At 46.3% G+C, this 121,896-nt stretch overlaps 1 protein-coding gene across 2 annotated transcripts; it reads left to right on the forward strand.

Annotated features, from left to right (window-relative positions):
* The first annotated feature begins 11,646 nt into the window (after positions 1-11,646).
* USP13 (ubiquitin specific peptidase 13) lies at positions 11,647-121,373 on the forward strand. Of its 2 annotated transcripts, none has more exons than XM_084769110.1 (21): positions 11,647-12,159; positions 32,617-32,742; positions 42,568-42,625; positions 49,353-49,474; positions 54,296-54,438; positions 59,677-59,861; positions 68,737-68,831; positions 70,080-70,267; positions 74,122-74,193; positions 74,511-74,604; positions 83,774-83,899; positions 84,852-85,005; positions 87,863-88,037; positions 94,399-94,487; positions 96,728-96,850; positions 97,652-97,678; positions 98,433-98,576; positions 100,215-100,372; positions 101,718-101,871; positions 113,978-114,062; positions 116,430-121,373. In XM_084769110.1, the coding sequence occupies exons 1-21, from the start codon at positions 11,998-12,000 to the stop codon at positions 116,521-116,523; spliced, it is 2,574 nt and encodes an 857-aa protein (XP_084625236.1). In that variant the 5' UTR covers positions 11,647-11,997; the 3' UTR covers positions 116,524-121,373. The 2 variants fall into 2 exon arrangements, with proteins under 2 accessions (XP_084625236.1, XP_084625235.1); XM_084769109.1 differs by having other exon boundaries at positions 11,649-12,159; positions 42,565-42,625.
* The last annotated feature ends 523 nt before the right edge of the window (positions 121,374-121,896 follow it).

Here is a 121,896-nt window from a genome sequence, read left to right on the forward strand (position 1 = left end):
GGGGGCCTCTGAGAAGGCATTTTCCCCTCCCCGGGGGCTGAGCTGCAGAAATGTGAGGGAACTGCTTTTTTTTTTCTGCGTGGACCTCAAACTCAATCTACTCGGTGCTCATCGGTCTCCTCATGAGCAATCTGGCTTTCACACTGTTATTCATAATAAACTTGGTTGGAAGACTCCCCCTCAGTCAGTCTGCTTTTCTAAATTCTGCTTTCCCCACATTTTCAGAAACTCTAGTAGACACACTATCCATTATTCACCACATAATAAAACAGGTTTTAGGGGATATTTTATTTGTATACTTTGCCCTCCTAGATAGATCTCAAGTCACCTGAGAGCAGAGAATATCTTAATATATCTTGTATCACAGGGACTAACCTACAATTCTACAGTTTCTCAGAAAAAACACAGAAAAATTTAATTTTAGTGGTGCTACTAGAGTAAGAAAGATTTGTAAAGCAGTAGCAGCTGGCCTTATGCTGGAAGAGTAGCAGGCCAGCTGTTAGGTGCTTTACAGACTCCTCCTATCCTGAGCAGGTTTTCAATGCATCATTATTTATTGTCTTGTTTATTTATAACGGCTCCATTTCTTCTTTGATGAATGACTCCCTCCCCATCATAGGCCTAGTGGAGTACATTCTGAGATTCAGCTAAGTAGATTGTTCCTAGAAACCTGAACCTTGGGTTGGCTGTCTGAAGAGGGAAGGCGGTGCATCAGCTGGTGGGCGTGTCCAAGACAGTGCATCAACTGGTGGGCGTGTCCAGGAGGAAAGAGGTTTAGCCTTCAGTGCTGGAGCCACCCTTAACTCTTCAGGTTCTAGGATTTACCATGATAGGACCTTGCTTGGTTTCAGAGAATGTGCTGCAAGCCGCAGATCCTTGGGAACAGGAAGGCTCTTTGCAGTAATTTTCAGTTCTGAGTTTATGGAAGGCAGGGGTTTCCACTTGATTTCTAAACAGGAAGCTGCAGACCACAGTGTTCAGACATGAAGTCAGTCAGTCAAGTCAGCATCTGTGTTGTCTGAGATGGTGTGACAGAGCCACGGACACGCATCCAGTATCCTAGACACAGAGTGGAGAGGAGGGGACACTGTGCTCTTTTAAAAGACACTAGGTAATTTGATGCAAGGGTCAGATGTGCTCAAATATTTGAAAAATTCAAAGAATAAGATGAACCTATTGTCTATGTAAGCATGAAAAAAGAATTCATTTCCAGCCAGATGTTCTGATATACACCTGTAAGTAATCCCAGTATTCAGGCGGATGAGGTAGGAGGCCCCGTGAAGAAGAAAGAAAGTGTATGTGTGTGTGTGTGTGTGAGAGAGAGGGGGGGGGGAGGGAGGGAGAGAGAGAGAGAGAGAGAGAGAGAGAGAGAGAGAGAGAGAGAGAGAGAGAGAGAGAGAGAGAGAGAGAGAGAGTGTGACCTCTGTGTCTATAGGTGTAGGTAAGAAAAGCGCAATTTATAATTGAAATAGAGACATCCAGGACTATGCAGAGATGGTACGTGTCTGACTCTTCTGAACAAGGTGGCGTTTTCCTTCTGTAATGAATCCAAAATTTCCCTCCTGGAACCAGCTGGCATTTTGCCCATTGTCCGACACTTCTGTGTTCTCTACTGATAACTACTTTATGTGACAATTCAGTGTGTGTGTGTGGGGGGGGGGAATTCCAGCAGTCATTCAGCCATTCTGGAAAACTGTAGGAATGAGCACGTTCTACAGAATGGGCTATGTTAGCAGGGCTGGGTTTGGAAAATGATTGACACAGGAGCATAAACTATGAGTTTAGGCCCATCAAATCTGGTGGACCATGATGTACTTACAGATGGCCTCACACAGGCTAGGATCCTGGTGCAGGCCTCGGATGGCCAGTGCAAAGCCTGGACCAAGTGCTGCCTCAGGCTACATGGCAACAAGAGCTAGAGGTCTCTTGGCATAGCAGAGGAGCGAGGAGACTCAAGAGACAGAATTGCTGAGTTCAGTCCATCAGGCATGTTTCCAGCAGGGCCTGGAATCTTTTCAAAGCAATTCACTAATTGCCCCTCCTGGCTCAGAATGCTAATGACAGGAATTAATGGCAGACTTTCTTATGCCCGTGCTGATGACAAGGCCTGGGTGGACATCCTGGGTGGCAGGGATTCACTGCCAGAAGCAAACCCAGTAGCTTATCACATCAGGCCAAGGTCCAAATGGAAGTAATGGATCTCAGAGGCGACTAATGCACACCGCTCTGACAGTGGTTCACCACGGGGTGCTCAAGAGTGGAGGCGGTGGGCAGTCCACGAAACTGTCAAATTCCACTCTCACCAAGGCAAGCTGCCACACTCAGTAGTTGGTGGCCATGTCCACAAGGAACTTGAAGGCCCCAGAGCTCCTTGGTGGGAGACGAGGCCAGGTTCCTAGAAGAAGAAGGGAGGTTCAGTATCATTGTGTGAGGATGCTGTGCACATCTCCCCACTCTCCTCTGCAGCCACTCCCTGAGGAGTTATGTGTTTAAGGTCTTGCAGAGACCACTAGAAATTGGTTTTGAGCAAAACTGGAGCATATTCGGGTACCTGTTCTCTCTGCCAGGAGCAGCTTATTGGGGGGTGGCTAACACAGCTCTTGCTGGGCCCAGTAGGACCCTCAGCTCGTCTTTCAGGTAGTACCTAAGTTTCTGAAGGCATTGTTGGAATCCATTGTCCAGCGTCTCCACACTGGATCACTAATCCATGGGGACATGATGACTAGAGCAGAGAGGACCAGAAAGATGAGCTGGTCCTCCCTTCCCCAACACACTACAGCTATGATGGAAACTTCAGTCTTGGAATTGGCACCATTGCCAAAGACCAAGACATGGACATAGTTGGTCTCACCGTGCTGTCTGTCCTTGGCTTTGGACCGGAAAACCATGACAATGACCTGCCAACAGTGAACATTGTGGCAACTTCAGTCTGTTTGGTATTTCAGAGACAACCTCCTGGAAAACAAGTTAACATAGCTCTTGCAGCTGGCTTGCAGCTAGTGGTTTCTCACTGAGTTATCCCTGAGAATAAAGTCACATGACCTACTCACTTACTGTGGGTAATTTCAAATACCTGATTCCAAGTCTTCTTTGACCAGGGTGGAGAGGAATGTTAATTCAGAACATGAGTGTTCTGGCAAGAGATCACATCCAAATACCTTCTAGGTCTGTGTGATTTGTTAGCAAGAGATCACACCCAAAGATCTTCTAGGTCTGTGTGATCCAATTGGAATACAAACACGCCTTTAGTCCAGGAAACAGAGGCAAGCAGATCTGAGTTCAAGGTCAGCCTGGTATAGAGCAAGTATCAGGTAAAGAAAAGCTTAGGTCCAGGTGTGGTGGTGTATGTCTTTAATCCAAAACAATGAAGGTAAAGTTAGTTTGCAGAAGGAAGCACCCATGTTTGAAAGAAATGTCTAATTGAGTAGCAGAAAAGGTGACGAATCAGAGAAGATTTGACAAAATAGGATCTGCCCAATGCTCACGAGAAGAGAGAGGAGAGGGAAGCTTCTTAAAAGGTAGTTTTACAGAGAGGAGACAGTTTTTTACCAGGACAGCAGAAGAGAGATGGGTTACACAGAAATTCTACTGTAGATGGAATGAGAAGATTCCAGAACAGAAGAGCAGATTGCTGACTTAGTTTGAGGCCAAGCAGAGCAATTCTGGGCCAAGAGAGAGAAGCCAGATTAAATAAATCAGCTGGGAGAAGAGTTTGAGCCAGAACAGCTGAGTTGAACAGCTAGGTTAGATTGTAAGGAGGCTAGAAGCTTCCAGGACAAGGCCTAGGTTAGCAGACAGAGGCAGTAGTAAACCTCCCAGACAACAAAAGCAAGGAGAATAAAAGCTACTTTTACACTGGGGTTTGGCAAACCTTCTGTGTAACGGTTGTACAGTAAATATACTTGCTGTTTAGGCCATCAGATATCTGACGCATCTCTTCAACTTCACCATTGCAGCAGGAACGCAGCCTCGGCTCTGACAGAGATAGGCTGCCACCTACCTAGGCCTGGTCTTTGCTATCAACCTGCACAGGGCGTAGTGCTAGTCCCCACAGAGATGATACTGTGCAGATGGGACTCAGGACAGGATGGTAGGTGCCCTTTGGCAGAAAGTAAGAGACATATTCTGAAGAAATACAGGGCATAGCATGGGACAAAATTTCTGGGGAGGGCCTACTAATTATTGGCTATCTTTGTGTCTTTGTGACCGTAATATTTGATTCAAACAGCTTAAGCTGTTAAGGGGGTGGGGGGAGGAATTTTTTTTTTTAACCTCACGGTTTCCAAGAGTTCAGTTTATCACGGTGAAGCTTCAGTGAGCTTCCTGGGATTCTTTGGAGTCAGTAGTTGTCATACGTAGAGACCTTTGACCAACTTGCTGGGCTCTGACGATTCCCATAGCAGTTTCTCCACCACCCAGGAGGATGCTCTCCCTGTCTGGTGGTCAGCACTAGAAGGATGGTGTCAGATTGCCTTGAAAGATGTCCTTCCTGCCCATCAATGTAAGTATCCTGTGAGACAGACTCCTGGAGGACCATGGAAGACATTACACACAATGAGCAGGCAGCGGGTCTCCTGGAAAGCTGAATAGTGGCTTACCTCATTCTGACGTTGAGAGCTAACCCCCAGAGTTAGCTCATTCTGACACAAGCCTACCATCTAGTTAGACGATTGTCTGTGAACTTAACGGCAGAAACCGGCTTACTTTATATGTGTGGTGAAAGGGGCAAGTAAGAGCCAGCAGAGGAAAATTTGACATGATCAAAAACACTGTTAAAAACAAAAAAGAACAGTTCCCTGGGATTCACGAAAAAGAAATGCTATGCTGGTTAGTGTTTGTCAACATGACACAAGCTAGAGTCACCTGGGACGAGAAAGCATCAATCGAGGACTTGGCTCTGTCAGATTGGCCTTAGGCAACTCTGTGGAACATTTTCTTTATTAGTAATTAACATGGGAGGGCCTATCCCAATGTAGGCAGTGCCACCCAAGGCAGATGCACCTGGGTTTTATAAGAAAGTAGACTGAGTAAGCAATGACATTGTGTGACAAGACTTTTTATGCTACATGCACATCTACTTCATATATATATGTGACTATGCATATATATACACACACACACACATGCATGTGTGCAGAGGACTGGTACAGGCCCGTGAGCTTGCTGCATCAATCTCTGTGAGCTAACATGAGCCTGGCTTAGGGGACTCAGAGCACCTTCTTCTCCAGGTGTCCTCCATCTTCTCTGGCTCTTCCACTCTTTCTGCCTTCTCTTCTTCTGGACAACCTGTGCTCTGAGAGGAGGGATTTGATGGAGACATCCCATTTGGACTCTTTCTCTGGCTGTGGGTCTCTGCGTGTGTTCCCGTTTGCTGTGGGAGGAAGCCTCCCTGATGGGGACAGGACACGGCACTGATCTATGAGGATAGCAGAATATCAGGTGACTCGGCTGTTCTAAACCTCTTCCAGGCAGCTTGGCTGGTCTCTGCTTCTTCCCAGCAGCTGGTCTGGTCTCAAAGTCATCTCTGTGGCTTGTCTTGTCTGGAAGTGACTTTCGGCAGCATTTGCTGTTTTACTCTGGGAAAAGAGTGAATCTGATCAGTTTTAGGGACTTCCTGAAGCTAATTTGAGTTGTTTACCTTCTGGCTTAAGAAACTTTTCCTAGCACGCCTTTAATCCCAGCAGAGGCAGGCAGATCGCTGTGAGTTCAAGGCCAGCCTGGTCTACAAGGTGAGCCCAGGACAGCCAAGGCCACACAGAGAAACACTGTCTCAAGGAAAAGAAACTTTTCTTAAGGATTAAATGTTACCATCTCAGAGGGAACAGCTACAGAACACACGGGGAACAGCCAGTAAGCCCCACTCTTCTATGGCCTCTGCTTTGGTTTCTGCCTTTGATCCACTGATGATGGACTGTCACTCTTTTTGTTTTCTAAGCCACTGGGTCCATTTAGTGCTGCCTGCTGGAATGTTGACTGATCTTGCCAGCTTGTTCTCCTATGTCTTGTGCAGGCAACTACATGGTGTGTTGCAGTGTGTTCGTGAATGCAATGGCTGTGGCAGTCCCACAAGGCAGCCTTCCACAGCACCCCTCTCTACCTTCTGGCTCTTCTTTTCCCATCCTCTTCCTTGCTGTCATTGATGGTGCTAAGCATGTGCTAAGCACAAGCACTTATTCTGGGCAAGCTGACCAGTAGTAGTAAGTCTGTATTGACTGCTGCTTATTGCAGAAAGAAGCTTCTTTGGCTAAGGTTGAGAGCTGCACTACTGATAGAACTATTTAGAAGGCAGTTTGACAACATGTCCATTTAGCAAAGCAACATTAATAGTTTCCCTGTTGGGGGCGGGGCTTATGGCTTCCTGAGTACATTTAAGCGTATCAGGTATGAATTCTCTCCCATGGAGCCGGCATCAAATTTGATTGGTTAGCCCATAGTATTCATGCCAGCTCTTAATATTTGCATAGCAAATGCTTTTATCCACCAAATCATCTCCCAAGCCCCAAGATAATCTATGTAAGTTTCATGGCTTTGCAGAACAGCCTCAAGGAGAAAACACCATCATTTTCTTTTATCCGAGCCTATTGTTTCTCAGTTAACTAACAGTACTTCTCACAAGGTTTCCCACAGGACTTTACCCTCCCCAGGTCTCACCGTAAGTGGCTCTTTGGGATCACTCACATTACTGGCAAGTCTTTGAGGTCAAGAGCTATTCCGTTAATTGAAATAATGATGATATCTTTTTACTCTGTATACTCCCTTGCTTTTCCCTCTTGGCATCAGTCATTATAACTAACATTCACATCACAAGTGATGTGACCTCTGTCAGTTCTTGGAATAACATTTGTGCTGTGAATGTAACAAAAAAAAAAAAAAAAAAAAAAAAAAAAAAAAGAACAAAGCTGACTGCAGAGAGCATTTATTACAGTGTCGCTAAGGTGAGTCAGTCACTTGTCAGGTACTTACCGCAGGCCACAAATAAAATGATTCTGGGCAGTCAACATGGTACAAATGCAGAACTCACAGATTTAGATGTGAAACTAGGCTGAGCGAGCAACAGGACAAGATGTCATCATGGAGTTTCTGATGACAGGCAACAGGGGTTGTCATTTTTGTTGGCATTTATTTTTGTGTGCTCAAGATCAAATGCAGGGGTCTGCAAATACTAAGCAAGCGTTTCCACCACTGAGGTGCTGTGATTTTATTATTTTAGCTACATGCACGTTCATGTGTGCTCTCTCACTCATGTGTAGGCAAGATGCCTGTGGAGGTAAGATGTGTTGGACTCCTCTGCAGCTGAAGTTACAGGTGTTTGTGAACCTGGTGTGGGTGCTGGGAAATGAACTCGGGTCCCCTACAAGAGCAGTATACTTTCTTTCTTTTTTAAATTAATTTATTCATATTGCATCTAAATTTTATCCCATCCCTTGTATCCTCCCATTCCTCCCTCCCTCCTGCTTCCCCCTACTCCCCTCCCCTATTTCTGTGACTGAGGGGAATCTCCTCCCCCTGTATATGCTCATAGGGTATCGAGTCTCTTCTTGGTGACCTGTTTTCCTTCCTCTGAGTGCCACCAGGCCTTCCCATCAAGGGGATGTGGTCAGAAATTGGGCACCAGAGTTTGTATGAAAGTCAGACCTCACTCTTCATTCAACGGTGGAGAATATCCTGTCCATCGGCTAGGTCTGGGTAAGGGTTCGAAGTTTACTGCCTATATTTTCCTTGGCTGGTGCTATAGTTTGAGCAGGACCCCAGGACCCAGATCCATCCATCATAATGTTCTTCTTGTAGGTTTCCAGGACCCTCTGGATCCTTCTATTTCCCCATTCTCCCATGCTTCTCTCACCTAAAGTCTCAATAGGATGTCCTCTCCTCTGACCCACTTTCCTGGTAAGTAAAGTTTTTCATGGGACATACCCCTTGGACTAGTGTCTCGATATAAGTGAGTATATACCATTTGTCTCTTTTTGCTTCTGGGTGAACTCACTTATTATGAGCAGTATACTTTTTTAACTGCTGAGCCCACTGCTATAATTTGTAAAGATGGATCTCTGAGAGCTGTTGGAGTTGTCAGAAAGGATGTCATGTAAAAACAAGAAAATTTTGAAAGAACTCAGATGATTGATAGACGCAGGAGGAGAGAGTTTTCAATTAAAGCTGGGACCCATACATCTCTCCATTAGGGAACAGTCACTTGATATCTTCAAAAGTACTGTAGCAAGATGGAGTCTGCAGGGCAGAGAAGGGCCCTGGAGTGCTGTCTGTTTAGCTGGGCTCTGCCAGGACATTGTGAGAGAAGCTTGGCAGAAGCAGAATGGCCCGATGTGGCAAGAGTCTGTTTGAAATGTTGAGACGTTGCATTTGTTAGAAGTGAAGTGTTTATTCCTTAGTCCACCTTCAATCTGCATGCTGACTGAGGTCTATGAGCATAAGCCAGCCTAGAATAAAAATAAGCCCAGTTATGAGGTCATCTCTAGAATTTGAAAAACTAACTTTAAAGTTTGCAGTAATTGGGCCAGATTTTCCTCCAATGTCTGTTTGTCCCCTTCCTTCCTTCCTTCCTTCCTTCCTTCCTTCCTTCCTTCCTTCCCTTCACAGGAGCTCAGTGTGTTGCAGAGGCTGGTCTTGAACTCTAGACCCAGACACCTTCCTCTCTCAGCCTCTGAAGTAGATGAGACTATATGCATGCCGAGTCTTAAAATGTCCCAATAAAGACATTTTCTTAATTCAGTGAAGTTTTTTTTAAACTCAGATTTTTGTCTTCATAATATTTTATTTTATACAATACATGTAACCCTGTTGGAGACACATTGAGAAGAAATCTAACGTCCAACTCCCAAACAGAAGTATTTAAATTCTATGACTTTCTAGTCATGTCACAAATGTATGTTTATTTAACTGACTTTCAATGGCATTTCATAAGCATTGTATGTTAACCAAGATACTGTAAAAACAAAGTTCGTAGCCGGGCGTGGTGGCGCACACCTTTAATCCCAGCACCCGGGAGGCAGAGGCAGGTGGATCGCTGTGAGTTTGAGGCCAGCCTGGTCTACAAAGTGAGTCCAGGACAGCCAAGGCTACACAGAGAGACCCTATCTTGAAAAAACCAACCAACCAACCAAACAAACAAAAAACAAAGTTCCTAATGATCATTTTACGATTTGCATCTTCATGTAGATGTACATAGTTTAATTATCCCTCTAATTATTTAGTTGATGTCCAAATTTACCTGTCTTGATTAGAGATGTCATTTGGGATGCCACTGGCATTCTGATATGCAGATAGCCTTTACACATACCTGTATATGATATCTATATATATGTAAACATATGTGCGTTTGTACGCTTGCATTCTTGGTGCAAACCCATTAGCTCTCTGAAAGGCCAGAGGTGGGGCCCGAAGTCATTGCAGCACGCCAGACTAATCACTTTTGCTGCAAGAAGCCTCTTTGACTTTGGTGTGTTCTACAAATATCACTTCCTGTAATTTGTTTTGTTTTGAGATGGATTCTCCTTGTAGTGCTGGCTGGCTTAGACTATATAGTGATGTGTATAGTCAATGCTACCCTTGAATTTACGGTGTCTTCTGTCTGCCAACTGCTGGGATTACAGAGGTGCAACACCGCTGACTTACCGTCCATCAAGGTTGCTATGCACTGCGTCGATGCGGTAGTAGCCTTTAGCCATTAGGCTTAAGCCACATGTATCTTTATCTGCTGAGCCACCGCACTGGGCCTGATTTTAGTTAGTCACAAATGTCCCTAATAAGACACTGAAACTGGGTATGGGGCTCACAGCCTGCAATCTCAGCTACTGGGAACACTGAGGCAGGGGGATAGTTTTATAGTTTTAAAAATAGCTGAGGACATGGCTCGGTGGCAGAATACACGAATTGTAGCAGCAGGCTCTGAGGCTCAGTCCCAGTGCCGCAGACAAGCAAAGGGAAGGAAGCTATCAGAACCACACAGAAAAGTGCTGGGTGGTAAGGAGTCCCCACTGACTGCAGGCTCCCTTTCTCTCCACAGTCTTGACAATTATATAGATCGCACATTTTCTAAGAGCTATATGGGGTCAAAAGGCATGCACACAAGTGTGCATGTACACACAAGTGTGTACAAGGACACTGTAGGTGGCCAGCCCACACACATTCCTGGCCTGCACACACTAAACCGAGTTTTGTGACTGATGTGACTGATGACAGTCACATCACTGTTTTCAGTAGTGCTCTACAGTAACTACTTCCTATCAATGGATTTCCCCCTTTGTTCCCAGTCTCTGGTTATAAACTGTGCTCCAACAAGCAGCCTACCCAGACTGAATTTAAATGTGGCATAAATATCACATGGGATACGGCTTGGAAAATGGTATATGCACAATACAATTAAATTGCCTTCCAGAGTGCCAGGTGTGATGGCGCAGGCCTGAAATTCCAGCATAGGGGGACCAAGTGGGGACAACGGGTTGGATTGAAGCAGGGGGATCACCAGGAGTCAACATTGGCACAGGATACAAAGTGAGACTGTTTTAAACAACCAAGCCCCCCCCCCCAAAAAAAAGTGAATGTCCTTTTCAGGGCTTTGTAATTTTTGTTTCCACCAACTCCCAGTGTATGAGGGTGTTTCTCAAATCCGGACTAATTTGATAAGTCTTTTGTCAACTGCAAGACAAGATGAGAAGAAAAAAAAAAGTCTCACCAATTTGATTTACATTTAATCCGAGGTTGGATTTTAAGCTTTGACCGCTTTAAAATCAAGTCTTGATGTCATCAGTTTGTGACCAGGCAGAGATCCTACTAGACAGCAAGGCAGTCAAGTGATGTGTCTAATTCTTTGCTCTGAAGCAATACGAGGAAGAGAACATTTAGTAACTGCGACTTTAAGGACGATCCTATCGGAAGAGTCATATAAAATGCTTTGGGCTTGTTGCTTCTGGGTATCAGGAGGAGGCATGCTCTGGTGGTAAGCTGCACGTAGTTAGGTAGCCTCAGTAGAATCGGACCTGTGCTCTCAGTATGGAATTAAACCTCGTTGGAGGAGGGGTGGCTATCTGTTTTGTTTTTTGTAAGACAGCGTCTCACACAGCTAAGCCCAGGCTAATCTTGAGCTCCCAATCCTCTTTTCTCTATCTCCCAATTGCCTGGGTCTTTTACTTATTTATTCTTCTTCTTCTTCTTTTTTTTTTTTTTAAAGAAAATGTTAGAAATGGGAATGTATGCCACGGGGCTTGCTCCATGCTCTATGCGCACATTTTTAAGCGCTCCCCCCTCGGTTATTTTATTTTGAAGAACCCACAAGCCAGGACAGGACTACACGCATGGATCCTCAAATCAGGCCACTGGATGTTCGCCAAGGGACCTTGAGCCATCCAGGAGATATTGTAAAACCAGAGAAAGATAGACTACCTTATCTTAAGCGGCGACGGCGCAGGGCTGGGGGGTGGTGTTGCGTCAGGCCCCTACTTTTGTAATATTTAAGAAAATATGCCTCTCCCCTCTCCAGGTCCTGTTGTTTCCTAATGTCTTTTAAAGAGCTTTGCACGTTAAAAAAAAAAAGTGAGGAGCTAGGAAGAACCTGGGAGCAAGGCGACACCCAAGTCCCACCCACCCCCTTCCCGATCTATGGGGAGGTCACGCAGCGCACCGCTTTTTGTGCGGGCTTCCCCGGACCTGCTCCTGGGCAGCTGGGGATTACATCTCCGAAGTGCGGCCCAGGGCAGGTCGGGAGGCGTACTAGGGGAGCCCCCGGACCTCCCGGGCTCCGATTTCTGCGTCCCTGCCCGCGCGGCATCCCCCTCCCCGCCGCTGCGGCTGGCGCGCGCCCCGCCTGACGCTGCAGCTGGGCCGGCGACTCGCCATTGGATTAAAAATAGCAGCTCCCGCCCGCCGGGGCAAGGGCCGAGCCTCCCAATCCTGAGCCGATCCCTAGCCGGCGCGGCCGCTGAGCCTAGGTCCGGTTCTCCCGCCGCGTCGCGCTCTTCCCCAGGCCGGCTGCGCGCGGTGGCCATGCAGCGACGGGGCGCCCTGTTCAGCGTGCCGGGCGGCGGCAGGAAAATGGCTGCAGGGGACTTGGGCGAGCTGCTGGTGCCGCACATGCCCACGATCCGCGTGCCCAGGTCGGGGGACCGCGTCTACAAGAACGAGTGCGCCTTTTCCTACGACTCCCCGGTAAGGAAGATCCTAGGCGTAGTCGCTCAGCTGGCGGCCTGGGAAACAGGGTAGCGCGCAGGGCAGGGGACCCGATGAGTTGCGGGCCCGGGACCTCGTTCCCTTTCTGTTTCTCCTCCCCCTGGCGCAGGGTTTGGCGCGCCTTCCTCCCACCCCCTCCCCCGGGCACCAAGTGAGCACGCCCCGGGCTGCGGCGGCCGAAGACTGGGTCCTCTGGGGCCTTTACTCCGTTAGCCTACGGCTGGGCTGCCGGGCCCCAGATCCTCAGCGTTCCGCCTAAAGCCCCAGCACCTAGAAAGGCAAAGAAGAGTTAGTCCAGGGTTCCGAGCAGCTCTCTCGGGTGACAGAGGGCGGGAATGTGGTGGGTGAAGAGTCGGTCCCCTTAGCCTGCGGCGCGCAGAGTCAGTCTCTCTCTCTCTCTCTCTCTCTCTCTCTCTCTCTCTCTCTCTCTCTCTCTCTCTCTCTCTCTCTCCCTCCCTCCCTCCCTCCCTCCCTTTCTCTCTCTCTCTCTCTCTCTCTCTCTCTCTCTCTTTCTCTCTCTCTCTCTCTCTCTCCCTCTCTCTCTCTCTTTCTCTCTCCCTCCCCGGGAGGGGTTCCACTGCGGGACAATGCTGATGGCCTCTGAGCTCGCCTCCCCCTCCATTCCCCACCCTCGTCCTTTCTGGCCATGGCCACGTCCGGTGGTCCCACCAAAGCAGCAGAAATAAGAGGTCTGTCTCTGACTTATGATGGCTCCCTAAAGCCTTACTCAAATCTTTCCCTTCTAAGTGAGTCACTGGGCTGACTGTGTGCTATGTGAATTATTAAAAGTTCGCTCCCGAATCGTGACCCCGCAGGAGGGAGGGGAAGTTAAGCGGCATCCTAAGCCCTCCACCTGGGAGGTTTTCATCCTGGTGGAGGTTGTGAGATTGTGAAAGCCTGTAAGGCAGAAGCAGCATGAAATGCCCCCTTCAGTAGTCAAAATGGGCTTCAAAGTGACTCAGCTGTCTGGCGGCTATCTGCCTTTTTGAGGACCGGGCTATTTTTATCCTTGCACTTTGCATCTCATATGTCACCCAGCAGATCTTGGGGCATCGCGAGGTGCATGGGCTGGACGCAGAGACAGGTTAAGAGATGTTCCCCAACATATTTTATTCTTAGAATATAGGGAGTTATTAGGGGGGGAGGACCCCAAATGAAATGCAAAATCTCAGAAGTTTCCTTTGGTTTGGGGTGGTTGTGAGCACTGCTTTGTTTGGTATATTTTAGAGTAATGGCATTGTTGTCTTCGGGGACCAAACCTAACTGATTTGTTAACTATTTATTTTCGTATCATTAAAAGAGACCCAGGTAGAGTGGAGCGAAAGATTACATTCAGTAGTTAGTGTATTTTGACGACATTAGTCACAGTGACCGTTCACACAAGCCATTGGAACCTGTTACCTACAACGTTCTTGGAAAGGCCGCTTTTTAGGTTGTGTGGACCCTCTAGGGTAGGTTACAGGAAAAACTCCAGAGAGTGGAGCATGGCTAGCTTAAGCCAGGGACAGACCGCAGACGCTGGAAGGTGGCCTGACTCCTCAGGAGGAATAAAATGGCTCTCTCAACGGTGGACTGGTTGCTTTTCAAGCTCTGCTCATAGACTTATACTTCAGGCAGGTGTGAGAAAAAGCCAGTTGTAACTGGTTTCCACAGATAGGAGCTGGCTCTCTGTGTCACTCTAGAAGCTTCTTGTCCATGTAAGCGATGATTTCATGTGTGTTGCCGTGTTCCTTGGGGGAGACTGTTTACAGGCTATGAATCATCCTGTTTCGTTATCTGTATTTCAGGGAAGATGACGTGGGCTTGTCACTGATAATTTAAAGCACGGTGCCTGATAGTGAGAAGTCGTTTCCTGAGGGACTTTATCGGTTTATTGAGGATCCAGTGTTTTCTGTGAACTTAACTTAGTGCCAGCTCACACATGTGAGAAACCCAGCTGGATGGTGCCAAACACAGCAAAAACTTTCATTCCTAAGTGCCAAGGGACTTTGAGAGAAAGGTCAAAAGCAGTTACATTGAGGTGGGAGGGAGGTGAGGGAAGACATCTTCCTTTCAGACAGTTTAGAAAAGGCTCCTAGCTAGAGATGATGAAAGACAAAGTAGGTGGTCATTCCAAGCAAGTGGAATTATATGGGCAAATACACAAAGCACAGATATTTCCTTCTTGTTTGCTTATAATGTGTTAGGAAACAATAAGACTGATCTGGCCAAGTGTGGTAGCTTTCTGGCTGCTAGGACAAAACCCCTGACAGCAGCTGCTGAGAGGTGAGATTTACGTTGCCTCCCTGTGTAGTCTATGTTGCGGGGGGGGGGGGGGGGGCGGGCATGGTGAGACAGCTAGGAGTGTGTGGCCGCTCAGGGAAGCGGAAGGCTCAGGCCACCGTCAGAAGCAGATATGACCCCCAGTGACCCGTTTCTACTAGGCAGACTACGACAAAGGTTCTGCCACCCCCACCCTTAACAGAACCAGCATCTGGGGCACGGGACGGGCGTGGGGTGTGATGATGGGGATGGCCTCAAAACACGGCACCAAATAAGAAAGAAGTAGAAAGAAGGCCTTGAATCCCGAAAAAGGACTTGATTTTCATTAATGTATTTGTTTGTTTTTGGTGCTGGGATTTAACTCCGGACTTTATACACACTAACCTCATACTCAGTCATTGAACTGTATCTTGGTTGTAGGTCCTTACACATGCTAAACAAGCACTCTGCCAGTGAGCTTTATCCCCATATGTCTTTTTATATCACCTGTATCTTTTTATAATTTGAAATAGGGTCTCAATGGATTGCTGAGGCAACTTAAACTTATTCTGAAGCCCAGGCTGACCTTGAACTTGAGATTTTTCTACTTCAGCTTCCTAAATAGCTGAGATCTGTGCCTGGGCTTAGAAAACTATTTTATTTTAGTTTTTAAAGAAATGATTTCATTGATTAATGTGTGTGTGTGTGTGTGTGTGTGTGTGTGTGTGTGTGCATGTGTGTGTGCACGTGCTTGTGTGTGTGTGTCTTGCTTGTTGAGGTTGGAGCACTACCTGCTGCCTGAACAGAAAAGGGTGTGCTTCTGCTGCCATCACTTGATTTTGGCTCTAAAAAAGCTACTTTTAGGTAACATGGCTTCATGCATGTTATGGTTTGAATATGAAACATCCTTTGGGGTTCATCTGTTAGGGGATTATTCCCCAGCTTATGGCATGGCCGTTTTGGGAGAGTCTGGAAACTTCAGGACATTAGATGTAGCAAAGAAAGTGAGTTGCTGGGGGTGGGTCTTCGTCGGGAGTCTTGCTCTTGGCTTGTTCCTAGTTCTCTCTGCTCCTATCTGCCATGAGGTATAAAGCACCTCTACCACACTGCCACCACTGTGGGGGTCTCTGCTCTTATCTGCCATGAGGTATAAAGCACCTCTACCACACTGCCACCACTGTGGGGGTCTCTACTCCTATCTGCCATGAGGTATAAAGCACCTCTACCACACTGCCACCACTGTGGGGTCTCTGCTCAAGTGCATGGGGCCACACGACCACAAGCAAGATAGATTATAACCCCTCCGCTCCAGTTGTCCCCTCAGCGTTTTAGATACAGTGATGGAAAGTAGCTACTGCCAAGTAAGGCTGGAGGAAGACAGTGAGTCCAAGCGTTTGTATCGTGGACGATGGACCAGGCCGTAGGCACAGTCATAAGAGCTTTGAAGGCTGAGGTGTGAAGGGTGGTGTGACACTCAGCTGATCTCAGCACTCCCCACTTCCCTCCCACAGAGCTTAGTACAGAGCAGATGCTGAAGCTAAGTTTGATCTCCGACCTCTTTGGTTTTGCCCGGGTCTAACCTCCGGCCTCAGCCTCATTCAGTTCAACTCCGCTTGACGTGGTTCATCTCACAGGTTTGTAATGTCCTTCCTAGTGGAACTGGATGTCAGATACTGTGTTGAAAGTTTTGTGAGGCCAAGAGAGGGCATTGTGTTGGGTCCCTCATCTGCTCACTGCCTTCACGCTCTCTAGTGCTGTGTTGTTCCTTCATGCTGTGTCCCTCCTTCTCAGCTCTAGTCAGGCCAGCGTATGGTTTTTCACTGTGCAACACTCATTCCCTTGTCTGATGCTGCCTTCCCCTTGTGATCACTTACCAAGGCTCTTTCTCATCTGTTTCTAACACCATCGTGTCCTGCAGTGCCTACGCTGCACAGTCTGTGTGGTACACAGGACCTTGCACTTTAGGTCTCGCCTCTTCCATACTGATTTTCTTTCTATTTATTTTTATCCCTTTAATTCTTATTTTTGAAACATTTACTAGGTGTGAGGTCTTGGACAAAGCAGGAGGTTCTGTTCAGGATATACCACTCTCCGCTGATTGCAGAGCGAGCTCCTTGTCTGTTCCTTGTTGTCTTCACCATCGTTTGTGTTGTTATAACAAAATCCCTCACAAAAATCCAGTTTTGGCTTTTGCTGTCGAGGGCGCAGTCCTTTTGAGGTGGCAGGGAAGTCATGGTGGCAGGGGTTCGAAGAAGCTTGCGTCCACAGGCAGGAAACAAGGCAGTGGACGCTGGTGTTTAGTTGCTTTTCTCATTTTCATTCAGTCTAGAACCCCAGCGCATGGGATAGCCACCCATGTCTCCCCACCACAGTGAACCCAAATGAGAAAGTCCCCTCCCAGCCATGGTGAGCTTTGTCTCCTAGGTGATGCTGGGTCCTGTCAAGTTGGCAGTGAATGTTAATGGTCATGCTGGCCTTATCTTGGATCACTGAAAAGAGCAGGCTTCGGAGCAGGCAGCCTGTGTTGGCAAGCTGTCTCAGGGAAAGGAAAAGGGTAGTGACACGGAGCCCTGGCTTACCAGCCTGCAGCTGGCAACAGGCCCCGGGAGGGGAAGCTGTGTGGGATGCACCTCCAGCCTTCCACTTGAGGTGCAGAAGAGGGGGAGGATATTTGTCTTCTGCCCCCCCCCCCCATCCCCGTCCCTGCTAGGCCAAGTGTTGATCCAGGACACACCCCTCACTTTCCAGCTCAGCATTTGTTCTGGAAGTCTCCTTCAGCACCCCTGGCTTTCAGGAGCAGCAGCAGCAGCAGCAGCAGCAGCAGCAGCAGCAGCAGCAGCTGAGAGGAGCCATTCGGCAGCTCATGGTGCTGCCCAGGGCGTGAGGGAAGGAAGAACTGTCCCGGAACCTCTTTACCTCTTTCTAGTAGCAGGGCTGTTGTGGAGGAGACCCGAGGGTCTCTGATGGCTGGGTCTGTCTTCTCAGGAGTCGGGTGGAGAAGGGCCTGGTAGTCATGACCGACTTAGCCAACCAGGGAAGGTTTGCAAGCACACCTGCTTGTGGGAAAACTTCAAGGTAGGGGCCAAGTGTCACTCCTATAGTGTCAGTCAGGTGTTGCCTAGAACTGTTAGAAAATGGGAGTTTGGGGGAGTTTTTGCTCCCAGCCCAAATCTTTTGAAACAGGAATAGCATGGGAGACCAGTTTTTTGTGTTTTTGAAACAATTTCCTAGGGGCTGGGGAGATGGCTCGGTCAGTGCAGTACTTGCCACGCGAGCGTGAAGCCCTGAGTTTGGATCTTCAGACCTCATGTAAGAAGCTGGGCACCGTGGCATGTGTCTGCAGTTCCAGTGCTGGGGAGGCGGGAGGATTCCTGGGCTGGCTGGCCGGCCAGTCTAGCTGGACTGTCCAGCTCCAGGTTCAGTGAGAAGCCTTGTCTCAAAGGATAAGGCGAGGAATGATGGAGAAAGACATATAACGTTGCCCTTTGGTCTCCCTCATGCCCCCCCAGGTGAACACCCACACATATACACATGGATGCATACTCACACATGAGCACAGGTGAACATACATACATGCATACATACTGGCACATACAAACACAAGCTCACACACAGACACATACATTTTAACAAATGCCTTTTATTAGCCTATATTAATTCTACATAACAATGGGTTTCGTTATGACATTTTCATGCATATATATGTATATATAATGATTTTCGATCACATCAATTCATTGCTTTCTTGTCCCCCTTCAGCTCTGATGACCTCCTCTTTCTCCCCAATTAGTCCCCTTCTGCTTTCACATTTGACCATGCTGCTTCTTCCACTACAATTTTGAGTGTTCTAGTTACCTCATATAACTCTCGGAATAGCAGTGTGCACGCATGCGCACGTGCATGTGGTTTATTTTGCATAGATGTCTCTATCCATGGCACAGGGTATATCAGGACTTTTTTCCTCTTAAAAGCTGCATAGTATTTCATTATGTAGACAGGCGTTCGCTTCTTCTGGGTATTGGATCACCTCTCCTTTTGCCTTCTGTGAATTATGCTGCGAGAAATAGCATCTGCCTCTTTTGACACCTCTCCTGTCAGTCACCATATCTGGAGGAGCCTCCTCTCTCACTTATATGCCAAGGCTCAAGCCCTCATCAATTCTTGCTGGGCCTTTCCAGAAGCTTCTTGACTCAGAACCTTGCTCTTCTACCAGTCTCACATACTGTTCTCTGAAAACTTTCTAGATACCTGTTTGATGTCATTTCCTGCCCAGTTGACTCTATCTCAGCTTTTACATTGCTCACCCACCTGTCTGGTGCTTAGCTCAGCTCCCAGATGCCTTTCTTGTCTTAGGAGTTCCTTACATTGTTTTTTTCTCTCTTGCTTTTATTTTGTTTTTCAGCACCTTTTTTTAAAGAGTTTTTTGTTTGTTTGTTTGTTTATTTTGTTTTTCTGTTTCTGTTTTCGTTTTTTGGTTGCTGTCCATGAAGGGCACAGATTGTTCAAACCATGGAATAAGCAAGGCCAGGCCAGAATAGAGAATTAAAGGGAAAAGAACAGAAAGCCGAAAAACACACCATTTCTAAGTCTGTGTTACTGAACCTGGATCTTTTCTGTTTGCTTATTTTTAAGGCCCTGGACATATATTTTGGAATGAAAAACCCTTACTAAGAATTACCAGTGTCATACTTTTATTGTTGAAGTCTTAAGTTTGACCCCTGAGATATCAGGAAATGGTGTCTTGTGTGCTTTGAGTAATGTGATTCTAGATGCCCCAGGAGCTTTGTAGACTTGACCCCCATAACATTCCCTGGGGAGAAGCCTAGAGGCCCAGTCTCTGTGCATGCCACCAGGACTGTGCTGTCATTCATATTCAGTGCTGTGTGATTGGTCCCAGACTGCCTTGTCTGTGTGCACAGAGGCTCTCTGAAGAAGAGCTAGAACGTCAGGGCAGTTCAGTAGTGACGTGAATATGATGGATCTGTGCATGCGCAGTACTGGCCTGAGATGATGCCCAGGATGCAGGCTAATGCATGCTTCCAGCGATAAGAAACAAAATCTTTTTGTTCAGTGAGTAGAGTACTTGCCCAGCATGTACACAGCCCTGGTTTAGTTCGAGAAAGTGCACAAAACCGGGGCAATAGTGCAAGCTTGCCAGCCCAGCACTAGAGAAATGGAGGCGAGAGGTTCAGGAGGTCAAGGTCATCGTAGTGAGTTCAAGGCCAGTCTGGACTACTTGAAACCCTTATTCTTCCATCCGCATTTTGTTTAGTGTCACTGAGTCAGTCAATCTTCTTATTTAGATCCCTCCATTCAGCCTGCATTGGGGTTGGTGACAGAGTGGCAGAGGTGTGGGTAAATGGAGGACACAGAGGCCCATGGGCAGCAGGAAGTGATGGACCTCTGTACATCCCACTTTAATGTGTCCATTATGGGCCCACCAAGCAGTGGGGACTTTGCTGCACAACTTCTGTGTACATGGGTATATAACTGGCAGAAGGGACATAGGTCCTGTGGCTGTGCCCTGTGTCACAGGTGACAAAACACAGTCAGAGAGATTAGGTGACTGCTTCTAGGGCTCATTCAGAGTCTGGTGTATAACACATGTGACGTAAGCTCGGATGTGTTATGCGGTTGGACCCCATCCCCTGCAAAGCACTTACAGGACATTTAAATGCAGCACTTAAACGTGTGTCTTAGGCAGGGTTTCATTGCCGTGAAGAGACAGCATGACCAGGGCTACTCTTAGTGGGACAACATCTCGTTGGGGCCGGCTTACGGTTCATAGGTTTCGTCCATTATCATCATGGCGGTGAGCATGGCCGAGTGCAGGCACACATAGTGCTGGAGGGACCCAGAGTGCTACATCTTGATCTACAGGCAGCAAGGAGGAGGCTGGATTCTACACTGGGCGGAGCTTGAGCATAGGAGACCTCAAAGCTGGTCCCCACAATGACACACTTCCTCCAACGAGGCCACGCCTACTCCAACAAGGCCACGCCTCCTAAAAGTGCTATTTCCTATGGGCTATGAGTTCAGACGCATGAATCAATGGGGGCCAGACTTATTCACACCACCACAGTGCACGTGCAGGTTTCAAGTCTGAGAACAAGCAGTGCATCTGGTTTGGGCTCTTAGAAGGATCCACCCTGGGTAGCTTGTTGGAGGAGGGTGTGAGGGTGGAGAGGTCTTTCATGTGTTTGAGACAGTAAATTGTCTTCTGGAGGAGCCAGCCATTGAGGAGACTGGGCAGCAGTCTGCTCATTACTCCGTGTGCTGTAAAGGATGATGGTTTGGATAAGGTTTGACCTGGTGGAGAGCTGGCAGTAGTGACAAGTTTCTGTAATCATAGCACGTAGGATGTGGAGGCAGGAGGACCGAAAGTTTGAGACCAGCCTTGGCTCTGTAGGCAAGTTCAAGGATAGCCTGGGCTACTACGTAAGACCCTGTGTGGGATAGATTAAGCTTTGTCGCAGGTGGAAGCAGTCTTGGCGGGCTTTACCCTTGGGGCACACCATGAATACCTTGTGAGAGACTGTTTGGAGCCTTCCTGGGCTTGGAATTCAGGAAGCCTACCTAGGAACCCCACCGTGGCTATTGTTTTCCTAATTGACCCTCGAAGGGAGAAGGGACCGCCCTTTGCATATGACTGGGAAGGTGGGGGAGAGAGAAAAACAAGAGGTAGAAGGGGAGAAGGAGAAGGCGCAGAGGGAGAGGAGAGGACCGGACCAGCTCGTGGGACTGAGACACCTAAGGACCCGTCCTGCCGAACGGATTTCAGGAGGTTTTAATCTTCTGTCCCTTTAACCTTTTTTTCCTTCTTGTATATGCTAGTTGGGTTGTATAATAAAGTTTAATTGTTAATAAACTGAGACAACAACCCTGTCTCAAAACAAGATTAGGTCATACAGGCTGGCCACTTAGGACAGAGGGAACAGACATGCTGGAGGACAAGTGGGCGCTCTTCTTGAAGTGGAACGCAGATGAGGTGCGGATTGCAGGGGGTTGGGACCCTGGAGCTAAAGGGTCCAAATAGAAGGTTGTGTTCGTGCTGGAAGATAGCCCTCCCTCAGGACAACAGCCATGGGGACGCTGCTTGAGGAAGCAGTAATAACCCTGCCGAGTCCACAGAGGACTCCTCCTCCCGGGGATGGAGGGTACCAAGGGCAGCCGTGAGGGATGTGAGACAGGAAATACAAGTGCTGCTCTGGCTGTGACTCTGTGCAGCCCTGGAGGTTAGGAACCAGCAGGGATCTCAGAGGCCAGGGGTCTGGGAATGTGGTAGCACCTGTTTGAGTGCTCTGGATTTGTGCTCCTGGAATGTTGTCACCCACTTTTGGAGGAAGCAGTGCCTGCTGTGTCCTTGTCACCTTTCTGCTGACTGGCTCGAGCTCAGAGACCCTAGGAGCCTTAGGTAGTATTTTCTCCAAGAGTTACACACGTGAACGTGCTGTGCTGTTCTGGGTAGAATGCGCGTGCCTTAAACACACCCTGGCGTAGATTTGCAGTGGGTCACTGCATGCGATTAGCTAGGGAGCAGAAATTCCCTTGTAAGTGGCTGCAGTTATGCAAACTCTCTCCTCGTGAAGTCAAATGCTGTCATCCCTGCACTGGCCAATTCTTTGGGCGTGGCTATGGAGGAGGGGCGTGACCTGGACATAGCTTGGTCTGCTAGGGGCAATAGATTGGCCAGGAGGAAAGAGAGCCGAAGATGGAGAATGTGGGGCTGGGAGTATAAGAAACAGGCTGAAATACTGTTGAATGGGCCCTGTGCACGGCCACTTAGGGTTCACTGTATTGGATAGCAGGTCTCCAGCCTGAGGCTCAGTGAGTGTGGATTCCGAGGATACTCTCTCCACAGCCCCCTTGGATTTCTGGGCATAGCTGATGATGGCAGAAAGACCCGAGGGGATCGCCAGCCAACCCCTCGGTAATTCAGCATTGAATTCCAGTTCAGTCCTCGGGGTCTTGGAAACTGCCTGGATAGGGCGAGTTCAGCCAGGAGTGGCCACTTTGCAGGAGGGCACACCTCTCTGTACAGAAAAGTGTGGCAGAGTGCCTGGCACGGGCCCCTCACTCCAGTCGCGCGGCTGTCCCTGCCCTGCCCCTTCTGCCTCGAATATAACAGCTGAGAAGGAAAAGCTGCTCTTTTTTTTTTTTTTTTTTTTTGGCAAGCCCTGGCAGCGACCGCTGTGCTTGCCGACAGCCGCCCACCCGGCTCCTGCCGGCAAAATGACATCTGCTTCTTAGATAAACTAGGCAGCCTTGGGGGGCAGGCTAGCCTCGGTTCAGTCTAGCCCCTACTCTTAGTAGCCACGTGACCTCAGCCGGGGCTTCATTCCTGCACACTTATGGGCGGTTGGGGTCCCCAGCCTAGGACCTGTGTTATCTGCTGCCTGTCAAACACGGGTTCTGCATAAACCTGTCTCAGTCAGTGTTCTGCTGCTGTGAAGAGGCACCATGGCCAAGGCAGCTCTTACAAAGGAAAGTCTTTAACTGGGGCTGACTCACAGTGTCAGAGGTTAATGCATTATCATCATGGCGGAAGCATGGCAGCATGTAAGACAGACATGGTGCTGGAGAGGTTGGGTCCACAGGCATCAGGGAGACAGGGACACTGGGCCTGGCATGAGCTTTTGAAATGGCAAAGCCCACCCCCACTGACACACCTACCCCAAACAAGGCCACGCCTCTCTTACACATTTATTTTTAATTTGTATGTTCACTTTACATCCCACTCGTAGCCCCTCCCTCCTCTCCATCCTGTCCCTGTCTCCCAGTCTTCCTCCCCTTGTCCTCAGAAAAGGGGAGTCCCTCCCCACTAACCCACCTCAGCACATCAAGTCGAAACAGGCCTGAGCTCCTCCTCATCCGCTGAAAAGCCACGCTTCTTAATCTTTTCAAATCATGGTGCTTCCTAAGCATTCGGATATATGAGCCTTTGGGGCCACGATCTTTGGTCTGTGTCTCTCTGTCTCACTCTCTGTTTCTGTCTGTCTGTCTGTCTGTCTGTCTGTCTGTCTGTCTGTCTCTTTCTCGTGTGTGTGTGTGTGTGTGTGTGTGTGTGTGTGTGTGTGTGTGTGTGTGTGTGTTTTAATGGAGTTACCCTATAATGGGGGTCGGGGGAGACTATACCTCAAGTAGATACCACAAGCTAACAAATAAAAGCCTCAGTACCAGGAGTGCTTTATCTCTTTTTGAACTTTGGGACCCTATTGCTTAAAAAAGTGCATACTTGAGAGTGCATACTTGAGTAACAGAAAATGGGAAAGTCAAGTTGGTACTCACCTAGAAGCTTCCCTCCTGGCCAACGCTCATAGTGCTAAAACTAGGTGCTATGTATACAACCGGAAGAGAAAAGTGATCATCGATTTTTATCCAGTTTTGAGCCCCCCAAGTTACAGTAATGATTGGCTTGACAAGATATGCCCACTGATGCGATGGTGGGACAGATGTTATGGGAGGAGCCAGCTACTTCCTGATTGGTTCTTAGGCCTGCATCACGAGACGAAATCTATGCCTGACAGTGTAAACACAACCAAGAATTTGTGGCTAGATAGGTCATAGGCCCTTTGGGTGAGGCCCTAATACTATTATTATGCTAAGTGCACCCAGTATTAACTACAAATGAGTTCTAAGGATTTACTACTATAAAAACTGCGTTTCTCAGCCCTCATTGGAGGAACTGCTTGCAGTAGATGCCAGTGAACACAGAGACCCTCAACTGGTCAACATGCAGAGAAGAAAAGACTGTAGAGCGCTGAGCTCGACAGGAGGCATACGTCTCCCAGCCCTTCATCAGCACTCAGGGACTATGTGGCTATGGAAACAGAGGTGGCGGATAACTTCAATGAAAATGGTGTTTTCTGGACACAGCAGGGCAGCTGCACATATGATCTCACCGCAGTTGTGACACAGTGCCTGAAACCTGTGAGAACTGAAGCTACACACAGTGCAGTGTGCAGAGGAGGAGGTGGGCGGAATCCCATCGCTGCCATCGAGCTCTTGGCATTTTGTAGCTGCCAGGACAGGAAGGGGCATCTCTCTTTAATCACATGATCCCTGGTAGGGTGATGACACTGTAGGGCAGGCACCTCCCAAGGCTAGTCGGGCAAAATTAACTGGGTGGGGTGGCGAACGGAGAAGAAAATCCTAAATGTGGTGGGTAGAGAGGTGAGGGCCGAGGTGAACATGATCAAAATACATTGTATGAAAGTCTCAAAGAACTAATAAAATACTATTAAAATGTAAACAAATAAAGTTAAGCTAAGAGATGACTAGGAAAGGTTTTATTATTAATGACGTGGCTTCCTGGTTCCCTTTTTTAAAACCTGTGAGTTACACATTTGGGTTTTAGGTTTACTTTAGCATTGGTGACAGTGCTGAGCTCCATGTCTTCACCCAGCCATGGCTGTCATCAGCCGTTGTCCTGTGACCATCCTAGGAACTCCCCTTTGTGCCCTGTGCCATCACCTGCTCCCCAGCTGCTGGTGGTGACAGTGTCCTTATTGTTCAGAACACCCAGAGTGGAGACACAGTTTTATATGTGAGAAAAAAGTATCTGACTCCCCAGTGGCTTTTATTTCTAACGAAGGGGAAAGACAGCATTTCTCTTGTTAGTGGGGCCTCCAGGGCTGGCGAATGAAGGCCCCTCCTCCTCTTCTACTGTCCCCTCCGGTCTCATATTCCTTTAGCACTCTGGCTTTCTTCAGCTCTGTTTTCTTTTATTCCTTTGTTTTTGAGACAGGATCCTTAAGTAGCTGGGGATGATCTTGAACTGTTGATCTTGCCTCTGCCTGGGATTACGCGAGGTGCTGTGCCAACACTGAGTTACATTCTGTTGTCTCTTTTGTACTTTAAAGGGCTTTGCAGATTAGAGTTTGGCTTGCCGCACCTCTAGTTGGGCTGTTTATCCATCTGTGCTCGCTTGGTCTCGCATCATTATGTGTGCGTGTATGTGGATGCAGGTGCCCATAGACGCCAGAAGAGGGCGTTTGGCGCCCCCCCCCCCCCCAAATTGGAGTTTTAGGAGGCTGTGAACCATCCTGTGTGCGTTCTGGGAACCACATCCAGGTCCTCTGAAAGAACAGCAAATGGTCTCAACTGTTGAGCCATTTGCCCAATCACAACTTCTATTCATTTTAAATTAAGGAACAAATCTATGTTCCTGAGTAACAGGTAAAGAATTCCAAGAGGGCTGAAGAGATAGACCAATCAAAGACCTGAGTTTGGACCTCAGAACTCATATTAGCAAAATCCAAAAGTGGTGGCATGCGCTTGTAACCCAGCCCTGGTGAGCAAAGGCAGGTGGATTCCTGGGCTTGATAGGCACAGCCTTTGAGGCCTACTTGCTGAGTTCAGGCTCACAAGAGGCCCTTTCCCAACAAAACAAGGAAGGCAGTGCCTAAAGAGCTACATCCAAGGTTGATCTCTGGCCTTAACATGCACATGTACAAACATGCACAGGCACCCCCCCCCCCCACCCATGCACCTGCACATGTGTACTCATGTGGGTCCAAGTCCTTTCACAGGCAAAAGGATGTGAAGAAAATAATCCCACACTGTCCTTCTCTCACATGAAGACAGTGTCACACACCAGAGGATGTATGTTGGGTATGTTATAATATATATACGTGCAGTTTGGTTATCTACTTTTTTATGGAGGTAAGATCTTCCTATGTATTCCAGGCCACCCTTGAACTGTCAATCATTGTGTCTTAGCCTCCTGAGGGCTGGAATTACAGGCGTGTGCCTGTGTATGTGTATTCCCTCAGTTTTTGTTCTTAAGTTTGTTTGTTTGTTTGTTTGTTTTTGAGACAGGTTCTCTGTCGTCCTGGCTGCCCTGGACTCCCTTTGTAGACCAGGCTGGCCTCAAGCACACAGAGATCCGCCTGCCTCTGCCTCCCCAGTGCTGGGATTTAAGGCCTGCGCCACCACGCCCCGCATTCTCAAATCTGCTTTGATGGCTGACATTTCAAGGATGGGTCATGAGTGAGTGTTACTTCATCTCATGATTCCAAGAAGCTGATTTAGTTAATCTTTTCCCTTTACTTTTATTTTGAAGCCATTGTTAGAAGATGCTGTACCCCTGTCCTTTGTCTTCCTAGTGTAATGGGGTATGGGCCAGCCGCCATCTTGGCTGTGGCCCTAGGCTGACTCTGGCTCCCTGTGTCATGTTTATTATGGTGGTGACTACTTGTTTGCTATGGGAGATGCTGGAGGTGTCCCCAGCTTCCTGAGTTGTCACTCACACAGACAGGCGCATTCTACTTTTCTGCCTGCCAGAGAGGCTGGTCTCCAAGAAAACGCCCTCGTGGACAGAGTTCTCCCAATTCCTGTTGATTGACAGTATGGAGTATTTTTATTTGAAATGTCTGTTGACTCGTTCACACGTGTCTTTGAGACATGTAACCTTGACCTTTGTGTGGGAATCTTTGTCATTGTGTTAAATGGCAGACAATGGAAAAGAGGTCACGTTGCCCTTGTTGGTACTTTTGAATAACTTGTAGGCTAATACAAAGTGAGGGTGATGGCTGTGTACACCATACACATACTGAAAGGCATTACAAGGGCGTTTGATACTGCTTCTGCTGTGTTTGGCTCAGTGTGGGAGATGACGTCAGGTAAATTCATTATAGAGCGCTGAGCGTTCTGTCGTGTGTGACTGTATGTGTGTGAGGACAGCTGGAAGGACCACAGTTACTGCTGTTTGTCCCATAATATGCAAATGCCAACCTTGGAAAGGGAAGGAGGGTGCTTGTCCATGCAGCGTGCAGCGGACAGAGAGGACCTTTAATTGCTGAGCCCTCTCATGGGCCTTGGATCATTTTAGTACCCTTTATTTTAGGAGGTTGTGAGAAGTTTTTTTATTTTTTATTTTTTATACATTTACTACCAAGATGCTTAGTGTGGTGATGCACACGTGTAATCCCAGAGGCTGGGGGAGGAATGTGTAGCTCAAAGCCAGCCAGTGACATGATTAGTGTAGAGACAAGTTGGGCTACATAGTGAGACCCTGTCTCTAAAAACAACAAACTCCCATTTCCCTGCAAAGCCCAAATTATCTTTTTTTTTTAAAGCTACATTTCTTTCTTTCTTTCTTTTTTTAAAGACTTATTTTCTTATTCTGTTTTGACTGAATGTGCACCTGCACACCAGAAGAGGGCACCAGATCTCACTATAGATGGTTATGAGCCACCATGTGGTTACTAGAAAATTGAATTCAGGACCTTTGGAAGAGCAGTCAGTGTGCTTAAACTCTGAGTCATCTCACCAGTCCAAAGGAGATTTGAAAGATAGATTTTTTTTTTGAGACAGTTTCTCTGTGTAGCCCTTGCTGTCCTGGACTCACTTTGTAGATCAGGCTGGTCTTGAACTCACAGAGATCTGCCTGTATCTGCCTCCCCAAGTGCTGGGATTACAGGGATGAGCCACCACACCTGGCTTTCCAGATCATCTTTGAAAAACTCTTACTGAGTTGCATTTCAGTGTGTTGTGATATGTCAGCTTTGCTCTTGTGTAGATGTGAACTTTATTAATAATTTGTTACATCTTCCTGCTGAGCCATCTCTCCGTTCCTGCAGTGTGTTTTAACAGCACACCTTTATCCCCCTCCCTGTGTGTGTGTGTGTGTGTGTGTGTGTGTGTGTGTGTGTAGGATGACCTTTGGTGTCTGTTTTCACTTTCCACCTTGACTGAGGTAGGGTCTCCCTTTTGATGTTCACTGCTGCTTGCCAGGCTATCTGGCCTGAGAGCATCTTTGGCCCCTCCTGCCTCTGTCTCTCATCTTTGTTGCAGGATATTTGATCCCATTGTGAACCCCAAGATTGTGAACTACAAAAACCTATTTCTAATTGTGATATGTCTTAGTCTTTGATCCTAGAGCTTTCTGTTTATTGTGAACAAGTAGTTGTGGTGTGGCTCAGCCTTAGCACATTCGTTTTATGCAAGAACTTTGTTTATTGTAAACAGGTGGTTATGGTGTGGCTCAGCCCTAGCACACACCTTTTATCCAAAAGCTTTCTCTATACAGGATTTAATATAGGTAATCCTAGGTCAGGAGTCGGGGCAAGAAACCAGCTGACAGGGAGTAAATAGAAAGCAAGTACATTGAGCTGAGGGTATTTACGACAGTGTGGAGAAGGAGAAAGAGCTTTTTCCTTCAGGGATGTGAGCTGAGCAGGAAGATCAGCTGGGGGCTTTCTCTGCCTCTCTGAGCTAGCAGGTTTTTACCTCAGTATCTGGCTCCTGGGTCTTTATTAGTGAAAGTGAACGACTGGGATTTTCTTTCTTTATAGCAACACATCTCCCTGAGGTAGCACTGGGATGACAGATGAAGGCATTGCACCAGTTCGTATGTGGCTCCTGGGGATTTTCCAGCATAAAACGCCAAAGTTCTTCCATAATCCTTCCCACAGTGGTCTTTTACAGTCACACCCCATGCCTCGGAACTAATACCTGTCTCGTGACCAAAAGCAACTTGGGGAGGAAAGGGTTTATGTCATCTTACACTCCCATCATAGTCCGTCATTGAGGGAAGTCATGGAAGAAACTCAACACAGGAACCAGGAGGCAGGAACTGAGGCAGAGGCCACGGAGGAACGCTGGTCACTAGTGTGCCCCTCATGACCTGCTCAGCCTGCGTTCTTATTTATACAAGTCAGGACCACCTGCCCAGGAACGGCACTACTCAGAACATGCTGGGCCCTCCCACATCAATCATTAATCAAAAAATGAAGAGGAAGAAGAAGAACAACCAATACTCCACAGATTTGCCCTCAGGAAATCTGGACAAAGACTTTTCCTCAATGGAGGCTCCTCTTCCCAGATAACTCTAGATAATGTCGAGTTGATTAAAAAAAACCAAAAAACAAAAAACAAAAACAAAAACCCAGCCAGGACAGATGGAGTATGACTTTGTATCTCAGACTTCCCTGAAGCTGACTGTAGCTTAAGTGTTAAACTGAGGCAGGCTATTTCTGTTCCTTAGCTTCCCGAGTGCTGGGATTAGAGACATGAGACACTGTCTAGCTAGGACTAGTATTTAGTCATTAATGAGGCAAGAGGGAAGGGAAGGCGTAGATCATTAGACTGCGCTGCTTGTTGACTCTTTGGTCCGGAGCTTTGGGAGAGCTTTCTGTTCCTATGTGCCCTGAACTTTAGCACTATTGACAAGTCCCTATGAGGTACCTTCCCAGGGGCATAGTGACCACTCCCTATTTCAGTGGCCAGTCTGTCTGACAGATGACAGACGTCTGTGGTGTTTATACAGTGTCTCTCGCTGGCTCTTTGTCTCTGAGTCCAGAGTTGCTCTGTTTGATTATGGACTTTGAGACAAATTTCTGTCAAATGCCCTAGAAAGCAAAGCAAACAAAGAACAACAAAACAAACAAAAACTATTAGATATTGTTGATAGATTATCAAAGGATTAGCCTGGCTCGCTCTTTTGGATTTGCACTGTAGAGCAGTTGTATATTTTTCTTTAGGAAACCGATATTTGTATAGCATTTTCCTTCTTTCATTTGCTAAGTTCTCTATTTTCTCATCGTTTGCCCACACTTTCCTTAATGACTGATGGCTGTTTCTGGGTGCTAGCCTGCATGGCTGTCAGCATTGCTTGACCTCCCTTCTGCTGATCTTCCCCAATTATAAAATGACTACACCAGTAGGACCATTACCCCATAACAGCAGAGAACTAACTTTTGTGGCACAGGGAGCTCTTTGGTGTGTTTCTTTTTTCTGCATAGGCAGCCTAATGAGGTGGGAGTTACCCAAGCCTTGTGTATTAGTTAAGAGTTCTCTAGAGTCATAGAACTTTCTGTGTCTGTCTCTCTGTCTCTTTCCCTCTCTCCCTTCCTCCTCGCCTCTATATATGTGCCTACACACACACACACACACACACACACACACACACACACACACACACACACACAGTTTACTGGTATGACTTACGGGCTGCAGTCCAGCTAATCTAACAATGGCCGGCTGTGAATAGAAAAATCCAAGAACCTAACAGTTGCTCAGTTCTACAAGGCTGGATGTCTCAGCTGGTTTTCTGTTTATGCTGGAATCCCAAAGAAGTAGACTCCAACGCCAGTGAAGGAATGGGCGTGGTGGCAGGTTGAGCGAAGACTTCCTTCTTCTATGTCCTTATGTGGACTCCCAGGCCCATATTAAAGGTGTGTCTTCCCCCCTCCAGGTCTGCATCAAAGGTGTGTGTCTTCCTATTTCAAAGGTCCAGACGAGAAGTGGATTCATCCATTTCCAACCAAGCAGGAAATTGCTCAGAGGTGTGCCCCTCCATGTCTGGATTGTAGTTCATTTCAGATACTGGTTGTCAAACAGCCATCACACCTTGTTTTCAGAGAACATGGAACCCAAGACCTCTTGGGCACCCCATCAAGCACGGAGCTGCCTAGTTCATGACCTCTATTACAAATTCCACGTACCCCTTAGCTCCACTGCACGGCTTAAGGTTCAAATTCTGTAATTGAATTTACATTTTATTGAGAGAAAATGGAAATGTTCCCCCCATCACAATATATGGTGCTTCATTTAATAAATAATGGCTCTTATAGATATTATATATATGTATATATGTATATTTATTTATGTTCTATGTATCTTTATGTATCTCCTGTGACTACAACCATGCTAGAGAACCTGCTTACTTAAAAACATTTGCAGCACCTCTAATGTACTGATCAAGAGAATGTTATCTTTAGGTAAAGGCTTTCCCTCTTCTTCCCTCTCTCTTTCCCTCCCTCCCTTCTTCCCTCCCTCCCTCCCTCCCTCCCTTTGAGCTCACTCTGTAGCCCAGGCTGGCTCAAGCTTGCGGTCCTCCTGCCTCACTGTCTTTCCTGCTGGCCTCACAGTTTACTCACTGCACCTGAATATAGTCTAAGGCATCTTGATAGGTGTTGGGTCAGGCTTGGTTTCCTTTCCTTTCCTTACATGTCTGGGTGTTCTTACTGCATGCATGTCGGGGTGCCTGTTGCACCCCTTATATGTTTTTCTGGAGGAGTGAGATTAGTAGGGCTCTGATAGGCTCCACTTCCTTTGAAGGGAGGCTGGGTAATTTTCTAGATTAAGTATCCAGAGTCATGTTAGAGAAAGAGATGAACCTGACACAGAATCAAGCGCCTGGAGTGTGAGTATAAACCTTGGCTTTGTCCTAATGAAACAACCTCATGTGCTTTGAAATGTGGCGGGAGAGAGAAAAGGAGAAACAGACTGGACTCTAACCCTGCAACTTCCAGGCTGTATATACTTGAGAAAGTGACTTGTGATTAGTTCCCCCCCCCCCCTTTGTTTGTTTTCTGTCTTTTGACACACGGTTTCTCTGTGTAGCCTTGCCTGCCCTAGACTCTCTTTGTAGACCAGCCTGGCCTCGAACTCACAGCGATCCACCTACCTCTGCCGCCCAAGTGCTGGTATTAAAGGTGTGCGCCACCACGCCCAGCTGTGATCAGTTTTTTAAACTATGAAACAGAGTTGGTAACTCGAAAGTGGTTGGTAAAAGCAGTTGTTACCTATGCCCTCAGCCTGCACACCAGGCACGCCTGTTAGTCTTTCTGTCTCTGGGACAAACACCTGAGGGAAAGTTTAATGGGGGAGGAAGGCTTTATTCTGGTTCATGAATTCAGTGCTCTTAGTTCATGGTTGGTCAGCTCCACTGCTGTGGTCTCTGGTGGGGCTGTGTCTGGCAGAGCAATGTTGCTCACCTCACTGCATGCGGAAGCAGAGAGAGAATGCCTGGGTTACAGGCCTCCTCCTTCTCCTCCTATTTCAGCCTATTGGCTGCTGGAGCCCATGGTCAGGGTGGGTCTCTTCCCTTAGTGATTTCTCCTGGAAACTCTGACGAACCCAGAAGGTCCACTCAAACTACAAGCTGAGATGCACTTCATGACGCATAGCAGTGCACAGCTCCTCTGTGTCCCTTCCCTTGCTCGACGTGAACTATCAGACACTGTTTCTAGGGCCTGGAGTATCTCGCCTGGGGGTGAGAGTAGCCTGCACTCAGTAAGCATGGAGCTCTGCCGGGTGGGTGTGTGAACCCATTCGAGGTCAAGCAGGAGTCGCTGTAGCCCTTGGAGGAGGTTGACCCTTACCTTTTACTTCCTCTTCCGGCTGTCTGTATCTTGATGACTTGGCCAGGCATCCTTGGTAACTTTGTACCCTGTCTCTTTCTTCTAGAACTCTGAAGGTGGACTCTATGTGTGCATGAATACATTTTTGGCCTTTGGAAGGGAACACGTTGAGAGACATTTTCGAAAAACTGGACAGAGCGTGTACATGCACCTGAAAAGGCACGTGCGAGAGGTGAGACGGGTGTTTGGAGAGAGTTCCTACGTGCTCACCACAGGGGATGGATGGTACCACACTCTCAGAACTCGCCTAATGACAGGAAACCACAGCAGTCTGTAGACACTCAGAGGTTCCCGCCCACCCCAGTCCTTACCTTAACCAGTTTTATTTTCCTTCTAGGCCACTGGTTGGAATTAAGAAGCGATGTGGTTGATTGATTGGAAAAAGTAACTTTAAGTTTAAAAATATAAGAACTACAAAACTAACGTATCCCAGTGTTTTCCTTAAGTAAGAGAAAGAACAGACTTGAAATTTCATATCCTTTTGTTTCTTTAAAACATTATAATTTTTCTTTATTCTTGAGAATTGTATACATTTATATATTAAAAAGTACATGATCACAGCCACCCCCTTTCTTCCTCCAACTTACATTCTTAAGGTGCCCCCAACATGTCTCTTCCTATAACTCATGTTTCATCTCTTGATAACCCCAAGTCCAATTAATGCGACCCACATGTGCATGGGTGGGCAACCATCCTCTGGAGCATGGGACTCCAGCAGGGGCCACACAGTCAAAGAAGAACAGCTCTCCCCCTCTAGGTGCTGTCAATTGCTGGTAGCTCCTCAGGAAGTGATGGGGCCAGAGGAGAGCACACGCTTCTCCTATGCTGGGACTTGGCTGGCTTGATCTTGTGGGGGTCTAGTGCAGGCACTCACTGCTGCTATGAGCAGTGCAAGAGCCATGTCGAGTCATGGCGCCCCTTCCCACTCTCCGTTCTTTCTCTTCTTCCACAGTGTTCCCTCAGCCTTGGTGGTGATGGGTTGGGAAAGATGCCCCACTTAGGACTGAACGAGTCTTAGCACTTGGACTGGTCCAGGATCCCGGCACTGAATAGCTGCCCACTGCAGAAAGATGTTTCTTTGACCAAGGTTGAGAACAGTCTAGGGCTTCGTATCAACACAAATGTTTAGAAAGCAATGACAACATGACCCCTTAGTGGAGTAATAACAGCAGGCTCTACCTTAGGGCTTATGGCCTACCTAGCCATGGGCTTCCAGCTAGGGTTATAGTGTCAGGCATGGATTTCTCCCCTGCGGAGCAGGCCTCAAATCCAACCAGCACCAGTTAGCCACCCTGTACAGTCATGCCAGTGTTGCACCAATAGGTATATCTTGCCTGGGAGGCCGATGTTCCTTCACACAGGATCTAGCACTCAACAAGACCAATAACTTCTTTTCTCTCTCAGAAGCTTGTCTAGGAGCTGTGAAGTCTAGCCAGTGGAGAGGATAGCTCTTCATCTGTTTGAGATAGCCTCCTCTGTGTCCTGTAGCCAGATGTGCAGCAGGCTCTTACCACGCAGTTATGGTGCGTGCCTAAGGGCAGTGACAGTAGTCTGTGCTGTTTTGAAGACCTCTGGGGGCCCTCAACCTTGCATGTAATAATCCATGTCTTTTAGGAGCAGCACTCTCCTCCCGTGCATAGTTATTCTCTTTGAACTCTTTTTGAAGTTATATTTTGAGGTTGGATTACTAACTAGTGGGTTTCTATATACCCTTCGTTTTGGTTGACCCGCCCTAAATTCTGGGATTATAGGTGTATGCTACCAGGCCAGTTTCTGTAGTGCTGGGGATTGACCTCAGGGCTTTGTGCATTCCAGGCAAGCACTGTCAGTGAAGCCGCATCCTCAGGTCCCCTTGGAGCCCTTCATGCCCCGGAAGTGACCATCACTCATTCTTGTTATTGTCATGCACATCATTATTATCTGCATGTCTGTATGGATGATGTGTAGTGCGACCTTGCATTGTAAAGATGTATGGATGCTTGCTGTCACACTCTCTCATGGCTCCCAAAAGCACCTCACCAGCCGTCCCGGAATCCCGCTGTGCTGACGAGCATGTGGACTTAGTTAGTTCACATTTATTGAGAGATGTTTCGTGCTCTGTCCTGGGACTATTCCTTCCTTCCTTCTCCCATGGCTGAACATTTCGATGGCGTCTGTTCTTTGCCGTGACAAACAATCCGACTGTGGACATTTTAGTGCATTTTCTACAGAAACCTTTGTAGAAAGATTTCTGCAAGAAGCTTACCTAGTGATCCCACTGGCTTGTGGGTGCCAACCTTCAGTTTTGTCAGGAGAAGGCTAATTCTCCTCAGTGTGTGAGTGTCAGTGTGTCTTCCAGTCTTCATGGTGAGGAGTGTCTTGTTTGCTCACACTCTCACCCTTCCTTGGCCAGACTTTCAATCTTTGCCAGTATAATGGTTGTAAAGCAACATAAAAAATATTTGGCATTTTGTTCTGTGATGATTAAATATTTTCTTATGTATTTATCAGTCATTTGGAAAATAATGATTATCATTGAGTATTATCTTAGCTTCTGTTCTATTGCTGTGATGAGAGCTTACATCTGATCCATAAGGCAGAGAGAGAAAGAGGGAGGGGAAGGGAGGGGAGGGAGGGGGCCACAGAGAGGGAAAGGGGGAGGGAGATGGGGGAGGGGCACAGAGAGAGAAAGGGGGAGGGAGATGGGGGAGGATGACAGGAAGAGAGAGACACACACACAGATAGATAGAGAGAGAGAGAGAGAGAGAGAGAGAGAGAGAGAGAGAGAGGAGAGGAGGAGAGAAGAGAGACTTGGCAGCCCGTTCCTGGTGACCCACCTCCTCCAACAAGGTCACATTTCCCATCCCTTCCCCAAACAGCTCCACAGGGCCAAATATTCCAATGTAGGAGCCTACGGTGGCCATGTTCATTCAAACCACCCAGGTGTGTGCATGCAGTGTAGGCCAGAGGACAACTTTTCAAAGTCAGTTTTTTCCTACTGTGTGTTTCTGGAAGTAAACTCAGGTCATTAGGCTCGTATGGCAAATGTTTTTACCCACTGAGCCATCTCTGGCCCCTTACTTTTGTTACTGCTTTTATTTTATTTTATTGAAATTTATTTGATTCATGGTATTGTTAGTTTTTCAAATATCCATCTTATGTAGTTCTAACGATTTATAAACTGTCTTGGATTTTCTAAATAGTCAATTCTGACTTGAGTTATACTTAACTTTCCATGGTACCCTACCTAAGAAGTCACAGTTTCAAAGGTGGGCTTTGAAATCACTCGCTTTTGTCCTGATAGCGTGTGCCTTACATGTTTCTTCTGTTGGGATCTGGGATATTTCTTATAAAATTCAGATAGTTTCATGTCTTAGTGTAAAGTGAAATTAAGACGGGGGCCCAGTGGTTTTACTTGCTCAGGGTTACAAAGTGTTGCTGGCATTGAGGACTACTGGTGACCTCGTTCGTGTGACCCTGCACCTAAGCTTTTAAGTTAGACATTCCACACTTTGGTGACAACATCTGCTCATTTTTTGCCCTTTCACTCATGTGTTCCTATTTTGATCTGCTGTTCTCTGGGCTCCAGGCCTCTAGGCCCGTCACTTGCTCAGCTCGCCTCTTATGACTCATGGCTTACAACACTGTATCAGCAGCAGTCTCCTTGACTGACCCTTGCCTTTAACGATGCTCCAGATGTTATCCAGTAGCTGCTGCACTGATGCTTCCGTGTCCACGTGCTCGAACTCTCCCACCACAGTGTGGTTTGAGGTGGTACTAGTCCATTCTGCACTACTTGAGGCAAACTTGCTTTCTAAAGTAAAGAGATTTATTTACCTTAATAGGTTGGGGCCTGGAAATCCTAAAAGCACTGTACCGGTTCTGGTAGGACCCCGTGGAAGGCTGGTAGATGGTACAGTATGTGCGTGCGGAAGCCGTGTGATGAAATAGGAAGCCAGAGAGACTAGGGCTCCACACTTCCTTCTGATAGTCCAGTTTTTAAAGTTCTCACCATTTTGCCCGATATCATCCAAAGGACCAAACTTAGAACGCAAGAGCCTTTGAGGGGAGGGGAGGTAGGAGACACAGTGTCTAAAACTCTGCAGCACAGTTCCAGAGTCCCAGCCCTGCCCTTCTGTCAGGTCCTGTGTCCTCTCCTGCTCCCCTGAGTGGCCACTGGGGAGGGGGGCACCGGCTTCCTTCAGGGCTTCATGCCGGTACTGCCCATGTGTTTAGACCTGAACTCTACAGAGTCTGGAGACCTGTGACTGCAGTGCACGGGGCGTATTTCTCACTTTTGGGAAGCTGTCTGCCTGTGGGTTTCATCCCTCCTGCCCTGCACCCCCCTGCCCCTCCTTCCCCCCCCACCCCCCCCCCCCCCGCCAGCATCCTGACAGAAAGCTACATACTCCCATCTTTGTGGTCCCAATTCCCCGTGCTCTAGGGAACTTTCTCTGTTTAGTTTGACTTCCCTTTGGAACACTCAGCAGAATGCCCCCCGCCCCCAGACTCCCTACCCCATTGTAGTTAGTGATCTTCAGCTGATGCCTCCTTTTTTTTTTTTTTTATGTTTTTTTAATTGAAAAAGAAAATCATTCATATTACATCTTAATTGCTATCCCATCCCGTGCATCCTCCTATTCCTCCCTCCCTCCTGCTTTCACCCCATTCCCCTTCCCTATGACTGTGACTGAGGGGGACCTCCTCCCCTTGAATGTGATGCTAGGGTATCAAGTTTTTTCTTGGTAGTCTGCTATCCTTCCTCCGAGTGCCATCGGGCCTCCCCATCAAGGGGCCATGGCCAAATAAGGGGCACCAGAGTTTGTGTGAAAGTCAGTCCCCCGTCTCCACTTAACTGTGGAGAATATTCTGTCCCTTGGCTAGGTCTGACAACTGCACATATTGTCCTTGGTTGGTGCCATAGATTGAGCAGAACCCCTGGGCCCATATCTGCCCATGATAGTGTTCTTCTTGTAGGTTTCTAGGACCCTCTGGATCCATCTATTTCCCTATCTCCTATATTTCTCCCACCTTAGGATGTCCTCACCACTATCCCATCTTCCTGGTAAGTGAAGACTTTCATGAGACATACCCCTTGGGCTAGTGTCCAGATAGAAGTGAGTATATACTATTTGAGTCTCTCTGTTTCTGGGTTAGCTTACTCATTATGATCATCTCTAGTTCAATCCATTTGTCCACAAATTTTGGAAATTCCTTGTTTTTAATAGCTGAGTAGTATTCCATAGTGTAGATGTACCACAGTTTCTTTATCCATTCTTCTACTGAGGAACACTTAGGATGTTTCCAGGTTCTGGCTATTTGAATAAGGCTGATATGAACATGGTTGAGCATATGTCCCTGTTGTGTGCTGGAGCATTTTCTGGGTATATTCCAAGGAGTGGAATAGCTGGGTCTTGAGGAAGCCCTATTGCCAGTTTTCTGAGATAATGCCAGATAGCTTTCCAAAGTGGCTGCACTAGACTGCATTCCCACCAGCAATGAAGGAGTGTTCCTCTTTCTCCACATCCTCACCAGCATGTGGTGTCGCCTGAATTTTTGATCTTGGCCATTCTGATGTGTGTAAGATGGAATCTCAGAGTTGTTTTGATTTGCATTTCCCTGATGACTAAGGAGGTTGAACATTTCTTTAAGTGTTTCTCAGCCATTCGATATTCCTCTGTTGAGAATTCTCTGTTTAATTCTGAGCCCCGTTTCTCAATTGGATTATTTGGTGGTGTTTAATTTCTTGAGTTCTTTATATATTTTGGATATTAGACCTTTGTCAGATGTAGGGTTGGTGAAGATCTTTTCCCAGTCTGTGGGCTGTCGCTTTGTTCTCTTGACAGTGTCTCCTGCCTTACAGAAGCTTCTCAGTCTCATGAGGTCCCAATATTGATTGTTGACCTTAAGGCCTGGGCTGTTGGTGTTCTGCTCAGGAAGTTGTCTCCTGTGCCAATGTGTTCCAGGCTCTTCCCCACTTTTTCTTCTAACTGATTTTGTGTCTCTGGTTTTATGTTGAGGTCTTTAATCCACTTGGACTTGAGTTTTGTACATTGTGACAAATATGGGTCCAATTGCATTGCTGACGTTCTCTCCCCAGGCTCAGCACTCAGGACCTAAGCCTGCGTCTGACGAGTACTGCTGCTGCTGACGAGAAGCACCCAGCTCGTCGGTGGGCTCAGGATGTGTGTTAGGTCTGGGTCACTGTACATTCTAGGCGTTTGAAGATTTGAGACTGTATCTCCCTCTCCTTTCTTTGGCATCATTCTTCCTTGTCCTCTCTCTTTTCTGGCTGCCTTTTAAGCTCATGCCCTTCCTTCACTCTGTCACGACTTACCTCCTTTCCCAGGATGCTTCGTGGCCAGCCTGCCTTCTTTGTCGGACGATGCTCATCTTCATGTGTTCTCCATGTCCTTTGGGTGGCTGCTCTGAGTGAAGGCTTCCGAATAAATTGTTTCCCAGAACTGGACTGGACCATCCAAATCTGACCTCTGTTTTCCTTCTCAGCATCTCATAAGGTCCTCAGGTCCAGCGTGCTGGACTACACACCGTATCCTCTCTGCCAGCACTGCCCTTCCTTGTGAGTTCCAGAGAGCCAGACATTTGGGTGGGGAAGGGGCTCTTTTCCTTGTGGCTCTTCCTGGTAACCAGGTCTTGTCACATGGGCTTCCCACATAGCTTTCAAGTCCCACCTGACCCCACAAACCCTGCTGCCAGTGCTTAGTGCTCCGTGTCTGTCCTGTACCATGCTGATTACTCTCCCTTTCTTTCTTTCTTTCTTTCTTTCTTTCTTTCTTTCTTTCTTTCATTTTATTTATTTATTATTTAAACAGTACTCTGCCCCCATGTGTGCCTGCAGGCCAGAAGAGGGCACCAGATCTCATTATAGATGGTTGTGAGCCACCATGTGATTGCTGGGAATTGAATTCAGGACCTTTGGAAGAACAGCCAGTGCTCTTAACCTCTGAGCCATCTCTCCAGCCCCCTTTCCTTTAAAAAAATTTTTTTATTTATTTAGTTAGTTACTTATTATGTATACAGTGCTCTTCCTGCATGTACACCTGCAGGCCAGAAGAGGGCATAAGATCACATCATAGATGGTTGTGAGCCACTATGTGGTAGCTGGGAATTGAACTCAGGACCTAAGGAAGAGCAATCAGTGCTCTTAACTTCTTGAGCCATCTCTCCAGCCCCCAAGAATTATCTTTTTATTTCACTGAGCATCTTTAGACATTTTACTGGCTAATAATTTCTTTTTCCCCTGTGAAAAACATTCTCTTCTATAAAATATTTTTCATGCTTTCCTATCGTATTTATATAAGTCATATGAATAGGAAGACCAAATGTTTATATACATTATATACGTTGACTATGATGACTGTTCTAGGAACAAGCATTTAAAATAATTCATCTCATTATACTTTTTTTTTTTTTGCCATAATAAGATTTTTTTCTAATACTTTTTGATTCAAAGCTGTGAGAGCGAATTTGCTTTGCTCAGGATGGAAACCTGAGCTCAGAAATTTCAAATTCTCCTAATTCACTTCTAGGAAAAGACACCCTAAAATAAAAAAGACAAGAAAAATCTTTGTTCAGATAAGTGGATTTTAGGAGTTACAAAAACATATCCGATAGAGACAGCATGGCAGTTATAGTTTCATTGTGCCTCATTAGATTTTCTTTTAAAAATATTTTATTAATTTATTCATATTACATCTCAATTGTTATCCCATCATGTCCCATGAAAGTCTGCACTTCCCAGGAAAGTGGGTCAGAGAGGAGGACATCCTATTGAGACTTTAGGTGAGAGAAGCATGGGAGAATGGGGAAATAGAAGGATCCAGAGGGCCCTAGAAACCTACAAGAAGAACATTATGACGGGTGGATCTGGGCCCAGGGGTCCTGCTCAAACTATGGCACCAGCCAAGGACAATACATGCAGTAAACTTCGAACCCCTACCCAGATCTAGCCAATGGACAGGACATTCTCCACAATTGAGTGGAGAGTGGGGTCTGACTTTCACATGAACTCTGGTGCCCTATATTTGACCATGTCCCCTGGATGGGGAGGCCTGGTGGCACTCAGAGGAAGGATAGCAGGTTACCAAGAAGAGACTTGATACCCTATGAGCATATAGAGGAGGAAGAGGTCCCCCTCAGTCACAGTCATAAGGGAGGGGAGTAAGGGGAAAATGGGAGGGAGGAAGGGAGGAATGGGAGGACACTCTCCCTTTCTTTAAACATCATTTTCCCTCCTACACTACTGCTCTGTGAGCTTTCTAAACACATACCACTGTCACCTTTGGCATCTGACCTGTCACCTTTGGCATCTGACCTGTCACCTTTGGCATCTGACCTGTCACCTTTGGCATCTAACCTGTCACCTTTGGCATCTGACCTGTCTTCAGCACAAAGTCCAAACTCTTCAGTGTACTTACAGGGCACTCAGGATTGGGCCCCATAGCTTTTTCCAACCTTTTCTAACTACACCAAGTTATTACTCTTCACCTGGCTGTGTCTCCTTTCTGGAATGTACTGATTTAATGCCTATGTGTGTGTTCTCTGCACAGATGTGTTTTTTCTCTGCTTCTGTCCCCACTTCTCTTACACTTGTATATTCTCCGCAGTTAAAAATATCCATTCATCTGCCTATGCATCCATCCATCCATCCACCCACCCACTCATCCACTGATCCACCACATTACTCAGTATCTTCTGTATTTGAGGTCCAATGTTGTTCTTATAGTCTTGATGGTACCTCCACCTCCAGATAAACCAACCATTTCCTCCTAACCCTAACCGTAACCCTCACCCTCACCCTCAGTGTACGTCTCATAGCCTGTTGTGCTTTCTGTCAGCACTCAGTTACCCTGTGTGCTGATGAGTTCTTTGGGAGAAGGCAACACTGCTATTTGCTAGGGGAGGAGTTTCGGTGCTTGAGCCCTGCCACAGGAGCAGGGGCAGTGGTCTTTAGTTGGAAGTCATGTTGTTCTCCCCGCCCCCGCACAGGGTGTATTCTAATCCAAATCTAAGGCTTGAAACTACCATTAGGAGAGACACGTATTCCAGCTAGCCTCCATGCAGACCTTCTTTCTCATTTTCCCCTTCCATCATGAATTAGAGCTGGAAGAACGTGGGCATCCGTAATGAAAAGAATCTACAGTGTTTGTAGATATAAGTGACCCATGCATCAAATAATAAAATGTGGGAAAATAGACCTAGGACTCCTAAGACAAGTATGTGTGCAAACAAAGAAACACTGTGTGCGTAGCATGGCCTTGACTCATGTGGCTGTGTGGAAAGGCGCTGGGGTGGACCCTGCTTATGGGGGAATCTGTGTTTTCTAACAGCCAAGAGGATATGAGGTATGAAAACAGACCAAGGGAAAGAACATGGTCACACTCATACTCAACTGCTGCTGTCCAGCCATTTGATGGGCCCTCACTCACTGCTGCTGAGGACTCCCACCATTGGAGGGACACATATAGAGCATGTCATGGCAGCTAGCCCTCTGGTGGCCCTCCAGAAACCGTTTAGATGGATAGATTTGCGTTGTCAGATGATCAGAACGTCAGTGAGTGCATATAGTTACTACATCTTGGAACAGTTACTGTTGCGCATACCCAGGGTCAAGGGCTGAGCATCCCTGTGTGTGTAGGCAAGGGAACAGGTGGCTCAACTCCCTTTTCTTTCCTAAGTCTGTCCCTCGGCATGGACTCTAGCTCTCCCAGGAGGGAGCACTGGCCACTGAGGTTCAAGAATCATCTTCATCTCCATCTCTGGTTTGTCCTTCCTTTATAACTCAATGAAAACAACCCCCCAGGGCGAAGAGAACAATCCTCCACCTGTCTGCAGGGATCAAGGTCCAGCAGAAAGCTAATCCGGGTGGCATCTCTAGCCAGGGAGAGTTTTCCTCTTGGCTGTTTATTCTGGGGGAACCTCTGGGCCACACCCTTTGCTACTGAACTGTTTATTTTATGTCTTGTGTTTTAACAACCTGCTGTTTTCTTTTCAGAAGGTAAGAGGAGCATCTGGTGGCGCTTTACCCAAAAGGAGGAATTCCAAGATATTTTTAGGTAATCTGGCTATCAGTAGTGTGCACGCTGTCGTCTGTCTTCCTATGTCTTGCCTCTAACGATAGGATGAGGTACCGTGGTTTATACACTGCCTCCACTTTTCATTTCCCGGGCACTGAAGGGTGTTTTGAGCCCAGGCCTTTGAAGTGATTATGGCAGATGGAGAGGAATCAAGGTCCTGTTTGTGGGCTCTTTCAATGCGCCTCCTGCCTTTCTCTCTCTTCCGTGTCTTTCTATGTCTCTTACTGTTTCTGTGTTGTTTCTCCCTGCCCCACCCTGTGGTCCAGTAGCTGATGTCAGGTGTCTTTCCCAACCCATCCCCATCCTTATTTTGTAAACAGGGTCTCTCACTGGACCTGAGCTTAGCAATTTAGTTAGACTGGCTGGCTAGCAAGCCAAGGGGTCCTCCTGCCTCTGTCCCCCTCACACAGGGGTTACAGTCCCATGCCTGCTTTTGGCTTTTTTAAAAAAATTGGTTTAGAGAGCAAATGCAAGCCTTCATGCTTGAGTGGCCAGCATTGTCCTGACCAGGCCCCCTGAGCCCCTTTGCTGTCTTTCTTTATTGACTTAAAGGGAGAGCCAGTCATTCCTTAAAACCTAGACAATAATGGTTTTATTAGGATCCCATCAATGTTTTCCATGATTCCTCCTTTTTGGCTTCAAGAGACAACCAAGGACACCACGTCATACTTGCCTATCACATTTATTTCATCCCTTCCCGTCTCTGATAGTTAATTTTTTTAAGGTTTAATTTTTTTTAAGACTTATTTTATATGTATGAGTTTTTGGTTGCATGTAGGTCTGTGCACCAAGTGTATCCCTGGTGCAGTAGAGGTCACAGAGGGTGTCAGATCTCCTGTAAATGGAGTTATGGGTGATTGTGAGCCACCATGTGGGTGCTGGGAATTGAACCCAGGTGCTCTGCAAGAATGAGCTGTGTTCACCCTAAGACATTCTCCAGCCCTTACCAATAGTCCTCAATCTTCCTTATGCTGTGGGACCCGTTAGTACAGTTTCTCATGTTGTGGTGGCCCCCAGCCACAACATTATTTTCATTGCTACTTCATACCTGTAATTTTGCAGCTGTTATGCATTGTACTGTAAATATCTGATATGCAGATTATCTGATGGGCAGCCCCCCCAAAGGAGGTCACGACCCACAGGTTGAGAACTGCTGCCTTAGATTGTTTTTAATAACTGATATTTTGAAGAATATTCCTCATTTATTTTGTAGAGTGTGCTTTATTTGGTGCTTTCTCACGAAAATCCGAAGTCATGTGTTTTAGCAAGACTAGTACAGAGGCAGGGAGTCCTGGTTGGTGGGGCCCCTCAGATGGTAGTGTCCGGATGTATGTGATACTGTGGCTGTGGCCTCATGCTGGTGATGTTGAATTTGATCACTTGCTAAGTTAGTTTCAAGCAAGGAGATGGCTCAGTTGGCAAAGTGCTTGATCCACAAACAGGATCTGAATTCAGATGCTGACACCCATGCTAAAAGCTGGGCATGATAGTGCATGTTTGTAATCCCACGTCAACGCAGAGATAGGGTGATTCCAGGGGCTTACTGGCAGCCAGCTGAGACCAATTTGGTAAGTTCCAGACCAATTCTCAAAACAAGGTGGAGAGTGGTTGAAGACTACTTGACACTGATGCGCCCCCCACCCCCGTATATGTATGTGTGTGTGTGTGTGTGTGTGTGTGTGTGTGTGTGTGTCTGTCTGTCTGTCTGTCTGTCTGTCTCTCTCTCTGTCTCTCTCTGTCTCTCTCTGTCTCTGTCTCCCTCTCCCCCCTCTTTCTCTTTCACACACACACACACACACACACACACACACACACACACACACACACGTCTTTCACCCCCACACATGTATACACAACTACACACACTAAGATGTACACTCACAAACCTCCCAAAGGTATTACCTATTGGGCTAGCCTGCTAATCTTAGCAACCATCAGTAGATCTTCCTGCAACAATAATTGCTAGTGTTGTTTGATTTCTCTTCATTAAGAAGAGCTGGTCTTGCTTATGCAAATGCTACTGGTTTCTAAATCAGATTTTGTGTTAAGCCTCTGCTATGGTTTTCTTAGCAATAAAAAATATTGATATTATCTGACCCTGTGTGTGTGTGTGTGTGTGTGTGTATGTGTATCTGAATGCCTACAATTATAATTTGAAAGAAATTTCAAAACTGTTTGCATAGTGTGATTTCATTTTTGTAAAAACAACGCACATTGTTGTACACATGTGTATAAGTATATACACACATGCATATCTGTTTGTATATATACCTGCATGTCTGTGTACATATGTGGATGTGCCATGCACACACATGTACATATCTGTCTGAAAACATGGCAGTGTCTAGGAGAACGTACTGCAGATTGCTAACAGAGCTCTTTTTTTAGGCTGAGATGTTCCTGATTCTGATTTTCTTTTTGCTTTTTGCTTATTGTTGTGAAAATCTTTTGTTTGTTTAAGATGCTGTCTTGCTATGTTGCCCAGGCTGGCTTGGAATTTCTCTGGCTCAAGCGATCTTCCCACCTCAGTCTCTTAAGCAGCTGGGACTATTGCGTGCATCACCATGCCCAGCTATCTTTTCTTTGCCAGATGTGTTATTGTAACAAAAAGAGATGGAGGGCTGAGGAGGTTGGCACAGTTGGTATTGCGGCCTGCCATGAACACCTGAAAGCCTGCGTGTGGATCCTCAGCAATTACAGACACACATGCACCAGGCTTGGCGGCACATCTGCAACTTCAGCACTGGGGGTAGGGAGCACTCTCAGAGGGGGGTTGATCTCTGGAGCACAATGTCCAGCCAGTATAGTTGAACAAATGGGATCAAGGTTTAGTGAGAGAACCTGTCTCAAAAAAAAAAAAAGGTTGAAAATGACCAAGAAAGACATTTGGTGTCAACCTCTGGCTTTCAGCTTGCATGTGCAAACATGTGTATGTGCATACGCATGCATATGCATGCACACAGACACACACAGACACATACAGAGAGAGAGGTGGGGGGGCTGTCTTCTCTTGAGCTCCCCAGCTTGTAGTTTTCCTGATGAGCAAGCCTTACCTGGAGTAGCTTTTCTTCCCTGTCAACCTTTCCCATTGCACCGCTCACCCTGTACCTCAACCCTCACCTACCAACCAGACAACCAACCAAGCTAGAGTGAGCTCCATGGCTGAATGGGTCAGGGGCATTGCCACACTCGAATGATTGGACTCCGAGCATCTACCACTGCCACCTCTAGATTGTGACTTTTTGCCAGTCAGATGGCATCACTGATGCCTTTGTGGAGGTAGAAATTATGAAATAAGTTGACTTGGTTGTTGCTGTAGGTCTCATGTAGCCCAGGCTGCCCTCACGTTCACTGTAGTAGAGGTTGACCATGAACCTCTTGTTGTTCTACCCCCATCACCCAATGTTAGGATTCCTGGTATATGCCACTATGTTGTGCTTTCTAAATTAAAAAACAACAAAACAACAAAACAAAACAAAACAAAAAACCCCAAAACATTTTCTTTGGTCACATGAAGGAGTTAGCTGACCTGTTTGCTTTCAACCTTGGGGTTGAAAGATTTTGAGCTTTCATATTCTTTCTTTCTTTCTTTCTTTCTTTCTTTCTTTCTTTCTTTCTTTCTTTCTTTCTTTCAGCTTTCATTTTTCCAGCAGTTATTTTGATTGCAAAGGTTGCCAAGTAACGGCTTGGAAAATGAATGGGAAGACAGCCTCTGAAGCCTTGCTGCTGCCCTATCTGTGCTTCCTCACAGCTTAGAAAACAAAGGCTTTCCTGAAACTCACAGGACCATGATGGTCCCATTTTTGGGCGGACATGGTTGCTCTGAGTGTGAATGTGATGGCTGTGCCATGCCCTGTAGATGGCATGCCATCATAGCTCTTTCCTCTGTTTTCTTGCTTCTGAGGTGTTCCTCAAGGCTTGTGGATGTGGTGTAAGTGGGTTGTCTAGGGATGAGCAGGCCTCTCTCACTTATTTTCTGTGCCCTGCATAGCCACAGGTCTCCGCATCACCACCACTCACTGGAAAGTGGAGCTTCTCTGACTAAAGCTGAGAGTAGCATTTGTCTATGGGCACAAACATAAGTGTTGTGTCAGGCTAGCTAAATAATATTCAGATCTCCCCAACCACACACACACACACACACACATATATGTAATGGTTTAATATGAATAGCCAATATGTATATTGTATTTATATATGTGTATATACATGTCCCCAACCACATGTATATTTTAATATATATATATTTATACAATAATTTCTATAATGTAATATGTTATATATTTAATATACTACACACACACACACACACACACACATCCAAGTTTATAGGGCCCGGTCATGGATTCCCCACTGTGAAATCGTGGAACCCACCTCTAATCCAGTGAGGTAGTGGTTGGTTACTGATATAACACTAATGCCCCTGCATGGTTTTGATGTCATGGAGCTCTTTGACAGAAATGTTCTGTGTGGCATATGCTGTCACAGAGGCCTCAGGACACTAGCACGTGGGGCCAGGGATGTGAGAGGCGGTTAGGACCTGTTCCCGTTCTCTGAGCTTCACGGAAGCATGCAAAAGCCCATCTTCCCCACACTCAGGTGACTCATAGGCGAGGCTGTGCTTCAGAGCTGGACCAGCCCTGGGGCGTGTGTGGAGCCTCCTCACATTGTCTGTTGGGATGTTAGCGAAGCCAAGGGGGATGGTGGTGGAGGCAGTCACCTGCGGTGGCTCCAGGCTCTGGAGTAGTTCCCGGATCCGATCCCTGGTTCCTGATGGCCTCGTTCTGTCCAATCTCCTTAACTGTCCACTGGGTGCCTCACCCAGAGTTACACACTTAGCAAATGTCAGAGCAGGCTTCTGGCTTCACTTTATTTAATAAGGTGAGGTAACATTTGACGTAGCATTAAGTGCGTATGTTTCCTATAGAAAAGAGGTAGGCAGTATCTTGTGTGTATGGAGTCTGTTCACAGAAGCAAGCTCTGTTCCTTTAAACTGCTGTGTGCATAATCTGTTAATAGTAAAGGAGCACAGAGTGGAGCAACTCATCCCACACTCCTGTGTCCTGCATAGGATTAGTATAAAGCTGCCTGTGCCTCGAGGGTCCCTTGGTGTTTATTTTCATTGCTACGCAGAGTAAAAAAAATTTAAACCTCTGCTCTAGGAGTGAACTGACCATCTTTTCTCAGTGAACATTGGTTCCAATGTTGTTATAGATGTTGGTACCTCAATCTTTTTGTGACACAGCTAATGTCTTTTTTGTTTAAAGCATTCTGTTTACGTAAGTATCTTGAGTTGTCTCTAACTAGTAGACTCTCCTTTGAAGCTTCCTTTAGCTGAGTTAGTCATTTGCAACGTTGGGGACTTTATTTTGGTGTTTCTGATTCTTAGGATTAGAGTATTTTCATTATATTTGGTTTATATTTTTGCTGTATCTTTTTTTTTTTGTTGCTTAAATAGGTCCAGCTTTTGAGAGTGAAAAGCCCAGCGAAAGGCTGCACATGGAAGTAGGCCAGTGTTTCGTTATAGGTGGTGACAGAGTTTAGACACTTGGGTCTCAAGTGCCTGCTGAAGTGTAGCCGGGGACCTTCCTTCTGTCTGCACAGTCCATTTGTCTGGGTGCCTTTGCTTGTGAATGCAGCGTCACATGACTTCACATGACTGTTTTCATCACCATAGTCCCAAACACGTAAATACACAAACATGTCCTGGGACACTGGCACCCTGAGTCAGGGCAAGGCCGCGCTGCCCATGGAAATATTGTGACTACACATTTCCTTGAGCTATCAGCTAACATTTCCCTGAGATGAGCCAAGGACAGAGGGCGCCTGACAGAGGGTGGGCTGGAGAGACCTGTTTCACTCCAGGCCCTGGATTGCTCAAATGATGGATTCCCCCGGGCTTACCTGGGGCTGACAGAGAGAAGATAGAGGCGGAAAGGGAGAGGGAGGGGGTGTTCTAAGTAACAGCTGCTGTGTGTTGGAGACCTTGTAGCGGGTCTACTCTACCATGTCTCATTTCTCTCTTATGTAAGAGGAGTGCTGTCTTCTCTGTGCTGGACATAAGGGAAGTACATGGGTTAGAGTTTGAGATTTGCTTAAAGTTGTATTAAACATGTGGACCAGCGTTAAAGGCAGCTTTACCCACTCTCAGACTCATGTGCTCGGTAAGCTTGCCCAGCAAGCACGGGGACCTGAATTGATCCCTAGATCCCTCCATAATGAGTGTAGTAGTGCATGCTTGCAATAGGCAGATTTCTAGGCCTAGGGCTGGATCAATGAGCTCCATGCCAGTGAGGGACCTCTCTCAAAATACAGGATGATGATTCCTGAGGAATGAGACCTGAATTTGACCTTTGACCTTCACACACACACACACACACACACACACACACACACACACACACATACTTGTTTCTTTTGTTCTGGTAAAATTGTGGCCCTAAACTCACAGTGGAAGCATCTTTTTTAAAGCTCATGAGTTCAGTTTGTAGCATGTATGTCCACTCTGTGAGGCTTTATGATGTGACCCAGTCATAAACAAATATGTATCAGTCAGGAAAGGAGGCAAGGCCTATTTCTCCTAGTGTGGGGTAGGAGCATGGCCGATCCTGCCAGGGCTGGGGCAGGTGTGGATTCCCTGTGAGGGCTGCCTTAGCCTGGGCTACCCTTTCCTCACTTCTTTTCTTTGTTCTTATTTTCTTCTCAGATCTAGATACGGATGACGATTTAAATGGTGACGATTATGAATATGAAGACGAAGCCAAACTTGTTATATTCCCAGACCACTATGAAATAGCCCTTCCCAACATTGAGGAGTTACCAGCCCTGGTCAGTGAGTGTGCGTGTGGCTGCATGTCAAGTGTGTGTGTGTGTGGGGGGGGGGGCAGGAAGGGCAGTCCAGAAGAAGAAGGGGATAAAATGGAGTAAAAGCTGCGTGGGTGTGGTGGCACAAGCTTATAATCCCAACACTAAAGATACTGAGGCAGGAAGATCGTGAGATTGAGGCTAGCCTGGGCTAAATAGTGAGTTCAAGGCCACCCAGGGCCACATAGTGAGACCTGTTTCAAAAAAAACCAAAGCAAACCAAAGCAACAAAATAAATAAATAAATAAAGACAAAGTGTGAGCAGGAGTGTCTGTCTCCCGTGAGCTCGCTCAGAGTGGCCTTTCCTTGTTGCTGCCGCCTCCTCCTGCCACCTCTATTTGGCCTTTGTTGCCCGTGATTCTGGGCTCCTCTGGCTGGGCCAGTCTGGGATTGTCAAAGCTGGCGCCTCACAGGTGCTGGGGCAGCCGGAGAGGTATGCGGTTTCGTTGGAGGATGACAGTGTGTTTGTGAGGTTTTTACTCTGACCTCCCATGTATGACTTGTGTTTGAGAAACTGGGAGAGTTTGCCTGCTGAACAGCAGCAGTGCCGTTATAAAAAGAACCAGCTGCTCTCATCTTGGCCTGGGGAGCAGCGGGGAGACGGATGTCACCTCAGCCTCGCTCCACTGGGAACCAAGATGGCTTTCTCATATTGGTGGCAGTGAGCTCCCCCTGCCCCTTCCTTTTTCTTGTGTTCTTCTCAGAGTCAGGTCCCTGGGGGAAGTGGTGCTGGTGTTTGTGGTGGGTATGGAAGTTGCCTGTTGCGTTTGATTCGGGGTCCTCTGAGGGGTCACAGGGCTTCTGTGACCCAACATGTTTTTCCTGCTTCTCCTCGCTTCCTGCGTGACCTCCAACACTCTGACCCCGCTCTTCTTTCCATCCTGTGCATGGATACCCCTGTTTCCTATAGCCTGGTCCCAGATGGCAGTGGGGGCAAGGTGGGTTGAGCTTAGACATGCTAGCCTCCCACTCCCCCCCTTTAAACTTCACCAGAACCAGGGCCAGGCTTGTGGGTCCCAGAACCTTCTGACAGCTCCTGACCACTGAGAACCATCTGCTTAGTCACTTCTGTTTGTGTTCAGAGGCTCCATGTTCCGGAGGGACTAGGTTTATAAAATACCTTCCTTTCTTCTGATTTAGCATATTGCTGAACTTAAGAGCACGGAAGTGAGCGCGCTGTGCGTGTGTGCGCTGCAGCCCCCCCCCCCCCGCCCCCTTCCCCCCCACTGACTAAGGCTTTCTTCCCCATTTGAGCTGTTCACTGAGGCAGGTGAGAGTGAATCGCTCTCGCTTTCTCAGATTTCCCATGTTGACTCATATGGCTGTTACCAGGAAAAAGATACATCAGTGTATAAAATGGTCTTCTTCCAGCCAGTCCTCCACCTGAAGCGTACCAGTGCTTGTGTCTCAGGTGCCCAGAGCTCCTGTATTTTATGTGCGTTGGTGGTTTGCCTACACGTATGTGTGAGGGTGTCGGACCCCCTAGAAGTGGAGTTACGGACGCTTGTGAGCTGCCCTGTGAGTGCTGGGAATTGAACCAGGGTCCTTTGGAAGAGCAGCCAGTGCTCTTCACTGATGAGTCATCTCTCCAGCCCCAAAGGCTGAGAATTCTTAACACTCCAGTTCAGGATAATTTTGGTTTTGCTGTGGGAAAGAAAGTAAAGAAGCATATGGCGAATAAATGTCACAAGCATTTTTTTTAATTCATTTACCTTTTTATGTGAAGGTTTTTATGTGAGAAAAGTAAATAGTAAGGAAAAGCCTCAAAGCAGGCGTATTTTGAGTCATGCTTTTAATCCAAGACAAGGAGGCCGAAGGAGGAGGATTGCTAGGAATTCACTGCTACATAAGATCCTGTCTCTAAATGGGACGTGGTGGTGGCGGTGGCAGCATAGAACACGTGCATTTGAGCTACTCTGTGAGTACTCTGAGAGAGGCAGACCACTTGTGAGTGGAGGTGCTCCCCGTGGGGCTCCCAGAGCCTGGCATCGGGGTCTTCACCAGAGGTGATCCAGCAGCAGTGTGCTCGCACCTGCTCAACATCCCCGAGTAGAGCAGGCTGCCTGTGCCTGCGGATTGCCACGGCAGAGACGCTCGGCAGACGCTCAGCGTGGCTGATTCCGGGCCAGCGGCGAGGCATTTCGGGATGTGTTGGGAAGAAACACTGCTGTTTGGAATTTGTAACATTTAGCTCACACAGGTGTGAAAATATCAGGAGCACAGAAGTGACTGTAAGGTGCAGTGAAGCTGTGAGGGAGGAACGGAGTTTGGTTATGTGGCTTTTTCAAGGGAAGTTAGGTTAAGTCAGGTAATATTAATAGGGACTGTTTAGCAGGTATCTATCAAAACGTCTTAATATGTCCTTTTTAAGTTTACTTGATATGTATGTATACATACACACACACACACACACACACACACATAAGCGTAGGGCTGGGTTGTGGTTCAGTGGCCCAGTGCTGATTATATTGTGAAATAGCCTTTTGTTTTGTTCTGCTGTGAGACAGGGACTTGTTATGTAGCCTAGGCTCCCCTCCACCTCACCGGCCTCATGACTCCTGAGCTGCGTGCTGGAATTCCTATCTGTCTTTTCAACCACTTAACATCTCTCTGGTGAAAACGTTCCGAATCCTTTGCTGTGTGTGAAAACTGCACTGTGCATAAGTACCCAGAACTCCCTTACATAACCAACACCTTGTCCTCACTAACCAGTCTTCGTGTCTCCGGCTTGTGCCTCCTCCCAGCTCGTGGTCACCACTTCCAGCCCATGCTAAACTTACTGGGATTAACTTTGTGACGTTCCACGTGTGAGAGCGTGTGGTGCTCCTTATTTTTTTCTGTGCCTGGCTGGTTTCACCGACACCCCAAGCGTCAGATTGATCCGTGCTGTTGCAAATGACTGGGTTTCATTAACTTTCATGCATATCCAGCGTCCCACTGTTGATAAGCATCACGCTTTCTTTCTGCAGTCGCCAGTTGATAGGCACTTAGCTCTTTCTCATTTCTTGGCTGTCATGAATAGTGCTGTGACAGATATAGGGGTGCTGAGTCTCTTATAATTTAACTCTCAGGGCCCAGTTTGAAACCGGTTCCAGGGCAGCACTGGATTTGAGGCCTGTGGGATTGAGGGTGAAGTCTAGGACTCCTCACCTCAGTCTACGCTCTGGAGGACATTGCCAGTGTTTTGTGGTGGCCCAGGGGCCTGAGGAAAATTTTGTTGGATGTCTCCAGAAAATGTGCTCAAAGAAAGAAGATTTTTATCTGCCTCTTGTTAAGTCAGAGCCCCTGACAATGCGAGGTATGAGGTGTGACGAAAGCTCGGAGGAGGACGGGGGCATGATGCGGGCAGCTGGGAAGACATGAGGTAGCAGGTAGTGGAAGGCTGCGCTGAGGACATTGGTTGCTGGGATGAAGTGCTGAGGCTGCGGGGTCCAGGCACGGCACCTGCCAGGTGGTGGGAGATGCATTGTGATGGATGACAGGACGGCTCACTGCAGGTTATATACACGACAGGGTAAGGGCATCCATTTTGAAAGGTGTATTATCCACACGTCACTGTCCTGATAGGACTAAGCTTTCTGAGGCCCCCAAAGAAACGCGATTGCCTTTTCTCACTCAGCATACGATTTCCAGAGTTAGTCACATTGCATCATATATTGGAGTCCCATTTCTCTTTATTGCCAAATAAAATTTCATTGTATGAACTTATTATATTTGGGTTTTCATTCTATTTATCATTGATTGGCATTTGGTCTGCTTTTGTTCCGTAGCTAAAATGCTATTACAAATACCTCTTAGCCCAGCCACTTGTAACAGAATGTTTTCATGTCTGTTGGATGTCTCCGTAGCTGTAGATCTGCTGTGCCCTGCAGCAATGGTTAAGTACTTTGAAGAACAACTAGACTGTCTTCAAAGTTGACTGCACTGTTACTTTCCAGCCGACCTCAAATTTATTAAATTTTATTTTATTAATCTATTCAGATTACATCTCAATTGTCATCCCATCACTTGTATCCTCCCATTCCTCCCTCCCTCCCGCTTTCACCCTATTCCCTTCCCCTAGGTCTGTGGCCAAGGGGGACCTCTTCCCCCTCCATATGGTCATAGGCTATCAAGTCTCATTTTGGTAGCCTGTTTATTCTTTCTCTGCGTGCCACCAGGCCTCCCCAGCCTAAATGTCCCTCAGACTTTAAGTTTTACAGGCGGCTGGAGAGCAGCTCACGGCATCCGGCGTGGGAGTTGAGACAAAGCAGAGCACCTGTCTTCCTGTTCTGCTAAGCAGAGGGCACCAAGCAGGACATTGCACATCTGCTTGCGGGGGGGGGGGGGGGGGGGGAGAGGGACCTATCTAGCACAGAGACACCCTGGCATGTCCTCTGCCAGCGTCGTATCTGCATTAGACCAAGGAGTGAGAGCTGTGCTGTGTGCCCTTGACCCTGTGCCGCCTGAGTTGAGGATGTTGAGGTTATCTTAGTACATGAGGAGGAAACACGACCCTCAGGCAGAGCCTGTTCCTAACTTGCTCCCTCGCCTTCTCACTTGCTGAGTGGTACGGATTATTCCCTGTGAACTCTAAGCTTGTGCTGGTGAACGGAATGTGCTTCCCTGTTCTCTCGTGTCACCCTCAGGACCCCACACCCTGGGTCAAATCTAGCCAGATTTGAGGGGAACAGACCTCTCCGTGCTGTAACTGGGTCTCCTCTGTGAGCCTGCATTCATTAATAAGCTTCTACATTCACGTCTAGAAGCTGAGGTTTCTGTCTTCCACCCGGCTTTGTCTCACAGGTGACAATTGCTTGTGATGCAGTGCTCAGCTCAAAGTCCCCGTACAGGAAGCAGGATCCCGACACATGGGAAAATGAGCTGCCAGTGTCGAAGTATGCCAACAACCTCGTCCAGCTGGACAACGGTGTCAGGATCCCTCCCAGGTGAGAGTCTGCTGGCAGAATAGAAGTTTAGCCACCTCCACACCAGTCAAAGCGACATCTGATTTTCTACCTTTTCTCTGAATTAGCAGTTTCATATTTTCTTAACCAATCCCTTTTATTACAAATCCAGTAAAAGCTGCAAATTGTTTATGGAAATAAGCCTGATTCTGAAAGACAAAAATCCCTCATGTTTTCTCTCATATGTGGACTTAGATTTACGTTTACGTAAGTGTGTGCACACATATACGCATGCACATGTATATATGTGTGTATGTACAGATCAGGAAACTTGAAAGGCCATCGTGACTGCAGGAAGAGATCTTTAGTGATGGAGTGAGACAGAGGGTAATGGGACCCACATGATATGAAAGCAGAGGGAGAGAGCAAGGGGGCATGAGGGAGGCCGTGGAGGAAGATTGATTAGAACAAACTCTAATGAGCCACATGCGTGGAGTGTCACAACGGGACCCACCATTTTGTATGCTAACTTTAACAATTAGTTTACAAAGGAAAGAAAACAAACCAACAAATCAGAGAGATTAAAAACTTCTCTTTGAACATTTTTGGACCTTTGCAGCAGGTGCTGCTGCACCTAAGCCCAGGGCCCTTGGCCTGCAGCGAAATTGGTGTTTGCATATGTGTGCAACTCTGCTCAAGGACTTTCTACATGGCAACATGTGCTAAGGCTAAGCGGTGCATGGGATGGTTAGCCATGACATCTGAATAATAATAATAGTAATAATAATAATAATTTATATATAAATAATATAATATATTTATGATTATGATTATTAGCTATGCCATTATTTTGGAACCATTAATTGCCTCTATGCTCTCAGGGAGGGGCAGGCCTCATGAGCGCCTCCCTACTCTATGATGGAATGGGTCCCATCTTGTAGTCACAGCTACTAGGAGTTTAAGAGTGCAGTGAGATCAGCAGGCAGCCTCCTGCCCCCTTGGGGAACTCTTCTCCCATTTCTCCCATGCAGTTCCTCATCAGGCCTGGCCTCCGGGTGTGCATGGTGGTCACTTCCTGACATATCTCGTGCTGGCTCTGCCCTTTTGTCTTTGTTTTCCCCATTCTGTTGGGGGTCGTCTCCCACACAGCCAGATCTATGTGTCTGTGTTCAGTCTAGTAGGAGGCCAGGCTTGAAACAGTGTTGGGCTGTCTCCAGTAGGCCAGAGGGCACTTTGGCTCACTTATTTTTTTTTTTAATTTAGAATTGTAGTATAGTATGTCAGTTATCTTTTATAACAAACACCTGAGATAGATCAGCTTACTAAGGAGTACCTGTGCTGGTGAGGCTGGTCATGGTGGGTTGGAAGGAGAGACAGGAGGGAGGTGGCTCAGTGGTTAAGAGCACTTGCTGCTCTTGCAGAAGACCTGGGTTTGGTTCATAGCAGCTACATGGCAGCTTAAAACTGCCTGTAACTCCAGATTCTGGGACCCCCCAGTGATACCAGGCCCACACAGTGCACTTTCATACATGTAGGCAAAACACTTGTACAGCTGAAAGCAGATAAATCTTTAAAACGTACACAGAACTCTCTTCAGCCATACCTCGTTTCAAATTTTTCTAACAAAATATTGTTTATCTTACATCATAATGGGCTTCGTGTTTGATTGTTGTTTTAGTTCGTTTCTATATCTGTGATAAAACACCACGACCAAACACAGCTTGTGGAGGAAAGGGTTTATTTCATCTTATGCTTTGAGGTAATGCTCCATCCCTGAGGGAAGTCAGGGCAGGACGCCAAGGACAGAAGCCTGGAGGCAGGAACTGAAGCGGAGGCCATGGAGAGATACTGTGGACTGGCTTGCTCCTCACGTCTTCCCAGCCTGTTTTCTTATACACCCCATGGCCACCTGCCCAAGGGTGGCACTACCCACAGAGAGTGAGGCCCTTCCACATCAGCCACCAGTCAAGAAAACGAACTACATGTTTGCCCACAGGCCAGCGTTATGGAGGCATTTTCTCAATTGAAGTTCCCTCTTCTGAAATAATGCTAACTTGTATCAGTTGACACAGAAACTAGCCGCCACTGCTATGATGTTTTCATACACACATGCAATTGTTTTGTTCACAGTCATTCTCATTAGTTACCCCTCCCCCACTCCCCCGTCACGCCTGCGGATCCCTTCTACTTTCATGCCTTTCTCTTTTGGGGCTCCATGAGTTTAATTAGGGCTGTTTAGAGGAGCACAGGAGAGGGGTTATTCAAAGGAGCATTGACACCTTACCAACAAGCGTGCTATTCCAGAAACTGTTTTTCTCCCCAAGCAACCTAATTGCCTCTACGTTCTCATGAGTGCCTCCCTACTCTATGATGGAATGGGCCCCATCACATCTACTAGGAATTCAAGAGGGCAGTGACTGTGCCAGACCCAGAAGACAGCGTTCCACAACACTCCACCTCTTGTGTTCTTTCTGCAGTATTCTGTCTAGCCGGGCACTCTACAGTCTCTTGGTCTCAGCATGCTGACCAGTTAGTTATTAGTCTCCATAGTCCCAGCTGCCCATTGCCAAGAGAAACATCATTGACCAAAGCTGACTGTACTAATAATCTACAACCCCAGACGTAAATATGTAGACAGCTGTTTTACAGGGACACTGTGCCCATGTGATAGCTTCCAGAGTATGTTGGCTCCCTAATGACGGTCTGAAGACCAGGCCTTTGATGGTCAGGCCTTCCTGGCATTTGGCCAAGTTGGACTATAACATAGTTTTGTCCACATCAGTTCTACCACATGTGAGTGGTACTCTGCGAATGCCTAGGACCCTCCAGGCTGTACCCTGCCCAGGAGCCAGGGTCGTGCAAGTGGGAGTGTGGAGGACATGGCCTCTTTCTTGCCATCATGTACCATGTTATTTAAAATAACGTTTTAGTTTTTTATTAAATTATTCAGATTATATCTAAATTGTTATTCCTTCACTTGTATCCTCCCGTTCCTCCTTCCCTCCCTCTTTCACCCTGTTCCCCTCCTCTAGGTCTGTGACAGAAGGGGACCTCCTCCCCCACCATATAGTTATGGCCTATCAGGTCTCATCTTGGTAGCCTGCTTATCCTTTCTCTGAGTGCTACCAGGCCTCCCCACCAAGGGGAAGTGGTCAAATATGGGGCACCAGAGTTCATGTCAGAGTCAGTCCCTGCTCTCCACACAGCTGTGGAGAATGTCCTGTCCATTGGCTAGATCTGAGTAGGGGTTCAATGCTTACTGCATGTATTGCCCTTGGTTGGTGCAGTAGTTGCCCCTGGGTCCAGATCCACTCGTCATGTTCTTCTTGTAGGTTTCTAGGACTCTCTGGGTCCTTTTATTTCCCCATTCTCCCATACTTCTCTCACCTAAAGTCCCAATAGGAGGTCCTCGCATCTATCCCAATCTCCTGGTAAGTGAAGACTTTCATGGGACATCCCTTTTGGGCTACTGTCCAATTGTCCCCATTCGCAGCTGATATGATAGTGTACATAAGTGACCCCCAAAACTCCACCAGAGAACTCCTACAGCTGATAAACACCTTCAGCAAAGTGGCTGGGTACAAAAGTAACGCAAAAAAAAAAAAAAAAAACAAACCAGTAGCCTTCCTGTATACAAATGACAAATGTGCTGAGAAAGAAATTAGTGTAACCACACCCTTCACGATAGTCACAAACAATATAAGGTATCTAGGAATAGCGCCTACCAAGCAAGTGAAAGACTTGTTTGAAAAAAACTTCAAATCTCTGAAGAAGGAGATTGAAGAAGACATCAGAAGATGGAAAGATCTTCCCTGTTCATGGATTGGGAGAATTAACAGTAAAAATGGCCATCTTACCAAGGGCAATGTACAGATTTAATGCAATTCCTATCAAAATACCTACACAATATTTTAAAGACATTGAAAAAACAATTCTCAGTTTCACATGGAAAAACAAAAGACCCAGAATAGCTAAAGCAATCCTATACAATAAAAGATTCTCCATTCCAGATCTCAAGCTGTACTATAGAGCAACAGTAATTAAAATAGCATGATACTGGTATGGCAACAGGCTGGTTGACCAATGGAATCGAATTGAGACCCAGAAATAAACCCACACACATTTGGACTCTTGATTTTTGACAAAGAAGCCAAATCTATTCAGTGGAAAAAGGATAGCATCTTCAACAAATGGTGCTGATCTAACTGGATGTCTGCATGTAGAAAAAATGCAATTAGACCCACATTTGTCACCATGTATAAAACTCAAGTCCAAGTGGATTAAAGACCTCAACATAAAACCAGACACACTAAATCTTTTAGAAGAAAAAGTGGGGAAGAGCCTGGAATTCATTGGCACAGAAGACAACTTCCTGAACAGAACTCCAAAAGCCCAGACTCTAAGGTCAACAATTAATAAATGGGACCTCATGAAGCTGAGAAGCTTCTGTAAGACAGAAGACATTATCAATAGAATAAAGCGACAGTCTACAGACTGGGAAAAGATCTTCACCAACCCTACATCTGACAAAGGTCTAATATCCAAAAATATATAAAGAACTCAAGAAATTAAACTCCACCAAACCAAATAACCCAATTAAGAAATAGGGCTCAGAACTAAACAAAGAATGCTCAACAGAGGAATATCAAATGGCTGAGAAACACTTAAAGAAATGCTCAACGTCTTTAGTCATCAGAGAAATGCAAATCAAAACAACTCTGAGATTCCATCTTACACCCACCAGAATGGCTAAGATCAAAAATTCAAGTGACATCACATGCTGGCGAGGATGTGGAGAAAGGGGAACACTCCTTCATTGCTGGTGGGAATGCAGTCTAGTGCAGCCACTTTGGAAAGCTATCTGGCGTTATCTCAGAAAACTGGGAATAGGGCTTCCTCAAGACCCAGCTATTCCACTCCTTGGAACATACTCAGAAGATGCTCCAGCACACAAGACGGATATATGCTCAACCATGTTTACAGTATCCTTATAATAGCCAGAACCTGGAAACAGCCTAAGTGTCCTTCAGTCGAAGAATGGATTTTTTTTAAAGAGCCACACTGGAGGTGCTGGTGGTCTCTGGCCCAGTCTAGGAGGCAAGCAGGCACTGGATGTCCTGTCTGGATGGGGGAAGGTTGCAGGCTCAGTAATATCCCAGGCAGGAACACAGGGGAAGTACTGCCAGTAGGAGGCACTGTTCATCTTTTGCTTGTCAATAACCCTCACCTTTCCTGTGCTGGCTCACTGGCTGTTCTGACTGCTCTCTTGTGACTTTCTAGTGGCTGGAAGTGTGCCCGGTGTGACCTGCGGGAGAACCTCTGGCTGAATCTGACTGACGGCTCTGTTCTGTGCGGGAAGTGGTTTTTTGACAGCTCAGCGGGCAATGGCCACGCACTGGAGCATCACAGAGACACAGGCTATCCCCTGGCTGTGAAGCTGGGCACCATCACACCTGATGGGGCAGGTGAGTGTGGCTTTGCACCACTGGCATTGCACACCTGTCTCAGCGTGTTAACGGTAGTGTGAGTACTTAAGGAGTCCTCATCTTGGGGGCATCCATGGTGTTTTTCTCATGGTTATTCATGAGCATAAAGCATTTAGCCCAGTGGCTTTTAGTAAGGTGTGAGTAAAAGTTAGCTGTTGTTTATCTCATGGCCAAGGGGTCCCAAGCAGGAAGTAGGATTTGGGAAGTGATATGCGTATTGAATGCTCTATTAAGATGGCAGAAGACAACCTTAGAGTTGACATTATTCATACCACTTAGGGGTGAATGATACTACAGGAATTTAGTGGGACTGGAGATCTGGCTCAGCGGGAAGGATGCCTGCGGCCAAGCCTGACAACTTGATTCCCAGGACCCACATGGTGGAAAGAGAGAGGCAACTCCCACAAGGTGTTCTCTGGTCTCCATACATGTGCTGTGGCATGCAAGTGTGTTCTGCAAGTGTGTGTGTGTGTGTGTGTGTGTGTGTGTGTGTGTGTGTATGTGCGTGCATTTGTGCACACAAGTAAGTAAATAAATAGGTAGATAGACAAAAATGTGAAAAGAAAAAAAAAAGGGGAAAAAAAACCTGCTTGTGCTACAAGCCCCAAGGACAACGGTTCTCATATCTTCAGAAGGGTCACATTCCCCCCTGGCCAGCCAGCTGTTTGTCTTTCTCTGCTCCCAGGCCATTTTCTCTACACATCATTCATTCCTCCTACCATTGTATGATGGAAAAGAGAAATCATTCCAAGTCAAGATACAACATTTAAACACTGGGCAGAGGCCAGAGGACCCATCATCTGGGTACCGTGGCAACAGTTTTTAAACTCATATCGGGAGCAGCAACCAGCCCTGGCATCTCCACCTTTTCAATTTTCTTCTGTGTTTGTCTCTTCTCTGCTCTCAGCTGTGGTGATGTTTGTAGAGTAAAGGCATCTGTCTCCTCTCTTTCCTCCTGGTGATCATTTGTGGTGGAGTTAGCCTGCCTCAGGTCCACGGACCGACGCCTCCCTATTCAAGCATAGGGTCTTCCCGTCTGACCGTTGCTTTCCCATGAGCCGGGTTGAGTTTCCCATTCATCTTGTGGTTGAGGGCTAGTTGTTAGGGCATTTTAGAATTCTTTTGTTTCACGTTTGGAGAATTTTCCTGCTTCTGAATTTCATGGCGTTAGTATTGTTGTTGTTGGTTTCTTTGAGACAGTCTCACTGTGTATCTGGATGGCCTCAAACTTGCTGTTCTCCCTCCCTAACTTCTCCTCAGAGACTTATTTGAACTCATTAAAGAAAAGTGGTTGCGAAGGTGTGAGGTGCAGGTATGAAACATTTTCCATCCAAGTGAACGACTGTACATAAGCCAGGTCTCATTCGGAGTGTTCTGGCATTTAAAGAGAAATTCAGGCTATGCTTCGAAGTCAACACTGCCACTTACTTACAGGCGATGCTAACATTGTCTGACAGGCAGTGAATAATGGGGGGGGGGCAGGGAAGACACAGGAAGCATTTACTGTGTCCATTAGTGGGTTACATTAGTGGGTCCATTAGTGCAGTACAGGATGTCAGGGGTTTCTGGCTTGGGTTCACTGAATCAGGAAGGCTGACCCTGAATGGGACCACCGCCTACCCTGATGGGTCCCAAACCACATAAAAAGTGAGTGGCACACCAGCATCCCTCTATCTGCTTTCTCACTGGCTGCCATGTGACCAGCTGCCTCACACCCCTGCCGCCGTGACTCCCTTACCCTAATGGAACCATACCCTAGAATTGTGAGTTAAAATAAACCCTTTCTTCCTTAAGTCACCTTTGCTGGGCATTTTGTCACAGTATTGACAAAAGGGACCAATACAGCACCAACACTTTACCTATCTGCAAATGTGGATTATTTGCAATTCTAACAGTGCGGTCAGAGTGGTGCCTCACTCATCTTTGGATTCCATATTAGGCATATTAGGCACAAATATTTTCAGTCACCAATTGGCAAATGAGTACTTAAATAATTTAGCTTCTATGAAGTGGATCTGTCATGATAACACAGGTTAATTCTCTTTTCTGTGTATCAAATGTATTTAGTGTGCAGTTCATGTGTGTGTGTGTGTGTGTGTGTGTGTGTGTGTGTGTGCGCACGCTGCATGCTGAGAACAGAGCTCACCCTTGGGTATGGTTCTTTAGGAGCCATTTCTGTTTTTTGGGACTTGGTCTCTTCCTCTCAGAGCTTACTGACTGTGCCAGTCCTATAGTGAATCCGAGCAATCTATTTCTGCCTCCATGCTTGGCTTTTTTTTTTTAACATGCATTTGAGGCTCAAACTCAGCTGCTGTGTGGAAAGCACTCTCCTGACTAGGCCATGTTCCTGTCCTGAGTTTCTCTTTTAAAGTTGTCACCATTTCAGTTACACCAGACTTGTCACTAGAGTCCCATCATTTGTCATACGCCAGAGGTGTGTGAGAGCACTCCTTCCAACAAATCCTGGATGACTGAGCATTATTAAAAACCTTTGCTGATCCACCATCTTACTTGAACTTGCTTTTCTATTAAGTCAGTTTTCATCATAGTATTATAGTCCTTATTTTGTTTTTTGCCTTTTTTTTTTTTGAGATAAGGTCTCATGTAACTCTGGCTAACCTTGAAGCCCTGACCATCCTGCCTCTCTAGATCTGAGTGCTGGGGTTACAGACGTGTACTACACACCCAGCTTTTCATTTTATTCTTGGCTATTTGTAGTTTTTTTTTTCTTGAAAAATTTAGACTTTTTTCCCCCTCCTTTCTGATGCAAGGTCTTGGTAGATATATAGCCCAGGCTGGCCATGAACTCAGTGTGTAGTCCAGGAAGTCCTCACACTTGTAGCCCTCCTGCTTTTGTAATTATAGATATAGACCGCCACTGTAGCATCTTAGGCTCTTTCTGTGTGTGCAGGTATTTTTATTAGGCTTATGAACTCTTTCTGTGATCAACTCTCATAGCTGCTGTCAAGGTGGAGAATTATTATCTTTCCCTTTTGGGGGTAATTTGAAGACTGGTCATAGAGTATGGCCAAGATCATTTGAATCCATGCCCTTCATTCTTTTATATAAAGCCCAAAAGACTGGGTGGTACAGCGAGCTGCTTGTGCGCCCCGTGGTGAGGCTTTCTGAACTCATACTTTGGGAAAAGGGTCAGCCTTTGAGTTCTTGTGTTTGTGGTATGGTGCTGGCTTCCTCGGAGTCTTATCCAGTCTCCTCACTTCCTGTTAGCTCATGGATGGCAGCGATTGTTCCATCGTTTTAGTAGATGGTTTCCCCTATATCTTTTTAAATACATGTTTAGCTGCAACTTTTGACTTCTTTGTGAGCCAAACAGATTCCTAACAGTCCAGTATCCTTAAGGAGTCATTGAGGAGCCTTGAGGATGTTGAAGCTGGTAGGGCGCCCGCTGTGTGGGGCTGTGGGATGCACTCTGGAGCAGGCAGGTCTGAGGAGGGGGCATGTGACTGAGGAATGGCTTTCTCCACTCAATAGGTCCCTCAGGCTAATTTGTGGAAAAGAGGAAGTCTCAAAGTCAGGACATTTGGTTTTAGCTCATGAGAGCCGCAACTGCCAGTCCGGGGCCTGTTTATGTCAACTCAACCAGGACATTCTTTCCCCGTGGGAGCTGAATTATATTTAGAAGATTGCTTGGTGGCCATGAAATCTAAGGTTGTGTATTCAAATGTCCAGTGCTATCTGGATCTGCCCACCGCCCTGCTTCCTTTCCCAGTGAAGTTGTACCCGCCCAGTGTGACCCTCTTCATCTTTAAAGCTTACGGTTTTGGTTTCCCAAGAAGCCTGACCCACCAAGCGAGGCATGTGTTATAGAAATGGACCCTGTATTCAGTTCCACACTGGGTCCCCATGGGTACCGACAGCACAAACAAAACAAGAGCCAGATTACCACACAAACAAGCCAAGCTCTCCTGTGTGGGAGGAGACACTCTTCTGGCTAAGCTGGGAGGATGTTCTTGTCAGGAAGGTAGTAAGATGAGCTGGGCATAGGAGAAGTTTGTGTTAGCTCCATCATGGAAACTGGTTGTTTATGTGGGAAGGTTCTCTTGTGGCTGTACACAGATGGTCCAGATGCCCGGGGCAGCTGGGAACTGTCCATCTCACTGGGCGTGCCAGCTTCATGCCTCCTCACCTTGTCTTTCCACCTTGGACTGTTTTCACCCCTGACCTGGCCACTTCGAGTTCTCATAGCTTGCCGTGTTAGCATCAGGGCATTGGCTACTTCCTCTTGGCTTTAACCTGCCTTGTCCCCTTCTGGTGTGCTGCTGCCCAGTAGATCTTTTACAGGACCCTGTGTCAGTGAGCTTAGTGAGGATAGCCGGGGAACAATGGGGCCTGGGCGCCATCTTTATTGTCTTCTAGCTCTATGGTTTTATAAAGCTCCCTGGGTATAGTAGTCGCTCAGTTAGGATTTGTGCAGTGAACAAATAGAGGAAAGGCACTCCATATTTATCTTGATGCCTTCTTCTCAGCAGGCATCCTCTCCTGACTTCTTTCCCCTTGGCCTTGGCAATGGCCATACACTGTGAGCACATTCGTTTTTGTCTTTATTTTTTCTAGTGCTCTTGCTCGCTAGTATTTCTCATCTCTTTTCTGTGGGACACAGGTAGCTCTTGGTGAGAGGTGTGGCTCTGGGGACCCAGCTTGCACTTTCTCAGCCTTTCGCTGCTTTCCTTTGTGTCTGACAGGGTCTCTGGTTTTCTCAGTCTTTGGCTGGGGCCCACCGGTGGGACTACCTGGCTATTTCTTTCTGAACACAAGACCTTCCTTGAGGCGAAGAGCTTGGTTATACACCGGAACCTCAGCTAAGACGGTGTCTGTTGAGGTCCTCTGTCTCAGTCTAGCATAACTTCCAAGACTGCGATATTAAAGTCACAAGAGTGGTGACCCCAAGAACATACTGTTTAAGATAATATTTTAAGTTGTGGGAACTATAAGCATAAAAACAATATAAAACAAAACACATCTCATATAACCCAAGCGGGCCTCAAACTCCCTTGTGTGGCTAAGGATGCCCTTAAACTCCTGATGTCTCTACCTCTACCTCCCAAATGCTGTGACTACAGGTATGTTGCCACTATGTCTGGCTTTTGCAGGGTGGGGAATCAAACCTAAGGCTTTGTGCATGCTAGGCAAGTATACTACCAGCTGAGGGACACGAACTGTACCCGTGTGTGTTTTTTAAATTAAAATATCAATATGGGAAAATAGAAAGAAAAGGTAAAATAAATCTGCCTATTCAGGTGACGCGCAGTCTTCTTCTTTTTTTTTTTTTTGCGATTACTCCTTAGAGATCCCTTTCTTGCCTTACTCCTCAGTCCCTGTGCCCATTTCTGCTTCTAACCTGCTTCTCTATCTTTTGTGGGTCACAGCCTCTAGCTCTTTGGCTTAGCTGTCATTGACCTGGGACCCAGAGAGTCACCACCGGTCATGTACTATGCACTGAACAGCATTGGGGCTGGCCCAGGAGCTTCTCCCTGGGCTTCGCCACTGTGGCGTCTGGCTCTATACCACAGCAGGGAGTGTGGAAGCGCCCTGGTCAGCAATACTTATACTGTGATAGTTCTGACAGTTTTGCTAAGCTGAGTTTGGAGATAAGGTGAATATCTCAATGAGAGCTCAGAAGGCAGCATCCAGTCACATCGGAATGTGTTGTGTGTCATGTGCACAGTTTTTCATGATTGCCACAGGAGGACCAAGTTCATTTTCAGTTTCTTGTATGGCATTCCCTAAGTTGGTTTTGTTATTGAATTAAGAAATGACTATTGTATTTGGCCAAATCATGTGGTGTCTTTGGACATTTAACCACCTGAGGTAGGAAATGGTATCTTCTTAATGTGAGAAAACCTAGTAAGGTTAAGAACCATTGGAGACAGTGTGATTTCCACTTATTATAGGATCCTAGGGCATTGTCATTGGGGGTAATTATAGTAGTTTTATGATTTTCCCATAGAAGCTGTGACTTAAATTTTCATAGTTGTCTCACTAGTTGGAAGGAGTAGAATAAATGTACCTTAAGACAGTCATTTTCACATTCTGACAAGTATTTGATATTTTTTCAATTCTCATTTATTGATTTAAAATGTTAGTGTATTTGTTTCAAATTGTTAGTTCAGAAAATATTATTTTCTTTTATTTAAACCTTTTGGAAATGTATTATTTCTATTCTTTTTCAGACTCTTTTCACTTCCTTTGTGGGCTTATGTAACTCTTCCTTGGCTCCTGTCTTTGGCGTGAAGTCTGTTTTTTCCTATTGTGAATCTTTTATCTTTTACTCAGAGGCCATCTCTATTGCGGCACCTTACTGGGACCTCTGGAAACTGTCTGAATCGAGTTGGGGATTTCATCTTTTGCTTTTGAGAAAACTTGAATTATAGTAAAGCAGGCCTCAGCGAAGGCCTCTCCTCACAGATGTGTAGGAGAGAAATCTCTATATCACCACTCTATTTGTAACAGGAAGGCCACCTGCCTTTGGGAGCAGTGAGTCTCTGCCTACTATGTATAGGCCAGGGGATCACCCTAGCATCATGGCATCTGCATATTACCTCTCCCTCAATCCTTTCCAGTGTTCCCAGGAGCAGACAGCTCCTTAGACAGCCCTGAAGAGACCGTGATAAAGAATAATGTCTTTGTATCTATTTTCCTTTTTTAAAAAAGATTTACGTATTTATTTATTATGTATACAGTATTCTGCCTGTATATATGCCTGCAGTCCAGAAGAGGGCACCAGATCTCATTGAATTTGGTTGTGAGCCACCATGTGGTTGCTGGGAATTGAACTCAGGACCTCTGGAAGAACAGCTAGCGCTCTTAACCTCTGTGCCATCTCTCCAGCCCAAGTTTTGTTTTTTCATTTTTTGCTTTTGTTTTTGTTTTTTTTTTTTTTCTGAGACAGAGTTTTTCTGTGTAACAGCTCTTGGCTGCCCTGGGCTCACTTTGTAGACCAGGCTGGCCTCGAACTCACAGAGATCTGCCTACCTCTGCCTCCCGAGTGCTGGGATTAAATGCGTGTGCCACCATGCTTATAGTATTTTATTTCCCAAATTCAAGAGGAAAGAGATGTGGTTTGGGGTCTCTATTCCTAGGATGTGCCTGGATGGCACGTCACCATCCATATCCTGAGATACCGTGAGTATACTGAGATAGAAGAAGGAAGATGAGGCTGGAGTAAGACACTGGGGGGTCTGGACCACAGCTGGGATGTGAGGAAAAGCCATTTAGCCTTTATGAGGCTCTCCATGGGACACAGGGAATGCAGACTTTCTCCCTCCTTGCATTGCTATCTCAGGACACATAGGGCTCTACAGCGGGTCGGAAACTGTGTTTCTGCGCTCTTGTTGGCAACACAGTGTGATTGGGTAAGGCTAGCGTGGGGCCCAGAGTCTGCATTTCCAAGGGGTCTCAGACTCCTGGTCCAGGATCTGTACATCTGATGGAGTTCCACGCAAGCATTATGTTATCCTGTGGGATAACACCCTGAGGGTAGATGTGGCCCTTTAGCACCAGGGTGCCACAGGAGAATGCCTTTGAGGCTCTTCAGTTACTTGCCTCAAGCCGGATGTGGTGGCGCACGCCTATTATCCCAGTAGTCAGGAGGCAGGGGCAGGTGGATCTCTGAGTTTGAGGCCAACCTGGTCTACAAAGCTCTTCTAGCATAGCCAAGGCTGCACAGAGAAACCATGTCTCGAAAAACCAAAACAAAAACTCCAAAAAGCCCAGTTACTTGCCTCCTCAGTACACGCGTCAGCTCTTGGGGGAGTGTGCCCACTTCCCCAGGGCCAGTGTGAGCCTCAGAGCGAGCATGTATGTTTTCAGGCCTGGAGCACAGGCCATGAGTGTCATCAGCAAGCAGATAGCTCAGGTTTCCCCCCTCTCTGCTCTGCTGTGAGTCCTGGGGTGAGCGTGTCTGCCTCTTCAGGTCTGCTGTGGGCTGTTGGGTGAGTTGCATCTTGGGAAGCTGCATGGGCTTGCATTCTCACTTCCGTCTCTCCCTAGTTCTGTAAAGTCATAGAGACACTAAAGCCAGAAAGAAGGGAGAAAGAAAAGGAGTGTGGCACGGGACCTGAAAGCTTCTCACATTCAGCTGCTCCTTGGGCCCTCCTGCCCTGGCCGATGGCGGCTACCCTCTCTCCCCCACCCTTTCCTCTCTGCTTCCCAGCCTTAGAATTGTGCCCTCATGGGTTGTAGTTAGAAAGCCGAAAGCGTAGATATCATAGTCATTGCATTTTAAGTTACAATTCAACTATTCTCCTCCCCACACTTTAGAAAACTCATCATTTTCTTAAGTCTTTTAGCTGCCTAAAGAATTGATGTGTGTCTTGAGGGGCCTCCTGGACCAGAAGTAGCACTGTTTTTTTTTATTGTTGTTAAGAAGAGAAATGCTGGTTAGCAGCCAAATGCTGGTTGGCGCTGCTTTCGCGGTTTAGCTAGGCAGGCCTGGGTGTTAGAAGCCTTGATTGAGTCCTTTAGCTGTGAGAGTATAGGCATCTCTAGCCGCCTGCTCCTTCCTGCTCCTGCACCGCACATCACTCTGTGCACATCTGTGCCCTTTCTAGTCTTCCACATAGTGTCTTGCATGACCTGCCATAGGCCAGTCTCTGGAAATGGTGAAGGACTACATCTGAAATGCAATAACATTGTCATGAAGTGTAAAAATAAAATTGATGTGTGTTTACAGACTATGTGTATTTCTTGTCCGTTGTTGTGGTCCTCTGCTTGGGCGTTGTGAGCATCTGTTTGTTGGTACACCGCAGCCCCACTGTCAGCTAAGTCGGCGTATGCCTAGTGTCGCGCGGAAACCATGTACGGACCTCAGTGCTCTTTTTTCTTCGCCCTCCAGATGTGTATTCTTTTCAAGAAGAGGGACCTGTTTCGGATCCTCATTTGGCCAAACACTTAGCACATTTTGGGATCGACATGCTTCACACGCAAGGGGTGAGAAAAATCTTTTGTCTCTTAATTCTACACAGTGTTAGTGATGGGTATGGGGCCTTTAATGTATTTACTGTAGAATTATTCTAATGCGCACCTTTACTTTACTTCGTAGAGTTTGTTTTAATTGTTGCATTAGTTTGTTGGATTTAGTTGATTAGCATTTGGTCTGGGTTACCAGCTTAGAATTTTGTTGTTTATCAAGTTCTGGCTTATTTGGGGTTCACTTACAAATATTTTGTCTCCTTTGGTGGGTAGTTTCATAAATCTCTCTTTTATTTTTTTTCCACTGAAAGGAGAAACTATAAGATGATGACCTTTAAGATTATATGTGACCTATGTCACTTTAATTAATTGCCCACAGGGAATGAGGTGAAGGATGCTGGGTAGTGGGTGGAGTAAACTGTTGAGGCTTCGCTTCACTGCTTGTTTGATGATGGAGTACTTTTGCCTGTGAGGCCTGCTTCAGCGCCAGGTGGTCGTCCCTTCCTCCCAGGCCAGCACTCTGTCTTTATGCTCTCATGCCGTTGGCTCTCTCTCATTGGTACCCGTCCTTTCCGTTGCCCAGCCTTTCAGTTCCTCCCTCTCCTAGGTGCTCCACGTGGCAGTGGTTCCGTCTCACCTTCCTCTCTCCCTTACTTGCCTTTTTGTTTACTGCAGGGCTGTGTTGTTCCCTTGTCTTGCTATGTGGAGTTTTGTTTGTTTGCTTTTGGTTTTTGCGAGGGTCTCACGTAGCCAGGGCTGGCCTCGCAACCGTGTAGCTGGGAATGACCTTGAACTTCTGCTCTTCCTGCCTCACCATGCCCAGGGTGTGTGGTGCTGGGCATGGAAGGAGCCCAGGACTTCATTCACGCTCTGCAAACACTTGAGCCACGCCCTTCACTAGTTGACATCTCTCTCTCTCTCCTTCTTGTTCTTTCTCTTTCCCAAAACAAAACAAAACAAAACAAAGCCAGAACAAACAAAACCCAAACCCTTTTCATGTTTTAAAAATTTGTAGTAAAATTTTTATAAAATTGCCCTTTTAGCTAATTTCAAGTATAGTTTTGTGGCATTAAGTACATTAACACTCTTACGTAATCGTTGTCTCTTTATGTCTTTGAATAGACTGTTCATTTTTTTTCCCCCTTGTAATCCAAGGAAAATGGCAGAAATAGCCGTTGTATCAGAAATGATTCCTGGACTTGAGTTCTGAGTGTGAATCCTGTATAAAGCTCCCTTCTGTCCTCTCTTTCTTTAATGATGCCTCAGACAGAGAACGGGCTCCAGGACAATGACATCAAACCCAGAGTCAGCGAGTGGGAAGTGATCCAGGAGTCGGGGACTAAGCTGAAGCCAATGTACGGCCCAGGGTACACGGGCCTGAAGAATGTGGGCAACAGTTGCTACCTCAGTTCCGTTATGCAGGCCATCTTCAGCATCCCAGAGTTCCAGAGAGCGTAAGTGTGCCCCGCTGCTGATGGGCCACTGTGTTGCCAATCTCCCTGGGCTAGTCCACTCTGGGTTACAGGGAAACCCATTGCTATTGCTTGGGGAGTCTGCTGCATCATGGTGGAAGTGTGGCTCCCCACTCCGAGGCCCCGTGAGAGTAAACACTCATGCAGTGACCTGTGCGGGCAGCATCTATTCACCAGTAGAGGGTCATTTTGTAGAGGATTTTAGGTTATCATTTTTTTGTTAACAGTGTGGTTCTCAGGTGGCCTGGGCTGCTTGGTGTGAGTGTGCAGTGAGCAGATGGTGGACACTGGTCAAACTCCTAGAGACTGGTGTAGTACTTGGTGTCACCTCACCTTGAATGTGGAATTTCAGATGTCCAATTAAGTATTCCTATGGTCGCTTTGAAATCATTTATCTAATCTGAGTTGGAGAATTTGACACCCTGGGCGCACTGATTTAGAGTGCTTCCTCGTTCTGCAGGTACGAGGTGCCCTCTTTCCCCTGTGCCTTCCCTCATAAGTTGTCACGTCTGTGGGCATTTCCTGCCTTGGGTTGTGCTTAGGGCAGGAAGCCTCACAGCCCCGGAGCTTAGAGTGGGTAGGTTTCTACACTGGGTTAGATGTGGGAGAAGACGTGAGTCCTAAGAAAGACTGACTAACAGACAGCATGCTGGGAGCAGCAGCACAGGGTGCCGCATGGAGATGAACCCTACAAGTCCCATGGTGCTTCCTTAACTGTATGGCAGCTCAGATGACCTCCTAGTACTGTGTTCCGGCTTTGAAAACATACTGTCAGCTTTCCACATACGCTTTTCAAGTTTCATATAAAGAATGAGCTATTATGTTACATTTAAGTGTGTGTGTGTGTGTGTGTGTGTGTGTGTGTGTGTGTGTGTGTGTGTTTCAAGAGTAAACTCAAGGGTGTGATATCTGGCCTGAGGGAACATCCAAAGACAGACAGACAGACACTCAGTAGATAAGTTTAAGAACACAGTTATAAATGTGGTGTATCCCGTGAAGGGGGAGGGAGGGAGGGAGGGGAAGGGACACACGCCACTGGCAGGTGAGTTCGAGGGATGGGAAGGAGGGGCAGGCAATTTGAAGCTCTAGCCTGGGAAGCTTTTTCAGAGGCATGTGTCATGTGTGGTAAATTATTAACCATGTTTCTGTCTGTTTTCATCTCTTGAGTATGGCAGTCTTGTCTTAATGTGATGCACACCCTAAGGTTTCTTTTTGTAGTGCTTGTGAATGCCCCCCTGAAAGGTTGTGTATAAATTATTTACTTTAAGTTATAATGGGAGAGTCTTGCACTCATTCAAATGTCAACATTTTTACTGTTTTGTTATTTAGGAAACTTTTTCCCTACATTGTCAAGTTTGACAGATAATTAACTTTGTACATTTTTTCTTTAATCAACATGTAACTCATGCCTGTGTTTTGATTATAAGATTTAAACCTTTCTCTATTCTTGACTAATTGGCCCCATTGCTTTGAGCCTTTGGCATAGTGTCTTTAGTTATGGTTTCTATTGCTGTGATGAAACACCATGACCAAAAAAACAAGCTGGGGAGGAAGGGGTTTATTCAGCTTACGCTTCCAGATCATAGTCCATCACTGGAGGAAGTCAGGGCAGGAACTCAAGCAGGGCAGGAACCTGGAGGCAGGAGCTAATGCAGAGGCAATGGAGGGGTGCTGCTTACTGGCTTGCTCTTCATGGCTTGCTCAGCCTGCTTTCTTATCGAGCCCAGGACCACCAGCCCAAGGATGGCACCACCCACCAGGGGCTGGGCCCTCTCCCATTCATCATTAATTGAGAAAATGTTTCACAATTGGATCTCATGGAGGTATTTCCTCAACTGAGGCTCCTTCCTCTCTGATGACTTTTGCTTGTGTCAAGTTGACACAGAAAACCAGCTAGTACACATAGCGCATGGTGGCAGTAATGCGTGGTGCAGTAGAGGCATTCATTTCAGGGGCGTTTTGTGTAGTATGGAGAAGCCCCACTGTCTCGTCTGAAGGCACCCTCCAACCCCAGTGACTTTACCTCTTCCCACTAGTCCTACTTCTCAGTAATGCCACAGGCTGGAGACCCAACCTTTAACAAGATGCGGCCTTTGGGGACAGGCATCCAGGTGTGGCAATGCATTTCCCATTTGGTTACTGGTAACCATTTGTTGAACTTGGTGATGTGACGTTATAGTGTGTTAACATAGTTAGTTCTCATCTCAAAAGGAATACAGATTGTTTATCCTTGAGTAAAATGTGAGTGACCCTGCCCAAAGAATATGTATGCAGGTTGCCCCAAAAGACATGCTCACTTCGGATTGGTCACATGAGATTTTATTAGTTACAAAATAAAGAAAATCATAAGTCAAAGTCTTACCAAAGGCACTGTTGAGGACCACAGAGAGACAGACCCCAGAAAGTGGGGCCATCTCTGCTGTAGGGATCAGATACTGTCTGATGACTTTTGACTCGTGGAAGCTAGTGGTCTGCTGAGAACACACATTTTAGGCCTTAATAGTTATAGGATGTTAGGTTAGATGCATTCCATGAGTGGGCAGTGAATAATTTTCAAAGGAATGAAAAATAGCCCAAGACAATTTAGTGCTGGTCTGCTATGTTTTAACTCTCTATAACCTTTAAGTCCAGCCATTTGCTTGTAGCATCTGTAACTCAAGTATGGCTTTTCTTTTTTCTTGGGACCTTAAGTTTATAGATGATATAAGTCTGTTTATTTAGTAGACGTGTACCAAATATTTTCCATGCTAGACACTCTTCTGTTACTGTTGATACTGTCTACACAGAGTCTCTGTCATCACATCGGTTGCATTTTAGTATAGTATAGTCAGAGATATAAATCAATCAACCCATGAATCAATCAATCACAACCAAAAGTAGAGAGGGTGAATAGGAAATGAACTGTGCGAGTGGAGGGAGTGACCACGTGTCAATATCAGGTGTCAGGGCTAAGGCTAGTACTGTTTTGTCAAGAGTGTGGCCTGCTGGGAGAAAGAGTAGCCAAGCAGTGACAGCCTGCAGAGTTTCAGCTTTGGAGCCAGGCTTAGGAGTGGGTGACTTGCATGGTACCTAGTGAAGTTGCACCCCATGCTGTTGCTTCTCTCACGGGATAATGGCAGGGTCAACTCCCTTGTCCTAGGGCTGTAATGAAGAATTCCCCGGCCACACAGGAAGCCTTTTTCTTAAGAAAGCCTTACTTCAAGAAAGGTCGTTAGGGTAGGTGCCATTGCTGCTGCCTACATTTTGAAATCATTGGCCCAGTTCCTAACAGTAGAGGGAAATGTTACATAAATACTTGCTAAGATAGTAGAGCAGACCTCTCTTCAAGATGGGCCATGGTGAAGGACGTGGCCGTGACTCTAGCAAGGCCAAGTAAGATTCCTAACAGATGAGCATGGGCAGGCTTGGGGAAGGGGCTTTGTACATAAGGATACAGGCAGGGTTCAGGGTCTGATTGTCACCTTGGCTGAAGAAGAGCTTGAAGAAGCACCTTACCTATTTTGCACGGGACAGGGTGGGTCTTACCATGTAGCACAAGCAGGCTGGCTTTGAACTTGCAACCCTCTTGCCTTAGCCTCCCCATTTGCTGGATGCTGCTTGTTTTTGCAGCAGTGATTGTGATGACATGGTTTCTGATAAGTCCGAGTGATGTGGGGGACAGAGCCTCTAGGGTGGGTGAAACTCATCTATGGACACTTTGGATGCGGGGGTGATAGCTCATGAGTCTGCTGAGAGGGAGGAACTCAGGAAAGCCTTACCTCAGCGGGGTGGCTGTAGAGCGACAGCTTGGGTCTGTTGTCCCATTTCTGTGTGGTGACCGTCCTGTTGTCTCCTAGGTATGTAGGAAACCTCCCAAGGATATTTGACTACTCACCCTTAGATCCAACGCAGGACTTCAACACACAGATGTGAGTACCCAGCGCTGGGTTTTGAGTTTCCGGTGGGGTGTTCACGTTGGTTATTGCTGAGTTGAAGGCAATTCCATTTTCTTCTTTATTTTCTGTATTTTTTTAAAGTGTTCTAGAATGGGTGTGTGTTACCTTTATAAGAAGATATTATTAATAAAGTTGTAAAGTACTGAGGACACTTTGAAAGTGGAGTCAGAATCAAGCAGAGGCAATGCCAAGCTGTTTGTGAGGAATCCGGATAGCTAGCGAGCAGCCTGGCTACAAGATCCCGTGGGTCCTCTGCACATCTCTTTATTGTTTGTCTCTCTCCTGGCTAGGACTAAGTTGGGGCATGGCCTCCTCTCTGGCCAGTACTCGAAGCCTCCGGTGAAATCCGAACTCATCGAGCAGGTGATGAAGGAGGAACAAAAGGTATGTGTCCCCACGTGCCAGGCTGTGTCCCCACGTGCCAGGCTGTGTCCCCGCGTGCCAGGCTGAGGTGTGGGTGGGCGGGACTCTGGCCAGTGATGTGCGATTCCGCTGTGTTGGCTAAGGGGCTGTTGTGAACTCACTGAGCTGCCCCTGTGTTCTTAAAAACAATGGTAAGGAGAAGGCAGCATCAGTGTTCCCACTGACTTGGGTCACACTTGGGCCATACGTGCGCCCTCCATCATGATTTTCTTAAGGCAGAGCTGGGATTGGAGGCACGAAGCCTAAACCCTGCAACCTCCCTCCCCCTACATGAGTCTGGTCCTCTCTGTGTTTCTTATCTTAAGCTCCAGATAGCTATGTCTATATCTGTATCTATCTATCTATCTATCTATCTATCTATCTATCTATCTATCTATGAGTGTGGGTGCCTCAAAGCACATTGCACATGGACAGTGACTCAGGAAAGCGGAACTCCTATAACTCTCTGTCCACTCTGCAGACAGATCTGCCGAAGAGTTTCCTCTTGCTCAGAGTTGCTCATTGCTTATAGAGCCTTAGGGAGGGTCTTGTAAGTCTTGAGCCTTCCTGAGCCTTGTAAGTTTCCTGAGCTTCCTGCATGTTTGATTCTCATGAGAGAGTTTTTTTTTTAGAGATTTAGAGATTTTAGAGATTTATTTATTTATTTATTATATTTACAGTGTTCTGCCTGCATGACTGCCTGCAGGCCAGAAGAGGACCCTAGATCTCATTATAGATGGTTGTGAGCCACCATGTGGTTGCTGGGAATTGAACTCAGGACCTTTGGAAGAGCAGGCAGTGCTCTTAACCTCTGAGCCATCTCTCCAGCGCCTGGGAGAAAATGTTAATAGTTCTATGACGGATTTCCAGGCTGGCCTTAAACTGTTGATCCCCCTGCGTCAGCTTCCAGAATGCTTACCGCAGGTTCTCTTTTGCTAAAGCAGAGCACATGGGCTTCTAAGGCTCTCCCCAGAGCTGAGGATTAAGAGCTGTTTGAAGGTTACTGAGTGGCTCCCAGCATGCTCAACTAGGCAAAGCCCGTTGGTTACCTATAGTTGATAGACTAGCTGAAAGATGGGCTCCGTGGATCTCCATGTGCACACTGGCTGCTTCACTGTTACACAGCTCCAGAGGGCACTGCTCACAACCTGCTCCCTTTGCTTGGTGCCCTTGGCAATATGCAGTGCGTAGTCTATGTGGCTGTGTTCAACATGCTTTACACTTATGGCCACAAACCCCGTGAGTGCAATCCAGATCCAATTCCCTAACCCCTGCTGTCTCTTCAGAGTATCCTGGGTTCACATGTTCACTCAGGGCTTAGGCCTGTGCCATGCTGGGTCTTAAGTTTTTGACCTCTGTGCTCCCGGGTTTGGTCAGCAGGGGGTGAAAAGCGAGCTCATTCATGGTCATGTAGGGGCTGCTGCTGGTGGAAGCAGGCAAAAGGGGGAAGTAGGCTGTGAAGGGGAAAGGTCCACGTTGGGATCTGGATGGGGAGGGAAGTATGCTGGAGGTGGCGGGGGGGGGGGGGTGGAGGAGGGGAAAGAGGGAGGGAAACAGATGCTTTGCTTAGAGAGTCCAGGAGAGTCAAGGGGTGGGGGTAGGGAGAACACACCTTCTCAGGTTGCCTTGTCACCCAGGTGTGCAAGATAATGGCTACAAATCCACCTGAAAGGGGTGGGGGTGGGATGTGGGTGGGTCTTCACTGGAAGATGTGTTCGGCTTAGGGGGCTGGTCAGCCAGGCTTCTTTTTCTAGTTTCCATGAGACTTTGAAGGAGTGGTGGTTGATTAAAAGGCATTATGTTTCATCTCATTATTCTGTGACATTGTTTGCACTGTGCTGGGCCTTGGGCAGCTTTTCTTTGGGGGAGCAGCTTCTGTCTTGTCTGGTGGAGACCAGGAATCTGGTCCTGTAGGGCTGCGTGACTGGATGCAGATCATGGAACCACAGCCTTCAGATGGCAGGATGGGAAAACCTTTGTGCATTTTATGACCATTTTGGTGCTTTATTCGAAGAAGTGTAAACTCTTCAGGTTAGAAGTGTCCGGAAATAAAACTGAATTTGGTTCCTGCCATGATGCCCTTGGCCACTGATGAAAAGGTAGCTCCTGATGGTCAGGGCACGATACTTACTCATTGCCGGGGTCCAGCCCTGTGAGAGATCAGGGCCTGGAAAAGGGTGGGTGCAAGAGTGTTGAGGAGGAATGAGTCCGGCATGGGCATCGAGAGGGATTTACATCCTCACTGATGGGTAATCAGAGTGTTTTGTTGTTGTTGTTTTATTTTTTGTTTTTGTTTTATACAGATTTCAATTGACAGGGATATATGCATGTTGTTCCGAAACATAGATCAGTTCATGTTTGTCCCTGGACACGTGTTTTAACCTTTCCTTGGTCATAAGTTTAGTCATCATTGATAAACCATAACAGAACAGAGTTTTCTTTTACTAACTTTTTTTTTAAAATCAAGCCCATAACCCAATTTTTAAGTCATGTAGTTTTTTTTCCATATACATTTACTTTATTACACACATGCATAAAACAAACTATACACTCAGGGAGAACCATGTGACAATCATGAGTTCTATAAATGTTACGTTCATAGTGATTTGCCTATTTGTATTTGTCAAACTTGAAGTAAACATCTTTCCTGTCTTGTTGGGTCTAAATTTCTGAATGAAATTCAATATCTATCATATCTCATCTCTATTAACTTAGCTCCTTTATCTTGATCTAAAAGATTTTATCCCTTAACCAACTAAACTTGATTGTAAAACTAAACTATCTGGCCTTCAACACCCCTCAGAGACTTGAGAAGGAATAAGACTCAAATTCCTGAGGGAACCAGCAGTGCAGGTTAGCGGCTTCCAAAAGGAACAAAATGACTGAGACAGCTTACTGCCTGAACAGTCACAAACAGAATTCTGCCTAAAAATGGGCAGCTTAGATGCAGACAGAGTCGACGGCTTATCTTTGCCAATACAGAGTAAGCAAGTCCTCAATAGTTCCTGCCTTGTGAGTAAATCTGGCAGAGACATTGGGCCAGAAGGCTGAAGATGAGGCTCCAATGTTATAGTTTTAAGGGCATATTTTGCCAAAGCATGACAGCCTGTTCTCAGCCTGGTAGCTCTTGTGGTTCGCAAGACAGAAAGAAAACCTCCAAGCCAGCCTGGGCAGATTGTCATCTCCCAGGAAGTGTATTGCCAACTTTTAATAATCAGAGGGCCAATTGTCACTAGGCCCAAGAAAAGTCTTCTTCAGAACAAAGTTGCTGCAGTTATTATTTAATTTCTGCCATAATATAATGCTTCTATTTTATATATTTGTAGAATTTATTTATATATCTAATGTTGGTATTTTTTTCTCCTTGCTCGTATGACATCATAGTGGCCTTAACTGAGCTAATTTTTCTAAGAAAGGGAGTCTTAATTCTTTTACATTTACCCACACCATTCTTTGCCCGCCGGTAGATGGAAGAGGCTTTTACTTTGATCTGCTGCCAACTTCTCTAGCCGAATATTGTTTACCTTTTTAAGTTTACTTTGTTCTAATTATCTTGTAAGTGCACAGGCAGATGTGCTGAGAGTATCCTTGAGTCAGAGCCTCATAAGGAGGTCTTTGCCATATTTACTTCAGTCACAACCTCTAGGGCATAAGGAAGGCCTTCAGGTAAGGCCAGATAAGGATATCTCTCCTAAAAGTGGGAGGGCCAGTATGCTTAGGACTTTCCTGGGGAAGCTTAGAAGCAGTACTCCTGGTAGAGGGCATAAATGATTCATAAGGAAATGTCCATCAATCCAATATCTCCAAGTTGTACAAATAATAAAAGTCCTCCAAGCATGGGGCACGTAGAGGTCAAAGCCAAAAAGTGGGGGGACCATACCACAGCGATTGCATCACTCTGCTCACCTTTGCTGGAGCTTTGTCAAACAGCTTTGCTGGCTCTATGACTTTCACTGTTCCCATTAGATAGGGCTATGCCAATGCATCCTACAAACACCTGCCTGCCTGCTGTCCTCAGCATCAGAACCAGTTGCTGTGTTCAGACAGAAAGGCAGGTGGGAATGACTGGCCTCCCTTGGGCCATATGTGGCTACTTAGTGTGTTTTCTTGGTTCCTGCCTAATATCCACACCCTAGCCCCTCAGTGGCAGTCCTGTACATGCAAGGGTGTGATTCCCAGCTGACTCCAATCCCTGTGACTTGTGACCTGTTTAATGCTCCTGGCATTTGGGTTTGTGACCTTTGTTCTAGCTGACTTAGAAAACCCATCCCTGGCACACAGAACTAGGAAGGACCTAACCGTCTTGAAGAAAGAATACCAAGGGACTTGGCATATTTAATTGGTAGAGTGCTGGCCTCACATGCTTGAAGGCCTGGGTTCCATTCCCAGCCGTGGGTAGACTGAGTGTGGCATGGTGCAGGATTGTGATCCCATTGCAAAGTGTCCTAGCTCCAGAGGTTATGGGACCTGGGGAAATGGATCCGCTAAATAAGGCAAACTAAAGTCTCATGCGATGGCCAAGTCTATTCATAGCATCAGACAATTTATATTCTGAGCATTAAGAAAAATCACGAGTAAAGTTCTCATGAGTTTAATCTATATATAATTACAAGGATAAGACACATGTAGCAAAACACGCTTTTTCCACAGAGGCATATTAAGTATAGTTTACACATTTAATTGAATAGCAACAGCAAGCAATAATGAGTAATCTGAGGGAAACTCTATCCACTACACTGGGAGGAGCAGGAAGCCACATTCAAAGAACAATTCTGTGTTTTGAGGCATTCACAAGACTTCTGTGTTTTTTGTTTTTGTTTTTGTTTTTTGGTTGTTGTTTTTTTTCTTGGAGTTTTTGCACAAGCACTCAGAATTCTCCTCACATGACTCCATTACTGGACTGTGTTCTGACAACAAAGGAGGTGGAGGCAGGAGGATTAGAAATTTAAATTGGGCACAGTGGCACACACCTGTATTTCCAGCTCTTGGGGAGGCAGAGGCAGACAGATCTCTGTGAGTTTGAGGCCAGCCTGGTCTACAAAGCGAGTCCAGGACAGCCAGGACTATAATAGAAACCCTGTCTTGAAAAAAAAAACAAGGAAAAAAAGAAAGAAGAAAGAAATTCAAGGTACATAGTGAGCTGAAGGCCAACTTGGGCAAAATGAATCTCTACCTTAAAAAAAAAAAGTTAAAAACAAACAAACGAACAAAAAAAACCCTCACGGAGTAGCTACAGTGTGCTTTGTGTCAGTGGAAAAAAGGTCTTGTCTGCAGGGTAGGGGTGGGTGTAGGATTTTGGTCCAACCTTGGCTCCTGTGACATTCAGGATAGAGGTTGAATTAAAGCACTTTTTATTTTATTTTATTTTTTAAGATTTTCAAATAGACTAATATTCCACAGTGGAATCTTCTACTTCTGTTGACAGGGGAGGGAACTTCTTTCTGCTAATAGTTCATATCACATCATGCTTGTTGAAGGCCAGGCTCTTCCTGTGTGGAAGCAGAAATCCTGCAGCAAGCTCCTGCAAAGGTAGCTGACGTGAACTTCGGCGTACCCCAGGCCATCTGGGGCCAGTGCAGCTGCTGTGGACAGTTTCCGGATCTTGCTCCAACATCTGCTTGGATGGAGCTGTTCAAGTTTGCAAATTACCAGCTAGCTCAATAGTGTGGGCTTTTCACTTCTTACCTCTGCCCTTTGCCCTATGTCTTGGCTCATTTCTGAAAGATATGCATCCTGATATTAAATCATCCGCTAGAGACCAAGGGAAATCCTAGATCTTTAGTAACATCTTAGATAACAAACCATTTCATCTATTAAAAAATAATTCTCAGCAGCTTTCTAGTGATGTGATAAATTAAACTCCATGACCAAAGAAACTTGGGGAGGAAAGGGTTTATTCTATTCTTACACTTCCTGGTAGCCGTCCATCACCAAGGGAAGTCAGGACAGGAACTTAGGCAGGGAGGGAACCTGGAGTCCGGAACTGAACCAGAGACCATGGAGGCACACTGTTTACTGGCTTGCTGGTCATGACATGCTCAGCCTACTTTCTTCTACACACTGGAACCACCTGCCCAGGGGTTGCACCATCCAAAATGGGCTGGGTCCACCCTTAGGTGCTTTGCCTGCAGGCTTGCCTGTAGGCCATTTTTATAGAGGTGTTTTCTTAATTGTGGTGTACGCTTCTCAGATACGTCTAAGTTTCTGTCACATTGACAAGACCAACCAGCACATTCAGGATTTGAATTTCTTTATGAGAAGATTTTGTGTGTGTGTGTGTGTGTGTGCGTGCGCGCGCGTGCGCATGCATACATGTGATATGTGTGCAAGTGCCAGTGGAGGCCAGAAAAGTACATGAAGTTGCCTGGAGCTGGAATTAGGTGGTTGTGACTGGCCAGTATGTGGGTGCTGGGGACTGAACCTGGGCAGAGTAAGCACTCTTAACTGCTGAGTCACCTCTCCTGCCTAAAATTAAATTGGGGTCTACCATGTCCTTAAAAAGTTGTCCTTGATATCTATCTATCTGTCTGTCTGTCTGTCTGTCTATCTAATTTATGCTGAGGATCAAACCCAGATTCTCCTGCATGATAAATTTCAAAGAATTTAAAGGTGGAAAACTCTTCAAGCTTTTTCTCTGGCAGAGAGCATGTTTGAAGTAGTTGTGTATTCTGAGAAGCTGTCTCCTGGATAGTTTATCTAATTCCCAAATTAAATAATTTTGACACCATCCATTGCGGGTTTTAGCATCATCTGAGGTAACCAGCGTCCTGCTACAAAGAAGTGGTAGGATTTTGACTTTAAGCATGGAGCTTTGCTTTTTTTAGTTTGTATTTACCCCTGTTGGGCATGTGTAACATTCTTTTTAATCCCCAGGAAAAGCACTTTTCTTTCTTTCATTCTTTCATCCTTCCTTCCTTCCTTCTTTCTTTCCTTTCTTCCTTTTTTGAAACAGGGTTTCTTTGTGTGTCCTGCACTCACTTTGTAAACCAGGTTGGCCTCAAACTCAGAGAGATCCACTTGCCTCTGCTCCCAGAGTGCTGGGGTTACAGGCCTGCACCACCACACCCGGCTGAAAAAGCACATTTCATTGCACACAAAATGAATCAAACGATCAACATAGTCTCTTTCAAGGTTGTTTTTCTCCACCACGTTCTGTTGATGCATAATTTCACTCTGGTTGTTTTAAATCAGATGATAGTAAACAGCAGGAGGAAAGACTGTCTAGCATTTTCACGGTCACAGTTAGGCTTGAAGTGTGGCCGCTGGGGGACGAGGCTGCTGGGAGAACTGGCCATGTGTGACACTGATCTGTGCTGCCTTCACTCCGAACACTGAATTGTTCCTATTGTGTCAGTTACTCAGAGCAATGCTAACAGTTCTTTCTCCAAATACTGTACTATGCTAAAACTGAGCTGCAACTTTCTTGTAATCTTGTGTGTTGGGAACAGGTTGAGATGTGTGTGTGTGTGTGTGTGTGTGTGTGTGTGTGTGTGTGTGTGTGTGTGTATGTGGTCGGAAATATCTTCAATAGTTGCTCTGACGTGCTGGGAGCCTCCAGATAGTGCACTTCCTGCTCACTAATTAAGCCATCAGGCTCTCGGGAGCCAGTGGACACTGCTTGGCTGTGCACCTGTATGCTGTTTTGGAGTCCTGCACACGCTCCTGGGAGTCTTCTCTCTGAGTTTAGTTACTATGAATTTCACTTGCTCATGGCAGAAGTAAGTACAGTACCCTCGTCATACCACAGGCCCCCTGGGTGGTTGTGCTATTTTGGAGACTTCTGGACCACCATTTTACAAAGTGAGTGGTCAAGAGGCAGCTTATAACCAAGACAGTGGGCCTCATACCTGTTTGCAAAGTGGCACCTTGGCCACCCACTGTCCTTAGCTCCAAGTTCATATGAAGAGTCCTATCAACTCTGTATAAGGTTTTGATATCTATGTGTCCCTCTCTGTATACATCCATACACATACATATATGCATGCATACGTGTGTGTGTGTGTGTGTGTGTGTGTGTATTGTTAGACAGCCTCCCTGTATACATCCATACACATATATGTATGTGTATGTGTGTGTGTATATTTAGACAGTCTCCTGGATGCCAGGGTAACCTTGAACTTGCTGTGCAGCTAAGGGTGACATTGGGCTTCTGAGCTTGCCGCTACCTCCTGAGTGCTGGGCTTACAGATGTGTAATCTGTACAGATGTGCACAACTGCTTTCTGCTCCATCCTGGCTCCTGTCAGGGTTCTCCTTCTCCTTATTTAGCGTTGGCATTCACAGTAAGACCTGACCAACTTGTAATTCAGGCTTTGAATGTATATGGGGGAGGCTATCTACTGATTTTTTAAAAAAAATTTAGTGTTTTTATTAATTTACTTATCCCTGCAATGTATTTTGATCATGTTCCTTGCCCTCCTTTAACTCTCTCAGATCTTCCCTACTTACCCAACTTCAGGTTCTTTCTTATTTTTTTTCTAAAAACAAACCAAAACCAAAACCAAAAGCCAAGCAAACAAAAAAAAATCCAGTAAGGCAAAATTCCGAAACAAAACAAGACATGGCCTTTGTCATGTGTTGCTGACTACTCGTGGCCGTAGGGCCTGCCCTGGAGTGTTGCTGGACAACTGATTTTCCACTTATCAGCAAGTATCATGGCAGACAGCTTCTGTGTTAGAGGTTGGGTCATGTGTCCACCCCTCCTTCTCAGTGCTGGGATCTGCGCATGCCCTGTGCGGTCTGTCACGTCTCTGTGAGTTCATATATACTTCAGTCCTGTTGTGTCTGGAAGATGCTGCTTCCCTGGAGTAGTTCAGAATTCTGACTGGCTCTTACAATCCTCCAGCCTCCTCTTATGCATAGATCCCGGCGGCACGAAGGGAAGAGTTTGATTAAGACTTACCATTTAGGGCTGGATGCCCTGTAAAGTCTCTCTCTCTCTCTCTCTCTCTCTCTGCCACTGTCCAGTTGTGTGTCCCCATGGTAATTACCATGTACTGCAAGAAGAAGCTTCTTTGATGTGCTCAGAGGGATGCTCTGATCTATGAGGATAGCATTATGTCACCAGGAGTCGTTTTATTGCTATGTCCCTTTAGCAGAATGATAGTAGCAGGTTTTCATGGATGTTGGATGATTTTGTCTTTATACTGTAGCCCCAGCAGAATGGGATCTCTCCACGAATGTTCAAGGCCTTCGTCAGCAAGAGCCACCCAGAATTCTCCTCCAACAGACAGCAAGATGCCCAGGAGTTTTTCTTGCACTTGGTCAATCTTGTAGAGGTGAGTCTTGAGAGCATCCTGCAGGGTGGTCCGAACGCACCCTGCTGCTCTGGTGAGGGCTTGAGCAAATGCCCCCTTCTCTTCACCCCAGTCACTTGCTGGCCTCCTGGTGGCTGTCTCTGCTATGCACACTTGGTATGGCTGCCTCTCACACTCGGGTTCCAGATGCTGCTGGCTTTGTATGTCTTTCATGCTGTGCGTGTTATGGATGTGTTTGGTCTCTGGATACGGACCCCAGAGAACGCCTCCAGGTACTTGATATTCAAGCACTGCTTCCAATGCAGCAACGCTGAAACATATGGAAGCCGTGGAGAATTCCTGAGTGAAATCTTTCACTCACTTTAAAACAAACAAACAACAAAACAAAACAGCACCTCTCCTCCCCGCCATTATGAAAGTGTTCTGTGTGGGAGAAAACCCAGGGGACAAAATCAGAATGGCCATATAAGCAACTGCTGCAGTTCTGGCAGCTGACCCTTCAGTCGTTTCCCAGTTGCATGTAAATTCTCTGTGAGTTGTGTTTTCCCTTAGCCTGTTGGAAAGGTGTGACCATATACTTGCACATCCTAATAGAGCATGCTTTTTTTATTTACATATATTTTATGTTGCATTTGAAATTGCATCACACATGTCTCGATTTTCCCAGGACAGTATTTTTAAATCTTTTTATTTTGTTAACTTCATTTCCTTCCTTCTAATTACACCCATGTCAATCTTCTATGATTTTAATGCTTTGTAATATTACTTTACAAGGGGACTGACATTTATTTACCCAACCCCTCATTTTGGGACAGTATATAAATCTCAGTGTCTTGGTTTGGTTGACTCTGATGTCTAGAAAAAAATAAGCTCACTAAAACTAGATCTCAATGCCAGAATCAGAGTTGTGCTGTTTTTTCTTTCATGGCTTCACTTCTCTGCATCCTCTAATCTGCTATTATCTGACTTTCAGAGGAATCACATTGGCTCAGAAAACCCAAGTGATGTTTTCCGTTTTTTGGTGGAGGAGCGAATTCAGTGCTGCCAGACCAGAAAGGTCCGCTACACAGAGAGAGTGGACTACCTGATGCAGTTACCAGTGGCCATGGAGGCAGCAACCAACAAAGGTAACCGTACCCAAAGGGAAGAGAGTCATTGAGGGAGACCCCAGTCACTGAGATGGGCTGCACTTGGGTTGCACAGCCCTTCCCATCTTGTCCTGCTCCTCGTGTGGCTTTCTGTGGAGGAGGCTAAATATATCATGTCAGGCCTTGTGGAGGTGCCATAGACAGGAGCTGCTTTGGGGCCCAGAAAATGTGGCTTATGGTTAGGCTGGAGTCAGCACAGTTATAGGAGGCTGTTTGTGGTGACGTGGACCGGAGATTCTTGCATGCCGTTGGTAATATGCTGTGGTATAAAGCTTGACGGTTGGTAGATGTGCAATCAGAGATCTTAGGAAGCAGCCAAGCTTTGCGTCTGGGTCTTTAAGGCAGGCCTCCTACGAGGTCACTTGTCTGGAGGAGAAGAATGTCTGGACGTTGAAATGGAGGAGAGGAGCTGCCATGTAGCCTTTTCAGGGCATGGCTTCTCCCTGTAGCCTGTTCAGGGCGTGGCTCCTCCATGTAGCCCTTTCAGGCCATGGCTCTTCCATGTAGCTTGTCCAGGGCGTGGCTCCTCCATGTAGCTTGTTCAGGGCGTGGCTCCTGGTGCCCTCATTCTGCTCTGATGGAATGGATGAGTGATTTTCCTTAGAGTTAGTGTCTTAGAAAGGAAAAGGCAAAATGGCTGTTGGATTGCTCATTTTTGGGTACTTGCCATCTTTGTAAAGGTCAACGCTCTCAGAGTGCCTATTGCTCTTTTGGGGGAGCTTAATTTGTTATGGTACTGGAAAGTGATGATTCTGTTGATTTTTAGATGAAATTATTCTCGTTTTTCTATAAGTGCATACAGCTTTCGGCTACATTTAGATTTGCTCATTATACAAGTCACGTAAGGCTGTGAAGTGTGTGCTTTGTTGCTTTCTGAGAATGAGGGCTGTCTTAGTTTTTCTCTTGTTGCCATAAAATGCTTGGCAAAAGAAGCTGAAAGAAGGAAAGGAAGGAAAGAAGGAAGGAAGGAAGTGCGGGCTTATTTTGGGTCAAAGTTTCAGCATATTGTCCATTATGAAACGAAAGTCCCATTGACAGAGGCCGGTTGCATTGCCTCTTCCAGGAGGATGCAGAGGGAGATGGATGCTTTCTTTTCCAATGTGCTCTTGGCCACCAATGGTGCTGCTAATTTTTAGGGTGGCTTTTCCCACTTCAACTAACCTAAGTGAGCTAATCCCTCACAGGTGTTGTCAGGGCTAAGCTAATCTAGATAATTGGGGCAGCTGTGCCTGTTGGCTTACATCCTAGCTGACAGGAGAGCCTGTCAAGCTGACAATCAATAGGAGCCATCAGCAGTCCCTGTCACGTTTCCTTGCCCATGTCAGCCTTCCATGTTCTGAGTGGTCTGTAAACAATGTTGGCTTAAGTGTCTCATTGCAAATGGAACACCCATGCTATAGGAAATCATGGATGTATGTCATGGATGGGGAGGCAGTAAGACCTTTTCAAACGCAAAATGAGGAGAGTGGCATGAGTTGGTGACACTGTTGTCCTGGGTTACAGGCTGAGCAGCTGTCACTACAGAAGCATCTTCCACACAAGGCTGTGGTTTGGATCTTCTTGTGCTAGGTCTTATCATCCATTATAAGCATAAGACCCATCCATTAACACTTGTTTTTTTTTTTTAATCTAGTTGTTAGGGCTTGACAGAATGAAGCCATTTGGGTTGTAATAACTTCAACAGTTCTGTGGTCTCTAATTCACTGTACTATATGGGTGGTTCTCTTTTTAAGAAAAGAGATTCCTAATTTAGTTTCTGGATTTCCAGTAATGCTTATCCTTTGTATGCTAAATAGAGGTAGTACACTGTAAACCATGGACAGAGAGGGCGTTTAAAACTCTATGTAGTTAGTGTCAAAATGGGAGCAGCTCTCTGGCTCCTAAGAGGTTCTCAGCACACATACTTCCTTTCCCTTGGTATTTCTTTGCTCACTTTATAATTAGACTTGCCTCGAGACACCTCCAAGGCAGTGGATTAGAGGCTGAGGTAAATCCTCAAGGACGTACTGTTTCCTCGGTGCTGGTTGTATTTCTAGGACAGCGATGGTAGACAAGGGCAGGCCTAGACACGCTCCCCTTGACCTCACACCATTGTGGTGCTCACAACCTCCATCTCGGGTGCTTGAAGGACCCACATGACACCGTATCTGGTCATTGTCTGGGGGCTCAGTGACAGTCCTTCTCGTTTGTACCTCCTTCCCTTTGTCATGTCATTTTGGGGACAGTTTGAAGTTGGCAGCAGGGGCTTTCTCCCTCTCCCTCCAACTCCCACCCTTCCCTCTGCCTGATCATTCCCCAAATCTGACCTCTTGAATCAAGTTTACAGCCCCTTTGGGCCTCATCTGTGTTTGTTAACCAGGGCTTTAGGTCTAGGCCTGTCAGTGATTGGTTAGTTTTGACCTTTAGCCTTACATTCTTCAGCCTGGAGTGAAGGGCCTTAGGAGAGGAGAGCCTTTGGCTCCCTGGCAGCTGCAGAACTCTCTAGTGTGACATCTATAGAAGATCAGGGACTTGGCTCACTGCAGGGTGGAGCAGCAGCTTCTCTTGCCTCTCGTGTCCTGGTCACGATCTGCTCTGAACTCAGTACCCTCACGTTGGTCTCAAAGCGAAATAGCAAAAATAAACAAGAATTAAAAAAAAAAAAAGGAAGTAAAAAGTGTTTCTGGCTCCACAAAGCCTGTCAGTCTTGGGAAGGGTCTTTGGGCAGGCTTCTCTGGAACGGACAGACAAGGCAGTGACCCTGACCTACAGGGAAGCATACTGCCCCAGAGGGTGCGACTCATTTGCAGAGGAAAAGAGTGACCAGAAGGTTCCTTTCTTCCTCGCTCTTCCTCAGATGAGCTGATCGCCTATGAGTTAATGAGAAGGGAGGCGGAAGCTAACAGAAGACCTCTTCCGGAGTTGGTTCGAGCCAGGATCCCATTCAGTGCCTGCCTTCAGGCCTTTGCAGAACCAGACAACGTGGATGATTTCTGGAGCAGTGCCTTGCAGGCAAAGTCTGCAGGGGTCAAGTGAGTAAGGCAGGCTGCGAGAGGCCTGGGGAGGTGGGGCTGAGGCAGGGGAGGGGACGGGTGTTCTGAGAGTCTGTGAGTGCTTGTTCGTGAGGGTGGGCTGGGCTGTGATGCAGCCCTGTGGCTGTCATTCACTTTACTTGATGAGCTGACCAATGAGTCCCATGACTTGTGACTTGGGTATGTTCTAGGATTTAAAAAAATTTTTTTTTAATTAAAAAAATTTTTTTGAAAGCAAAATTGTAGCTTATTTTGTAGTTGAAATTTGATTTCCTTTTTTTTTTTTCTTGCTAAGAGAGTAAGTTTGGGAAACACCTTTACTCCCAAGGGCAAGAATGACAACCGATAAGGAAACCATGAACCTCCTTTTGGCAACCTTCACTATGTAAACACCACTGCAGTATCTTGTAATCTTATAGTTAGGTTTCAGCTTAGGCCTTGGTTGCTTGTGTGCCTTCCCGGGGAAGTCTTGGGCATGCCAGGTAGGCAGGAGGAGCATTTGCTTGGTGAGCTGCTTACAACCATGTCAGGAGTTCCTATTGTGAGCCTGGCTGTCAGGTACATGCATATTTTTTTTTTCTCCACTTGATACCTTAATTGATATAACACAGCCAGTCCTTGCTGCACACCTCTTTTGCCACTTGAGTCTGGGAAAGAGCGTATACAGAGACACAGAAGAAAGGGCTCCTGAAAGCTGTGTCCGTTCAGTTTTCCCTCTGTTTACCTCTGCACTGGGATGTCTACTTTCTCTTCTGGTGCACGCCCGACCCAGGATTCTATAGATGCTCAGTGAATGCTGTATCAGGAAGCTAATTCCTAGTTTTGGGGTGCTTGTTTCTGGAAATGCACCACTTTGAAATGTTCTTTGGCCTTTTTCTTCAAGGGTGAGACCAAGCTCTCAATTGACAGAGTGAAGGGTGGAGGGCTATGGCTGCTGGGTTTTCTGGGTACCCCCCACCCCCAAGCCTGTTGTCAGTTGCTGTCTGCAGGACCCTCAGGGTCCTGCTTTGCTTCAGACTAGATGACACATGTCAGAAATGGGAAAACAAAACGGCTATTTCAAAAACCACAGGTTGGGGCTGGAAAGACGGCTCAGCAGTTCAGAGCACTGGGTGCTCTTCCAGAGATCCTGAGTTCACATCCTAGCAACCACATGATGGCTCACAACCATTTATAATGTGATCTGATGTACTCTTCTGACCTGCAGATGTATACCAGGCAGAGCACTGTATACATAATAATAAATAAATACATCTTAAAAAAAAACCCTACAGGTTAGAAATGCATCTCGGTGGAAGAGCTCCTGCTTAATGTGTATGAAGCCCTAGGTTTGATTCCCAGCACTACAAAAATCAAAACAACAATTCCAAAACCTGACACCCACACCTCAAAGCAAAACCAAAGTAACCAAAATAACAATTGAGAGCAAAATTAAAGGGACCATTTTTATTAAAATAAGTTTGAGAAGATGCACACACAGAGGATGATTCATCCAGCTGTCAGCTGTCTGTCCTTAGGTAAGTGTTGTTGCAGGGGCTGCTGAGGTATGTATGTGAAGTATGTGCATGTGTGTGTGTGTGTGTGTGTGTGTGTGTGTGTGTGTGTGTGGTGTGTATGTGTGTGTGCATGTGTGTGTGCGTGTGTGTGTGCACGCAGGCAGTGTATGTGTGTATGGGTGCAGTGCACACAGGCACACACTTACCTCAGTGTGCATGTGGAAGCCAGAGGATAACCCTCCCCCACTTCTACTTTGTTCAGCACCTGGCCTCTCTTTTTATTGTCACTGCATACACCAGCCATATGGCGGCCAGGCCTCTAAGCTGCGGCGGTTCCTCTGCCCGCTCCTTTCACTTCACCGTAGAAGCACTGGGATGGGTGAGGTACACCACTGCTTGGCTTTACGTGGTTTTTGTGTATCTGAACTCGGGTCCCTAACTCCATCTTCTCAGCCAGCTTATGCTTTTTTTTTTCTGTGCCTGAAAAGAATTATTGTTGTACCACAATCATTATTATTTGAAGAAACAGACCTTGTGGGAAAGAAGAGACAGGCTAGAACTGCTAAAACACCTCTAGGAGCTTGTGATGAACTTGCCACCAGCTGTTTTGTTTCATTATTATTTTTGTTGTGTTTTGAGACAGGGTCTTGCCGCAGCCCAACCTCCCACCCACCAGTGATCACACTTAGTAAGCTCTTAGTAGTGCAGGGTAGGTTCCGTTGGTCTCCCACTTTACAGATGGGGAAGCACTTGTCCAGTACGTGGCTTGCTTGGGAGATAAAGCTGGTCTGAGCACGCTCAGGGATGGCACATGTAAACCCAGGCTTACCCGTGCTCCTCATCATGTCCATATGTAGTCATAGTTAGTGGTCCTTATTATAATTTATAGTGTTTCAGATGCTAGCTGGGGCATGTGGCAAAACCAGCTAGGGAACTTCTGAAAATTCTTTATTTTTAATTTATTTTTTTTTAGCAATGTAGGCTGTGTGTCTACCGACATTTTACTATGTCTTGAACTTTCCTTTAGTCAGACCCACAACTCCCCAAATCCAGAAAAAGGCAAGAGGTGTGTATCCTTGCTTGTCAGGCGGGGTAGTACATACCTGCCATCCCAGAACTTGGAAAGCTGAGGCAGGAGGACGGTGAGCTCATGGCCAGCCTAGACAACAGAGGGAGTTCAGGAGCAGCATGGACCACGTAGCGTATCTCTATTAAAAACAAAGAGTGGGTTGATCTCGGTGGGCCTATAGCTCGGGATAAACCAGACATAATGGTTCTTTAAATCAGTGCTTCTCAGCCTGTGGGTCATGCCTTTTGGGGGGAGAAAGGCCCTTTTACAGGGCCGCATATCAGATATACAGCATATCGGATATTTCTATTTCTATTCAAAATGGCAGCCAAGTTAGAGTTATGAAGTAGCAATGAGATAAACTTTTGATCGGGTGGGGGGAGGGGAGGGGGTGTTGTCACAGCAGGAGGGATTGTATTAAAGGGCCACAGCATTGGGAGGGTTGAGAAGCACTGCTTTGAATGACCCTGACCGACGTGTGTCTAGGAGGCCTATTATTATTTAGAACCTTCACTCACCAAGCAAATAAGTATTGCTTATTCTAGGAGGAGAGCTGCTCAAGAGCCAGCTCCTGTCCCATGTGGCCGAGGAGAGATTTCCACTTGCACTTTGTCATCTGGGAGAGAGGACCATAGTGTGGGTCCAGAGAAGACTCTGGGTTAGCTAGAATGTGACCTTGGCTGACTTACTCTCCTCCCAGCGCCCTGTTCCCTATCTGTAAGGCAGGGATAACAGAAGGATTTTATTTATAGAACTTGAAGTCAAAGGGAGCTTAATAGAGTAAATGCTTTGTATGGTACCTGTCAGTCGTTTTAGGATGAATGGTGTCATTATTGTCATTGTGAGTGTGTACGTGTGTGTGTGTGTGCGCGTTCTGCGTGTAGTTGACTAATCATATTTTAGCACATTTAGTAGAAAGGGACTAATACTCCTTTCTGCTTAGCAGGTTTTCAACACCACTCTGGAGTAGACTGTTTTAGTTATTTCAGCTTTCATTTTCTTTAAATAAAATGTCTTCATAGCAGGCTAGTGTGAACTGTAGTTAGTGGATGCTAATAGACGTCAGATAGCTGCTAAGCCAATAGTGGTGCCAAGACCTATTCTGAGAACTGACTAATTTAATTCCCACACAACTTTTTTAAAAGGTAAATTACGTGTCCATGCAGATTTTTTTGGACTTGTATTCTGATAGCCTTTATTAAAAATTTAAGAAAAATTAGACAGATTCAGTTTGGGAGTAAAAGTGTGCAAAATCAATTTGTTTGTATTTATTCATTATTCTTTTGCAAAGCACAGTTTAAGGCTTTGTTGGATTTAACTGTTAACTTGATGTCCTCGAACTGCTGTTAATGAGTGCAAATTCTTAGTGCTCTTGAGATGAACCTGAGATACATGTGGAGCAGTTACTGTAAGCATGGCTGGGTTTAAGACCTGGCTTTTTGAAGACACTTGTCTTTGAAATGTGGGAACCATCTACACTGCTGCCTTGTGCTCTTAAGTTGGTAGTTACCCATAATAGAAGTCACCTCTTAAATTGTCCCTTCATCCTCTGTCCCAGTCTCAAATTGATCCATTGCCGGGACCCCGTTTTCACAGCCAGATTTTCACACAGCTATTTAGCATAGAGTCATGACACCTAAGCCACCATTTGCATATCGTTGATTTAATGGTATTTCCCCCAGATTCTATATTAATGTGAGAAGAGAAGGTCCGGGGCAGGGGACATGGTCATTCAGTAAAAGTCTGTTTGAGAATGAGAGCCTGCTTACCTTTGATCTTGTAGCACTGGTGCAAAAAGCAGAGCATGGTGGTGCATGCCTGTAAACACAGCGCTGGGGAAGTTGGCACAGGCGGATTCCAGAGTCGTACTGGCCAGCCAGTCTCACCCACCCGCCAGGTCCAATAGAGACTGTCTCATGAAAATAAGGAGGACAGTGAGAGTGGGAGGCACAGATGTTGACCTTTGGCCTACACATACACCAACAGGTCTGCCCTGCCCCCACATGCACACACACATACACACTCTCTCTCCCCACCGCAGTTAAAAGATAACTTTTTTTTTCATTAGTTGAAAATGCCATAATAGTGGGTGAATTTTGTTGGGTTTTGGTAAACTGGAGGTCTTGGCCTTGTTTAAGTGAGAATGATATTTATTGAGGCTTCCTGGACAACTGGAGAAGCCTAACAGGAGGGGACCAAGTTTCTTCAGGGAACCGGGCCAGACTCTGTCATAGCTGCCTTGCACTTTGGCCTGTTCCCATCTACTGTCCCTGTGAAGGAGACCTGGAGGCACAGCAGACTATGTAACTTGCCTGGGCCGAAATACAGGCCAGTGACAGACTAGTTCAGTGCCCAGGACCTTAGGGCTGGCAGAAGTCACCCCAGGCCCTTAGTACAATACTGTCTAGTATGTCAAGAGGTTTTTCACTAGTATGAGCACTGCACAGCCCTGGCAGCAGATACAGGAGTAAGTTCATTTCTAGGTGTAAAAAAAGCCTCAGAAGGGCCAATGATTCACCCAGGTTTGGAGTGATTAAGCATCCTATTGAAGACTTAAAGCTGCACCTTCCTACTTTTTGCCCACGGTCAGCCCTGTGCTGTGTCTCCTATTCTGCACTAGAGGGCAGCAATACATCCACATATGCTCTGAGCATTCTGGGAAAGATGTGTACCAAACAGAAGGCAATGGCTCTAATACAAAAAGTGGGGTTTGGAGGAGGTGGAAGGCTTAGAACCTTTTATTTTAAAATGGGACCTACTGTATCATCTATGGCTCGTTTTCTACCCTTGATTTTAGCCAAAAGGCTGAGAAATGATGTGGCTCATTGCTGTTTACATAGACAGCCAACTAGACCAGTCGCTGGAAAGCTGATGACTGGTGACTGATTTGAGCTGGATTCCAGCACCGAAAGGCATGAATGTGATATACAAATTGGATGGTCAGTCTCTGCATAAAAGTGATAAACCCATACCCAGAACACTGTGAACTCAGCATTAACTGCTAATTTAAAAATGTGACGTTCAGGAGCTGGACTCAGTGGTTAAGAACACTTGGCTGCTCTTACAAAGGACTAGGGTCCAGTTCCCAGGCTTCATATGGTGCCTCATAACCACCTCACCTCCAGTTCCAGGGGATATGACCCCCCCTTTTTTTTTTTGCCTCTGCAGACACCAGGCATAAACGTGGTGCATATACACACATGCAGGCACACACTCATACACATAAGCTAAAAATCTTTTCAACAGTAAGGCTTAGATTTAGATAGCTTAGGTAATTACCCAGCAACAGAGCTAGCTGTAGGACGTATGCTCCCAGGGATCCAGGGGTGTAAAGAGGCTCTGTAACGGCCAGTCTCAGCCTAGGTTCCGGTTAGCCTTCCTGGCCCCAGCACAGCGCTGTGAGGCAGTGATTCCTAGTAGGAGTGAAGTGAGGTATCTCTGCACCACGTGAGGAATGTCACCGACACGGCCCATGCTTCACTGAGAGCACCCAAGAATGCTGGGAAGCCAAATGGGTTAAAAAGCACTTTTCAGAGTGTTGCAGCAAGGCAGCCACTGCGAAACAGCTACACCCCCTGCTCACCGCGTCCTAGAGACAGCCGTTTCTTTTGTGGAGAGGCCGGGAGGATGGAGTGAGTGTGCGGGTAGCTGTGCACTTGACTGTTGGCCAGTTCCTCTTTGCAGCACAGCCACTGGCGTCGCCAGGCTCCCTGGACAAAGCTGCCTGAGCGCCATGGACTGCATCCGCCTTTCTTTCCGCCTTGTTTGATTGATCTCCTCCCCTTGTGTTTCCCAGAACATCTCGCTTTGCCTCATTCCCTGAATACTTGGTAGTGCAGATAAAGAAGTTCACTTTTGGTCTTGACTGGGTCCCCAGAAAATTTGGTAGGTACCCTTTGCATGCTTCTGCTTCAACCCTAGAATGACCTCACTTAACAAGCATGCGAAAGAGGCTGTGGGAACATCTGCCCCCATCACGTCCATCCCAAACACTGACAATAAGCCGTGCCCCACGCTAACCACCTCTTCACTCCTGAGCTCTGCAAGGACCAGGTTCTAAGAGGGAAGGTACCGTCCTCAGCACAGCACGTCCCAGCGCATGCCTACTCGTCACCCGAGATCTTTGGAAAACGCAGATGCTAATTGGCATCTGGAGGTACAACGTCCTCTTAGCAACCTCTCCCTGCCTCTGAGATACAGCAGGTGCTGTATGTTTGCTCATGGCAGTCGTTGAAGTCATACGATTTGTCCTCGCAGTCACATGGAAACATTTGCTCTGGACAGTTGAAAGAAGGGTGTGGCTTGGGCTTCATGGGGCTTTCTGCTCTCCGATACACAAGGTCGTTGTGGAACGCTTATTTTTCAGACAAGGCATAAAAGCCATTCCCTCCACTACCAGGGTTACATCTGACCGGTCTTGAGTGGTGTCCGGGGTCGTGAAAGGATGTATAATTTACCCCGTATAGCTTCTGTAGCAAGGACCCCAAACTGTGCCATTCTCTTACAGATTTATGTTTGAGCTCTTAACGCGACAAAGCAGTGGAAGTCTTCAGAGTCATCTAAACACTGGTGGAAGGGGACAGGAAGAAAGAAGGAAAACCAGGCAGGGTGATTTCCTAGGACACCTGGTGCTGATGGGGACACAGTGCCGGTTTGCTCTTCCTTTGTGCTGGGCTGTCCCCGATGCCCAGGAGACCCTTGGTTTTCTTGCTGGAAGAGTTTAAGGAGCAGAGGGGGTGCGAGGGCAGGGCGCTGACTGCTCTGTTCTTACTGCCTTCTGGGAGGGATGAGGTACTTGATGCAGGCTTTGGACAGTTTTCTTTCTTTCTTTTCCTTTTTTCTTTTATTTTTTTTGTCCTTTTGAATTTTTGTGGAGGAACAAAACTGAAGTTGGGCTTTATTGACCGAGTTTAAAGGAGTCTCAAGGTAGGGCCTGGATTTTTCTCTTGAGGAGCAGCTGTGCCAGTCCTGTGAACCTGACATTGTGTTTAGTTTTACTGGTCCTTAAATTTTAACTTGTCAACCTTAGCTTTTGTTCTTGCGTTGTTGTTTCATTTATATATATTTGCCTAGTTTGTTTTTTGAGACAGGATCTCACGTAGCTCAGGATGGCCGTGAACATTGTGTAGATGAGGCTAGCCTTTTACTCACTGTGTAGATGAGGCTAGCCTTTTACTCATTGTGTAGATGAGGCTGGCCTTGTTGTCTTAAATAGGATTTACATATTGACGTCATTTGGAGGCAGTTATTTCCATGTCTGAAGGACAAAATTGGGCAGTCATAGTTGGACTCACTACTATTCCTATTTGCATAGGCGCAGCACTAAATCTCAGATGCTACTAGGCTTATAAGTCTTGCATTTGAGTAGTTGGATGCAGTAGCAACTGAGCCAAGGAAGGTCTTTTTTTTCTCCCAGAGCACCCAAGGGTAGACACTTAGGATTCAGTTAAGTTCTTTTGAGCTTTATATATTATTGAGATTTATAATTTAGGATCATCATTGTACCTGTGATGATTTGAGAAAAAGTCTAAGCTAGGAGTTTTCAAACTCAGATGTCATCAAGGACAGGGAAGCAGTGTCCGGGACAGAAGAGCTGCTGGGTAAAGGAGAATGGAATCACATGCCACTCTCATGGCGGGCTCCACTGTGCTTAATAGCATGGTTAGAAAGACATCCTCTCCCATGAGCATGATGTTCATGTTTGGGGCAGTACAGCAGCGGGGCCAGTGTGAAATGGCCACGGGGGCCACCATTGTTCAGAATAGAAGCTAAAGAGAAGCTCAGACACCTAACACAGGAGAATGTGCTTCAGCTTTGTGGTATTCGAAACCCAGAAGTCCAAGTTTTAAAAATAAATCTTGTCCACGTTTTAAAAGCCACTCATAGCCTGGGCCACCCATAGCCTGGGCTGCTAGTCCAGTGGTGACCTCTGACCTCTGCCTTACCCAACCTGCTGCTGCCCTACCCCTGTGCCCTCCATTAACCCCTCATGTGCCTTGACAAATCTGCTGTGCTGAGTGTCCCTTAGCCTCCTAGGTAAATGCATGCAGTGAAAGCAAGCAGATTTATAATGATCTGATTGTGGCCTCTGGCGAGTCCAGTGAATATAATCTTTTGTTTTGCAGATGTTTCTATTGATATGCCAGACCTACTAGACATCAGTCACCTCAGAGCCAGGGGCTTACAGCCAGGAGAAGAGGAACTTCCAGACATCAGTCCCCCCATAGTCATTCCTGATGACTCAAAAGGTAGCATCTCCTGCTGCAATGCTTTTCAACCTGTGGGTCACGAACCTTTTGGGGGCCGAGTAGCCCTTCCACAGGGCTGAACATCAGACATCCTGCATATCAAATATTTACATTATGCTTCGTAACAACAGCAAAATTATAGTTATGAAGTAGCAACAAAAATGACTTTATGGCTCGGTGTCCCCACAACAAGAGAAACTGTTGTCCTATTGGGAGGACAACACCCTCCACCCTCCACCAGGAGCGGTCACTGTGTCCACCACTGATCTGCTCCTTGGGAGGTCGTTGACCTAGACACATAAGCAGGAAGCATGGCTGTGACTCTACCCTTAGGGCACGTACACTAGGAGTCATCAGTGTGGGTCCTGTTGGCAGGTGGCTCCTGAAAGGGCTTACAGGCCACAGTGAGCAGCAGAGAAGGCCAGGATGGTTTTCATACTTGCTCCTGTCAAGAATGCTCAGACTAGGACCCTTGATTTGCATCAGACAGTGTTCTTAGAAATAAGCGCAGGGATCAGAATTATCTAGCTCCCTGTGATGTGAGAACTTCCTGTTTTTATTTGCATCTAGGTGCCCAAAGCCTGCTGTTTCCTCTCTTTATTGTAATGAACTATGTTTTGCAGGTGGGGTGTGTGTGTGTGTGTGTGTGTGTGTGTGTGTGTGTGTGTGTGTGTGTGTGTGTGGCCTAACCAGGGTTGAGAGGGTCTGGGAATATCCTGGACTTCTAACAGTTTCTTTTATTTTTCCTAAAATCATTAGCCATGGCTCGCTCTCATTTGTGACCTGTCCCTTCATTTCCAGATCGCTTGATGAACCAGTTGATAGACCGTAGGTATCTTTAAAAATGTTTCTGGTGTCTTATATTTGTTGCTAGTGTGGCGTGTTGTAAAGATTTGTTTGTTTTAATTTTATACATATGAGTGTCTTGCCTGCATGTGTGTCTGCATACGAGGTGAATAAAATAACTGATGTCCACAGACGTCAGGAGAGGGTGACAGATTCCTTGGAATTAGAGTTATAAGGTATTGTGAGCCACCTTGGGTATGCCGGGAACAGAACCAGGGTCCCTGGGAGAGCAGTGAGTGCTCTTAACTGCTGGGCCATCTGTCCAGCCCCCTAGTGTGACAAGTTTGTATATGGCAGTACAGCAAAGAAGTATTCTTCTGTGGTGGATATAGACAGTCATTCCTGGGTGGGAGGACTTGTAAGTTGAGTAAGTATCAAATGTAGACCAGTGATGTGATGCTTAGATGGCCCTTCTGGCTCAGAAAGGTGAGTGTAGGCTTGAGAGCTAGCAGCCCTGTCTGGGAACCTTGGCTTTGCTTCTTAGGACCTGTGTGGCATGGGGCAATTTACTTCCTACTCTATATGCCTCAGTCACCTCATTTGTAGGTTGAAGTATTAATACTGTTTCTTTTTATGAGTAGCTCAATAGTTAGATGGCATAAAAAGAAGTCAAACAAGGACCCAACACAATGGACCTGTCTTTAGGCAGCCTGCCGATAAGGGAGTTGAAGAGTAACAAAGGCGGGAAGTGGAAAGTTCTGTTTCTCACGGTGGGATGTCTCGCTGTGCTCTGCAGCCTCAGACATCGACGAGTCCTCGGTCATGCAGCTGGCTGAGATGGGCTTTCCCTTGGAGGCCTGCCGGAAGGCCGTGTACTTCACCGGGAACGCTGGGGCTGAGGTGGCCTTCAACTGGATTATTGTGCACATGGAGGAACCCGGTAAGTGCTCATGCGGAGCGCTGTGGCACTGTGTCCCTAAAGATGTGTCCCCAGTGCTGTGTCCCTGAAGATGTGTCCCCAGTGCTGTGTCCCTGAAGATGACTTTTCAGATGGTGACATGCTGCAGTTTGGGCAAAGTCATGTCTTAAGTCTTCTGTTAGGCAGCAGTTTTCTTGGGATAATTTCTTCCTTTAAGGCGTATGCAGGTTGTTGACTGAAAGGTCATTACAAAGATGCGGTGTCTATTTCAAGCCCTTTCCTTAGCTGCTTCTTTATCTGCTTTCTGAAGATGCCGTTCACATATTCACCCATCTGAAGTGCGCAGTCATGTGGGCTTTAGTCACGTCACAATTGGGCGAACTATCTAACTCCAGAATATTCTGTACACCCAGAAGAAATGCTATGGACAGGACCTGTCTCCCCATGCTCTGGGCCTCTCCAGTGCCTACTGCTCAGTACTTTCTGCATATACTGGAATTCTTAAGAACTTGCCTGTTTTTGACAGTTCATATAAGTGGAATTGTACAAGATGAGGCCTTTTGTGTCAGGTCTGGTTTCTATCACTTATCATAATGTACTTAGGGGTTTTATGCTGCTGTAGCACCCACAGTGCTTCCATCATGTACTGTGTAATATGGCCTTGCAGCATCCCACTGTATGGCCACACCATGGTTTATTTGCCCTTTCATCATAGGATTATAGACAGCTGGGTTTCTACTTTCTGGCAGTTTTAAATTTTGTTTAAACATACATTTTTTTTCGTGTTTGTGGACTCATATTTTTGTTTCTCCTGAGCAGAATTGATATAGTTCTCTGTCTAACTTTTTAAAAACGGTTGAACAGTTTTACACAGTGGCTGAACCATTTTATACTCTCACCGACGCCGAATGAGGGATCTGGTTTCTCTGAGTTCTCACTGCTAGCAATTTTGTAGTAGTAGCTCCTGGGTGTACCATGGAGTGCCACTGTGGCTTTCAGGGGAGTTTCTCTGAGGAATAATGGTGCTGAGCATATAATGACTTTTTTTTTTTGCCTTTTATTATTGAATTCTAAGAATTCTTTTTAAATTCAAAATACAGGTTTTTTTTCTCAAGTACATGATTTGCAGAGATATTTTTCTGTTTTGCCATGTCTTTATTTATTTAATGACATCTTCTAAATAGACACTTTAAAATTTTTTTATGAATTATACTTTTTGTGATATATACAAGAAATTAGTGCTTAATCCAATGCCACAAAGACTGAGTCCTGTGTTTTCTTTTGATTTTCAAAATTAAAATTAATTATTAAACTAATACTTTTAGTTCCTGTGTTTAAGACTGTGATCCATCTTGATTTGATTTTGTGTGCGGTGTGAGGAGGGGAGTCTATCTTTTTGTTTTTGTGTGCAGATAGATATTTGTCCTAGCAACGTTTGTTGAAAAGGCTGTCTTTCCCTGCTGAAAAATCTGCTTGGAAACCACCTGATCTATGGCTCTCTGACCTCCCAATTCTGTTAATTTGATGTTTATGTCTAGTCTTATACCAGTTCTAGGATCCCTTGATTACATGATTTTGTAGGTATTTTCTACATTTCTCCTAAAACATCTGTTTTCCAGACAAAACCCAGAAAAATTTTAGTACAATAATTTTCCTCAGATTTTGCTGAACCACTGACCACACCTGGGTATGGAGGAGCTGGGGCCTCTGTATTTGGTGCTACTGGATTGGACAACCAACCTCCTGAGGAAATCGTATCAATTATCACCTCTATGGGATTCCAGCGCAATCAGGCAGTGCAGGCTCTACGAGCCACGGTGAGCACCCGTGACTGTGAGTTTGGGAACACTGGTCTTGTTGGAGGTGGCTTTCAGCGTGGTCCTCAGCACCAGAGACCTCCTAGTGTCTTTTGACCATTCTAAGCCATCTTTGTCTGACTGTGTCCCATTTCTCCTCATGAGGATTTATTTGTGCGTAGTATACACAAAACTGAGCAGAGTGAATGAGGGGCTCAGTGTGGTGAGCTTAGGCACAAGGGGATGTGGAGCTGGGGCAAGATGACTAAGATCTGGAATGTTCCTTAGCCCTGGGGCTCACAGGCCTGCTTGGAGTTCGCCAGCTTCAGAGCCACGAGGTGCTAAGGTTCTGGTGTGGTAGGAAAGTTCTTAAGATGAAGTCATGCTTTTGTTGGTATCAAGAACTTGGAGAAATATGTCCTGAGACTTCTCATAGGAAGTCCTTGGAGTTCTCTGCTGCCAGTTCCCCCTGCAGAGAGGAGGGTTTTCTTGTAGTTATGAACATCTTGACTTGTCAGGAGGAACTATGAAACAGTGGGGTATGTGTGTGTGTTGGGGGGTTTAATAGTCAGGGACGTACTTTTGGTAAAATCAACCCTGTCTTGCCACATCAGAATTCCTCCAGAGAGCCTTTCCACACTTAGGCCCTTTTCCTGTCTTGACCAGGTGCCTGCCAGGGCCTATTGCTAAGGTCATAGTGAGCCTTGACTGGGTCGTGGAAAATTTCCCTTTAAAATTCTCAAACTATTTCAACCACAGTGTTTCTCACTTGGGTGCTTTCTTGAGGCCTGCTTGCTTCACTGAAGTTTCTGTATCCAAACAGATTCTTTAGCTTGTCAGTGCTGTCACAAACAGTGGAAGGTGGAAATAACTTTATGATGGCTTTGTTTGAACCATTTGGAATTCCATTAAAACAACCATTAAGCGAGGCCTTTATCTGTTCTGGCATTCTCCCAGCGTTTCAGGCAAGGGGGCACTAACCCAGTGTGCACATTGGCACCTTCCACTTACAGAATCATTTGCAGGAGATGCAGGTGTATACATTTGCTGTGGCTGCAGAAAAGACTGTGTGTTAATGCTGCCCTTCTCTTGAGCGTTTTTGCATCTTCATTCTTGGCACCAGTGTGCAGCAGGGCTGAGCTAAGACAAATGGAAACGGCAGCGCTGATGTGCTGCTCTGACCCATGTTCTGGTGACTGCAGTGGTAGGGTATGGCAGGGAGAGTGGCAGAGTCCACACTTCTCACTCAGAGGTGCTTAGGACCCATGCATTCAGGCCTCCGGCCTAGCTGCTTGACATCTGGCACAAGTGTTCAGGGCACGATGAAGCCGGCAAGCTGAGTGTGTTGTGTATTTCCTCTCTTCAGAATCATAACTTGGAAAGAGCACTGGACTGGATCTTCAGCCACCCCGAGTTTGAAGAGGACAGTGACTTCGTGATTGAGATGGAAAACAATGCCAATGCAAACATCATGTCTGAGGCCAAGCCTGAAGGGCCCAGAGTCAAGGATGGGTCTGGAAGTAAGTCCTTGCCCTAGATACCATCTCAGCAGCCGTGCGTGTATTTCCGGTCACACCTTTTCCTCCTTCCATGTACCAAAACCCCTGACATCATCCAGCTTTAGCACAGAGCTGTCTTCTCAGAAATGGAGCATCTTGCCACTTTGGTGCCATGCATTGATAAAAATCTAGATAATGTAGAGTCACGCCACAGGAGTGTGTGTGTGTTTGTGTGTGTGTGTGTGTGTGTGTGAAGTACCAGTTTAGACCTTGTATATTCCTTCTATGTGTGCTGGGTATTGAACCAGGGCATTGCCTAACTAGACAAGCACTCTACCACAGAGCTACATGCTCAATCCTCTTCAGTGAGGATTACCATTTCTTCATGCAGCATGGCAGCTTTGGCCAAAAGAAGCATTTATATTCATAGAGGAATGCTTTGAATATAGAAAAGCCAATCTCAGATTCAGGAGTCTTTCATTTCCAGGCAGATTGTTGGCAGTTTTCGGAATGGCTGTTTCAAGATGACAAAAGCGGTGCCACAAACAGACTAGTTCTGTCTTTCGGTAGCCAACTGTTAAACGTAGCGGCAGGCTGCCAGGCAGCCAGGTAGTATTGTAGGCACTTTGTACATAAACAACATTCCTTGATTTCTTACCATAGTCAGTCTCCCAGGTGAGAAAATGGGATGGGAAGAGTAGGTGTAGTCTCCAAGGTCATACAGATCTTCAGAGGTAGGGACAAGTTCAGACCCATTCGTGGCCTTACCATCATGATTCTTGGGCTGCCATCTCCTGGAAGGTGACATTTGCTGTTTAGCCTGCCACCTAACACGCTCCCCTGTCATAGCCCAGCCTACCACATCTGTTACTCCTTCACCACACTTGGCCACCACCCTCTCTTTCTGCCTGCTCCAGGCCTTTGACAGGTGGATCCCTATTTGTGAAATGCCAGCTCCCATCACTGGACACGTGATGTTGTCGCCCGTGCTTAGAAAGTGGCCATTTGCCCTCTTCTTTCTCTCTCCCTCCTATTTTTTCCTTTTCCTTCTCCCCTCATCTCCTGCCTTTCACCCTCTTCCTCTGTAAAGTGGGAATTTGCTCACCGAAATGCTTCATTTTAGCTAAGTTGGAAAAGGATAAGACACAATTCTCCTAAATTTATCTACAGCAGTGTTTCTCAACCTGTGGGTCTCGACCCCTTAGGAGTTGAACGACCCTTTCACAGGGGTCACATCTGATGTCCTGCATATCAGATACTTACAATTCATAACAGTAGCAAAATTGCAGTTATGAGGTGGCCACTGAAATAATTTTATGGTTAGGGGGTCACTTTGAGGAAGGTTGAGGAGCACTGCCTTACAAAGTCACATGTTCTTTCCAGAAACCAGTAGTCCCAAACACAAGATGCCATGGTAGACAAGCTTTGAGGGACCCGTGAGCAGTTTGTTCCACAGTGTGTGTCCGTTGGTTCACTGCAGCATCCATCGATGTCCATGATGGTCTTTGGCGATGCTGAGCCCTTTGGCAGAAGGGTTGTAAAGCTGCATGACGTTGGGCTGAAGAGAGGGGGGGGGGGCTCTGAGCCTCGGGTCTCCTGTCTTTGAGGGGCTTGGAGACTTATAGCTGTTAGCCGGGTCAGTAATGACAAAAATCAGACTCATAATCTTTCAGGCTTCCTGTGCCTTAGGGCCATGTGAGGATATCCAGATGTTGCTGGATGTCAAATTTTACCCTTGGAGAACACCGTAAAATTGTTTTCAAGCATCTTTTAAGATACTTGGGTCAGACACCGGAGTTGAGTGTGCTGGTGGGGAAAGAGGGCTGCCAGAAGAAGTGCTATGAAAAGGTATGGAATAAATGTATCTATATTCCAGGGTAGGAGGCAGACGCAGGATCCCCAGAGCAAGCTGGCTAGCAAGACTAGCCATCTTGGTGCGCTCTCCATTTGATTGAGAGAGCATCAGTGAATAAGGTGGAAGAGCAAACTGGAGCCAGTCCTGATGTCCACCTAAGGCTTCTGTATGCACTCCCATACAGCACACACACTACACACACATGAAAAGGAGAAAGGGGAAAGAAAGTAACTGATGCAATGGGCTGTGCTGGGCCTTCACTTGGTAATCTCTTAGACTAGGCTTCTTGTATGTTTTCAAGCGAGAGATACACTCTTTGAAGGCTTCACCAGCCTCCTGTCACATGACCTCCAGAAACATTATATAACTCATTCCTTGGATGCCCTCTCTTAGTGGGCTTGGGGTTGATTAGATAGCTTTCTGTGTGAATGGCTTCAATTGGCCATTTCCCCATTTTTAGTGAGGTTTTCAGGTATAATTGATCAGCATGAGAATGTGATGTTATGGACCAGTGTGGGCACACCCCAAAGCTCTACGGAACCAGGTCTTTGGGGGGCAGAGCAATGTTATACTTCTTTGAGTGCCCCCTCCTACCTCTGCAAAGCTCTCTGGTCTTCTTCATAACCAATCATCGTGTTTCTGGCTTTAGTGTGTATCCGAATGACATTACTGTAAGATATTATTTAAGATGTTTTCCTGTGTATTGTTTACATGGTCACTGGCCTATGGTAAGCAATCAGCAACTAAATCATTGAAGAATGAAATGAATGCAAGGAGAAGGCATTCCTGAGATGGCACTGGCCTCGTGGTAGGGTGTGTTTGTAATTACAATGAACACAGAGGCTAACCTGGGGAATCCATTCAAGTATATTGCCTTAAATTCCCAAACAATTTCTACCCATTTTAGCTGGTGAGTCGGTTGAGATATTTGAACTAGAGGTAGTGGATGCCATTCAGAGGCAAGACATCCCTACTTGAGGAGCCAAATACTGAGGAATCTTGAGTCTAATGTGTCTAAGCAAAAAGGAACTACAGTTTCACAAAATCTGACAAGCCTTGGCATGGAGGTGTACAGACCCCAGGCAGCTTGATCCAGGATGCAATCGTTTTTATCTGAAGGTCCCCGGCCCTAGTTTCCTGGAGAAGGATGAAAAGGAGAGGACGTCACGCGTGTGGGAATACATATAGGCCAGGCTGCCCGTCTTGAGCTGAGAGTTCAGGTCACCAGTAGAAGGGAGTTGGTAGGGAGGCTCTTCTGTTGTGAGACTCTTACTGGGGAGACAAGAGCAATAGTCTGCTCAATCCAAATAAGGCACCAATGACAGACCAAAGAAATTGTTCCACCCAAGTGACACTTCTGAACCTGTGAGTTTATTGGGGTTACTTACAGGAGTACGAGTGAGGCAAAGGTAGCTGCATCCCACTGTGCATCCCTCAAAAGCCCATCCCGCTATAGGTGTGGACCTCCTAAATTTGCACCCCTGGAGCACAACTTGTAGGTGGCTCCACTGGGGAATCTCCTCTGCCCAGCAGTTCCTCACAGTTCTAGAACCTTGGAGTGGGGAATTGTGAATCCTGTAAGTTTCAGAGTTTTCTGAGATTTGTGAGTTTCTCTCGCTGTCTCTGAAGAACCTTTGCTCTTTCTCTGGAGGGGATGTTTCCGTTTCAAGGAGATAGTTACACAACGTCTCCCAACAGAACAGAGATTTGCCATGGTAGGCTCCTGGCGTTGCCATCTTATCAGAAGAACTTCAGATTCTTAAAAGCTGCTGGAAGCACATGAGGGTGACAGGAAAACACACACAAGGGTCAGGGCCCGTAATTGGTTGCCTCTGTCCTCTTGTTCTGTCTTCTAATTTCAGGGATACTCTTAGACAGACTCTCTCTACCCAAAAGCCTCTTGCATACATGCATGCGTGGCTTTCGGGTCCCCCTCTACAGCTGTGCTTTGTTGGTTATGGCCAACACAGAGAGGTTTGTATCAGACTTCTTCAGGTTCCAAGAGTCTACGACTCCACTCAGGTTGAAGGCCCCACACAGGGAAGCTCAAAAGTGAGCTGAAAGGGATAGGGTGCGTCTTCTGAAAGTCTGGTTCTGGTGTGGGCGGGGGCAGTAGAACTTTACTTCAAAACGTGTCAGGAATGCGAATGGGCCCTACTCAGAATTGACAAATTTGGGACTCAGGGGTACCCAGTAATCCATGGTTCAACAAGCCTGCTGGGAAATGAAGTCTTCACTTGAGAACCACTCCCTGAAAAGCAATACTAGGGTAACAGCTGTAAGTGTAGTGTGGCTACCAGAACCTTCCACACTAGGCTGACACTGTGCATAGTGAGGTGGGTACCTGACTCAGATGTGGTTATGGCCAAGGTGGAGGTTCACGGAGGACATGCTCAGAGGCGCAGGTTGGAGGATTTGTGAGTTATAATGAGCTCCATGCTGAGCATCTTAACATTCAAAATCCTAGATACTCCCACATCTGAAAGTTCTGAGAATTGACATGATGCCTCGAGTGAAAAATTTTACACCTGAGCCCATGTGATGGGCTACAGTCAGAGGCAGGGGCACTGGAAACAGTAAGTTACCTGCAAGCTATTTTTTAAAAAATGTGTATGAAACAAAGGAATTTTGTGTTTTTTAAAAAAAGTTCGTTTTTAAAACATTATTTGTTTTATGTATATGAATGATCTATCTGCATGTACACCTGCACACCAGAAGAGGGCATCAGATCCCATTATAGATGGTTATGAGCCACTATGTGGTGCTTGCTGGGAAATTGGACTCAGGACCTCTGGAAGAGGAACCAGTGCTCTTAACCCTCCAGCTCAAATTTTGTGTTTTATCCTAGGTCCCAACACATACAATTATTTAAAAGTAAAACAAACAGGAAACAGAAACATCTGGAATTTGGGCCCTTCTGGCCCCAGGCATCTTGGGTAATGGATAATGAGCTGACCAGTGTGTCCATCCTTCTGACTGAGCGAGTGATGCCACTTACACTGTCAGCCTTCATGAGGCAGCTGATGCCACTTCCAGCCTCACAGGCCTAGCCTTCCTCCTTTTCTTCTCACTAGGGGGCTCAGAGACAATGGAGGCTACGCTGCCACAGTCCTTGTTTCCTGCATGATTTATACTGGGCTGGAGGTGAAGGCCTGCTTCTCTTTAGTCTTGCTTATTATTGGGTCCTTTATATCTTAGAACCAGCTCCCAATTTTCTGTTGAGCTTTGAACATTTTCTAATCGGGAAAATCATGCTTTTACTGTGGCCTATCTGGGCACCCGCTACTACAAAATCATCCCCGTTCTATGTTGTGTTTAATGACTGTTGAACTTTTTAAAGGACCCACTGATTGCCGGTGTAACTATCGTATGATTACGCCATGATTACTTCAAGCCTGCACCCCTCTGGCACAGTACTGCTGCTGTGGTTCAGATGGCTTCGGCAGCAGCTGACAGTTTTCAGCCAGGACGTAGAGACTCATTCCGTCTGCTCAGGACTTGGGCACCCAGTCTACAAAGTCCCCACCCTGAGGGATAGCTACCCTGCCCCCCCCCCAGGCCATTCTCTGGAGCCAGTTAATTTACACCAAGTATGAATACCTGAGGACCGTTACATTGGGGAGACATGTGGTCTTTGTAATTTGAAGCATTCTAAGGAGGGGGAATGGGGACAAGCTCAGTGTTAGAGAGCTTGTTTAGCCAATGTGATGCCCTGAGTTCAATCCTCAGTAAGACAGACAGACAGACAGACAGACAGACAGACAGACAGACAGACATGCATGGTGGTCTGTGCATACATACGCAAATGCCCTGGCTCTGTTCAGAAGATGGGGTCTCAGAACTTCAGGTGGAGCCCGTGGCTTTCTGACGTTCACTAACATTTGTGCAGCCTCCGAGAGACTAGAGACCTGAAGATTTAGGGTTCAAGAACAAGAGAAATGAAACCAAAGCAAGTAATTCGGAACATATTAGACCTGAGGGAAAAGGGAGACAGCATTATCTGACTGAGTACTCCAGGGACTTTTCTCTAGTCCTGTCTTGAGGAACGGGCCACCATAGATATGGCTGCATTCTTTCTATCACTGGAATACTCTGGTTGTGTGGCAGCCAGCCTGCGCTGGGACAAGCGTGGGTCCTTAGAGCTCTTTGGAGAACATGTGGGTGGGTGTGGAAAACAGCTCTCCTGAGTAACAGGCTAAGACACTGCGGTTAGTTTTGCCTTCTGGCCTTTTGGGGGCATCCCCAGCAATCTCATTTGCTAGGTGGCTTGCTCTTGGAGACATTATGGCAGAGGCACCTGGCTTTTAGGTTGCTCCTGGGTGCCATGGCTAAGACTGTTGGGAGAGGGAGCAGGTAAGGAAGACTGTGTGCGTCACTCTGAGCGGGTAACAGGCTGTGAGTTAAGGCCCTGGTGACCTGTTCAGGATTACCATGGTGTCAGTACTTCCTGTGTCAAGGATGGTGTTAACTGGATTGAGATAGCCAGGCTTCCTAGTTTCTGAAAAGCAATGCGATGTGAGCTGTTAGCATTTGGACGCAAATGCCAAGGGTGCTGTGGTGCGGGTAATGGGAGTGAACCATTGGGCTTTACAGCCTCTAAATTGCCTACCAGCATTTCCTTCTTTTCAGTGCAGAAGGGGGCCATGCCCTGAGTAGACACAGGAGCTGGTTGTGCACAGTAATTGTTTATGACAGTGGGTTCATGTCAGGGCACTCCAAAGTACGAGCTGATTGGGGTAATGACACGTACTTAAAGCATGATTTTCAAGAGGGCGAAGTCATGACTTTCAACAATATAGAGTGAACGTACCTCACAGGTTAGCTGATTGATGGGCGAACCAGTCAGACACCACCAATGTGCGTACACATGAATAACTAGGGTGTTTGCTTTTACCTCTGTTTACTTAATACTCTGTAGTGCTCAGAGTAGAACCCAGGGCCTTGTGCACACCAGGCAGAACTCCATTACTGAATTACTGCTCTAGGCCAGGATGCTGGTCTACTTTAAGGATAAGTTAACAAAGAAAGGTTAGAGTGTGCTTGTCCAGATTAGGGCAAAGGCTGGTTGTTCAAACTGTATCCTTGAGCTTACATGTTCCATGGAATAGAAACTTTTTTTTTTAAGGGTCACCCATTCATGGAGGTACTGTAATGCCAGGGTAAGGTGTGGCGTGGTTGGAGCAAGCTACTGTTCCAACTCCTAGTTCCAAAAATCCACTTAATGTATTGTCCTCGGACAGAGAGTGTATCAGATATTAAACTGATAAGAACAAATGCTACACTTGATCTTTGCCAAAGACCCAGAAGCGATGAAAAATTAAAAAAAAATTACTTTTGCTTTAAAAAAATATCCTATTAGCCAAAAGGTACAGTTTGGCAATAGCTTCTTAAGTTTGGAACTTCAGCTGTAAGGGGTGAAGATGTACCATGTTGACCCTGGGGGCAGCATATTTCCTGTAACGCCATTGCTTTGGGTGGTTTTGAGTTGTAAAGTGCAGCCCTAAGCCTGTGCTTTCAGATTTCAGTGGCCATGTTCACCGTGGTGTCATAGCTCCTCTCGTTTCTTCTTCCCCTCTCACCAGAACAATCGCAGACGGAGGCGTAGGATTTGGCTCACGGGATCTCTATCTCGTGGGTGATCTCTGGGTGACCGTGACTTTTACTTTCAAACTCTAATGGGCTTTATCTGACAGCTGCTTTTTTGGAGAACAATAGTAGAGTACATAGTAAATACTATGTTGGATGGGGATGGTGGTGGTACCGTGTGATAACACACACACACACACACACACACACACACACACACACACACCTTCTTCTTCTTTTTTTGAAAGACTGAGGTAGTCTTCATAAAGCTCATGCAGAACAAGTTTTGTGTGGAAGAAAAGGACTTGTTGCACGGGCAGCTTGAGCCTGGTCACAGAATGCCCCTCTCCAGACAGAGGCCATAGGGATCGGTCAGGCGCCTCACACTGTTCAGGAACTTTGACCGTTTCTCTGTTGAAAGTCAACATTTTTGAACCAGTTGTTTTTGTCTCAAGCCATGTTTTCTCCCTGCCTAGGACGTGCATGACGAGGCTGTTGTTTTGGGATGGGATCTCAGGGGACTTGGAGAGGAACCATGGGCGGCTTTCCCATTGGCTTTAGTCATTTCAGTCTTTTTGGAAACAGATATAAATTGGCATCTCTTGCCTACTTAGCTCCTGCAAATGTGTTGAAAGAGATTCTCTCTTCTGCTGTCAGTCCCTAGTAGGAAGCCTTGAATAATGCATGGGGAAGTTGCTTATATTGACAAACGTGGCTAATTTTAATTTTGGGACTGGGATTCATGCTAAACTTCAAAATTCTATTTTTATGATTTTGAGTATACATATTTTAATTTTTTATGATTCTGAGGATACACATCTATTTAGTTCTTAACTGAAGAGGGGAAAGTCTCTTTATGGATGTGCTGGCTAATTTTATATCAACTTGATAGAAGCCAGGGTCATTTGGGAAGAAAGAATCTTAATTGAGAAAATGCCTGGATTTGCTAATGAGTTGGCTAGGTATAAAGAGCAAGAGAGACATCAATCTGTTTAACACAAGTTACTAAAAGGCTGGCGTTGACATGGGTTGAGATGGTAAATCTAAGGGGAAACTGTGAACAATCTAGGGATAAAAGGAAACTTCTTCAACTCAATATATGATATCTAGGTGATGTGGTCCTATATGTGAAAAACCTTAATGACTCGATGGTCTTAGAACTGACAAGGGGGCGCTGCAAGCTTGTTGGAAATAAGGTAATACAAAAAATTCAGGGTTATGCTGTTGTTCCATTTTTCTTTCTTTCCCTTTTTCTTTTTCCTTTATTTTTTTATTGTTTTATTTCTTAATTTTTTTTTTTTTTGAGTTAGGGTCTCAAACTCTGTATTCTTCTGTCTCAGCTTCCCAAATTCTGGGATTAGAGGCATGCATCCCCATGCCTGGACAGTTTTATGCTGTGTATTATTGTGGAATTAATGATATTTAATATTGGTCCGTATAATTATTAAGGTATATGGAAAAGAAATTAATTATCCTATTAATATTAATTAATACTGGTTATTAATACAGTAGCAGTTATTTCTTAACCTGCTATTTTATAAATAAAAGACACAAAGACCTGCTATATTTATTATATACCTTAAAACTCTGGAGCTGGGTGGATATTAACCCTCTAAACTATCTTGTCTGCTCCCCAGCCAAATTCCCCATAAATACTTACACATGCTCCACTTGGGCTGCTTCTGCTCCATCAGGCCAGTCCTCAGAGCCAGCTGCTCTTGGTCATGTGCTCCTGGTTACCCCATGGCAACCTGCATCTTTCTTCCTCCTTCCTCTCTTTCTCGTGCATAGTCCTTCCATGAATGACCCCAAAGCATGTGAACCTTAGCTCTGCCTGTCTCTCTTCTGCTCATCCCAGGCTGTAGGCAACTTTATTAGCCAATCAGGGATAATTTGGGAGGCAAGGTTCATACAACAGGCCATTTTGGATACATGAGAATTTGCTCGTAGGGCAGTCTGGATCTTGGGGGATGAGCAATTAACATTTGAATACATAGTAGCTCCAGATCAACCCAACAATGTACGAATGATCAGCATTCTAGAAATGAAACCGTGCGAGCAGTAGCATTTGTTCCAGGAGACTGAGTATAATTAGTTAGAAAGAGGATGTCTGGAGACCGGGTGGAGGGGTGGGGGTGATAAATATCTAAAATCAAAGTCACAGGTACTGACTTTTGTAGGTCAGGGGTGCCAGGAGATGGAACAGATAGGAGATCATCTGGGTGGCTTCTGGACAGCCAAGAGGCCATGTCCAGGGACACGTATCCGGGGAAGGAGGATTTAATCAGCAGGTGAAAAACAAGTGGCAGAGTAGGAAAGAAGAGGGAAAAAGAGGCTGGGTCCAGAACCTCATTTTTTTTGGGAAAAAAAAAAAGGAATAATTGAGTACTAGAAAATGGATATGTAAACCCATTTGAATGACTCTTACTCGATCAGAATATTGCTCACCCATTGCTGTGAAAGTCTGTAAATGCTTGTTCTGCTTTTTTAGGGACCTCATCATAGTCTATAACAGTTTGCTGAGGGGATGAGTACCTATCCATCCCATCATAGTCTGTAATGATTTGCTGAGGGGGTGGGTACCTGTCCATCCCATCATAGTTGTAATGATTTGCTGAGGGGGTGGGTACCTGTCCATCCCATCATAGTCTGTAACGGTTTGCTGAGGGGTGGGTACCTGTCCATCCCATCATAGTTGTAACGGTTTGCTGAGGGGGTGGGTACCTGTCCATCCCATCATAGTCTGTAACGGTTTGCTGAGGGGGTGGGTACCTGTCCATCCCATCATAGTTGTAATGGTTTGCTGAGAGGGTGGGTACCTGTCCATCTCATCGTAGTTGTAATTGTTTGCTGAGGGGGTGGGTACCTGTCCATCCCATCATAGTTGTAATGGTTTGCTGAGGGGTGGGTACCTGTCCATCCCATCATAGTTGTAATGATTTGCTGAGGGGATGGGTACCTATCCATCCCATCATAGTTGTAATGGTTTGCTGAGGGGTGGGTACCTGTCCATCCCATCATAGTTGTAATGGTTTGCTGAGGGGTGGGTACCTGTCCATCCCATCATAGTTGTAATGGTTTGCTGAGAGGGTGGGTACCTGTCCATCTCATCGTAGTTGTAATTGTTTGCTGAGGGGGTGGGTACCTGTCCATCCCATCATAGTTGTAATGGTTTGCTGAGGGGTGGGTACCTGTCCATCCCATCATAGTTGTAATGATTTGCTGAGGGGATGGGTACCTATCCATCCCATCATAGTTGTAATGGTTTGCTGAGGGGTGGGTACCTGTCCATCCCATCATAGTTGTAATGGTTTGCTGAGGGGGTGGGTACCTGTCCATCCCATCATAGTTGTAATGGTTTGCTGAGGGGTGGGTACCTGTCCATCCCATCATAGTTGTAATGGTTTGCTGAGGGGTGGGTACCTGTCCATCCCATCATAGTTGTAATGATTTGCTGAGGGGTGGGTACCTGTCCATCCCATCATAGTTGTAATGGTTTGCTGAGGGGGTGGGTACCTGTCCATCCCATCATAGTTGTAATGATTTGCTGAGGGGATGGGTACCTATCCATCCCATCATAGTTGTAATGGTTTGCTGAGGGGTGGGTACCTGTCCATCCCATCATAGTTGTAATGGTTTGCTGAGGGGTGGGTACCTGTCCATCCCATCATAGTTGTAATGGTTTGCTGAGAGGGTGGGTACCTGTCCATCTCATCGTAGTTGTAATTGTTTGCTGAGGGGGTGGGTACCTGTCCATCCCATCATAGTTGTAATGGTTTGCTGAGGGGTGGGTACCTGTCCATCCCATCATAGTTGTAATGATTTGCTGAGGGGATGGGTACCTATCCATCCCATCATAGTTGTAATGGTTTGCTGAGGGGTGGGTACCTGTCCATCCCATCATAGTTGTAATGATTTGCTGAGGGGTGGGTACCTGTTCATCCCATCATAGTTGTAATGGTTTGCTGAGGGGGTGGGTACCTGTCCATCCCATCATAGTCTATAATGATTTGCTGAGGGGGTGGGTACCTGTCCATCCCATCATAGTTGTAATGATTTGCTGAGGGGTGGGTACCTGTCCATCCCATCATAGTTGTAATGGTTTGCTGAGGGGTGGGTACCTGTCCATCCCATCATAGTTGTAATGGTTTGCTGAGGGGTGGGTACCTGTCCATCCCATCATAGTTGTAATGGTTTGCTGAGGGGGCGGGTACCTGTCCATCTCATCGTAGTCTTTATAACGGTTTGCTGAGGGGGCGGGTGCCTGTCTTTGAGTTTGACTTTCGTCCTGTGAGCCTAGGATTAGTAGAGCTGAACCAACTCAACAGGAACTCAGAGTCCTGAGCTTGGTCACAAGAGTTACTAAGGAGTGAGGACTGTACTCTTGCTTCTGCCTTTAAGGTTAGCTTCAGCAGTGCTTGCTGTGCTTTGATAGTTTAATCAAAGCTATAGTTTATAGCTTACTGCTGCAGTTCCATATCCATGTGAGTGAGTGTGTGTGAGTGTATGTGTGTGTGTGTGTGTGTGTGTGTGTGTGTGCGCGCGATCAACACAGAAAGGTTTACAGAGTTGAGTTGTGAGTCTAAACAGCCAGCGGGTCTGTCTCCTGTTGGCCCCAGGTACTGTGCAGAAGTGTTTTGGGTTCTTGACTGATGCCTCATAACTGAATGGTTTTCTTTTCCCTAGTGTATGAGTTATTTGCCTTCATCAGCCACATGGGAACATCTACGATGAGTGGCCATTATGTTTGCCATGTCAAAAAGGAGGGACGGTGAGTCTTTTTGGAAGGTATTGATAGATGTGGTGTTGAGCTCCTCCTGGGACCAGCCATTTTACTAATCCCGTTAGTGTTTTCTATGTTATCTCTGGTCCTCACATTGTTTGTTTATTTGTCTGTTTTGTTTGACTATGTAGTCTCGGCTGCCCTGGAATTCACTCTGTGGTGTGGACGAGTCTTGAACTCAAATCCATCTGTCGTTTCTTCCCAAGTGCTGGTTGGGATCAAAGGTGTATGACACCATGTTCAGCCTCTCATATTGGTCTTGAGGGGGTATACTCTCTCTCACCTTGTTTTTTTTTTTTTTTAAACCAGAGTCTCTTTGTAGTTCAGGCTGGCCTAGAACCTGTTTTGTAGTCTTAGCTGGTCCTCCTGTCTCAGCCTTCTGAGTTACAGACATGCACATATGCCTGATGTGCTGTGTGCTCCACTGTTTTACTAATACAAACACCAGGGCTCAGGTTAGCTAGGTTTCAGGTTGGCATTCAGAGTCCCTTTAACTATTGTACCAAGGTGACTGCCCCTTGGTACAATACACCTACCTTGGTAGGTACACCTACAGCTTACAGTAGGCAGTGTTTGGAACCTCTTATACCACCATAGAATATGTGGGTTTAGCCATCAAAATGAGAAAGCAAGGATGCCCTGGGTAATTTAAGTTTTAAAACTAAACACCTTTTAGTCTAAGTGTGTTTGTGATATGGCCTGTTCTCAGTATGACATGAATATCCTTATGTTAATAAGTTACTTGTTGTTAACTTTATCCAGCCAGGTTTCTTGCGTTACACCTGGCAACCCCAAACCTTGGGCACTTGGTTGCATAACAACCTAGAGTTAGCTTCTTGAGTCAAACTTCAAGGTTTTTTTGTGATGGGGCAGGAATGAGGAGGTCTAACCTCACACCCTTTCCTTCTGTTCCCTTCAGTAGCCTGTGGTGGGCTTCCCTGCTTGCTCTGACCACATGGACACTGGCATAACACATAAGCTTGCCCACCCGGGAGGATGCTGGCCTTTCAGCCATGTCTCCCACGACCTACACAGCTGTTTCCATCCAGACTCTTTTTTTTTTTTTTTTGCATGCATGACTTTTAGTTGTTTTTTTTTTTCATGCCTTTTAGTTTTAGCTTCTCAGCTTGATCAGTAGAGTCAAGTGTAGAACATAGGTCTTTAGTTGGAAATAAGATAATAACAAATTCAAGAGGCTAGTGAAAACAAAGCAGACCATTCTTCAGGAGGGGCCACAGCACAGAGAAAAGGCAAAAGGGGCTGGCAGGCTCATTTGGCAGGAGACAGTGGTTTTTCAAGTTGCCTAGAAGGTAGACATTCCCGCTGTCTCCTGCTGGCTGGGCTGGTTCCAAACTCCCCATCTCACTGGCTTGGGACAAGGAGCCTCATCCATTGAACAGTGTGTGTGCACGCGTGTGCGTGTCGGTGAGGGGCAGTGGAGGGGGGCGATTGAGGCTGCCCTTGCCCATCTTGGGCTCAGTCTATAGCAGAGAAAAACTCTGAGTTTTGGGAGACACAGGCATGAGCTGCAGACTAAGGGAGAGAGAGGATCTTTTCTGTAATGTACATGAACTTAAATGTTCCTTGTGCCGAAAATGGACAATTTTATTTTATTTTATTTTTTTACACAGCAACTTATATAGATGATGACTTCAGGATGTGGCCTAATTATAATATAAAAACATGCAAATGGTTGTTACAAATTAGCACAGTACAAAACAATGCAAAGAATCCATGTTCTATCAGCACAAGGATAAGCCGTTATCTATGTATTGATGTGTTTTTCTGTTTTGTTGGTGTCATTGGGGGAGGACACACACACACACACACACACACACACACTCACATACATACATATTTATGCACGTGTCCTTTCACTCTTTATAAACCTTAATGTGCAGGGTATATGTACTCTTTATTTGTTGTTGTTGTTGTTTTTCTTCTTAGAATTTGCTTTTATTTTGGCATTTCTTTCTGAGGCTGTTTTTGGTTGAAATCAAGAACCGAAAAGCAGGGCTGGGGCTTGGCTGGTAGACTGTTGTTGACAGGCATAAGGACTTGGGCTCAGTCCTCAGTGAATGGTGCAAAGTTCAAGGTTGTCCATCCATGGCAACCTTGAAACATCCAAGTTGCTGAGGACTCCCCGCCCCCCCCCCCAGCATGCTGAGGATGCCCTGCCCCCCACCCCCAGCATGTGAGGATGCCCCGCCCCCACCCTCAGCATGCTGAGCACTCCCCGCCCCCCACCCCAGCATGCTGAGGACTCCCCGCCCCCCACCCCCAGCATGCATGCCTTCTTTCTGCCATTGGCCTTACTGACACAAATCCAACTCCTGCTTCTGTCTTTGTTTTCAGGTGGGTGATCTACAATGACCACAAGGTTTGTGCCTCAGAAAGGCCCCCCAAAGACCTGGGATACATGTACTTTTACCGCAGGATACCAAGCTAAACCTCACAAGAATTGGCGCGAAGAAGCCATACACCTTTTTAATTTGCCAAAAAAGAAAAAAGAAAAAAAAAAAAAAGGAAGAAGAAAAAAAAGAACAAAAGAAAAAGAGTTGGGACAGTGACAGCCGGACATGGAGCACTGCATGGGTATTGCTTCTTTCGAGAGTGTGGCCACTCAACGCCTTCTGGAGAAGAGCTGGGAGGAGATTTCTGTTGGTGGCAACTCTCTGTCATAGCGGATTTTGTAACTGTTCAGGGAGGGGGTGATGTAAGCAAAGACATTGGCCACCAGCACATCGGATAATGGGTCGCCTTTCCCTCTTGTCTGCCTTGGGGGTCGGTGGTAAGGCCTCCCTTACAATGAGAAAAATGCCCAGTTTTAAAAAATTTCCATATAGGAAATCAAAACCTGGACTGGTTTTTATTGGTGGCATCATGTTTTCATTTCCCTAGCTATGTGTTACCAGGACATCGGCAGTGGGAGCTATTTTTAATTTAAATCACATCAAAACTTTATAATACACTGTATGAATGTGTGTGTGTGTGTGTGTGTGCGTGTGTGTTTGTGTGTGTGACCTTTGTAGTCCACTGGAAATCTGATGGGTTGGTGTTCAAAGGCTCAGTAGTTGCTCTTAAGCATATTTGGAGAAAGCAGGCAAACAGTTTAACAAAAATATAACTCAGGAACAATTGTTAAAAATTAGTTCCCCACTTGGATTTTAGGGAGTACAAAGAACTGAGCTGTGGCCACTAAGTGCATTCATGTGGGTCTGTGCCATTTGACATCAATGCCAGGTGCCTAAGTCTTGTCACATCGTGCTTTGCCAAAGGCAGATGAATGGTTTCTCTTCCCCAGCAGCGCGTTCCCTCAAAACTTCCTGGTTGTTTTTAGATAAATAACTGGCTTTTCAAGCCTTGGGCTTACTTCCTGGAATCCTGTTACACACCTATGTTTGATTTTTCTGGTCTCCAAACTTTCTTAGGTTTTACTTTTGCCTCTCTGCGGCCAGTCTCACCTCTGGCCTCGCTGCCTGTCTGCTGTGATCCATAGCGTGACCTTGCGTGCTTTAAGGATATGAGCTGCAGAGACGATTCTGTGACATCTGAAAAGCTGTCCTTTCCGACTGGTTGTTTCAGGGTCTCGGTTGCAGCCCAAGGTCAGAGCAGACGTCCCAGTGTGCAGTGGAGTGGAACGAGAACCCTGTAATTTTGTTACTGCTTTTAATCAAATTCTAGTCTCTGGAGTTTCTAGGTCAGATTAGTCGGTCAAATGAAAAAGGATTTTTTTTTTTTTGCTGCCTGCTTAATGTGTGTACTTGTTTGATTGACATGATCTTTTTAGAAACTGCAGAAAAATAAAGGAGCAGAACCAGCTGGGCTGAATAAAGCCGAGGCATCGGGTTAGCGTGTGATGCCGGGGTTCACAGCTCGGGGCCCTGCCTCAAGGAAGGTCATGTGTACCGTGAGTCTAGGCTGTGGAGCTGGGGCCAGAGGCTTGGGTGCATGTGGGTGCTGCCTCAGTTGGCTGTGGGCAAATCCTTCCTTTTACCCGTGCCTCAGTCTCCTCCTCCACATGGGGGGGGGGGTCAGGTGACATCTCCACCTCTTTCTAGCTGGCTTTGGTCAGTTCTGAGGGATCTTCATAGAGCAGAAGGTGAAACATGGTAGGCCCCATTACAGTGTGCTCCCTGCCTTCTTGACTCATCTGATGTTTTTTCCACTTGGGAACAAATGACATGGCAGAAGGAGCGAGCACATACATGATGGCGGAATTCTCTCCGACGCTGTCCCACTGAGTCGCCTTTTAGGTTGACTCCGAGATCCTAAGTCCGTGCTATATGTATCCCTACCCCCGAGAGGGGATTCCCACACTAAGGCAGCCTTACAAAACACAGTCCCTATAGGACCACATATTATAGAATAACGACTGGCCATATATCATCAGCGGCTGGTTTGCAGGGTTACAAAGCAAAGGCCTTTTGTGGGGGTAGGGCCATCTCGGGGCGGGGGGTTGAATTTAAATGTGGTCAAAGGTAGCATGTATATTTTGAACAAAATAAAAAAAAATTTTTGTAAAACTTTGCAAACTCAATGGGGGTAAAATCCACATTAAAGATTTTAGGCTATAAATCATTGAATTTCATTAGGTAGATTAGGCAAATTAAACCCTTCCGATACCAGGACATACTTCGAGAAAGTGTATTATGGCTGCCTCTATCCTGCCTCACAAACACAAGGGCTATTTATGGCAAGGTTTTGTATATGTGCTATTCTTCATTCAGATGGGGAGCTGGGCGCACTGGCGTGAGGAGTAGCTTGCTTTCTTGTTAGGAATGTGCTTGCATGTGTCTTCTGGTATATGCAAATCAGGCTTCTCGGAATAGCCGTGGAATACACCACTTAACTTACACATGAGTATGCACACGTGTGTGGCTGCAGCTGGAACAGTGTGTGGGTTATGTCTGCGGACCCACCTGCTAGGAGTCTTCTGTGTGAGATGTAGTGTGCTCGTGTGTGGCTCTCTCTCCACGTGTAGGTGTCATGTGAAGGACAGAGCTTGCTTCCTGTAAATATCTTTTGATATTCATTTGTGCAGACTCCCCGTGTGTCTTTGGAAAACGGATCAAAGATTCTGTTTTGTCAGTTGGTCTAAATACCCAAACAACTAGCCGGAAATGCAGTTTGGTACAGAGAACATTTTCTTTCTCTTCTAAATGAAAAGAATCTGGGAAGAATCATATTTTTAATGACATTTTATATCAGTGTTGCATCAGTATTTTGGAATTGACTAGCCTGTTTTCCCAAACCTACAAGAGAATGTGCCTGCCACGTCCCCTGCATCCTTTTGGGCTCTCGTTACCTGAGCTGCAGACTTATAAGTGGAAGCGGGCCTCAGGATGATGTGTCCTAGCCTCTACCTCTGGGCCTTTTGTCTCTGAACCGGGAGCTTAGACCAAGTTATCAGAGGATGCCCCCTTCTGCCCTGCCACCACATTTTGTTCTTGTTTTCTGGGATTCTGACCAAATCAGACATGAGCTATAGCAGTCACTCAGAAGTTGAGGTGCTTGAGTCAGTCTGCGGCTCTTCTAGTCTGTAGGCTCCTGGCATTGTTGGTCGACACCCTTTTCTGTCCTTGGGAATCCTGTTTCCCTGACTCTTGAGCTCCCTGAGCTCTTTTCAGTCCTCGAGGCCCTCTGCTACTGCCCCTCCTCTCCAAACAAAAGCAGCAAAGCATTTATGATACCCCCTTAGGAAAGTCCCAGAATGACCTTCGGCTCAGTCTAACACACACGATATTTTAAAATCCTGATTCCACTGAAGATCTCCCTGGTCCTCAGATGAGTGCTGCCAAAGCGTTTAGAAAGTCTGTCTTCGTCATCATAGACACCATGGCTCCCAGATCTCATCAGAGGCCTTTATAGTCTGTGAGGAGCTGCCAGGAGAGTCGGGCAGAATAGACAATGGAATTACATACAGTGTGCATCTGCCTGTTAGGTAAAAACTCCCAGGAGACGGGAGAAGATCTGTGCAGTGAGGCTGGTGGATAGAACCACCTCCCCGGGGCCACGGGGATATCCTACCATTCTAATTTGCTTTTCTTTGGTGTAATAAAGACCATATGAGAGGAAAGGGTTTAATTTCATCTTATTACTTACAGTCCACCATGAAGGGCAAGAACTCATAGGAAGAGCCTGAAGGCAGGAGCTGACGCAGACGCCATGGAGGAGTGCCCCCTACTGGCTCGTTTCCCATGGCTCACCCAGCCTGCTTCCTTATACAACCCAGCAAGGGGTGACATCACCCACAGTGGGCTGGGCCATCCCACATCAATCATTAATCAAGGAAGTGCCCCATATGCTTACCCGCAGGCCAATCTTAGTGGAAGCATGTTCTCAGTTGAGGATCCCGCTTTCAGATGACCTTAGCTTGTGCCAAACTAACAAAAGCAAACTGTCCTCAGCAGACCTACTCAATACATCATCCGTATAGTCCGTGGAAGGCTCTGTAGCCTTCCAGTGTGCTGGGATTTAGCCAATCCGCACTAAGATTGTCCTGCGTACATAAAATGCACACTAAAACTTGGAGGTTTCAACGAACAGTATGACTGTCTCATCATACTGATTGCAAACGATGCGGGGTACATTGATTCAATGTAAGGGTAATATAATACTAAAGTTAGTTTTGCCCCATCATATGTTCTTAGATTTATATCTTAGATCGGTGGCTAGTGCCTTTCCACTGTGTTCCGCAGTGAGAGGTAGGCAGCGAAGTCCTTTGGTTAAGAAGGGAACGCCGCAGAGGCTCCAAATAGAAGTAACACAGATGATTTTCCTGGAGCCCAGAACACGTGAAACATGAAACAGAAATTACAGGAATTAAAAAAATAAATAAATAAAACTACACCCCCCCTCCCCAATTGAGAGACAAAAACAATGCTTTCCCAGTGGCCTGCCTTCAGCCTCGCTCAGGAGCTGTCCTGTGGATTAACACCTGTTTTCCCAGCGTCCTCAGGGTGCTTACAGCTGTTAGCTGGGGCATACTGCTTTCACTTCAGGCAACATTCTCTTGTGGTTTCCTTTGTTGTGTAGTCTGTTCACAGCTGGGCGCGTGGAAAGGCTGTGTGCATCTCGGCCCCTCAGCATGGACAGAGGCCGAGCGTGCCCTGTGCCCACCTGCCCAGCAGTGTGAGTGTTGGTTGCTGGAAGACTTGGTATTTATCTGTTTTGCACTAGTCACGGTTGGTGTGGAAACTACTTCAAGTGTTTGGGAGACTACTCGCCTGTGATGGGAAGAGATGGATAATTTATTGCTTTGATAGTTTTAAATTAAAAGCTATTCTCACAAACTCAGGTCCTTTTATGACTCTCATTTGTTTTTTTTGTTTTTTGTTTTTGTTTTTGTTTTTGTTTTTTTTTCATTTGAAAAATGCCTCGGGGGGGGGGGGGCTGGGGAATGCGAGGCCACACCCCATTCCGTTGTTGGCCATGGCTTGTTGGTGTGACCTGGCAGCCTTGGTCCCCATCCCTAGCTAACGTCAGTACCTTGAAGGAGGGTTGGGATGGTGGGGGTCTGGGCAGGTGACACCTAGATTTTCCCTGTTGGATATCCAGTCACACAAAGACCTCTGGTTCTGGCCCCCCAGTGGAAGTAGTAGATGGAACATGTCACCTCAGGGGTTTGAAGCATTGGGTACTGTGTTTCTACTGTGTAGGAGTTCCCTGTTTCCACATTGCCACAAACGTGGCTTAAAACAACACACCCTCACACTCCTTCTACAAGGCAGGAAGAGTCGGTTCCTGTGGTTTCCAGAACTGTCTGAAGGGTTTTGTTTTGTTTTGAACCTGCCAGCGTCCTGAGAGCTTTGATACCAGG

This window comes from Acomys minous (genome assembly GCF_964271855.1).
Source record: "Acomys minous genome assembly, chromosome: 19".
NCBI lineage: Eukaryota > Metazoa > Chordata > Mammalia > Rodentia > Muridae > Acomys > Acomys minous.

Excerpts from the sequence above, each read along its gene's own strand:
- USP13 (XM_084769109.1), top strand. The coding sequence starts at position 11,998 with ATGCAGCGACGGGGCGCCCTGTTCAGCGTGCCGGGCGGCGGCAGGAAA. Across the intron at positions 59,862-68,736 it reads CATCACACCTGATGGGGCAG|ATGTGTATTCTTTTCAAGAA; the intron begins GTGAGTGTGGCT and ends TTCGCCCTCCAG. Across the intron at positions 96,851-97,651 it reads CATTCCTGATGACTCAAAAG|ATCGCTTGATGAACCAGTTG; the intron begins GTAGCATCTCCT and ends CTTCATTTCCAG.